The sequence below is a fragment of the Vulpes lagopus genome, chromosome 12 (genome assembly GCF_018345385.1).
Source record: "Vulpes lagopus strain Blue_001 chromosome 12, ASM1834538v1, whole genome shotgun sequence".
Lineage (NCBI taxonomy): Eukaryota > Metazoa > Chordata > Mammalia > Carnivora > Canidae > Vulpes > Vulpes lagopus.
The window spans coordinates 80,549,834-80,682,998 of record NC_054835.1 but is presented as its reverse complement, the minus strand read 5'-3'; the positions used below and the strand labels follow the sequence as shown (position 1 = coordinate 80,682,998).

Sequence of the window (133,165 nt, the reverse complement as noted above, 5' to 3'; positions counted from 1 at the left end):
TGAAACCATATAATGTTTGTCCTTCTCTAACTGACTTACTTCACTCAGCATGATACCCTTCATTTCAATCCAAGTTGAAACAAATGGTGGGTATTTGTCCTTTCTGATGGCTGAGGAATATTCCATTGTATACATAGACCACAGCTTCTTTATCCATTCACCTGTTGAAGGACACTGTGACTCTTTCCATAGTTTGGCTATTGTGGACATTGCTGCTATGAACATTAGGGTGCAGGTATCCCAGTGTTTCACTACATCAGTGTTTCACTACACTATCTTTGAGGTAAATACCCACAGTAGTGCAATTGCTGGGTTTAGGGTAGTTCTATTTTTAACTTTTGAGAAACCTCCACAGTTTTCCACAGTGGCTGTACCAGTTCACATTCCCACCAACAGTGCGAGAGGGTTCCACTTTGTCCATATCTTCTCCAGCATTTCTTGTTTCCTGTCTTGTTAATTTTTGCCATTCTCAGTGGTGTGAGGTGGGATCTCATTGTGGTTTTGATTTGTATTCCCCTGATGGCAAGTGATGTGGAGCATTTTCTCATGTGCTTGTTGGCCATGTCTATGTCTTCTTGGTGAAATTTCTGTTCATGTCTTTTGCCCATTTCATGATTGGATTGTTTCTTTGCTGTTCAGTTTAATAAGTTCTTTATAGATCTTGGATACTAGCCGTTTATCTGATAGGTCATTTGCAAATATCTTCTCCTATTTTGTAGGTTGTCTTTTAGTTTTGTTGACTGTTTCTTTTGCTGTGCAGAAGCTTTTTATCCTGATTAAGTCCCAATAGTTAATTTTTGTTTTTGTTTCCCTTGCCTTCATAGAGGTATTTTGCAAGAAGTTACTGTGGCCAAGTAAAAAGGTTGTTGCCTGTGCTCTCCTCTAGGATTTTGATGGAATCTTGTCTTACATTTAGATCTTTCATCCATTTTGAGTTTATCTTTGTGTATGGTGTAAGAGAATGGTCTAGTTTCTCATTCTTCTGCATGTGGATGTCCAATTTTCCCAACACCGTTTATTGAAGAGATTGTCCTTTTTCCAGTGTCCTTTTTCTTGTTTTGTCGAATAGTAGTTGACCATAGAGTTGAGGGCCCATTTGTGCATTCTGTATTCTGTTCCATTGATCTATGTGTCTGTTTTTGTGCCAGTACCACAATGTCTTGATGATCACAGCTTTGTAGTACAGCTTGAAATCTGGCATTGTGATGCCCCCTGGCTTTGCTTTGCTTTTTCAATATTTTCCTGGCTATGTATGGTCTTTTCTGATTCCACACAAATCTTAAGATTATTTGTTCTAAATCTGTGAAGAAAGTCCATAGTGTTTTGATAGGGATTACATTGAACGTGTACATTGCCCTGGGTAGCATAGACATTTTCACAATATTAATTCTTCCAATCCATGAGCATGGAATATTTTTCCATCTCTTTGTGTCCTCCTCAATTTCTTTCAGAAGTGTTCTATAGTTTTTTAGGGTATAGATCCTTTACCTCTTTGGTTAGGTTTATTCCTAGGTACCTTTGCTTTTGGGTGCAATTGTAAATGGGATTGACTCCTTAATTTCTCTTTCTTCAGTCTCATAGAAATGCCACTGATTTCTGGACATTGATTTTTGTATCCTGCCACATTGCTGAATTGCTGTATGAGTTCTAGCAATCTTGGGGTGGAGTCTTTTGGGTTTTCTATATAGAGTATCATGTCATCTGTGAAGAGGGAGAGTTTGACTTTTTCTTTGCCGATTTGAATGCCTTTTATTTCTTTTTGTTGTCTGATTGCTGAGGCTAGGACTCTTAGTACTATGTTGTAATCATCATTTTTTAATCGCTATCTTTGAGTTGCCACATCAAATAGTTACACTACAGAGACCTGGCCCAGAAAGACAGGTTTGCCTGCTACCAACTAAATTTTATACCAAGCTCATGAACTATAAACTAAGGCATCCTTCATGAACCCTCTAGTACTGAACCAAATGAAGAGCCCTCTAATCACCCATCCTTTCCACTTTTGTTTCTTTCTCCTTATGCCTGTGGCTTCTTCTACGTCTCCTCATATTGCTCTTTGTCTTCCCTCCTGGTTTAACATTTCTCTACTACCCTCTTTCTCTGTTGGTTCCACTGAGAACCAACTTGCTTCTTTTTATTAAAATATTCCCAGATCTTCAGCCTCCTTACTTATTTTTATTAAAATATTCCTAGATCGTCAGCCTCTTCACAGAATGTCCCCCCACCATCTTACTGAAGTCTGAATGTCCCCATCTAACACGTCTCCTCACGGGCAGCCTCTCACGTGATTGCTCTTTTTCTCTAGAGTCAAAATTCTTCCAACATATAACTAAAAGCTTCCAAATACTTGTATAGTTTTCCAACAATTACTGCTACACACTAATATAAAAACATAGTATTTTTAGTACATAGGCTCATGCTCTAGGTATACTGTATATTGCCCCTCCTAATCACTGCCAACCTCTTGATCACTCCCATATTTATTGAGGTACTGTTTGCTAAAATAACCCTCTCTAACTCTTTTCTTCATTGTGGTCAATTTCAACATCCAAGTGATGACCCACACCTTGCCTCAATTTCTTGAACTTATAGAACTAACTGACTCTAACTTCTATTCCACTTCCATCATCTTTTATCTGGATTTTTTGAAGAACCTCAAAATGATCTGCCTTCTTCAGTCATGGTGTCCTCTAGTCCATTATCATGCACTTCTGTTTCAAATACTTATTTCTCTATCTTCTACAGAAGAGATACTTAATACAGTGTCCAAAACTAGGATAGAAAATAAATCTTTATTTTTATTAACTTTTAAAGAAGTTGACTATTTCTTTCTATTATAAAATAGGCAAAAAATCCTCAAAGAAAAATAAAAATAGTAATATAACCTGTATCAATGACTTTGTTGCCAAAAGAGATACCTTTCTTTCATTTAAATTATTACATATGTATCAGCATATGTTTAGTTTATGCTCATTACAACAAATTATGTTATTCAACATTGCTATATCCTGTGATTTACTATGTTAACAGAAAAGCATATTTATTACCCCATCACAAATTTTTAAAATTTCCAGTAACAATATTGCTATATGTTGGCTTCTTTAGAATTCTGTATATTCTATGTTATGCATCTAAAAAATAATATCATGAGAAGGGATCCATAGTCTTCACCAGACAATCAAAGATGCTCATGGCATAAAAAGAAATTAAGAACTCCTGACCTATGAGGTAAAAAAAAGACTCCATTTCATCATGCACAAAAATTTCATGATTCTTCTCTTCCTATTTTCCATTTTAATCTCTCATCTTGGTTTCTTCCCTTCAGTTTTTAAAAAGGTACTTCTAGTGCTTTAAATACACTGTAATGTTATATACACAAATGAATCCTTTTGCATAGATGTTTCCCTTCTTATCATATTAACAAGTTTGCTTTCTAAAACTGTTGTACCAACTTGGAGTAAATGATGTTAAATTTTCATTAAAATTGACCAACAGGGATCCCTGGGTGGCGCAGCGGTTTGGCGCCTGCCTTTGGCCCAGGGCGCGATCCTGGAGACCCGGGATCGAATCCCATGTCGGGCTCCCGGTGCATGGAGCCTGCTTCTCCCTCTGCCTATGTCTCTGCCTCTCTCTCTCTCTCTCTGTGACTATCATAAATAAATAAAAATTAAAAAAAAAATAAAATAAATAAAAAAAAAATAAAATAAAATAAAATTGACCAACAGTATTCATCATATAGTTTAAAAGATAGAAAACAATATTTTCGGGATGGCTGCATGACTCAGTGATTGAGTGTCTGCCTTTGGCTCAGGGTGTGATCCCAGGGTCCAGGGATTGAGTCCCCCATCAGGATTCCTGCAAAGAGCCTGCTTCTCCTTCTGCCTATGTCTCTGCCTCTCTCTCTGTGTCTCTCATGAATAAATAAACAAAATCTTTAAAAAAAAAAAAAAAGAAAAAAATATTTTCTTTTAGAGTTGAAATTAGGCAGAAATCCTAAAATGGTCCTCCAAGATCTTCTGCCTTGATCTCATTGTGAATAAGATGAGGTACGTCCACGATGATGTTACATGGCAAAAGGAATTTGGTAGATATGATTAAGGTTACTAACCAGTTAACCCTGAATTAATTTAAAAAGAGATTTACCAGGTAAGTCTAATCGAATCCTTCAGAAGTAGAGCATTTTCTCTTCCTGGTAGGAGAAATGTCAGAGACTGTAAATGTGAGAAGATGCACTAGTGCTGGCTTGAAGATGGAAAGTACCATGCAGGGATCCCTGGGTGGCGCAGCGGTTTGGCGCCTGCCTTTGGCCCAGGGCGCGATCCTGGAGACCCGGGATCGAATCCCACGTTGGGCTCCTGGGGCATGGAGCCTGCTTCTCCCTCTGCCTGTGTCTCTGCCTCTCTCTCTCTCTGTGTGACTATCATAAATAAAAATTTTAAAAAAATTATTAAAAAAAAAAAAAAAGGAAAGTACCATGCATCAAGGATTGCAGGTAGCCTTTAGAAGCAGGGCAGCCCCAGCTGACAGGCAGCAAAGAAATAAGGAACTTAGTCTTTCTGCAAGGAACTTAATTCTGTCAATGAACTGAATGAGCTGGGACATGATTTCTCACCATAACCTTTTCAAAGGAACCCAGCTAAGCTCACACCTTGCTTTCAGCCCTTGAGACAGTAAGCAAAGAACAAAAGTTGAGCTTGTCTGGATTTCTGATGTGCAGAATAAAAATAGATAAGTGGTTGTTGTTTTAAGTGGCTTAGTTTATAGTATTTTGTTACACATTAATAGAAAAATTGACAAAGATATAAAACTTTATTAGCTAATTTGAACATTTTGTCCATATGTTCATTTATTGATTGTAATTATCATATGTTCCTGTTTTGGCAAAACTTTCAAAACAAAAGAGGAATGGAAATACGAGAATATAGATTGTCAAATTGACTAAAAGAAAGTAAGTACCGAATGTCAAAGTGTTTGCAGAAGGTTCTGGTAGGTGTATTAGAAGACATCAAAATTTCTGGCCTCAAATCTTTCACTTTCTAACATTAGAGAGAAGTGGATTTATAGACCTGAGAATTTAAAAACTAAAACTAGATGCCGGCCTGAAGGAAAAGCATGGGTTAGGGGTTATTCAGATGGTGTGAGAGCCAGGCAAACCAGAGGATATCCTCCTGGAGGAGTCATCTTAGAGTGTAGGTTTTCAAAGTCTGTGGACGCTATTTAGACAGATTCTGGTTAAATTACTTGAATCTTACAGCCAGGCGAATTTTGAATTGAGAACGATGCTAGAAAGAAGGGAAAGGAAATTTTAGATGTGTGGGCAAAGACAAATGGGGAGAAAAGGACTGTATAGATAGAAAAGAAAACCCAAAGTCAAAGAAGGTTAGATGCCTCTGTAGCTACAAAGGAGAGCCTATATGAAGAGAAGATAATTAGCTGGTGAAGCCCTTAAAAATGGCAATTGGCTCAAATACATTTTCATTTTCCTACCTTAAAGCTGGAACCCCTTTTCGAGTACACAAAATGAACTACTAGGCCACACACAGTAGTGCAGATACTATTGCACTAAGAAAAAGAAGTCAAAGACTAACAAATGTTTTATAGAAACCTCTGAGTGTATTTCATGCTTGCCTTTCAAGATGAACCACAGAGCCTGAAGACCAGACTTGTAGTGACTCAGAACAAAGAGTGACATCTCTTGAAAGACAAATCCAAGTTTTCAAGGGTGTTGCTTAGGTTTTGAACGCAATATTGTTTCTCATTTATTTTCATTAGCCAGAACCAGGAAATTCTTAGTTCCTGCAACGAAGACTTATCAAGTGATTCTCTGCTCCAAACTCTACGATTGGTTAAAATTTACCCATCCCAACTTGTTAAACTAGTTTATTCTAAATCCTTAAGCATTTTTTAAGTCAGCTTACAAATCTGAAGGAATGCCCAGGATGCCATTCATTTGACAAGAAAGCACAAGCAACACTGAAGTGGAGGAGTTTGCGTTCCCAGCAGCGTATGATGTATCAGTAAGTTTAACTTGATTTCCTGTTTGAAAAAGTTGTTTTAGGTTGTGGTTCCTAATTCTGAAAATTATCCTGAATTGGGAATTTAACAGGTTTTTAAAAATTAAATTTAACTTAGTAAGTTGTTAAAGAAAATAATGTAGTCATTATTACTACTAGTAATAATGATTGACTAGTATGATTATTACTAGTCATAGTAATCTTTTTATTTCAGGTATCCATGCTAACAATTTCATACTTAGGATTTGAAGAATTTAAAAAGTTGGATTTTAATTGGAATTTTTAACGTGAAAATGAGATAATCACAGTGAGGAAAGGAAAGGAAAAACAGAGCCTGAAGTAACATTATGGAAGTTTGTAGGAGTGGAAGGATGTGGTAATCCAGACTCTAGGATATATAATGCCATTTGTGATCTCTCTAAATTTTACATTTAATTGACACATTGAAGAGAGCGGAAATATACAAACTGTATAGGGAGTATTGTATTTTACCCTGATTCTGAAATTGATAAACATTAAAACTCCAAAAAATGAATAAGAATCTTAACGTCCTTTGAGAAGTCCTTTGCCTTTTAAAAATAAAACTTTAGGGCAACTGGGCGGCTCAGTGGTTGAGTGTCTGCCTTTGGCTCAGGTCTTGATCCCGGGGTCCTAGGATCAAGTCCCACATCAGGCTCTCCATGGAAGCCTGCTTCTCCCTCTGTCTCTGCCTCTCTCTGTGCATCTCTCATGAATAAAAAAGTAAAATCTTTTAAAAAATATAAAATAAAATAAAATAAAATAAAATAAAATAAAATAAAATAAAAACTTTAGGGGTGCCTGGGTAGCTCAGTCAGTTAATTGTCTTCAGCTCGGGTCATGATCCCTGCATGGGGCTTCCTGCTTCTCCCTCTCCTGCTTCCACTGCTTGTGCACATGTGCACTCTCTCTGTCAAATAACTAAATAAAATATTTTTTTAAAACCTTAAAGAACAATATAAGAACAGCTTATATGTGAGATATCAAAAGAAAGTAAGAGCAAATAAATAATCCTAAAATTTTTGTATTTTAATAGACTTAGGATGAAGTCTATAGAAAATAAATCTTAGATATTTTTGTTCCCACTCCCATCTAATCCATTCTGTACTTTTTAATATTTTGAACATTAATTCTTTCTGTGAAAATATGAGTCAATTAGTACAAATAACTCAAGATAATGAGGGAATTACAAAAGTCTTTTCTAATGTTGTTTAGAGTTCCACTATATCCTTTGTTGGTAATAATTGGATGTTATTTATAAAACTCAATTAAGCATGTGTGGATTTCTGAATCACAATCCCCCAACAGATTTAATTCTCTACAATCATTCAAAATGTTCCCCTTTCTGGCTCCTCACCATAGATCCACAAGCTAATAGGTTTATCTTGTTAAAAAGCAAAGGAACAAAATAAAGGAACAAAAACAACTTTTCACATTTAATTGATATTATTTCTAAAATTGAAACATATTAGGATTACTTTTTAAATGGAATGTAACAGAAGTAAGATGATGATCATTATTAATATTATTTTAATTTTTACTTAAAAGTATCTCCATTCTGTAGGGAAAAAAGTGGTGATTCCATACAATAAAGGTAATTCCATTAATCCTATTTTTTCCCCTCTTTTTGCTCTTCAATTTCTTTAATAATCCTATATTTCCTCAAAAATTACTATGTACTGGGGTGCCTGAGTGGCTCACTCAGTCAGTTAAGTGTGCAACTATTGATTTTGGCTCAGGTCATGATCTCAGGGTCTTGAGATTGAGCCCCACATCAGCATCCATGCTAAGCATGTAATTGGATTTCATATCATGTTCAGAGATTGTTCTTTACACAGAAATATTTTGTTTACCCATCTAGTAAGCCACTCTGTATTTAGATTTAGTGATATAAATAGGTGTAAATACATTTATAATTTTTAGTCATTGTTTTCTTTCCTAAAACTGAGTAACTATGAAATAGATTCCTTGGATTATCATATTCCTACAATGAGGCTTTGAATAATTTTACATTTCTCTTTGCCTCACAGAGATATTAGTCTTTTTAAATTGAGATATAATTGATATATAGCATTGCATTAGTTTCAGGTGCACAATATGATTTGATATTTGTCTATATTATGACAAGACCACAACAATAAGTCTAGTTAACATCCACTGCCACACAGTTATAACTTTTTTCTTGTGATAAGAGCTTTTAAGATCACTCTCTTAGCACCTTCCAAACATACAATATAGTTGCCTTGCTGTAATTTATATACCCATGAGTTAATTACTTTATAACTGGAAGTATGTACCTTTTGACACCTTCACTCATTTCTCCCCATCTTCCTTACTGCTTCTGGCAACCACCAAGAAAGAGTCTCTTTTCATATAGTCATACCCATTGATGGATTTTAAGTTCTTTCCCACATTAAATCAAGTCTGTGTTTCATACAATAGGCATAAAAAGACTATGTCCGGTGATTTTTAATTTGGAAACTAAAGTTGTCATTTAAATGGCATATGTCCCTGTTTTCTGTAATAGTGCCTGGGGCTCTAGGAATTCAGCACTATCAATGTAAGACAAGGACACGATACAAAAAAAGAAAAAAAGAAAAATAATGAGACAACAGATGGCCCCTAATCTGAGAAGGAATAATTAATATCTCTGAAGTAGCATAATTCCAAGTTTAAAAAAGCAATTAAAGTTTCATTGGAACACACACACAATATACATGGATATACATTTGTATTTTCTTTTTGATACATTTTTTAAAAATAAGACTTAATAAGATACAAACATCTGTTTTTCTATGGTTAAACATTTTTATAGGAAAATGGCATGCTAGATTATCGTTAAACTTCTATTTTTTATTTTTCAATCTTGGTAAAATGGACAGATATATTGTAAACAGCACTATTATAATGAACATCCTTCTGGCTGATTTTTGGCACACATTCAAAATTGTTTCCTTAGGAGAAGTTATCTTTTGCACTTTCACAATTTCTGGAATGGCGTTCCTTGATTAACAAACTGCTCTACATCCTAAATTTTTTTTCTTTGCATATTCTCTATACCCTTAGAAAACTGAAATATATTTCTTTCCATAGGATACTTTATTTTTTACAACCATCTCAACTAAGGGTTTATTACTGAAGATGTAGTCTTTGTCCTCCTCACTCTCTAATGCCACCGGGGACCATTGCTCTCCACACCCCTGTAAATGCCCTTGCAAACTTCCTTGTTCCTCTGAGGTTCACACAATTTACTCTCTGTCCTCTTTCTTTCCTCATGGCAGTTCTTATGGATCTGATTATGATTATGATTATGATTATGCCCCCCACTTTATTGAAGACTGGTACTTGCTTTCCCATCTTTCTCTACTTCAAGTATCACATCTACTCTAGGTAACATCAGTGCCCATGCGCTTGATATGCAACACTCTAGTCATTTATTTCCTTGATCTCCTAATCTCTATAATATTCTCTTCAAATATTACTCTCATGTCCACACCCTAGACTTTGTCATGCCTTGGAATTACTCTTTCTGAATCATAACTTTGGACAACTATCTCTATCCTAACCTTCCTTCTTAAAGCTTTAGTTACTTCTAATGTGTAAGAGTATTTTTTTATTCATTGGCTCTTCTAATCTGTAAATTCTTTTTTTTAAGATTTTATTTTTAAAATAATCTCTATACCCAACGTGGGGCCCAAATTTATAATCCTGAGAATAAGAGTCACATGGTCTACTATGAATTCTTTATACCCATTAGTTGCCACCCCCAAAACATACATACACCCATACACACACGTTCTTTTTTTGTTTTTTAATGACCTTTATGTTCATGATTTCAACAAATTTTTAAAAACATTTTATTTATTTACTTGAGAGAGAGAAAAGGGCACTTGAGAGAGCATGAGCAGGGGAGAGGGGAAAAGGGAGAAGGAGAAGCAGAGTCCCTGCTGAGCAGGGAGCCTGACACAGGGCTCAATTCCAGGACCTTGGGATTGTGACCTGAGCCCAAAGCTGATGCTTAACCAACAGAGCCGTCCAGGAGTTCCTCAACACATTTTTTAATGATGCCAAACTCCATTAAATTCTACTGTCCTGTGTTTCTTTCATCATTCATACCTCGATAAATTCTAGAGAGTCTATGACTGTCTGAACAATGACACATCCCTGCTCAGACCACTGAGGAATGCTACAGAAAATTCTCAAGTTTCCAAGAGATGCCAGTTCATCTGAGGACTGAGCTCTAATCAGCATTCCTATTACATCCCCTTAGTCTGTACTCCCATTTGCCACAATGACTATTTCCACTCCTTCAGCCTCTTCAAATTTTCAATTCTCACCACCTGTCCTCTCATGTTTCTACTAATGTGATTCATTAATTAGATGGAAACTCCTTCAACTTCCTGACAGCAAACCAACAAACCTGCCTATATCCATTCATACTCTAAGAGGATGCCTATAGTGTGTCCAAGTTCCCTGATCTACTAGGCTTAACCATATGAAAATGTCAATTCATGACCACTTTTGACCTCTACAAATGGCAATTTCGTATGTGAGAACCTCATAGTTTAGAATCCAGGACCCTTCAAATATCCTCCCAACCTCAAGATCTCTGTGGCTGGTTAACACCATTGCAAGTATACTCAAAATTGTTCCATTCACAAGGAAAAAATTGCTCCATCCACCCCATATGCCTTGATGACTGATTTCTCTCTTCCCATCTAGAGTCAAACTCTTGGTAAAAAAAAAAAAAAAAGGTTTATATCTGTTATTCTGTCTTTTCAGTCCCAATTTTTCCTCAAATCCACTGACATTTGGTTTATAATATCACTACTCTGTTCCTTCTCCTGTCCTAGGTCACCAATGATTCACTACTACTTAATCTAAATTTTTATCATATTTGATTTCTCAACAGTATATAACACTATGGATCACTCCTTCCTAGAATATCCTCTATCTTTCATTATTATATCACCCTTTACTTTCCTTCTTATTTTCCTCTGTGGTTTTCGGACTTCTTTATTCCTTGCCCATATCTTAAATGTTAATCTTCTTTAGGATTCCTCTCTCTGCCTACCTTTTTTCCTATTATTTCAATAGAGAAAAGTCTTGAGCACTTGCCATATTCCAGGTGCTAAAAATACAATAATAAATTTGACACAGTACCTGGCTTGTTCACTGCTATAATCTCAGTTACTAGAAGTACCTGGCATTAATATAAACATGGAAATCATTTTTAAATGGTAAAGTAAAACTGCTACATTAAAAGGAATGCATACTGAATGTTATTTATTCATGTTATGTTAACCTACCTACTCCTTTTCATATTTGTAACATATAAACTTGCAATTTGCCATCCCACTTTCATTTTACTTACAGAAAATTGATAAACAGATTTGATCTCTCATTAGCCTTTCCATCTCCTTTTAAAAAAAAGTTGTCAAATTATTGTGTTTTCTTTGATGATGTCTAGTTCTACAGGTCATTTTGTGAATATCTCATCCAAAAACACAAAAGTAAAAAATGAAAATCAGTCAAGATCATGTGGAACTGATCTAATTTTCTTAGCTCCAAGAAGTTTATAAACTTTAATTTTCTTAGCTCCAAGAAGTTTATAAGCAAAGTTATCAATTTTTATCAAATGCTATTATCAAACAACTTAAAATAGTCAAAAAGACAAAATTTATATAGACAAGGAAATTTTTAAAAGTTCTCCTCCTGGTGTGGCATTTAAGTGAAATACAATGTTGTTTTGTTTGTTTGTTTTTAGTTCTTTTGAATAGTTTTTTGCATATACAATATTTTAAATGTACAAATATTTTAAAGAAATAAGTAGTTTGCAATAATTATTTATTTTTTAGACTTATGAAAGAGCAGTTTGTAGCCTGAGAGTAAATATTGCCCAATCTATCCACAATTGATCTTATTTCATGAATTCACAGCACAGTCATATGCTGCTTCTAAGTTTACTAGCCATCTCAGAAAAAGTACCTTCCAAATTTCCTAGCTTTTGACATAATGCTGAGTTAAAATGCAGTCTTGATCCTCAGTTTTAGTAAATGAACCAGACACAGAATTTCAGACTCATGCATAGCGGGAATAGTGAGTAAATACTGAGAATATATCTTATGCAGACCAAGAATCTAAGTAATAATAAGAGGAACTCAATGTTCTTTTATTTCAACAATAACAACAATGAGTATACTCAACTCCTACCAAAGACTAAAATTGTAACTGGGTACATGGTAGGAGGTTAAAGAAAACCCGATTTCTGATAAAAGGAAGACTGATAAAACAATAAATAGTAACAAATGTAATGCAGTTTAAGATTCAATAAATGTTAAGTACAGATATAATCAATGTACTTCAGCAGCATTACCTAATAGACTAGTACTCGTGCTGGTGATATATGAAATGACTTTAGGTAGTATTTATTTTAATATATGAGAGAGAAAATACAGCTACTATATCAAACTCAGTATTAGGTGGATATTATTGCTTAGAGATGGGCTATTAGGTGGATATGATTGCTTAGAGATGGGCTACAATATTTCATTTTAAAAATTTAAGAAAATTGAATTACAAAATTGACCTATATTAGTGCTTACAGCAAAAAATTATAATGATTGCAATTGAAATTTGGAAAACAACTCAGAAAAAGAATTAATTGTAAATAGGACAAAATTTAAGCACTTCAAATAGAGCAGCTGAATAAGGTCTTTAAGATGAGTACATATTATGTAAACAGGGAAGTGAGAGAGGGCAATTCTAGACTGGTATCTTTAACAATGAAGAATGCTTCCCTCGTTAATGTAATAGGTGTTTTGTTTTGTTTTTGCCCAAGTTGACATCCTCAAGAAAATGCAAATTAGAAGCCCTACTTTTTAAAACAAACTCTCATTTTATGGGTTTATTATGGAAGGTACTTATACACTTCAGCACTCAGAGAAATAAATGACAAGCAAGCCAGGGAAAGTTTTGACTTTTAAGTTTCATTGTTGTTCCTTTTTATAATTACAACAACTAAATATTGCTTTGATAGTAACTACCTGAACTTGTCAACCATTTCAAGTTTATCAAACGGAATCCTCTGTAATTCTTGTAATTCAACCTCAAATGCCAACTTTTTGGCAAAATAATCTGTTCTCTCTAGATATTCTCTATTTTATGAAGAACTAATACATTAAAATCCAGATTACTGAAATACTCCCATTCCAAAATAAATACCAGATTAGAGCAAATAGCATGGAAGAAGCATCGGGTAGGAGATCATCAGAACACCTGAATAAAGATTCCTCTAGTTAATAGCTATGTATCATTAGACCATATGCAAGATCTGTTTTTATCACTGTACTGATATTTGAGATAACCACCACGAAAACTATAAAAGATTACAAATGTAAATGGTTATCACTGTTAATGGAATCCAGTGAAGGTGCCATTGAGAATATGGGCTGCCCGGGTGGCTCAGCAGTTTAGCGTCACCTTCAGCCCAGGGCCAGATCCTGGAGTCCCGGGATGGAGTCCCACTCAGGCTCCTTACATGGAGCCTGCTTCTCCCTCTGCCTGTGTCTCTACCGATCTCTCTCTCTCTCTCTCTCTCTCTCTCTCTCTCATGAATAAAAAAAGAGAGAGAGAGAGAGAGAGAGAATGTACTAGTAGGATTTGATAATGACTCTAGTGCCAGATGCAACTGTATAACAAATGACCAGGTGATTTTCTAGGGGTTTATTATATTTTTCTGACTTGGATTCCTACTCAAGTTTCGGAGAACAGATCTAATAGAATGGTATTGTGTCCTACTTATAAATGAATTGTCTCTTCCCCAAAGGATTTTGAGTCTCTCCAACAAGAATATTAATTTTCTGTCCTCTCCTTCTTTTGGGGGTGCTCTAAAGGTCATAGCCCAGATAGCCAGTGACATCACTATCTTCAGACACATGATTCAGGAATGCCTCTCCTAGATGGTCTGCTGAATGGTTTGACTATAAGTCTTTGGTTGCCATGGTTACTCCACAAAATATTCAAAACACTTAATTGCCATGTACTACTTCTCTGAGTTTTGGAGTTCTTCCAGATTCTCACACTTGGACTGAAAATAAAATTGTTTTTTAGTAAAATTCCACTCAGCAAAATTTACTTCCCTGTTCCCACGCTTCTGTTTTACTAACATGCCCTATTGGTCATTGCTGTAGTAATTTTGGATTAGGACCTGTGCTCCACAGAGGAAAATGTTCATAAGTAGAAGGCAAGGAACTTAGGTGGGCTCAAATCATTAGTACTTTTATGTTCTTGAGTAAACCCTTATAGCCTCAAGTGAAAAATGGGCAAATCATATTTACCACAAGAACCTTACATAGTGTGGGGTGGATCAAGTGTTACGGGGTATGCTAAAGCTCTTTAAAAACTCTGAAGTGCTGTATAAATGAAAGCTATTATCATCATTGCTATTATTGTTACAATTGACCTGTGCCTCACCCTTCTACCCTTCCACTGCACCCTTTGTTCTTTCAAACCTGTTTGAAATAAGGTGGGGCATTTTTGAGTAAAGGATCACTCCTTATCTTCATAGAGGCCCTAAGACTCTTAGGGGCCCATGAGGCTCTGATTACACTATGTAAGTTTTATCAAACACAGACAGAAAGAGCTCCCAACAATTAAGATAGCTTATCAGATATATATGAATGCCATTTATATTGAACTGAAGTAATATAGTCACTCTCTGGCAGGTATTTTGCCATTGCAATGTGATGATGAGTAATAGGAAACTGGGGCCACGAGAACTATCTGTACACTTGGTTACCCTAAAGACAGGAACTCCCAAATGAATGCAACTTCTATGCAGTGGCTAGACTGCCTTGGTCAGAGCAGAGTGTTTACACTTTTCTTTTTTCTCTTTCTTTTTCTTCTTTATACTTTTCAAACCATCCCATTTTGTTCAGCAGGGTCAGCCAGTCTGCTTCATTCAAGCCTGATAGCAATTGCTAACCTCAAGCGAGCACTTGCTATCTCTTCATTCTCATACCTCCGTAGGCGTCATCTGCATTTTAGAGGTTAATAAGCTCAGGCTGTAATAAATGAGGTGAGTTCACATGATTAGTGAGTGCAAAGGCATTTTGTCTGAAAACAACTAAGGCTCTCTTCAGAGAGCTCGTGAGGCTGCTGTGACCAAAGCAACCTTTAAAAAAATAATAATAATAATTTGAGAAAAATATTGCTAATTTTCTGTTGAAGACTATGTGATACTTGCAGGATTGGCTAGAAGAGGTGGAATATCATGTAAAAATGCACAAAATAGTGTAACACTGTGTTGTCTTCAAATATCTTCTTAAGAGCCTAACTCATAATAGTGTCTGATGCGTGCACTAAGATGAAACCCAAGTTATCCCGAGAACTTTCTTAATATGTGACAGATCACATACAGACCAGATTAGACACGTGCATGGGCTATTGAGAAAACCATCTGGGTCCTGAAGAGAAAGTGAGAGATTTTTCCCCTAATTATCTAGATAATGTCCTAATTCTTGACTTCCTCTTTTCAAAGTGATTCTGACAAATTATAGGAGGATGAGACTAGACCCGATCTTTTCACTCGTTACCCCATATGCCCTTCACTCAAATTTCATTGTCTCTGCAGAAAGCAAAGCAATGTCAGTCCAATGAATAAACTAGAATTTATTGCCCATTTTGGGCCAAACACTTTGTTTAACATTGCTGTTGTAACAAGAAGAAAGGCGGAGAACACGGGCAAAGAAATAAGAGATTTTTTTAAAAAAGCACAATGGCGATGGCAGATGGGCCAATGATTTCTATCTTCTGATTATCTCTATTTTCTCAGTGAAATGGTTTTAAAGCCATCAGTTGAGGGTGAAGATGAAAGAGGAGGTATTGCAGACTTGAGAAGAGAAGATATGAAATAATCGTCTATCTCTCACAGTAGGAGAAAGAGAGAATAAGAAGGCATGATGGCTAGGAAGTACTGAAGCCAATTTGAGGTAGTGCTCCTACAATTTAAAATGAGACTCATAAGCAAAATTAAGCTTTTTTTCCCCAGCCATATTTGTATAAACACAAAGTAGGTATAAAGTTGTATTTAACCAGGGTTGGAGTTTTGCTACCTGATTATGACATAGAGAGAGAAGATTACAGGACTGAGGGTGTATGCAAGGAATGAGTATACTTAGGGACCATGGGATTTATGCCAACTAAAAGAGCAATGCCAACATGATGGTGATGGGAGACAGTGTAAAGATAATAGGATGAGTGGATTATGAGTCCCAGCGGGGTTGAAGTCAGGGTATTAACACAGTGGGCTGGAAAGAAGACTGGGGTAGTTGCAGAGTTGGATGATTAAAATTTATATTATGGAGATATTGAAGCTATGGGTAACTATAAGATATAGAGCCTAGTACAAGACTGGGAAGCTGAAGTAGTGAGAAGGACAGAGTGGCACAGATAGCCAAAATATGAAATAGAACATGGCCCATACAACAAAGTGGCAAATAGGTAGAAGAAACTTCAAGGTTGTTTCTACCTAGGGTGGGATTACAGTGAAAGGAACTGACCCTTAAAAGAGGGAGAAGACATTCGAGAAGCACATTGGAAGGTTTCCAGAAATGGAAATACCAGCTGCTGCAAAAAGAGAAGGGTAGGAACACAGAGGAAGAAAGGATATTTAAGGCAGAGGGGATGCTGTAAACAAAACAGAAATGGGCAAATATAAGGAAGAGATCGGCGCATGTGATGGGAAGGAAGAACCCAAAAGTAAGTTAGACAGTAAATGAAAGACCCTTCTTTCAAAATTCTAAATTATGTCATGATCTTCCTATATTTAAAGTTGTCCAGTCATCATCAAGACTTTGCCATCGTCATCTTCAGGGGCCCGTGATTTGATCCTTGCTTGTCTCTCTGGCTGAATCTTTTCTACTCTTTCTTGGACCCACTGTGATCTGGAACCCTGGCGTGATTTCTCCCAGGAACTCAGCCAAGCTCACCCTGTTCCATCTCTAGGAACTTGCTGCCATCTTGTTGCTCTTTCCCAGTTCTTTGAGAAGCTTCACAATTAATTTCTCAATTCATCTTCACAATTCATCTCTCAGCTGAAATGGTGTCTCTTCAGGGATAATTCTCTGCTACTCAATTAAGCAGCCTCTCTCCCCAGCCTCTAGTCACTCTCTCTATCTATTGTTTTGTTTTCATGAGTTGAAACTTATTCTTTGGCTTGTTTTATTTTTATTTCTCCTTCCACTAGCCTGTGAGCTTCATTAAAGAAGGAACTTGCCAGTCTTGTTTGCCACAGTTTTTCCAGCAGCAGAATCAGTTCTTAGCATATAATGGGAACTCTATAAATATTTCCTCAATAAATGATTGGATGAATGAATGAATACTAACTCAAGAGCTTATGGTCTGCATAATGAGAAATATCTGAGGGTTTTTGAATGAAAGAATCACACTATTAGAACTGTATAATTGGAAAATAATTCTGGAAGCAATGCTGTAGAATGTATTTGAGGGGAAATTATCTGGCAATAAAGAGATCTATTAATAGCCATTGTGGTTGTCCAGATGAAATACATTGAATGCCTGAAGTAGGATGGTGTTAAGGACATGCAAAGAAGGGCCCAAATGGAAAAGACAATTCAGAGGTAGATTGAATTTGTGAAGCAGTTTGTGCAGAGGGAGATGGCCTATGATTTCGAGGTTTAGAGAGTGGGTAACCTAGAAAATTATAGATCATCTTATTAACACATATATTTCCTTTTTAAAAATGTGATTTTAAAAAGTAAAGGGAAGTAAAGAAGAATACAATAAGAAACAAACAAATTAAGGTAGAAAGAGGGCGATACAATAAGAACAAAGCAAAGAAACAAGTAGAAGGAAGAGAATCAAAAGCCACTGAAGAAAGGCAAAGAGAAAAAAGAAAAGATTGGTGAAAATGTGGAAGAATTATAACATTTTTACATTGTTGATAGGAATGTAAAATGGTGCAGACACTTTGGAAAAGTTTAGCAGCTCCTCTAGATGTTAAGCATGGAATTATTATATGACCCAGGAATTCCACTCTTAGCTCTACATGAAAAAGAAATGAAAACACATGTCCATACAAAAATTTGAACACGAATGCTCAGAGCAGCATTATTCATAATACCCAAAAAGTAGGAACAATCCAAATGTCCGTCAGCTGATGAATGTACAAAATAAAATATAGCATATCCATAAAATGGATAAAACAAATATAAAAACAAATGAAGTCTTACCTCTCCCTATGTAAAACAGTATGGAGGTGATAAATGCTATCACATCAATACATTTTGAAAATATTATGCTAAATAATAGAAGACAAATACAAAATATCATCTATTATATGATCCAGTTTATGTGAAATGTCCAGAATAAATAAATCTGTAGAGGCAGAAAGTACATTAGTGGTTGCCTAGAGTCAAGGAGTTAGGAAAAAATAGAAAGGGACTATTAATGGGTACAGAGTTTCTGTTTGAGATGATAAAAGGTTTGAAAAATGATTATAGTGATAGTTGCACATCTTTGGGAATATAGTAAAAACTGTTGAATTGAACAATTTAAATTAGTGGACTCTATGGCATATGGATTATATCTCAATAAAAGTACTAAAGCAATAAAGGAAGGAAGGAAGGAAGGAAGGAAGGAAGGAAGGAAGGAAGGAAGGAAGGAAGGAAGGAAGGAAGGAAGGAAGGAAGGAAGACTCCAAAAGACTCTGGAAGCTCAAAGTATGTTTTGATTAAATGTAAAAACTCCTGACAGTTATAAGTTATTGTTCACTGAACCTGTCAAAGTTACCTTCCTACCATTACCCTTTCCTTTTGACACTCCTGTGACTTCTCCAGCAGTTTCACATCTTTCTTTCAATAGTTCCTATGACTCAAGAAAGGCTTTACTTCATTTTCTTTCACATTTAAAATTTTACTTTATTTATTTGTTTTTATTAAAATTCCAGTTAATTAACATAGTATAGCATTGGTTTCAGGAACAGAATTTAGTGATCTATTACTTACATATAACACCTGAGTGCATCCTAACATGTGCCCTCCTTAATGGCTATCATCCATTTAGCCCATCCCCCACCTAACTCTCCTCCAGCAACCCTCAGTTTTTTCTCTATATTTAAGAATCTCTTATGGTTTGCCTCCCTTTCTGTCTTTATCTTATTTTATTTTTCCTTTCCTTTCCCTATTTCATCTGTTTTGTTTCTTTAAACTCCACATATGAGTGAAATCCTTTATTTCATATTTCATGCTTCAATGTTCAAAACAAGTCCTGCTTTCTTGTGGAGGTCAAAAGTTGTTGCTAAATAGCAGTAGGAAAAGAGATGACTAAGGATAAATGATGCTTAATTAAAAATATTAGTAAGACAAGGGAAAATGTACCAATAAAACTGAAGCAGTATTGGCCAAAGTGGGTGCAGTACTGCTCTGGCCAATCACCTTCTCTTCAATGGCCCTTGTCAATGGGCTACGCATTCTTTTTGGTCCTTATCAGGTTTTAATTACTTCAATGCATCTAAAATTTCCTTCAAGGAATAGTTTCTCATGGACCTCACCATGTAAATTTGGGTTAATGAGCAGATACTTGAAGAGCAGCACTCTCTGACCTTGATTATCCCCTTTTGAACTTTTATCAGCCAAAATACCAGTTATTTTAATTATGACATCAGTCAACTTTTCATTTATGAAACATTATGTCTTTCTTATTTGCATAATGTGGAGTTATAGAAACAAGACACACAGCTTGTCAGAACAAGAAACATAAAAGCAAGCACAAATCTCCTTATTTAATCTTTTGCACAACTTTTAGTTAGTATTTCTACTCACATCACAGATTTTATGTAAGTCTTATCGTATCTGGTGGTACAATTAAATCATTATCATCATCACTGCTAAGCCACTGTCATTATGAATAATAACACCGTCACCTTGTGATATTTGCATAACAACAGCTTTCTTCCAGAGTTATTCTACCTTCTTTGGGCAATGGATTAAAAATCCAGCCAGATGATTCACCCTTCTTGTCTTGTCTTAAACTTTCTCATACTCATTATTGTAGTTCTTTCCCTACGGATGCTCCAAAATGTGATTATCTGATAATGCCTACTTCTGAAACCTGAGATTTCTCCTGAAGGCTCTGGTAGCCCCCCTTATCCCAAACTTAGATTTTCTTATCTGCCAGAATTCTCCATGGAGATTTTCAGGGCTTTGCTAGGTTCTTAAGTCTTAAGGGACTTCCCAGTCTGTGCATAGTTTCTGGCCTGTGTTATTGCCCAAGGTCCTGGCACCAGTATTTACTTCTTTCCTTTGTAAGCAACACATCTACCATCCAGCACACACTTTGACCAGCTCATTCCACCTCATCTATGTACAAACTCCTTGGTATCCTTTCTCTGCAGCTTTTGATAATAAAAATAATAAAATAACCAAAACTCCTAAGTCTTCACCATGTTTTAATTACTATTCTAAAAAAAAAATTACTATTCTAAGTGTTCTTATGTATATTAACTCATTTAGTCTTCGCAATAATCCTACAAGATGGGTATTATTACCCCCATTTGGTAAAGATTTGGTAAAGGGAATCTTTACCAAAGAGGTGGAATGACTGCCCAGGGTCCCACATAAGGGGAACCAGGATAAGAAATCAAGTAGGCTGGCTACAGAACCCACACTCTTTTTTTTTTTTTTGTATATATATTTTTTTATTGGAGTTAGATTTGCCAACATATAGCATAACACCCAGTGCTCATCCCGTCAAGTGCCCCCCCCCAGTGTCTGTCACCCAGTCACCCCATCCCCCTGCCCACCTCCCTTTCCACCACCCCTTGTTCGTTTCCCAGAGTTAGGTGTCTCTCATGTTCTGTCCCCCTCTCTGATATTTTCTACTCATTTTCTCTCCTTTCCCCTATAATCCCTTTTACTATTTTTTATATTCCCCGAATGAACGAGACCATATAATGTTTGTCCTTCTCCAATTGACTTATTTCACTCGGCCTAATACCCTCCAGGTCCCTCCACGTCAAAGCAAATGGTGGGTATTTGTCGTTCCTGATGGCTGAGGAATATTCCATTGTATACATAGACCACATCTTCTTTATCCATCATCTTTCGATGGTCACCGAGGCTCCTTCCACAGTTTGGCTACTGTGGACATTGCTGCTATGAACATTGGGGTGCAGGTATCTCAGTTTTTCACTACATCTGTATCTGGGTAAATCCCCAGCAGTGCAATTGCTGGGTCGTAGGGCAGATCTATTTTTAACACTGAGGAACCTCCACACAGTTTTCCAGAGTGGCTGTACCAGTTCACATTCCCACCAACAGTGCAAGAGGGTTCCCTTTTCTCCGCATCCTCTCCAACATTTGTTTTTTCCTGTCTTGTTAATTTTCCCCATTCTCACTGGTGTGAGGTGGGATCTCATTGTGGTTTTGATTTGTATTTCCCTGATGGCAAGTGATGCGGAGCATTTTCTCATGTGCTTGTTGGCCTTGTGTATGTCTTCTTTAGAACCCACACTCTTAACTACTATGAACAACCTCTTTCAGAGACAATGAACCCTTCAAATCATGTGGCCATGGCTCTGGCAGAAAGAAATCCCTTTATCTCTCATCTTTTAATCCCTGAGGAAAAATATTTTGGTCATATAAAGCATTTAAAAAGTTCCAGGAAAAACAATAGATGCCAGTAGAGCTGTCTAAAGGGAAGGACTTGAATCTATACCTTGGTAAAAAATTGTGACATTGGCTAACACTGATAAGAGCAAGAAGAACTCATTCCTTTCTGCTGAGCTTTAGTTCAGGGAATACCTCCCCATGAAAGTCTGGATAATGAGCTACTCTGAATGTAACCAAAGGTAGAGGAAGGATCAAAAATGCTTTGACTCTTTGTGAAAAGTTTCCTAGACACTGCTCAGCTTTGCTTTGGCACAAATACCTCAATGGTGAGGTCACTTATAATTTTTGTTTGTTTGAGTGTCAAAGGCTTCTCTGAGGCTGGATTCTCCTACACTACAGTGAATCTGTTTTGTCATCTGGCTGGAATAAGTCTGACCAAAATTAAATTCTTTGAATTAGAAGGATTAGGATGAGGGAGAAGCTAGAAAGGAAAGAGAAGGAGAGAATTGTCCTTTAGAGATTTTTGTGTAAAATTTGTAATTGTGGGGCAGCCCGGGTGGCTCAGTGGTTTAGCGCCGCTTTCAACCCGGGGCCTGATCCTGGAGACCTTGGATCAAGTCCCACGTCAGGCTCCCTGCATGGAGCCTGCTTCTCCCTCTGCCTGTGTCTCTGCCTCTCTCTCGCTCTCTCTGTGTCTCTCATGAATAAATAATAAAAATAAAAATCTTTTTAAAAATTTGTAATTGTGTCTTGGGCAGGAGGGAAAACGAGTGCTTAAGTTCGTTTTCCCTCCTGCCATATCTGAAGAAATTCATCTCTAGCAAAACTCTCAGCTGAAAAGAGTTTTTGTGTTAGAAATAGCGTAGGGTTGCCTCCTCTTTTACGACACACTATTTTATTTAGTAGACAAATATTTAGCAAGTACCTATGAGGTGCAGGCTCTACCAATCTGGAATAACCACTGATATCAGCCATTGAAATTCATCAGTGTGTAAGTTAAAATTAGATTAGTACTGAAAAAAAATCAGGGAGAAAACTTATTTTATTTTTTAAAAAAACATCTAGGATTAAATATTTTAGAGCATGTCTCTATAATTAAGAAAATGTACTCAATCAGTTTTTCAATTTCAACGCATACATAAGACTATAATTCAGTCACAGTGATGTTCCTGGTGTTAGAAGTTCAACAGGAAACCACACCCTTTTGATAATGAGAATTCTGTTGTGACATAAACTTCCTTTCTATGAATGGTTTTCCGTATCTGACTCAGAGGAGAAGACAATGAGAAGGTGGGCCCCCTATTTTCAAGCTTTAAAAAACTATCATTATTTTCCAATTATTATTTCCTCCGAAGAGAAATCATTAGTCCTTTTCTGAAATTCTTTTAGAATTACTCCACAACTTTAGTAGCAATTTGTATGCACTGTGTTGTCCCTCCCCTATAAGACTATAAGTTCCTTGAGAGGAAGATCTATTGATTCTGCATTATATTCCATTATATTCCATACATGTTTACTGAGTTAACTAATGAGCACATGCATTAATTAAGTTTACCTCTATTCTCATGCATAAATTCTACTTTCTCATGTATGTCCTGGAGAAATCCTTGTCCTTGTTTCATGTTTTTTTTACCTTTGTTTATGCTGTTCCTCTGCCTGTCATACCCATCATTCTTGCTGATTCCTCCTTCTCTGCCTCCAAAAGCCGATTCAAAGGATAAGTTCTTTAAGGTAAAACCATTTGTACCACTCATTTCTCATAGCTTATTGGATAATTCTGTCATGACATTTATCACTTGAATTTTACTAGTTACTTAGCCACTAGATTACACGTTCTTAAAGATAGGAGACTATGTCTTATTCACCTTTGAATCTCAAGCAGAAAATGTTTGGCACTCAGAAGGAACTTGGTAAATGTTAACCGAATGAGTTCATGATTATCCATGATCTTCTGTTAATAAAGATGGTGAATATTTTCGTCAGCAATTTCCTTACCCCAGCAGGACCCCAGCTCTTCTAAAGATACTTCAGATGTTTGCAGATTTTAAGACTCATGTCTTACTATGAACCAAAGAGTGGTAAGCACTTTGGATCCTTCCAGAAACACAGCAGGACTCAGAATTAGTACTACCTGATTGAGATAGTTATCAGAGCTCAGGTTGATGGTTCTGGGGTGAGGAAACTGCCTGTGGCTTCTTTGCCCAGATATAGGAATAAAGAAGTATCCCTACTTTTTCCAGATTATTGATGCCAAAGTCCCACCCTCAGTTGATATCTTCAATTATTTAGTGGGGATCTACTTTCTACTTTACCACAACCAGCTACCAATCCAGAGAAGGTGATTCTTTCTTCTGCTTTTCCATGTATAATTTTAACAGATCAAGAATTGGTACTTTTAACTTTCAGAGCCATATTCTTGCCCATTTCTCCTGTGGATGATATCTTCCTAGACAACCTATGCCAGTCAGCCTCATTCTAGCCTGCCTCAACTCTGTAATTGTTCAGATTTAGTCTTTCATGCTTTTTGCCATACTTACATACTTTGGTACTGTTATTGCTTTGGCATTTTTCCTTTAATTGATTCCTTATTTACTCAAGTAAATTTAGCCTTATTGCATCTGATACCATTTATTAAAAATCACAGGTTTGAAATCCTATAACCCTATGAAATAAATATACATAAAATACATCAGTGGTTCTCATATCACAAAGTTCCTGGGTCCAAAGCTCTGAGGGTCACTATTTATTTGCTTGTTCATTATATTAATAATCTTTTTGGTTTACTTACTATTTCTTCCTTACAGTTCTATTTTCTTTTCTTCAAACTGTCCTATTTTAGATGCTCTTCATATGCATTACAGATTACTTGTTTTATCACATGGGGATTATAGGATTAAGTATAGAGTTCTGAAAAAAGTCCCCAAAGCCCAAAATCTAGTTCCAAATCTCCCAAAATGCAATTTTGAGGTTTTATCTTTATTATTATTTGAGTATAGTTGACACACAATGTTATATTATTTTCACTTGTACAACTTAGTAATTTGACAAGTTTATGCATTATGCTATGTTCAACACAAGTATAGCTACCATCTGTGCCATTACATTGCTAATACCTTATCTTTTTTTTTTTTTTTTTTTTTGCTAATACCTTATCAGTGACTGTGTCCAACTTGGAGGTTTTACTAATCATTCTGAGCCTCTGTTAGTTCATGCTAGAATGTGAGGAGTGACCCAGATGCCCTCATTCTTTGAGGTTTTTTAGATTTGAAGCACATGAACCAAATATATATTGTTAGTTCATTTACAAAGAAAAAAATATTTCAGAATACTAGCATAATGAACCAGGAAGTCTATGAAGCAGTAGTCAACTATAGTATAATTCTGACTTTTTAAAAATATAAAGTCAAATACCAATCAGTGATATTTTTCATTGACAGGATTTTTATATTTTTTTTTATAGAACAATATATTCAGATGTTACTCAAACACAATATGGGCTAAACATGAATTCTAGGGAAAAAAACAAACCAACCATTCTATATCAAAACTATGCAAAACTAAGTTTTTAGTATTTAAGTTTTGTTTGACTTTAATATACAACTCTCTCTCTCAAAAGGCCTGCAATACTGGGTAGAAGGACAAGTTCACTGAGACCATGGATGACAGCCCTTATTGTCACAGCTGTTGTGTTGGTTCTAGCAATAATCATCGGTCTCCTTGTTTATTTTTTGGCATTTGGTAAGAATCTTTCTCATTGTATTCTTTTGAAAATTTGAAGATCTACTCAATTTATTTCAAAACCTAATAATATTCTCTAATATTTTGGAGTGTAATTTTCATTGCAATAATATTTTGCTTAAATGTATGCAAATTTTGCATAATGCAGTATTAATTTACATAAACTTCTCTACATTTGGGAAATGAGTATCCTTTTTGTATAAAAATAACTTCCAGCATTTAAAATTTGAACTGGTTCACATAATATTATCTCTTAAATAATACAATACATCTTATGTTATTATATGGCTTAATAATGTTTAACGTACTGAAAGTAAAAACATTTTAGTAGCAATTCTGACTTCAAGGTTAATTTATGAGAATATATTGCATTCTATCATGATCTAACTAACAGCTTAAATTTATGAATTATCACTAATAAGTAATAATTTTATCATAAAACAACTGACAACCACATGACTATGAGAATATGTGATCTTAAAAATGGATTAGAAATAGTTGCAAATCATACATATGATAAGGGATTAATATCCACAATATATAAAGAATTCAAATAACTCAATAGCAAAAAGACAAACAATCAAATTTAAGAATAGGCTGAAGACCTGAATAGGCCTTTCTCCGAAGAAAGCATACAGATGGCCAATAGGCACGTGAAAAGATGCTCACCATCACTCATCATCAGGGAAATGCAAATCAAAACCACAATGAGATATCACCCCATATCTGTTAGTGTGGCTAGTATTGAAAAGAAAAAAAAAAAAAAGCAAGTATTGGCAAGGATGTGAAAAAAAAAGGGAAAACTTGTACACTGTTAGTGAGCATATAAATTAGTACAGCCGCTATGGAAAACAGTATGGAAGTTCCTAAAAAAATTAAGAATAGATCTACCATATGTCAGGTAATCTACTTCTGGGTGTCTGAAGAAAATGAAAACACTAATTCAAAAAGATAAATGCACCCCCAAAGTTCACTGCAGCACTATTTACAACAGCCAAAATATAAAAACAACCTAAGTGTCCATCTATGGATGAATAAAGAGGATGTGATATATATGTATATATGTGACATATATACATATACATATATATACATATATATATGTCACACATATATGGAGTATATACAATTATTATGTTGCACACCTGAAACTAATATAATGTTATATACACATTTTACTTAAAAAAAAAAAAAAGGTTAGAGAGAGGTATTGGCCACAGCTATCGTATGTTTAATTCCCAAGAGTTCATCCTTATAGGACTTTTCTGCATGTTATTCCTTCTACTTTGATATTTATACAACTCAACTGAATTAAAGAGAAGCTATCCATGTTTGTTCTCCCTTCCAGATCAGAAATTTTACTATTACCAAACCTCGTTCCTGATCCCCAGTATTGAATATAATCCTGACTTTTCAGTTGAACACTCAAAAATGAGACGAGACCTGAAACAAAAAGTCAGTGATGAGGTAAGTCTGTCATCATTCCAACTCTGACAATACCATGGTGAAGAAGGTTAAAATAAAGAGATGAGTTGAGAACATATCAAATTGTACCTATGTTGGTGATGCCAGATAAAATACAGAATGCTCAGTTAACTTTTAATTACAGATCCTCCCTAAAATATATTTCATTCAGTGTTTTAAACATGTTTATATTAAAAATTATTCACTGTTTGTCTGAAGTTAAAACTGAACCATATTTTTGTCTACTAATCCTGGCAACTCTAACCAACATTATCTCAGGAAAATTGGAGAAATACATTGGACAAAGAATAATTGCACCAAAGACCAAATAATAGAAGACCGACAGAAAAAGTGAATAGCTCAAATATAAAAAATAAAATCATTAGAGTTATCTGAAAACATAACTCCATCATTCAGGCACAACATTACCATGTATGTGACCCTGATACATTTCCCATTAGGCAACTTACACTAAACATTTATTCCTGAAAATATACCACAGAACCATAGAGACTAGCTCTTCCATTAAAGGCTTCAGTTGTGCACATAGCTTCTACCAAGCCTAGCACTGACCAAAGATGACAGACCATTCTTGCCAGGTTCACAAATATCTCTTAATCCATTTCCCAACCAAAAGCAGAAGCTAATGAAATGAGTTAAAGGATGCAACTGAGTAGGGTTAGCATGTCTTTTCAAAAATACATCCAAAGGAAATTTTGATTAAGGAAAAAACGATCAGGGCAGGGTATTATGTTGTATAAAGCAATATGTTGAATAACAAACAGTCTAAACTTTGAAGTAAGGACATCTAGATACATATTCAAATTTTACTTCTTGATAGTTTATGAGCTGTGGAAAAGTTACTTGACCCTTCAAAGCTTCAACTACAAAATTTTACCTACTTCTCAGTTATTCTGAGAAATGGTATGTTGTGAATAAAAAGTATAAAATTTATATCCGAATAAATATAAGCATCTGTTTTCTGTGTTCTCACAGAACTTTCATACACCTATGCTAAAGCGCTTACCACCTTGTTACATCATTATTATTTGTATGTCAGTGCCCCTCTGAATTTGTGAAGGGCTACGCCTATTTATTATTATATTCCTGGTGCCTGTAACAGTGTCTGTCTGCCACATGGTAGGACCATAAAAATACACTTCAAGAAGATAACCATAAACAAAAGGCCAACTTACTAGAATTGGCCCTCTCCTGTAGAGTATAAATGGAGACAACATAAATAAGGGAAGTACAGTAATTTAGACCACAAGTTAGCATTTTTTTTTTCTGTGAGATGCCAGATAGTATTTTCAGCTTTGCAAGCTATTTGGTTTCTGCAACTATTCAAATCCGTCATTTGTAGTGCAAAAGCAGCCATAAGCAATACATCAACAAATGAGTTCAATAAAATTTCTTCAAGGACACTGAAAGTAGAATTTTGTTAAGTTTTAAGATATCGCAAAACATTATTATTATTCTTATTTTTTCAACTATTAAAAAAAATGTGAAGACCATTCTTAGATGATGGTCCAGGCAAAAACAGTGGCTGTCTAGATTTACCCTATAGGCTATAATTTGCTGACCCTGATTTAGACTGTAAGTTACAGTTCTAGGAAATATTGTCCTGGAATAAGTTATTAAAACCATGCCTAAAATGAATTTTACAAACTTTGTGTGGAGTTCAATAATCTCAAATGTTTATATGCTAAATTGGCATGGGTAATACATAGTTTACAAAGCTATGATTTTAGAGAAATAACAAAAAAGTGGTGAAATTGGAAAGAAAATGGAAGGAGGCAGACAGAAAACTTAAAATTATATATAAGATCTATAAAGGTCATATATAAATGAAAGTAGAAAATATGGAAGTACATAACCAACAATGCAAATAGCAGGTTCTCTATACAGCAATTTAGAAATGATTTTGTTACTTTTCATTATACTTTGCTGTATTGGTTGCTTTTTATAACTTTTTACAATGAACATGTATTTGTTTTGTCAAAAAATGTACGTGTATATAAAACTATTTCCTTAAAAACAAATTTCCCTTCATAATCAGCTAGAAGGAAATCAAGTGGTCATTCACTTTTTAAAACCTATTGACTTCTTTATAAACATGCTCACCAACCTATCCAATATGATATTTACATGGCATTTTACCAGGAAAAAAATGACAAATCAAGTTATTTGAGTGAAAAGTATATATTCAACACACAACCAGTTTCAAATTTAGCAGCTCTCCTGATTTTTGAAGCTAATTATTGAGACTCAGGTTTACTTAAGGTTTGACATATGGTCAGTCTGTTTTTCAAGAAGCCACCTTGATGAGTCAATGGTAATAAACAGGTTTGTAAAACCACAGATTCTGTATTAAGCTGTGGTTTTAATAAGAAATAATTTCTTCTAGGATTTTATACTACAGAAAAATTATCCCATTGAGGAAGTCTAAAATGGCATACAAATGGCACATAGTTTTGTCTTATTCTAAGTAATCATTTCATGTATTTTTCTTGATAAGTATATTCTTTTTAAGAAAATACCTGACAAATATATATTCTCTCCTTCACTTACCACAGGATCAAAACATGACCTAAAACATTTCACTAAAGCCTACAAAACTGATCCTTCAATCATACCCATGATGATGATAACTGAGCTTGAATGATAATGGCTGATAATTCCATACACAGCCAATTTTCAAAGAAATTCAGTCTCAGCACCTCTATCTCCAAGTATATTTTATATTGGCTACTGAAATATCTAGCTTAATTCAACTCTTGATGTATATCAGCGATCCTTGTTCATGTGACAAGTTGTTCAAATATCAGCATCTGAATATAGAGATGACCTTTATGACAACAGGATTATGTCCAAATGAGCTTTCTGAGGATAGCTGCAAACAAACTTAGAAATAAATGTTATTACTGCAGGTTTTAACCAGGCATTTTTGTGAGATGTTGAAATGTGTGATTTCAAATCTCAAAAAGTTCTACACTGTTGGTTTTTTTCTTTTCTCAGATAGATAAGATATTTCGAAGATCCAGTTTAAATCATCATTACATCAAGTCTCATGTTGTTGACTTTAGGTAATCACAATTAATTAATTTTTATGATGAAAGGAAACTTTATATTACTTATTTTTCATTGTTTGATTTGTGGATAGTATCCAAAAATGTCAGATTTACAAGAGCAAAAATATTTTAATATTATTTCATTTAATTGTTATTCCTCCTGTACAGGGTACCTATAGAGAGAGAATTTCTTAGCTTGGTAGTGATACAATATATTCTACTGGTTGTCCTCTTAAAGACTTTTGCATTTCAGTTAAAGAATCTTACAGTCTTTGAACAGTCTTCTCCATTTTACTTACTTTATTTTTTAACAATAGATATTGTAATTTTTTTAAAAAATCAAGAATAGAGTTGATTAATTTAACAAGCACTTTTGATGCATTTTTTTCTGGAAAAGAAATTATCGAACTATTAGATACTCAGCTTTCTCTGATTATAATCAAGTTTTACAAGCAGGGAATAATTTGGGTATTGACGTCTATATGATACAGGAAGGAGAGAAATCCATGACAATAAAATATATAAAATATGTTGTATTTTCTTGAAGATATAGCTAGTATTTAAATACTAAGATATAAAATAATCATAACTATGGTTATGATCTCACTTATTCTGGTGTTTTTCTTTTTCAGGTCAAGTCATGATGGTTTGAAAACAGATGTATTGCTTAAGTTTCAGTTTGCTTCTAACAATGCAGACACGATAAAAAGGCAAGCTGACAAAATTTTGCATCAGAAGTTGAAATTAAATGAAAGCTTCTTGAAGATAGATACTTCATTACCTTATCTTAGAGGCAAGAAATCCCATTTTCCTTCCTTTTTAGAGTTTATCATTTTAATGATCTTATCTATAGAGAAAGCTTCATTTCATCATAAAATGAAATTACTTTTCATTTTTGAATTTCTCATCTACTTGATAGTAAACAAATCCTCACACAACAGCAAAGAGCATATTCCTTTGATTAGTATGGAAATAATTATGAAACAAAAATTGTAGGATAACCCAAATATAATAATATTTCTTTTTTAAAAAGAACTCTTGGTGGAGTTGTTTGAATCAATTAAGCATGTATAAGAAAAAAAAAGAAAACTACACTCAGCTACTGATATAGTAACTATAGTGCCTGGTTCTTTCTGTTGCAATACTCTCTCCAATAAGAATCCGGAATAAGGGTAGTAAGGGTAGTATGAACACAGAAATCATGATATGTGGGGCACAAACATGATTTGGTCTCCTGTGAAAGGAGACTTGTAATTTTTTTCTGACACAATCATAAGCCTTCCTACAGCATGCAGAATAGGATTGGCCCAGGGCATAAAGGAGACAGAAGAAGAAAAATGCCAGACCTTCATGATACCTGTCTCTGGCATAAAGGTACCATGTCGTTTGCAACACAGGCATAAGGAACTAGGTGATAAATGTTTGGGGTGAGAGATCAAACAAAACTCATAATTTCAAGGCTATTGTTAGCCTTGTATATATTAACTTTGAAGGTACCATATTGTACAAGAATATGTGTAAACTATGAAATGAGACTGTAAGGCTGACAAATAATTACAGTTACCAATAAGGTTTCCCTTGGTACATTTTCCCTCAAAACTGTTCCAGAGGGCTAGAGCAGATATATTATAATATGCTAACAGAAGAGAAAATTGCATTATAGGTTTGGTGAAAGTCAAAAAGAAAAAAAAATAGCTTGAAGAACTTGAAGTTTCTGTGAGTAATGCCCAACATTCAGTTCTGTTAATCATGCAGATAGAACAGAGTAGACTCTGAATCCAATGCACTGTGCTTTAGATAGCAGAGATAAGACTTTCTAAAGAAAACATTTTGTTGAAGGATGTAGTAAGTATGTGTGAAACTCTGATTTTTTTTAAAAAATTAATTTAATCTTGAGCTCCCATTAAGCCAAATGTTACAAATTTAAACTCCATCGTTCCTGGATCTATCTGCCCACCCTGACCCCCACTTTGTTATGTTAGGGTACTTAGGTCCTTCACAGTGTTGCTGGATCAGAGTGAGGGATGGGTCCATTCAGGCATCTACTGGCAAACCATCCATCAACGGATGGATAGCAAGAGCAAGTTACTGTTAAGACATTACTCATTCACATGGAATGTCTCCTCAGATTCATCATTCATCCTGAGTCTTCTGTGCTTGCCAAGGATGCTTGGAAATTAATTTGCATATATTTTAAAAATTTCATCTTTTGTCTGCAAAAGACTGATAATTCCTTGAATATAAGAAATATGTCTTCTGTAGTTACAATCACATCCCAAGATTAGCACAGAACTCAGCACAGGGCAGGAACTTGGTATTTGTAAAATGTTCTATCTTTAACTCTGTAAATGAACTCATACTCTTGAAAGTGGGCAGGAAACAAAAGCAAATCTTAAAATTAACAAACACCACAGAACACTGAGGAAATCATTCCTCTTTCCATGTAGAGCTTTAGAATTACATGGGAATACATAAACATTTTAAAAACATATCTTGGGTTTCATAGGGCAAGAGAAATCATTTCCGTATATACAGTAAAAAGAAAATGCATGGAGTGCATTCTATGGGAGCGTCTGCAGGTAGTGGTGGGAAGATCCTCAAGGCTAGAATTCAGGAGACCTGTGTCTCAGTAATAGTTCAGCCTGGGGTAGGTTGCTGAAACTGTCTCAGTTCCTGTTTTGCAAAATGAAAACAGTAGCAACTGTGAAACTTATCTTTTAGAAAAACTTAAAAATGCTTTGAAAAGGACTAGTATAAATACACTAATATAATGCATTATTATATGGACTTTTTCAGATATCTTTAGCAATTCTGATTCTAGGAAGTTGGATAATTGATAGGATGTCTTGAAAAAGGTAGCTGAAAAACTGAAACACACAGATGGCCCAAAACACAAATATTGGAAGAGTCAGTTGGTTAATATCTTAAGTCTAACACAGAAGAAACAATTCTGATAATCTTTCAAAAGTAATTTATACAGGATCATAATAAAGCTCAAGGGGAAGCTTTGAGTTTAGCTTTCAAAGTCAATAAGTGCAAGTTTGAGAAATAGTTGCCTATGTAAATCTTCTTTTTACAACTGCAGAATTTAAAATGCTCATGGATATAATTAGGTAACTTTTTTCTAAAATGTCTAGCTTTGTGAAAATTTCTTCTCATTATATAGAAGTCAGAATTCTCTCCAGTGATTCCAAGTGAATAGATTTTTGAAAAAAAAGGAAAGAAGGAAGGAGGGAAGGAAAAAAGGAAGGAAGAAAGCAGGGCAGGAGGAAGGAAGGAAAGAAAAAGGAAAACAATTAGTTGAAGAGCAAGTTAGCTAAGATTGTCAGTGTTTCATAAAACTGTACTTGAATTAGTCTTTGATTTTACTCAATGACAACCTTTCATGAAATTAAGTAATTATTTTATGATCCCAAATATGTCTCTATTTCTGTTGCCTTTCATCATTTAAATACAAAAAAATATAAAGAAAAATACATGGAATTTACCTGTAGGGAAGAAAAATAATTTTCCCTCTACCTTTCTGAGTTCTTGACTATAAAAAAAAAGAACCCTGTAATAAAGATGTTACCAAGAAAAAAAGAAACAGAAGTTTATTAACATGGGAAATAACTAAGTGAAAATGAGTAGCTCAAAGAGATGGCTTAGAATCTGGCTTGTAGAACAATAAATTTGTGGAGAAATGACAGGACAAAGGAGAGCAGGTTTATATAGGCTTCTAAGGGCAGAGTAAAGGCTGGTTAGTAAAGTGCTATGAGGATTCTTCTGGTGCCTTTCCCAGGCTGATAAAGTCCAAAATGGTCTCTAGGGATTAACCTTTCTCATTCCTGGCAAAGAGAAGAGGAGGAACACCTTTGTAAATTTATGTTCTACGTTTAGGTAAGTTGGGGAAGAGCAAGAGGAATTTCTTGTATCTGCTTCTTAATTGCCTTTGACTCAAAAGAATTCATATGCCAAAGTGGCATATTTTGGATTGGCATAATCTGATGCTCCTCACATTCTAGAAGAGGGTGTAGGTGGTAGATTTTTGAAAAAATCTTTTATGTCAATTATGTTTGTTTATTTCAAGATGTTTTTAAAATGTGTAAACTTTGCCTCAAAGTCTTTGTGAATTACCTCAGATCAAAGCCAAATAATATGTGATATCACCTGTACTTTATACTAGTTTAAATTTTTTTTAAACATTTAAAAATGGTTTTGCTGGTCTCAAAGTTTTAAGCCAGTACTGCTTCTACCTTGTAAATTTAGTACATAGCATATTTTGTGGCAAGTTTTATTTAGCATAAGAAGTAAACCAGAAGGATTTATCTTCAGTATTTCATTTAACACATTTTGTGTCTTATTTCCAATTAAAAAGCTATACTATCTTCTTTAATCAGATCCAATATCCCATCCTATTGAAATAAATTTTGGTTTAGGTAGAAAAGTGAATATTTAGTAATAATAAGAAACAAATCACAAAAAATCACAAATTTTAAAAAGCTAATACTCGAAATATCATACAATCAAAAAAAAAACATTATTTTTATAATTAATTTCTTGGTATACCCCTATAATACCTTACTGTTTTCCCCTTACATTTTTTGGACTGCATACTCTGATTAGTTCTTCAAATGACAATGTTTTATAATATTCTACAAAAAGAATAGAAAGATAATTTAGACTTTCCACTGGGATGCTTGATTTATTTTTTTTTAATTAATTTTTATTGGTGTTCAATTTACCAACATACAGAAAAACACCCAGTGCTCATCCCGTCAAGTGTCCACCTCAGTGCCCGTCACCCATTCCCCTCCAACACCCGCCCTCGTCCCCCCTTCCACCACCCCTAGTTCGTTTCCCCGAGTTAGGAGTCTTTATGTTCTGTCTCCCTTCCTGATATTTCCCAACATTTCTTCTCCCTTCCTTTATATTCCCTTTCACTATTATTTATATTCCCCAAATGAATGAGAACATACACTGCTTGTCCTTCTCCGATTGACTTATTTCACTCAGCATAATACCCTCCAGTTCCATCAGGCCACAATAGCCAAACTGTGGAAGGAGCCTTGATTTATTTTTTTAATTTAAATTCAATTAATTAACATATAGTGCATTATTGGTGTCAGAGGTAGAGTTCAGTGATTCATTAGTTTTATATAATCTCCAGTGCTCATTATATCAAGTGCCTTCCTTAATGTCCATCACCCAGTTACCCCAACCCTCCTCCCTCCCAGCAACCAACCCTCAGTTTGTTTCCTATGATTGAAAGTCTTTTATGGTTTGTCTCCCTCTCTGATTTTGTCTTTTTTTTCCCTTCCCTTCCCCTATGATCCTCTATTTTTTTCTTAAATTCCACATATGAATGAGATCACATGATAATTGTCTTTCTCTGATTGACTTATTTCGCTTAGCATAACACCCTCTAGTTCCATTCATGTCATTGCAAATGGCAAGATTTCATTTTTTGTTGGCTGGGTAGTATTCCATTGTATATATATACCACGTGCTCTTTACCCATTCATCTGTTGATGGACATCTGGGCTCCTTCCATAGTTTGGCTATTGTGGACATTGCTGCTATAAACATTGGGGTGCAGGTGCCCCTTTGGATCATTACATTTATATCTTTGGGTAAATACCTAGTAATGCAATTACTGGGTCATAAGATAGTTCTATTTTCAACTTTCTGAGGAACCTCCATACTATTTTCCAAAGTGGCTGCACCAGCCTGCATTCCTACCAACAGCGTAAGAGGGTTCCTCTTTTTCCACATCCTCACCAACATTTTGTTTCCTGTTCTATTAATTTTAGCTATTCTGACTTATGTGAGGTAGTATCTCATTGTGGTTTTGATTTGTGTTTTCCTGATGATGAGTGGTGTTGAGCATTTTTTTTCATATGTGTATTGGCCATTTGTATGTCTGGAGAAATGTCTGTTCATGACTTCTGCCCACTTCTTGACTGGATTATTTGTTTTTCGGCATTGGATTTGATGAGTTCTTTATAGATTTGTATACTAGCCCTTTATCTGATAAGACATTTGCAAATATCTTCTTCCAGTCTTTCAGGTGTCTTTTGGTTTTGTTGCCTGTTTCCTTTGCTGCACAAAAGCTTTTTGTCTTGACGAAGTCCCAAGAGTTCATTTTTGCCTTTGTTTCCCTTGCCTTTGGAGACATATCTAGGAAGAAGTTGCTGCAGCTGAAATCACAGAGGTTTCTGCCTGTGTTCTTCTCTACAATTTTGATGGATTCTTGTCTCATATTTAGGTCTTTCATCCATATTGAGTCTGTTTTTGTGTATGGTGAATAAAATGGTCCAGTTCCACTATTCTGCATGTAGCTGTCCAATTTTCCCAACACCATTTGTTGAAGAGACTTTTCATTGGATCTTGATTTCTGCTTTGTCAAAGATGAGTTGATCATACAGTTGAGGATCCATTGTTCCATTGATCCATGTGTCTGTTTTTGTGCCAGTACCACATTGTCTTGATGATTTCAGCTTTGTAATACAGCTTGAAGTCCAGAATTGTGATGCCACCAGCTTTGGTTTTCTTTTTCAATTTTTTTTGGCTACTTAGGGTCTGTTGTGGCTCCATACACATTTTAGGATTATTTATTCCAGCTCTGTGAAAAAAGTTGATTGTATTTTGATAGGGGTTGCACTGAATATATAGATTGTTCTAGGTAGCATAGACATTTTGACAATATTTGTTCTTCCAGTCCATGATCATGGGATATTTTTCCACTTCTTTCTTCTTCAATTTCTTTCATGAGTGTTCTATGGTTTTCTGAATACAGATCCTTTGCCTCTTTGGTTAGATTTATTCCTAGATACCATATGGTTTTTGGTGCAATTGTAAATGGGATTGACTCCTTAATTTCTTTCTTCAGTCTCATTGTTAGTGTATAGAAATGCAACTGATTTCTGTGCATTTATTTTATATAGGATGCTTGATTTTTAAAAAATATTTTGAAATAATTATAGATTCAAAGGAGGTTGCAAAGAAATTTAGAGAGAAATCTCATGCACTTGCACACTTCCCCCAGCCTTTGGTAATGTTAACATCTTATACAACTACAGCACAGGGCCAAAACCAAGAAATTGGCATAGATACAATCCATAGAGCTTATTCAGATTTCAGTTATATATGAACTCATTTGTGTGTGTGCATGTATGTGTATGGGTAGGTATAGCTCTGTGCCATTTTATCACATATGTAACCTTTCATAACTACTACCACAATCAATATATTCAATTGTACCATATCAAGATTCCCCTATGTTACCTCTTTATAACTACACCCATCTCCTCTACTCATCTGTAGCCTCTGGCAACCACTTATCCATTCTCCATTCCTATAATTATTTCATAAATGTCATGTAAATCATACATTTTGTACCCTTTTGAAATTGACCTTTTCCCCTCAACATAATTTCCATGAGGTTCATCCATGTTGATGTGTGCATCAATAGTTTGATCTTTTTCATTGCTGAGTAGTAGTCTATAGTATTCCACTGTTTGTTTAACCACTCATCCCTTGAAGAACATTTGATAGTTTCAAGATTTTGGCTATTACAATGAAGCTTCTATGCATATTCATTTTATGTTCCTATAAGAAAATAAGTTTCTATTTCTCTGGGGCATATCTAAGAGTACAATTGCTGGGTTGATAAAAACGATTTTGGGTCATTTGGGGGTTTTCTTTAGATTTTGGGTTTTGAAAGGAACTACCAAACTACATTCCAGAGTGGCTGTACATTTTGCATTCCCATCAGCAATGTATGAGTTATTTAGTTTCTCTCCACCTTTGCCAACAATTGGTGTTATCACTATTTTTCATGTGGCTTTTCTGATAGCTGTATAGTGTTATCTCATTATGGCTTTAATTTTATTTTCTCCAATTGCTAATATCATCGAACATCCTTTTATGTGTTTGCCATCTATACATCCTCTATGGCAAAATATCTGTGTCCGTGTTTTCTAATTGAGTTGATTTTTTTCTTCTTAAATGCTGAATACGGAGAACTCTTTATATGTTCTATGTATGAAGCCTTTGTCAGATGTGCAGTTTGCAGTAATTCCCACTAGTCTGAAGTTCGCCTTTTCAACCCATAAAGAGAGTCTTTCAGATAGGAAAAGTTTTAAATTTGATGAGATTCACCCAAATGAACTTTCATTTTTATGGATCATCTTGTTGGTAATAAATCTAACTCTTCCTCTAGTCCTGAGTCCCTGATAATTATCTCCTATGTTCTTTTCTGTAAATTTTATACTTGTACATACTATATCTTTTAACATTTTATACTTATTTCTGTAAGTTTTATGGCTTCATATCACATTAAAGCCTAAAATCCATTTCAAGCTCTTTTTTGCATAAGCTGTGAGACTTTTTGTTGTTGTTATTGTTAATAGATATTCAATTGCTCCAACACTGTTTATTGGAAAGGCTGCCCACCTTCCACTGAATTTACTTTTGCTCCTTTGTCAAAAATTAACTGGGCATTTTTATGTGGATCTATTTTTAGATTCTACATTCTATCCCATTGATTTATGTGCCTATCCTTCCACCAGGATCATACTCTCTTGATTACTGCAGCTATATAGCAAGTCTAACATTGGGGAAGAATGAGTCTCCCACTTTACTCTTCTTTATCAAAGTTATACTAAATACTCTAGTTTCTTTCTAAATAAATTTTAGAATAATTTTGTCTATGTCTAAAAAAAAGCTAACAGATTTTTATAGAAATTTCACTAGACTATAGGTCAGTTTGAGGAGAATTGACATCTTTAGTATGTTGAGTATTTTTTTTTTTGAGGTAAAATTCACATAACATAAAATTAACCACTAGCCATTTGAAAGTGTGCAATTTGCTGGCATTTAGGTCCTAATGTTGTGCAACCATCACCTCTACCTAGTTTCAAGATATTTTCATGGCCTCAAAGGAAATCGTATATCAATTAAAAAGTCATTCTCCCTTCTGTCTCTATGGTTTTACCTATTCTGTATATTTCATATAAATGGGACCATGTAATCTGTGACTTTTGTGTCTGGCTTCTTTCACTTAGCATAATCTTTCAGAATTCATGTTTTAGGACGTATCAATACTTCATTCCTTTTAAGGCTGAATAATATTTCACTTTATAGATATATTACATTTTGTTTACCTAGTCATCAGCTGATGGACATTTGTGCTGTTTCCATTATTTGGCTATTGTGAATAGTACTGCTATATATATTGGCATATAGTATTTATTTGAATACCAATTTTTCAATACTGTTGGATATAGACCCAGGAGCGGGATTGCTGGGTGATATGGTCACTATGTTTAACTTGTTAAGGAATAGTAAACTGTTTTCCACAGTAGCTACATCATTTTATATTCTCATTAGCAGTGTATAAGGGTTCTAATGTCTCCCAGTTCTCATCAATACTTGTTATTTTCCTTTTCCTTCTTTTTTTTTAAGATTTTATTTATTCATAGAGACACAGAGAGGCAGAGACACAGGCAGAGGGAGAAGCAGGCTCCATACAGGAAGCCCGATGTGGGACTCGATACCGGGTCTCCAGGATCACACCCCAGGCTGCAGGCAGTGCCAAACCGCTGCGCCACAGGGGCTACCCTTTCCTTTTTTTTTTTTTTTTTATTGTGTGTAATAGGTCTGTGTGGTGGTGTGATAGGTGCCAAATTTTGCTGAATGTATTTCTGTTTCAATTGACATAATCATATAATTTTTTTTTCCTATAGCCTATTGACATGGTAGATTATACTAATTGATTTACAAACATTGAACCTTCCATACCTGAAATAAACCCATTTCATCACTGTATTATTCTTTATATATATTGTTGGATTCAATTGGTTAAAATTTTGTTGAGAATTTTGCATCTAAATTCATGATAGATATTAGTCTGTTTCTTTGTTAATCTAGTTTCAATAGCAGGAAAATGCTGGCCACATCAAATGAACTAGGAAATGCTTTCTTATAATTCCTAGAAGAGATTGTATAAAAGTACTGTTAATTCTTTGAATGTTTTGCCAAAGTCTCCACTGAATCCATTTGGGCCTAAGGATTTTTTTTTAATCTTTTATTCAATTTCTTTAATAGTAGGAATATTCAAGTTATCTATATCATCTTTCTTGAGTTTTGGTAGTTTATGGTTTTTAAGGGATTTGTCCTCTTTAAATTGTCAAATTTATGAATGTAAAGTTGTTCAAAGTATTTCTTACTTTTTAAAAAGTTTTCATGCGAATCATCGTATGCATATACTCACAGGACAGTATGGTAATCCTATAACTTTTGTTTTGTTTTTTGGGTTTTTGGTTTTTGTTGTTGTTGTTTGTTTGTTTTAGTTTCAGAGGTAGAATTGAGTGATTCATCAATTGCATATAACACCAAGTGCTCATTACATCAAGTGCCTTCCTTAATGCCCATCACCCAATTATCCCTTCCCCCACCCTCCTCCCCTTCAGCAATCCTCAATTTGTTTCCTAGAGTTCAATGTCCTTTATGGTTTGCCTCCCTCTCAACTTTCATCTTATTTTATTTTTCCTTTCTTTCCCCTATGTTCATCCATTTTGTTTGTTAAATTCCACATATGAGTGAATGGTATTTGTCTTTCTCTGACTCATTTTGCTTAGCATAATACCCTCTAGTTCCATCCTTGTCATTGCAAATGGCAAGATTTAATTCTTTCTGATGGTTGAGCAATATTCCATTGTATATACCATCTCTTCTTTATGCAGGTTCTTTTGTGATATCCCCTCATTTAATTCCTGACATTGGTGATTTGTGTCTTTGTCAGTCTTCTAGAAGTTTATCTTTTTATCTTTGTCAATCTTCCAAAAGTTTATCAATTCTATTGACTTTTTCTTACAATGAATGTTTTTTTGTCTCATTGATTGTTCTATATTATCTTTCTGTTTCTAATTTTGATTGAAATTTTGATCTTTATTGATTTTTTTCTTTACTATTTCCTTCCTCTTCCTTGCTTTGGGCTCACTCTGCTCTTCTTTTTCTAGTTTTCTTTTTCTTTTTCTTTCTTTCTTTTTTTTTTTTTTTTGTTAGGAACTCAATATCTTTTCTTTTCTAAGATAAACATTTAGTGCTATGATTTTCCTCTCTGTAATACTTTACCTGCATCCCATGATATTTGCTATGTTTGTACATTTGTATTGATTCAATTCTATGTAATTTTTTTACTTCTTTGGTACTTCTTTTTGGGCCCATGTATTATTTAGTAGTCTGTTGTTAAATTCCCAAGTGTTCGGAGATTTTCTCCTTATTCTTTTCTTTTTAAAGATTTTATTTTTATTTATTCGAGAGAGAGAGAGAGAGAGAGAGAGAGAGAGGCAGAGACACAGGCAGAGGGAGAAGCAAGCTCCATGTAGGGAGCCTGATGTAGGACAGGATCCTAGGTTTCCAGGATCACGCCCTGGGCTGAAGGTGGAGCTAAACCGCTGGGCCCCGGGGCGGCCCCTCCTTACCTTTCTTTATTGATTTCTAGTTTGACCCCACTATGAACAGAGAACATATTCTGAGTTCAATTCTTTTAAATATGACACAAGATATGGTCCTTTTTAATGAATGTTCCACAGGTGTTTATAAAGAATGTGCTTTCTGTTATTGTTGGGTGGAGTGGTTTATAAACCTCAATTAGGTCTTGTTGGTAGCGTTAATTATATATCCTTGCTGATTTTCTGTCTAGTAATGCTATCAATTTGTTGATTTTAGAGGATGTTGAAGTCCCCAATTATAATTGTGAATTTGTCTATTCCTTCTTTCAGCTCTCTTAGTTATTGCTTGATGTATTTTGAAGCTCTGCTATTTGTAAACATGCATTTAAAATGATTAAATATTCATAGTAGATTGATCCTTTTATCATCAAGTAATGTCCTTCTATGTCCCCAGTAATTTCTTTTCTCCAAAGACCACTTTATTTGATATTAATAGAGCCACCACTGCTTTTTTTTTTTTTCTGGATTCATATTTGTATGTTCTATTTTTTTGCATCCTTTTACTTTCAATTTGGAAATTTCAGTGTAAAAACAAATAGCTGAATCATGTTTTCTTAATTATACTCTGCTATTCTGTCTTTTCATTGAGGTACTTAAACCATTCACATATTAAATATTGATATGTTAGAGCTTAAGTCATTTTATTATTTGATTTCTTTTGTGCTGTGTCTTGTTCCTCTGTTTCTTTTTTCCTCCCTCCCTGTCGGTAGCAGGAACATTTGTTTTAGGGTTCCATTTTTATTTATTTGTAATGCTTTTGAGTTTATCACCAGGTATAGCTCCCCTAGTGGCTGTTCTAGATATTAACATACATAACATCATAGACTACTGGTGTCAACATTGTATCACTTCCATTTTGGTCTCTTTGCACCCCCCCCCCCCCCCATTTTTTAGAAACATTTTTCTTAAGTATTTCCTCTCTATATATTCACATCAGATGGCACTGCATCTTTTGTTTCAACCATAAAATATATTTAAAGAAACCTATAAGGTGAAAAATAGTCTATTATGTTTATTTCTGTTCTTACACATTCTGTCTCTTTCCTTTCTGAAGGTACTTTGCTTTTTGTTTGGAGAGCTTCCTCTAGCCATTATCCAAGAGTAGCTCTGTTAGAAACTAATTCTTTTCATTTCTCTTCATCCTAGAATACATTTATTTCTAAATGTAGTTTCAAAGGATATAGGATTCATAGTTGATAGTTTTTTCTTTCAGAACTTGAAAAATGCTATGCCACTTCCTTTTGTCCTCCACGGTTTCAGATGAGAACTCTGCTGTTATTTGAATTGGTGTTACTTTATAGGTAACGTATCACTTTTTCTGTTTTTAAGGTTTTTTTCATTGTCTTTAGTTTTTAGTAACAATTACAATGGGTCTTGGGGTAGATTTGAGTTTTTCTTATTTGAGATTTTCCCAGCTTCTTGAATCTATAGACCTCTGTCTTTATCCAAATTTGGGGAGTTTCCAACCATTATTTCCTTGAGTACTTTTTCAGTCTCACACTCTTTTTCTTCTCCTTCTGGAATTCTGATAATATACAATGTTAAGTCTTTTGTTATTATCACACAAATCTCAGATTTGCTCATTTTTTTCAGTCTCTTTTCTCTCTGTTCTTCTGAGTAAATACTATTTAATTTCATTCAAGTTTACTGATTCTATCCCCATCTCCACTCTATTGTTAAGACAACCTAGCAGCATTTGTTTTATTACTCTTATTATTATATTTTTCAGTCCTACATTTTTCCTTTTGTTAAAGTAGGCTCCACACCCAGCATGGAGCCCAACATGGGATTTGAACTCATAACCCTAAGATCAAGACCTGAGTTGAGATCAAGAGTTGGATGCTTAACTGCCTGAAGCGCCCTTCCATTTGATTTCTATAACTTCTATATCTTTGCTTAGATTTTCTATTTTTTCAGTTGTTTCAAGAGAATTTGAAATTGATTGCTAAATTATTTTTCTCGCATCTGCTTTAAAATCCACATCAGATACTTCCAACATTGTATTCATCTCAGTATTGGCATCAGTTGATTGTCTTTTCTCATATAGATTCTGGTTTTCCTGGGGTTTGGTATGGTAAATAATTTTTGTTGTATTCTACACATTTGGTTATCATATTAGGAGACTCTTGATCATGTTTAATTCTTTTATTCTAGCAGGTAGTTTAATTATTTAGGTTTGGAGCATAGATTCTCACCTACTCTCAATGTTTCAATAAAAAGTTAGTTTTCAGGGTCCTTGCACCACTATTCTAGTCTTCTGGAGTTTCCTTTCAACTTCTGCTTCCTCTTATCTCCTATGTGAGAGTAGAATAGGCTTTTCTAGGCTGCTTTGTATTCCTGGGCCTTCCTCTGTGGAGGGGTGTAGTGGGCCTGAACCTATTAATGTCACTAGGTATATAAAGTTTGATGTTGTCCCTCTGGGTGTAAGTGTACAAGCTGGTGCCCTGGTTGGGAAGTGGGGTTTGGGATGACCAAGATTTTCTTGCTGTCACTGCTACTGGCAAAATGGATAGCCATCCCTGTGTTGTGAAGCAGAAGGTTTCAGCTCCTCACTAGGCCTTTGTTTTGCTTCATTCCCAGTATTTGGAGAGACAGAACAGACTTTTCTCAGTATTTCTTGTTTATGCCTATTGATGGTTTTAGATTGCAGGACTTTCTTTGTCCCCAGTCCAGAGTATGTGTGAGATGAAAAGAATACTAGGAAACTCACCATATTGTCCTTTATTAATACTACCATTGCTCATAGCTCAAGTCCTTATAATTTATTATCTCCCATCATTTATCAGATGCCCGGGGCATTCACTATAAGTAAGCAATTAGCTTCTCTCCTATGCATCTAGAACAGTATTACCTATGGATCACACTTGGAAGAATTGCCAGACACACTCAAACAAATATGGGATATAGCATCACCATGGAAGTTCATCATCAGTTTCTACAGATAGAAATGAGACTAGGCCAAAGTTACCTGTGAAGTAACCATAATTCCACCCCTCTCACTGATCCATAACCTACAGAATGTGACACTAGACTTTAATTGACCTTACGGTGAAAGGATTGTATGATAAGATTTTACCTTAAGAAATATTTAAATCATGTCCTTAACAGCCTTGCTTCATAATATTATTGTGAGGATATAGCAACATTTGGTACAGTCCCTGGTATATAGGACTTAGTAAATTATTAATTATCACTACTGCTCATTATTCATTAAGCAAATATTTTGAGAACCTAGTTGTGCCAGTGAAATTATAGAACATTTCAACTGGAATAAAAAGATAATGGTTTACTAAATAAGTAAATAAACAAAGTAATATTGAATAATGTGAATTTACATACAGAGAATAGAGAGTGGAAGGCTACTTTGACTTGCCGTGGAAAACCTCTCTGAGGAGAGGATTTTTAAGCTAAGATCTGAATGTTAACAAGGAACCAACCACGAGAATGGTCAAGGGAGAGCATTTCTCTCAGAAGGGACAACTGGAATAAAGACTATAAGAGCACCTTGGCACAGTCAAGAAACAGAAAGTCCAGGTGGATTCATTACAAATATCAGGGAAGCCACTAGAGAATTGTTATTATTGGAAAAACCTAATTCTAAGAGATTTATTCTAATAAATATAATAATAAACATAAGCATAGTTCCCTGCTGATGAACACAATGTTCCTCTATAGAGTCTGACTGATAGATTCATTAATTTGCAGGCTTACCAAAACTCTATACTGGTTTTTATCTTAACAAAAATGTGGGTCTGGGTTGCTCATTATAGTATCTGGCATAAGAAACAATTCATATAATTTTGGGGAATAGTCACTGATCATATTTTCTTCTATTTTAGTTTATGATAAAATGACTAACATGTTTTGAAGATTTGTTAGTACATTGGTGGATCTTTATTTCACTAGGAGCCTCCATGGAGATGTCAATCATCTAAGATGCTTTGGGTATCTTTATCATATTACTAATGTATGAATGAGGACAGAAGGAAATAGTGTCCACCATAAAATAATACATATATGAAAGAAGTCCTAGACTCCTCTGCTTAACTTGCATTTTAATAAATTGGCATGGATAAATTAATTAGATGTAGTCCTCTTTTATGACAAGTAATATCTTTCTCTATGCCAATGATTTTAAAACAGTAAACCAGGATTTTCCTAGAGTCCACAGATAGTTAGAAGGAGGCTTTAATTTATATCCAGGCCTCTCCTTTTTGTAAGATTTTATTATATTGCCTTTAAATTAAGAAATTCCTGAATAATTCATTTCATTCCAACCAGAAACATTCATGTATGCAGGCATAATATTTTCAAATTATAATTGTTCCACTGCTGAGCAGTCCTCTTGTTTTTTTTCCAGATATGAATGAAGCACAAGCAGAGCACATTCTGAACAGCTGTAAGTTCAAGAATATCAGTGTAATGTTTGTAGATCAAATGCTAAAACTCAAAATACTGCTAGAGTTTCTCTATTTCCATGTTTACTATTTTGCAAAAATATATATTTCTGAATAGATACATGACCTAATTTTCCATAAGGAAAAAAATACTATTAATAATTGGGAATATGTACATGGGCTTCTTAGAAATAACTTGTTATTCCTGACAGTAAGTTTCATTGATTACTTCTTTTAACAATTCCTTATCATTATTTTATTTTATTAAGATTTTATTTTATTTAAGATTTTAATTATTTATTCTTGAGAGACACTGAGAGAGAGAGAGAGGCAGAGACACAGGCAGAGGGAGAAGCAACCTCCATGCAGGGAGCCTGATGTGGGACTTGACCTGGGGACTCCAGGATCACGCCCCAAGCCAAAGGCAGACGCTCAACCGCTGAGCTACCCAGGCCATCTCCCCTATCATTTTATCATATTTATTTTTATTTGGTTCACTTTGTTAAAGTAGAAAATTCTGCTTAGAATTAAATGACACCGGGGATCCCCGGGTGGCTCAGCGGTTTTGCGCCTGCCTTTGGCCCAGGGCGCGATCTTGGAGTCCCGGGATCAAGTACCGCGTTGGGCTCCGAGCGTGGAGGCTCCTTCTCTCTCTGCCTCTCTCTTTCTCTATCATAAATAAATAAAAATAAATCTTTAAAAAAAAGAATTAAATGACACACACGAATTTTAATTATGTGAATTTTGACAAATTATAGTAGGATAATGTCTGTAATATTAGACAAGTATTTTAAGTGTACAAATGATATTTTTCTGCAATTAATAGTGTACATTTGACACTCAGATATTCCTGGAATAAATTGCCGTGCATAATAAAATAACCTAAAATATATGATAAAACAAATCTTAAACTGAAGCGGCTTTAAATGTACCAAGGAGAATATTACATAGTTTATTTTAAAAAATTAATCATTTTTCAATTTGAATAATCATTCTATTATATAATTTTGATTAATTTTTTAAAGGCAAGGCAAACCTACAAATGTTTCCATCTTTAACTCTGTGTCAAATATGCCTACAGGTGTTTATAACTGTTTAAAAATAACCATCCTATAGCTACACTTGTTGCAAGCGTAGCGTAATGTATAGAGAGGTTGAATCTCTATGTTGTACCCCTAAAACTAATGTAACATTGTGTGTCAACTAAAATAAATGAATAAAATAAAATATATAAATAACTATCTTATTTCCTTCTGACAGGTTGTGGAAGAGGGAAGGAGTTTCCTTCCATGGAAAGGATTGCTGAGGGTTATCCTGCAAAAAAAGCTGATTGGCCATGGCAAGCCAGCCTGCAAATAGATGACATTCATTTCTGTGGAGCTTCTTTGATCAGTGAGGAGTGGCTCCTGACTGCTGCTCATTGCTTTGATATGTAAGTCCTCAGTCTGTATCAACAGGATCACCAATTTCACTTCCTTTTCTCACCTTCATTTCCTATAACTGTCATCCCCTTTTCATTCGTTTTTTGTTTTTAAAGATTTTTAATTCATTTGAGAAAGAGAGATAGAGAGAGAGCGTGAGCATAAGCAGGGGAAGGGGCAGATGCCCCACTCAACAAGGGGATGGATGAGGGTCTCAATCTCAGGAACCCCTGGACCCGGAGATCATTATCTGAGGCAAAGGCAGATGCTTAACCAATTTTTAGCTAGCCAGGTACCTCTACTTTTTTCATTCTTTTATGAGCATCTAGGCCTCCCACTGGAACTCATGACTGTGAAGCAGGCTTAGGGACAAATGACAGATACTAAAGAGTAGCAGAAAAGTTAGAGAATCTTCAGCTCCAACTGAAAATATATTCTCCAGCATTCCTAACTTTAAGAACAAGTCAACACTGTCAAAAGTTAAACACAGTCACCAGTTTTCCTAAGATATATTGTAGATTAAAAAAAAAAAAGAAAACTCTGCTAATATAGTATCCTGACCCACAAACTTACATCAGATTATCCCATATGAATATATTTAGTGCTGCACTGTTATTATTATATCTTTTTTGAAGATTTAACATAAGGCATATGTGGAGATAATAAAGAGATAACAATAACTCTAGTGAAATTCATATAATATGGGAAATATTCTAGGTAAAATGTTAACTAAAAAGAAAGGATGAGAAAACAATATATAATGTATGGCTCCAATGTGACACCTCTCCCTCTCCTTTTCCCTTCATTCCCTCTCTCTTTCTCCTTCCAAAGCTATACAGATGTTTATATTACTGCATGCATATGAGGGTATATATGTGTGTGTGGGCATGTACATATGTGGATACATATGTCTAATTTTATTTATTTATCTTCAACTAATCTGTATTACTTTTATAATCAAAATAACAATAATATTTTGTTTCCTTTAGAAAATACAAACTCCTCCTCAAGAGGAGTAATAGAAGCTACCTTAGAATGGGGGGATTTGTATCGGCTAAATAAAGCAAAGCAGTCCTGGGGGGAGAAGCCTCAAATAAAGTGGGAAGACCCATCAACTATCACCTTAAACAATTTGTCCTTCTACTGCCCCTATGTCCATGCTGATTCAGAGTCCTGGGCAACTTTGAATCAGCAATGAATCAACCCTAATCCTTTTCATCTGTGATCAGTTACAAAAACCCCAAACTCTGGACGGCTAGTTTTGGAACAACTCTCAGCCCTCCATTGATGAGAAGAAAGATACAATCAATTATCATTCACGAAAACTATGCTGCCCATAATCATGACGATGACATCGCTGTGGTGAAGCTCTCCACCCCAGTCCTATTTTCCAGTGATGTGGGCAGAGTCTGCCTCCCAGATGCTACTTTTGAAGTCTTGTCTCAGAGTCCAGTGTTTGTCACTGGATGGGGAGCATTAAAAGCTAATGGTGAGTATCTCAATAAAAAAAAGCCTAAGCAAAAAATGCAAACCCATCTTCCATTTGAATGGAGACATAAAGTAAGATTCAAAATCACAGTATTGAAAATAAGAGATGAAATCAAGATGTCCTGTGAAAAGTATCACAAAACAACAAACAGAAAAACCCAGATATGGTGACTTATGAAAACTTTGGCTATAGCTGTTACACAGTATCTATGTTTAATGTCTTCTTTATGGGCTATTTTGGAAACTAGTTATAACTTTCTTTTCAAAAATTATTAAAGCATGTTTCTTCACATCCTTTCTTTCTGTTGCTGTCTCAATATGCAGAGATTCTGCTATGGCTGCATGAATCTTAAAGTATGTGATTTGTGAGCAGTAATAATGATAAACCTCTACAATGTGTCATGCAACTAAACAAAAACATTCTTAAGCATCAATTTAAATGGCACATGTGATGCTAAATATTAAACAGCCCCCTCTGATGGATCTATGGAGGAGTTTTTGACCTTAGGAATTTATAAAGTTCACAAGTATGACATTTTACTACATTTAATAACACACAATAAACTGCAAAGATAGATCTTTAGGTCCTGATATGAGTCTCTAGTTCTACTTCTCTTAGGTAAACAATTTACATATAGTTTCATCTGCCTCTGAATTTCTGATTCTTGTTCCAGACTCTTATAGGAATCTACTTCCTTTCAGTATGTACTTCAAAATTCTGACATTGGGTGCAGGTTGTTATACTGTCATAATCTGAGAATTCTTTTCCTTGTTTCTGGGAGTCTGCTTTGTTCTATAGGGAATGGTAATGAGTACAAACGGGAATCAAATCCTTTGGGATTCGACAGTACCTATTGAAGGGAAGCAGATTCCTATAAAAATGAAATGGCAAAGACTTGGCAAAGTCTCAAGTACATAAATAAGACTACAACATTTTAGTAAGAGTCTGGAACAAGAATCAGAAATTCAGAGGCAGATGAAACTATATGTAAATTGTTTACCTAAGAAACAGATCATGTTTTATTAACAGCCCTTCTTCCTCTTCTCAATTGTCTTTGAATCTGCTGTAAACAGAATACCCATTTCCATATGAAGAACTAATACAGTCTTTAAAATAAAAGCTGTTAAGAGGTAATGAGAACAGAATGATAAAAACATAAATACGCAATGAAAAGTACTTTTCATACATAACAAGTCAATAAATGTGTGGGTCATTAATAAAACATGATCTGTTCCTTATCTTGGTATTTATTACTTACCCTGGAATTAGTTTTGGATAGCCATTTGAGATCAAAGTAGACATGGTTCTTCTGATGAAGCAAGCGTATTCCATTTATTCAGTATTACAATGACTTTCTACGATACAACCTTGCTCTATACTGCTCTTCCTAAAGGATTCTCAATTCCCAGTATAGTTGTGTTCTTTTTAGAGTAATGTGGTAGATTTTCAGGTAAGGTAAGGTGAACTATCACCGATTATTCCAGGTGGTGAGAAATGCCCTGGGCTTAAATTTAATGTCATCTCCCATTTAGCTATGTGATCAATAAGAGTCATAACTGGGTAAACTTTGTTTTTCTCGTCTGAAAAAGAGGATATTCGTATCTAACTTTGTTGGTTATTGCAAGGATTAAGTAAGACAGTGGAAGTAAAGTGCCAAAATGGTACCTAGCACATAGAAGGCATACAAGAAATATAACTTTAACCTTAGCATTGTCATTAAGCTCAGAGTCCTACAACTTCAAGACATATGCCTTATCACTGATCCATCGTTTGTAAGATACAACAATTATCATAAGCAATAACATGAAAATTCTTCATCTACTTTTTTCTTCTTTAGGTCCCTTTCCCAATGCTCTGCGACAAGTCGAAGTAGAGATCATAAGTAACGATATATGTAATCAAGTTAATGTATATGGTGGTGCCGTATCATCAGGAATGATATGCGCTGGATTTTTAACAGGAAAACGAGATGCCTGTGAGGTAAGAATAGACGCAGATCCACAAAAGTGCATTTGTTGAATAGAGGTGGCGTTACTGACCATAGGCCAATGTCACTTCATATGACTCCATATAATTAAGTTGTGGAGGAGACAGGAGAATGTAAAGAGAGGGAATGGGAGACCTATAAGAAATGCTCCTCATTTAACATCCTATTATTGTTCAGAACCATATGTAAAAAATGACCATCAGTTGCAAATTAGGGCTTTCATTAGAGGGGGAAAAAAATCCTAGAAGCAGATAGTATAAACCAAGCCAGAAAGGCACACAATCATTGCTTCAAGTCACAGTGATAACAATTGGGTATCTAATCCCTGCTACATGTAAGGCACTATGGAATGGGGTCTGCAGATATCTCCATGGCCAATAGACCACCATCATCTTACCAGTGCTTAATCCTTTGGGTTTTAGCAGTGTACATTCAGATAGAATTACACTATTAGGGAAAAATATATTTATCTACACTCACTCATATTAAAGTGTCACTTCACAAATTATATCTTAAAATTAACTAAATAAATAGCATTTTCCCAAACCATACAAAACATTAATTTTAAGTATTAAGCATTTAAGGAGAATATCAGTTTTAAAGTCAGGGCACTTAAAAGACTAAAAATAAGTAACTAAAATACTAAAGATTTTGACTTGGAGTCCAACAGTTTAGCAGTTCTTAAAAGATTAGGAAATGTTTGAGAATTTGATACGTACACCTGTGTTTCCTAAATGTATAGGTGGCACTATTGATCTGCCATTGGCTGTCTGTAATGCGATATAATAAACATTCATTCACTTATTCATTCAGGGCTTTTTTTATTTTTTTGTAAGTTGCAAGGTAATGTGGCAATTACTGAAGGAAACATAAACATAAAAAAAAAAACCTATGTTGAATTCACAATGGATTTACATTCTAGTAATGTAGCACACAAGTAACAAAAAGAACAAAAACCTAGGATTTGGCTACATATTCTAGAATATAAGATCTCCTTCCACTCACTTTACTTCCTGAGAAAAAGCAGAAACAACAGGGTGGTCCATGATACAACTGGATCACATTACATCTGAGCAGGAATATAAATTTACACAAGAGCAAATGTTCTCTTCCATTGGTCTGTGCTTCCTTGCTTCCTTCATCGGTAGCAAAGTAAAATACTGAGGACCTAAATGAGATGTCATCCTACAGGAAAGGAGCTGACGAGCATTGTGTTTAGTAGACCAGAGTTTTCATACTCTGTCCACTGAGCTCTAAAGTGTACTAAGAAGCATGGAAAGGGAAGGGAAGAGAACTAAAGGCACAAGACTCTAGGACCCCCGGCCTGCTTCAAACAGGATCATTTAAAAATAAATAAAAAACAGGATCATTTTTTTAAATAGAAAATAAGTCTATAAGGGGCTTCCATATAATGCTTTATTCGAATGAATAGGTTCATTGCTAAAAAATAATTTCAAAAATTACTAATCTAAACCTTAGGTTAAAGATATCAGGGAAGTCCTCCAGATTCACACACTTCAAACCAGTTCTCTAGGGCTAGGGATTAAGTCTTCATTTGGAAACAAAAGCCTGTCTGTAATAAATAATGCACTTTGCCTGGGGTGCCTTTTGCATTTATCTTTCTCCTTTCAAACCTATTGCTGAACAACAGTATAACATCCAGGACAGTTTCCTATCGACTAGTGTGAATGGAATAGCGTGCAGTTCAAATTTAAAGCAAGTGATTATATCTAGCTAACAGGACAGGAGGTGACATATAGTTGAGCCTTGAAGTCATTTATGTAAGAATTGTATGCCTGGACTTAGGTTCAGTTTGTGCTTCCTGTTTAGAAAGAGCAAAACTAAAAACTACACAAAGAGAAAACTTAACTTTATTCACACTACCCTCCAGATGAAGACATCAACACAGATAAGCGCAAGTAGTAAGATAAAAGAGAGTTGTAAGTGATATACTCTATTGTTACATTAATATTGATGGCAAGTAAAAATAGAATTCATTTTATACATTCAATTTAAAATATTAATTTAGTAGATATTCACAGGCTCATTAACTTGCATTTTTTTACTCCTCTTAATTTATTACATTGACTGTGTACATTTCTTCTTCTCTAGGGTGATTCTGGAGGACCTCTTGTTATAGCTCGTGATAGAAGCATCTGGTATCTTATTGGGATAGTAAGCTGGGGAATAGACTGTGGAAAAAAGAACAAGCCTGGACTTTACACCAGAGTGACTCGTTATCGGGACTGGATTAAATCTAAAACCAACATCTAATGCAACAATCACCTCTACATCCGCAGTGTAAATGAGGTCTCTAGGAAATTGTGCTTAGTATGTGTTGCCATGTATACTGTCATTGAGTTCAAGATGCAAATAAGCGTAATCTGACAACACGCCTCTTAAACATGAGAAAAGCAGACATTTGAAGTGCTTTTACATCACTTCATCATTTGAAGTGCTTTGCTAACCATGAGCGTACAAGATACTGTCAACTCCACAAATATCTGCCCACTGCTGCTAAGTGTCTCTCATTATCTCCTTGCTCGTCTTCCTGTTCCTACTACATACTTCTTTTCTTAGAATAATCCCATTTAATCAGACAAATACCCACTGGCTAAGCATTCTCTATTTTTCTCCCTGACAGGGCATGCTGCCCTTCCCTGACTCCACAGTTTTTAATTTCTCCACTAAATAATCCTCATTAAGAATCTGTAGGCTCATGGTACTAGACAAATCAAGGTAATTCATTTTGGCAAATGCTAACACAAATGTGGTGGGGCGCTAGGTGGGAACCTGGGACTTACAAGATGGCACTGCTATGAGTCCTTCTCTTTTGTCCTCAGATGCACACGTACCTCTCTTTGAAACATGAAGAACATTGACTTTTACATTTACACCCAATAGTACAGATTTTAAACTCTTTAAACTACTACCTAATATATACCTTGGAACAATGAATACATCTGTAGACCAGACAGCAAAACTGGAAACAATGCCTAGCACAGGGTTCTGTTCTACACTACCCCAAAATGCTTTTTTGATATTTAGGGGGAAAAAAACCCAAAATTTCTTGTCCTTATTGTTAGGTGGAAACAAGAAGAGAAAAAGGACTCCGAGAAGGAGCTACTTTCCATCTCTAAAAATGAGAGAAGTTCCAAACCTAATGTAAATTTACTTTCCACTTCTGTTTTTTTTTTCTTTTATTTATATATGATAGTCACAGAGAGAGAGAGAGAGAGAGAGAGAGGCAGAGACACAGGCAGAGGGAGAAGCAGGCTCCATGCACCGGGAGCCCGATGTGGGATTCGATCCCAGATCTCCAGGATCACGCCCTGGGCCAAAGGCAGGTGCCAAACCGCTGCGCCACCCAGGGATCCCTCCACTTCTGTTTTATTATATCTTAATGCATTTTATTTTCTAAATAGTTTTATTTTCAAACAACTTCAGAACACGTAAGGAACCCACAGAATAAGAAATCAGTATAAATTACATATTTGTAAATAACTTGAGAAGCCAGTATAAAATTCGACATCCACAAACAATTTGATACAAGATTTTGAAAAAGACCTTATTGTCTAATATTTAAATTTCCTATTAAGAAAGTGCTGGCATTCTTTGACATATGGTATTTTTAGAGAATATTCAAATAATTTAGAAAGTCTCTGGAGAGATTTAACTTGTATGATAAAACAGTCATTTTCATATGTATTTAAATGTATATTTTGTGACACTGTTTATGACTATGGACTAGTATGGAACAAAACTCAAACCTCTTCTGTGCTTCTAAATCCTTGCTCCGCCCTCTCCATTATGATTAATTTGGCTAATGAAATAACTGCTGCGCTAAGATTTTCTTCTGAGTTTTATATCAGCTGAGAGTCTCTCTTGTCCCACATACATAATATTATATTGTATACATTAAAATATATTTATAATAATAAACTCAAACTAATTTTCTTTGAATCATGACTATATTGCATTATACTTTTTCAACTTTTGCCCTACTGACATTAGTCAAAGATAATTCTTTATTGTGAGGGAATGTGGCAGCTATCCTGTGAATCATAGAATATTTAGCTACATTCCTTACGGCTATACACTGTGCCAGTAGTAATTCCCACCAAGTTGTAACAACCATAAACTTATCCAGATATTGTCAAATGTCTACCAGGGAGGCAAAATCACCCCCTAAGAACCACTGCCATTGTATCAACAGTCAGAGGAAAAAATCATTATTAAAAACCTTACAACCACAATTTCCTTACATGGAATGTCTGAAAATATCTTTCATCCCCCCCCCCCGCTTTTTTTTTATAATGTTGATGTGTTGGGAGTTCTAAAAGATCGTCCATGATGATCACACTTATATCTAAACAATCCTAGCCAAATTAAGATCATTTGGAAACTGAACCTGTTTGGGAGGCTGTTTATACAGATCTATTGAGATAGAGATCTATCTATAGGTAGATCTCAATTGATGTGTATAGATATAGAGAAATCTATATAAATTTCTCTCTAGAAAGAGATTTGTCAAATATCTAAATCCTGCATAATCATACCATGTATATTCTATTTAATATTCTCAGAATGTATAAATAGATACTGCTGGGAAAGAGATTTACATATTCAGCTAAGGCCGAATAGCTCAGTCAGTCCTCCACTAGCACTGCAGAGTGGAGAATAGGAAGTGGATGGCATCACATCCACTAAAAACTGAACTATCCGATATGGTAGTCACCAGCCAAGGGACTATTTAGATTTAAATTCATTAAAATTAAATACAATTAAAGTTCATTTCCTCAGTCATACTAATATCATTTCTAATATAAAATAGCCACATGAGGCTAATGGCTACCATATTGGGCAGCACCGATGTACATCATTTCCATCATCATCAAAGTTCTATGGACATCACTGGCCTAGAGCACTGTATAAACACATAAACCACATACTCATTCATCTAACAAACATTTCTGGAACCTCCTGTGTCAGACATTGGATATTCTAGACATTGGGTATGCAATTGTATATAAAACTAAGTTCTGAGCAGCCTGGGTGGCTTAGTGGTTTAGCGCCGCCTTCCGCCCAGGGCATGATCCTAGGGACCAGGGATCGAGTCCCATGTCAGGTTCCCTGCATGGAGCCTTCTTCTCCCTCTGCCTGTGTCTCTGCCTCTCTCTCTCTGTGTCTCTCGTGAATAAATAAATAAAATCTTTAAAAAAAATAAAACTAAGTCCTGTTCTCAAGACCACATAAAGAGGTAAAAGTATCTTTGGTAATGGCTCTTGAAAATATCAAAGCCTTTGGGGAGTATGGCTGGCCATGTACAGCATGATGACTTCTAGACTCTTCTTCTTCCAGTGTCATTGGCCCACTAGTAGAGAGTGTTCTCTGTATAAGCTGTATCAGGCCCACCAGAGACCCACAGGTAGACTGAAGTGGTCACAAATGGGTATGGGTTTTTAACCTTCCTTAGACAAGGATCCCAGCACTTCCTCAAGCAATGGTATATTAAAGAATCAAAAATAGTTTTCTGGTGCTTTTTAAGTCAACAGAGAATTTCTTATTACCCAGGAAACTATATTAATGGTAACCAAACAAAAGAGTAGCAAATAATAGAGGAGCATCAGAGTAACTTAGTCACACAGATTAAAAATATAAAAAAATATGTTAAGCAAAAAGCCAACCCAAGAAAAACGGGACTGGATTGCACAACCTGTCAGTATTGTTTCATTGTAGATAAATCCAAGAAATGTAGAAACAACAGATCGCTATGATCCAAATCCATGTTTATTAAAAACACTGTAAGGCACAAAGAAACATAGATCAAATGTGTTACTATGCTGCCATCTCCTGGTCTACATAATTTTTAAATATACTTTATTGTAATTGCAAGTCAAGCTCTAAAGTTACACAAGCTATTTTCCAACATAGGGTAGAATATAGAAAAATCTGGCAATCTCTCCCCAATTTTCTCGTGAGGTAATAGAAGTTTAAATTTTTGTATATCCTATAATATTGTTCTATTTCTACAAATATAAAGAAATATGTTTATTCACTTATAAAGAGCCTACCCACTTTTTTAAAAACGATCGTATCATTTAATATGCACACACATATATTTGCATATATTTACATGCACTACATATATACATACACAAACATATTCTTTTCCTCAAAAAAAGGAAAAAAATATATAGTATCTGAGCTTTTGTTTCCACCAAAACAATAAACTAGCATAGGATACTTATTCCTTCCAAATCAACCAGATCAGATAAGCTTTAGAAGAAAGAGGCAAACGTGGATTCCTGGCCAGGAAATAATAATAAAAGTAAGAGGCTAGGACACTGGGCCCTCTTGAATTGAATTATGGAGGGAGCATAGGTGTCTCAGAGTGGAATGAGAGAATAGTTGAAAAACATGTGTTTAGTTATAGTCTTGCGGCCCCCAACCACCCTGCCTGCCCTGTACTGCCTTAACAATGCATTCACTTGGGTGCCTGGGTGGCTTAGTCAGTTAAGCATCTGCCTTTGGCTCAGGTCATGACTTTGGGGTCCTGGGATCAAGCCCTGCATTGGGATCCCTGCTCAGTGAGGAGTCTGCTTCTTCTTCTCCCTCTGTCACTCCCCCACCCTCTGCTTGTGCTCATTCTATCATAAATAAATAAAAATAAAGAAATAAATACATACATACATACATACATACATATCTTTTTAAAAAATCAAATAAAAACCTTTTAAAAACAATGCATTCACTTGCCTTTCCTTAGAGAGAGAGAGAGAAAGAAAGAAAGCATGGGGTCGTGGAAGAGAGGGGAAAAGAGAAAAGCAGGCTCCCCGCTGAGGAGGGACCCCCAATGCCACCCTCAATTCCCTCTCAGGACCCTGGAATCACGACCTGAGCAGAAGGATCTTGAGATCATGACTGAGCCACCCAGGTGCCCCACATTCACCTGCCTTTTATTCCAGAAACTAATCACAGCAATCCAGACTACCAATTTTGAGAGTATCAGGGCAAGCACTTACTAAGAGGAGAGATCTCTAGAAAAAGTGGGATCAGTTTTGTAATTTCCCCTGAGCACAAAGAGGACAAAAGTATCAATCGAAGAAAAATATTCACTCAAGGCAGGCATACTGCTATTGCCTCCTTATATAGTCCTTATGTGCTATAAGAGCTTTTATCACGTAATAGCACAATAGGAGACACTAGGAGAGCAGTAGCATGCCAATTTAAATTACATTGACAACCTTTTTTTAGTAAGAATATTTTGTGACAAATCCCAACTTTATTTTTTTTAAAGATGTTATTTATTCATGAGAGACACACAGAGAGAGGCAAAGACACAGGCAGAGGGAGAAGCAGGCTCCCTGTGGGGATCCCGATGTGGGACTTGATCCCAGGATGCCAGGATCACGCCCTGAGCTGAAGGCAGTCGCTCAGCTGCTGAGCCACCCAGGCATCCCAAATTCTAACTTTAAAAGTATAGATTTGGGCATGAACAACTGTATACAATTTTTTGACATAGTGAATTACTGAAATCTATTTTTAAGGGCCAGATTTGTATCAAGAGCCATTCATATAGTAGATCTAACTGGTAAAGATCAGGGCCTTTTTGAATCAGAGACACCTGAAGGGGGAAATGCCATCTTTACCACATTCAGAGGAGAGATTAGGCAAAATATTTAACATCTATGAGCTTCAGTTTCTATTTCTGTAAAATGGGTTTAATCTGTACCCCAAAGGAGAGTTGTTAAACATTAAACATTGATGATAATATCCGGCTTTTGACAAGTACTGTTGATTTACAATTATTATAGTCTAACTAAATGGTTTTACTTTTTTGATTATATATTTGTATTGAAGCATAATTTATATTCAGTAAAATATACCCTCTACAGTGAATAGTTGAATAAATTTTGACAAATATATACAGCCTTAGAACCACCCCACAAACATAAAACACTTTCATCATCTCCAAAACTCCCTTGTGGTGAATGCTCTCCTGGCACTACCAGATTCTGCAAACTCTGATTTTTGTGTTTATAAAGCTGAGCCTTTTCTGGAATAGCATATTCATGGAATCACACACCATGCCTCCTTTTGAGACTGGGTTCTTTTATCAGCGTAATGGTTTTGAGGTCATCTCATTTAATTTGCATATACATCGCCAGTCTCAAAGAAGGAAAATTATATTCAAAAAGTTAAATAACAAAAAAAAAAGTTAAATAACTTAAAATTATAGTTAGCGAGATAGAAATCTGGCCCCAGCTCCATTTGTTTCAAGCTGTGTGTTTCACGTCTGCTATGTCATCTTGCCTTCCGTTAGCCTATAGCTTATTACACACTCCCACGACCAGTTCTGGAATTTATCTTCACTCACATCCAGCCATTATTCCTCTACCTTCCTGTAAACAAAGACCGGGAAAGCTAACAAGCCAGATGACATCAGGGCATAAAGGGGAGTTCTGAGCAAACTGCCAGGTTTTGCTGTGCAGATGCCCAGAGTAGGTCACCATTTCATCTTAATACAGTTCACTATTCAATTCTTACATGTATTTGTCACACAGTTTGGGGAAGATTTTACATTACTCTTTCATTTAATTCCTACAATAGTCTGGAGAGATATCCTTAATTCTGTGTACAGATGAGGAAGCTAAGATGCAGAAAGGCCAAGCAGCAGCTATGTTCGAGGAGCCAGGATTTACAGGCAGGTGTATCCCTCTCCAAAGTCTGGGCTTTGTTTACCAGGCCTTCTGCTACCCACAATGGAATTGCCATTTATTATTAGACAGTATGCTGGGCAGTATTATAGACACCATGGCATTTAATTCTGATGAAGGTCCTGCACATAAATGGTATCAGCTCATTTCAAAAAGGAGGAAATTGATGCTCCAAAGGTTTAAGTAGTCTGTGCAAAAGGTTCCCATAACCACCAAGGAATCAGAAATCCATTCTAAGAGTGTGTGCCATGGTTCACGAGTCCATGGAGCACTGTGTCGGAGGAAAAGGAGGGAAAAAATGGAAGAGAAAAACGTAAGTAATTATGAGTGTATAGTTCAATAGAATCAGCTTCACTAAGTGTTTCTCTGTTAAATAGTAAGACAACATAAGAAAATAAATTAAGGTCCTAATACTAAAAGTTAACATTTCTGGGAGCACCTGGTTGGCTCAGTTGGTTGAGTGTCTGACTCTTGATCTCAGCTCAGGTCTTGATCTCAGGGTTGCGAGTTCAAGCCCCACATTAATATTTCGATAGTGCTTCCACTGCACAAGGCACCACTCTAAGCATTTTACATATATTAACATGTTTACATTACAGAAAACCTTATAAGGTTGTCACTAGTATGATTCCATCTTACAGACATGAAAACTGCTAAGATTTGAACCTCACCTCTGATTCTAGAGTCTATGCACTTAAAGCATTCTACAGTTCTAAGGTTATTTTGAGTGTACTTTTCCTAAGTGTTAGAAGCAATAACCACTGAAAATCTTCATTTAAGATAGTGTTTCCCTGGGGTCCCTGGATGGGTCAGCCATTAAACCACTGTTTCTTATCTCAGTTCAGGTCATTTGTTTCCCAATCTTTTTATTTTCTTCTTTCTGGTAAATGTCTCTCTCTTGCGTGTGTCTCTTGCTCTCTCTATATATACATTTATTATGTGTGTGTGTGTGTATACACACACACACACACACACACACACACATAGAGCAAATATATTTGAAATTTGTATTACTTAGATATGAATTGTAGCAGGTATATTTATTACATTAAGCAATTTTGGAGGAAAGTCTGGTTTGGTATGATTTTATTTGTATGTATTCTCAGAAGTAGATATTTTTTAAAAGAAAAATAATTACGTATATTAATAAATTCACGAGACGCTTGGGTGGCTCGGTGCTTGAGCATCTGCCTTTGGCCCAGGTCCTGATCCCATGATCCCTGGAGTCCCACTCCTTGCAAGGAGCCTGCTTCTCCCTCTGCCTATGTCTCTGCCTCTCTCTGTGTTTCTCTCCTGAATAAATAAATAAAATCTTTAAAAAAATAAAAATAAAATACATTTATTATACTCCTTGGATACATGGAGATAACTATTCAACAAAAAATTAAAACCTATTTCTTGAATTACATTATGACTCCAGGTTTTAAGGATACCTATTGTGGGTTTTTTTTAAAGATTTTATTTATTTATTCATGAGAGACACAGAGAGAGAGAGAGAGGCAGAGAGACACAGGCAGAGGGAGAAGCAGGCTCCATGCAGGGAGCCTGATGTGGGACTCGATCCCGGGTCTCCAGGATCACGCCCTGGGCTGAAGGCGGTGCTAAACCGCTGAGCCACCCGGGCTGCCCACCTATTGTTTTTATTAAGAGCTTTTAATGTGAAGGCTTCTTTAACATTCTTATATATCTACCAATAATCTTCTTTAAACTCTTAATCCTAGTGCATTCCTAAAGTATCTCTCATTCAAATCCTCACAACCAGTTTCTTTTCCTTTAACGAAATTAGTCAATACGAAAAAATATGTTGCTTTCTTGTTGGAACTATACTATCTCTAGGCTGTTTTCTTCAAGCCATTCTATGGGTTGAAGTTTCTCTGTTCAGACTTGTCTAACTAGTTTCATTTCAATTATTTGTAATTTGTTTTAATTTCTTTCAGCCGTGGACCTCTAATACATCTAGACATGGCATGCAGTTGATTAGAAAGTCAAGCTCAGGGGGCACAGACCTTCAAGATCATATTCTTCCTCCTGCAGATGATGTATCGGTAAGTTCAGTTTCATTTAGCGAATGGCTTGTTTGCTCTACTGTCAGTGGCTAGATTTTCAATGTGTCAGAGCCCTGCCTGTGAGGCGTCCTCAATGGATTCATTCTGCATGGGTCCTGTGAGATTTCTGGAATTATTATAACAGCTGCATTAATTAATCTCTGTAGATGAAATCAATATTTTTGTATTAAAAATCATTCTTATTATTTCATGTTGCCATGTTCAACAGCTGGATTTTGGAAGTTATTGAAAAACCATATTGTCTTATGTTCTGATTGATTCTGGCTTTGGGAGGTTGGGAAAGATGTTCATTTGTTTTAAGCACAGCATCCTTTAAGAAATCTGACTGAAGGGGGGATCCCTGGGTGGTGCAGCAGTTTAGCGCCTGCCTTCAGCCCAGGGCGTGATCCTGGAGTCCTGGGATCATGTCCCACATTGGGCTCCCTACATGGAGCCTGCTTCTCCCTCTGCCTGTGTCTCTGCCCGTCTCTCTCCCCACCCCCTCTGTGTCTTTCATTAATAAGTAAATAAAAATCTTTTTAAAAAGTGTTAAAAAAAAAGAAATCTGACTTAATTTAGCTTCTATAGCATTTCTCTTTTGTTACTTTTCTTTATACCTTATAGTCAGTCCTGGGAACTAACATGGATTGGGAGGTCCATAGCTGCAGAGACACCTGCCTTCCTCATAGAAATCCCAGGATTCCTGTGGGAAGAAGGGAAACAGGAGATCCAGACTGGGGAAAGCCTGTTTACTTTCTAAAATTTTAATTTTAAATATTAAAGAAAAAAACTCAATTATTTCAAGGTCTTTTTTTCTAAAAGGGGTTTGCTACATGCAAAGGAGAGGGAAAATAATATTCTTTAGGATAACTTTATATGCAATTAAAATAGCGATTTTAAACATCCATGATGACAATAATACCTCATTATTGCTTAGATTTATGCCACTTTCAAAACATTTTTACATACATTATTTCATTTGATAGTCAAGACACCCTTGTGAGATCAGAATGGGTATCATTAACTCCCATTTTAATCTGAGCAAAACAAATTAAGGAGCTTCTTTAGATCTATAGAGTTGTATGATGACACAGTCCGAGACCTGCCATCCACAAATCCTAAGACTTACTGGACTTTTTCAGCATCCCTAGGTGGCAAGGATTCTAACCAGGGGAATTTCAGAGATGAGAGTTTAACACTAGCTCAGCCACTAAGTTAGTAGACTTCCCTGGGCTTGCTTCCCACTAATAAAATACACATTTGTTTTAGTTCTTTAGTGAGCACACAGTAATTGTAAAAGAGTTTCTGAGATCCTTAGACAGGATTTACAGGCTTCACACATAATCAGCTCTCCATAAATATTTGTTGAACAAATGAATGAGTACACACATGTAAATTCTAGTATAATATTTTGCTTATTCTTTAAAAGTCATTGAATTAAAAAATGTATATTTCATGTTTATGGAAACCATGATTTTGTAAAGAAGTAGTTCCAAACTTTCATATGGCACATTCTCCAAATTATTCTTTTTTTTAAAAAAGATTTTATTTATTTATTCATGAGAGACACAGAGAGGCAGAGACATAGGCAGAGGGAGAAGTAGGCTCCCCACAGGGAGCCTGGTGTGGGACTCAAACCCAGGACTCTGGGATCATGACCTGAGCCAAAGTCAGACGCTCAACCACTTGAGCCACCGAGGTGTCCCATCCAAATTATTCTTTTAAAAATATCAGGTATCATGGTTATAGACACCAAAAGTCCTCTTTTCTAATGAATATTTGTGTGTTTATAGAAATGTTTTTGTTTAAGGAAAAGATTATAGGAGTAATATTGGGGATCAGTGCTATTGTTCAGCATATCTGTGACATTTGGCAAAGAAAGAGGACAGTGGGAGACAGTGGATGTGTATGGTTTCTTTAACGTAACTTCATAGAAGATCTGCAGGAAATAGCAAGTCACACTAATAGGAAGACTTAAGGACTGAAAAAGAGCAAATGCTTAATAATTACTATGATATTCTGTGTTTTACCTACAGTATTTCTACAATATATTTCATAGCCGTGATCACCATTTTTCTCTATTGACAAGAAATACAATGTGGAAGTTTTCTCAAAATATATTTGATTCATATCTTCACTGTTTCTGCTACACTGAAACTTGGATCTCTTCACTATAAGTTTTGGGAACATCTCTACATTTCAGAGATAGTCCTTAGTGTTCAGACTTTTCTATGAATACCCATTTGCATTTGCCTTTGCATTAGCAGTATCCAAACCCCAACTCTTTCCTATAAATTAATTAATTGGGTGATTCATTCACATTAAATATCAATTATTTTTCCTATATCAAATGGCTTCACCTGAGATTACTGTCCTGTTCCCAAAAGTCTGGCATTGTTTTCTTCCTACAGCTTATTATCTTCAGCATTGCTTGTTAATAAATACAAATATTAGGGTTCCTTCTCATTATCATTCTTTAGAGAAAAACATAGTCCGAGGAAAAACGTTACAAATATTGCTGATTTAAATTTTAATTTCATTAATTTTGGATACTCATGTCAATCAACTGTTAAATCACCAAGTTTATTCTCTAATATATTCAAAAATGCTATCTTCAGGGTTAAAACCAAAATAACGAAGTAAAACCTCCATTTTACCTACTGAACACTAAACTTTGTATAAATTGTCAACTACACTTTACTGTTTGGTTCATTTTCAACAAACTCAGTGCCTCATATGGACTACCTATTGGCTTATTTAATTCTTGCAACAATCCTATGGTTAGATGCCTCTATTCTCTCCACTGTCTAGATGAAAAAAATAACTGGCCATACATCACAGGCAAAGGAGTGAAAGGGAAAAAAATAACTGGCCATACATCACAGGCAAAGGAGTGAAAGGGATTTGAGGCAGTCTGGAGACAGAATCTGAGCTTAATTATTAGTATATCCTGCTTTTCCTTCTTTTTGATAATTTTCAAGAGACAATAACCTTTTGTTTTTTAATTTAAAAACTGAGTAAAGGATTCATAGCGCTAAAAAAGGTTCACTCGGTAGGGCTTTATCTATAGTCAACAAATTGAAATATATATTCATATCATTAAGAGTCAAAAGCTATTTATAGCATCTTCTTTGTTCTGCTTTCCCTCTTTTCCAATTATATGGCATACAGGGAATAATATACTTGTAGATAAAGCGGGCAGGTTGGCAGATAGGTATATAAAGTATATGGAAACCCAGATGTTAGGAATTTATGATCAGATGAGTATATAAATCCTTATTGGGTGGTAGTTATTTTTAATTAACTATAATTAATAATTATATTAATTTTAATATAATTTAATTAATAATAACACCTGACACTTATTATCTATTTACAAAATGTGAATCGTTTTCCATACAGTATCTCATTTATTGTTTGCAATCCTCATATGAGTTAGCTATTATTACCCTCTTTTAAAGAAAAAGAGAGGTGCCGCAGATCATGATTGCCAACTTTAAACTCAAGCTATCCACACCATCCTATCCCCGATATATTCACGGGCCTGTGAAACATATTGGGCAATGACAACAGGTTGACCCACCAGGGGTCTAAAAATAAGCGACATTTGAACAGTATATTACAAAAGGCTTTCACATTCATTATCACCAAGGTCTGGTTACAAATGGGGCAGATAGCCTTGAAGTCAGACTGCTCGCTCAGGCCTTCCCTCCCTTTAGCTCTGTTAACTATTTTGCTTCACCTCTCTGATCCTTAGTTTCATTAATGAGCTGGTGATAAGGTTAGGTAAGGCCCACTCCACGAAGCTGTGATAACAATCCTATGAGAACTCCTGACCAGAAGTAGAAATTTGATATGTGCTAGAGTCCTTCATTTACTCAATCTATTGCCTCATGTCTCTGGGTAGTATTTATTAACAGCACTTTACAAATAGAGAAACTGAAATTCAGAGAGGTTTCATAAACTTTTCAAAATATATCTCAAAGAATTACAAGCAGGAACTGTAGCCAAAGTCTTCTGATCCTAAAAGGTAGAGTCTATCTGTAATACCGGGACTTGGAGAGGATTTGTCTAGGCAAGTGAAGACTTAAAGGAATTTTTAAAAATCTTTGTCAAAGACAAATTCCCTGTGTTTTCCTTTACTAAATTACTAAACTCCTTTCCTATTCCACTACCACACTCACAACACTTCTGACACCAGCTATGTGGGGGTTTCCTCCGAGCAATTCTCCATACTATCCAGGTGTTATACAATTCCATTCTGGCATTAACTGGAATTAGCACAGACTCCACCAGTTAAGGACTCAGTCTTATAAGACCTTCTCTGCCCCTATTTCAGACAGAAATCACAAGTCCAGGTTGTTGTTACCTGAGTTCCTGACAACTGACTATAAATTGGAGCTTCCCACAATCCCCTCCTCTAGTTTTTTTAATATGCTAGGATGGCTCATAGAACTCAAGAAAACAGTTTACCTACAGGATTATCAATTTGTTCCAAATGATATTAAAGGATATGTATGAACAGCCAAATGAAGAGATAAATATAACAAGGTCCAGAAGGGTCTCTAATGTAGGAGATTTTGTCTTTATAGAATTTGGATGTACCACCCTCCCAGCACACGGTATACTAACCCAGAAGGTCTCCAAACCTCATACTATTAGGATTTTTGGAGGCATCATCACATAGACATGATCAATTATGAACTCAATCTTCAGCCCCTCTGCCCTTCTAAGAGGATTATGGCAGGTGGGGGGTGGGAGAATGAAGTTGAAAGTTCCAACTCTAACCATAGCTTGGTCTTTCTGGTGACTAGTCCCAATCCTGAAGCTATCTAGGAATCCACCTAGAGTTAACCCCACTGGGACAAAAGACATTGCTATTAACCAGGAAATTCCAAGGGATGTAAGGGCTCTCTGTCAGGAAATGAGGTTAAAGACCAAATATTAGAACAAAATATGCTCCTATTGCTCTTATCACTTAGGCATTACAAAGGTTTTAGGACCCTATGTCAGGAACTGGGCCAGAGACCAATACATATTCTACTATTTCACAATTTTTGATGTTCATTTTTATTACTTTAGTAGAAATTTATTATTTGTGCTATTTAAAATATTTATAGAAAAGTTTACAATGTTTCATTTTTTTCAATCATATGGCACAAATTGAGACAAAAGCACTGTAGGTCATACCATGAGCTCATGAGGGTAGAATCCAAGTCTTATTCATCCATGCCTTTCTAAGCACTGCATGATGCCTTAAAACAAAATAGAGGTTCAATAAAAGATGGTGAAAAAAGAAAAAAAAAAGAAAAAAAGTGGATAGAAGGACAAATGGATGGATAATTGGATAGACAGATGGAAAAACAAAAGGACAAAAGAGGAATAAGAAATATTATAATAACTGATCAATTCTCAGAAGTTTGTTAGGACATATTTATAGTATATAAGGCATTTGAATACAATTTATTTTTCACACATGCATAGCATCTCAGCCTGGACTTTAACCTCTAATCTGATATATATTTACAGCTTTAATAGACAGGATTGCATCTTGAGCCGAAAACATGTTAGGACTAAACCTCACACACACACACACACAAATGCACGTGCACACATACCACATAACATTTGATGCTATCTTTTCTAGTAAAGTACAACATTCTGTAATAAGTTTCTGTTTTGTTATTCAATTTCATATTCCTCCATTAATATTGTACTTGTAAAACAGCATCTCCATTTTGTTATCACTCTGGATCACAGTGGAACACATTTTTCTTGATTAATCCTGCATTAAAAATATTTTGGGGGGATCCCTGGGTGGCTCAGTGGTTTGGCACCTGCCTTTGGCCCAGGGCATCATCCTGGAGTCCCAGGATCGAGCCTCGGGTTCCTTGCATGCAGCCTGCTTTTCCCTCTGCCTGTGTTTCTGCCTCTCTCTCTCTCTCTCTCTCTCTCTCTCTCCTCTCATGAATGAATAAATAAAATCTTTAAAAAATATATATTTTAGGTATTTCCTAATACCCTTCCAATATGAGCTCTTCCCTGTGGGGCCACTCCAAGATGATCCTAAAATCTAAAATTCTACTTAGGGATCCCTGGGTGGCACAGTGGTTTGGCGCCTGCCTTTGGCCCGGGGCGCGATCCTGGAGACCCGGGATCGAATCCCACATTGGGCTCCCAGTGCATGGAGCCTGCTTCTCCCTCTGCCTGTGTCTCTGCCTCTCTCTCTCTCTCTCTCTGTGACTATCATAAAAAAAAAAATAAATAAATAAAAAAATAAATAAAATTCTACTTATCTCGAAATTACCTACCATGAATATTCTTATTAGTAAGATGCCCATTCTCTTAGCATGGCTGATTTCTATCAAGTGTATAGTAATAATAATAATAATAATAATAATAATAGTTCATATTTATATGGTATTTATTATGTTCTGGTCACTTGACATGGATTAATGCACTTATTTTTCATATAAGTCCTATGAGGTAGGTAGGTTGTAAATGGTTTCATTTCCATTTTACAAATGGGAAGACTGAGACACAAAAGACCCAAATACCCTGCTTCATATTGCAGAGCTAGCAAATGGCAGGGCTAGGACTTGAACACAGGTGGTCTAGCTCCAGAGATTGGTTTCTTATCATCAATTCTATACCATTCTCAATTAGAAGTCAGTTCAATTATGTTGCATTAATTTAAACTAACATGTGATGGTGCTGTATCTTTAACCCAAAGTATAAGTTCTAATCTATTTAAGAAAGGCTTTAGGGGATCCCTGGGTGGCTCAGTGGTTTAGCGCCTGCCTTCAGCCCATGGCGTGATCCTGAAGTCCTGGGATCGAGTCCCACGTCGGGCTCCCTGCATGGAGCCTCCTTCTCCCTCTGCCTCTCTCTCTCTCTCTCTCTCTCTCTCTTTCTCTGGCTCTCTAATTAAAAAATAAATACAAATCTTTTGTAAAAAAGTCTTTGCAGCTATAAACTAGCACCATAAAACTTCATATTTTGCTAATATCTTGGAGGTAAAATACCCATCCTATCCTAGAATACAGTGAGAGAAGACCCTTTTAAGAAATTAAGACTGGAAGATCTAGAACAGACAAGAATTTGAAATCAATCTCACTCATTAGGGTTGGGTAGAAAAAAAAAAAAAAACAGGGCTGCAAGACTTTGGAGTAAATCCAGCTCAGCAAGCCAGACGTGATTAAGGAGGGAGTAACTGTGCAGAGAAGTGGCAGGAAGTGGGAGGCTCACTCCATGGGGATGAAGTATCCATGGGGATCCAGGAAAGGTGTTCTCTCTCTTTTTTTTTCTTTTTGATTTCTTTAATTGAGAAGTTCAAGTCCATTTCATATATTTATTGATTACTGGTACTTCATTTTCTGTGAAGTACCTGTTCATATCATTTGCCTAATTTTCTTTTTCTTTTTTTTTCTTTTTTTTTAAATTGGAGTTCAATTTGCCAACATATAGCATAACACCCAGAGCTCATCCCATCAAGTGCCCCCTCAGTGCCCATCACCCAGTAACCCCCACCCCCCACCCACCTCCCTTTCCACCACCCTGTTCGTTTCCCAGAGTTAGGAGTCTCTCATGTTCTGTCTCCCTTTCTGATATTTCCCACTAATTTTTTCTCCTTTCCCCTTTATTCCCTTTCACTATTATTTATATTCTCCAAATGAATGAGACCATATAATGTTTGTCCTTCTCCGATTGACTTACTTCACTCAGCATAATACCCTCCAGTTCCATCCACATCGAAGCAAATGGTGGGTATTTGTCATTTCTCATGGCTGAGGGATATTCCATTGTATACATAAACCACATCTGCTTTATCCATCATCTTTCTATGGACACTGAGGGTCCTTCCACAGTTTGGCTATTGTGGACATTGCTGCTATAAACATCGGGGTGCAGGTGTCCCGGTGGGAAAGGTGTTCTCAATTCGCTTTAGTTCATGCTTTCCTCTTTTAGCATCAAAATCCTTTTTCTTTCTTTCTTTCTTTCTTTCTTTCTTTCTTTCTTTCTTTCTTTCTTTCTTTCTTTCTTTCTTTTTTTTTTAAAGAGGGGAAAGGCAGAAGAAGTGGAAGAGAGAGAATCTTAAGCAGGCTCCACACCCAGCTCAGAACCCGACACAGGGCTCCATCTCAAAACCCTGAGATCATGACCTGAGTTGAAATCAAGAGTCAGTCGCTTGCTTAACTGACTGAGCCCCCAGATGACCCAGCCTCAAAATTCTCAGTTATGCTCCCCCTTTTTTTTGCCACTTCCATTTCTGGGGCCGAGGTGAAAACATTTCCTTAGATAGAAGAAGAAATAGAGTCTTTTCTTTTTCTGAGGTCCTCATTTTCCTTTTGAGTCACCTGAATTCAGCTCAGCTTGAATAATTTCATCATTTTCCACAAAAATTTTTCTTTGCTCTAGACTCACAATGATATTCAATTTTCCCCATCCTCCCATTTCCCCACCCCTCACTCCCACCCATTACTAGGAGTTAAACAAAGAAGGAGTATCAAAGTTCTGTTTCTCCTTTTTTTCCCCCAAATTATTATTTAAATTCTAGTTAGTTAACATATACTGTACTATTGGTTTTAGGAGTAGAATTTAGTGACATATCACTTATATATAACACCCATGCTCATCACAAGTTTCCACCTTAATGTCCATCAGCCATTTAACCCATCCCCTTTCCACCACCCTCCATCAACCTTCAGTTTGTTCTCTATAGTTAAGAGCCTCTTACAGTTTGCCTTCCTCTCTTTTTTAACCCCACTCCACTATGTTCACCTGTTTTGTTTCTTAAATTCCACATGAGAGTGAAATCATATCATATTTGTCTTTCTCTAACTTATTTCACTTAGCATAATACATTCTAACTCCATTCACCTTGTAAATGACAAGGCTTCATTCCTTTTGATGGCTGAGTAATATGCCATATTGTGTATATGTGCACCACATCTTCTTTATCCGTTTATTAGTCAATGGGCAATTCGGGCTCTTTTCACAGTTTGGCTATTGGGGACATTGCTGCTATAAGTAAGCATCAGAGTGCATGCACCCCTTTGATTCAGAATTTTTGTATCCTTTGGATAAGTAGTAGTGTAATTACTAGGTCATAGGGTAGATCTATTTTTAACTTTTTGAGGAACCTCCATGCTGTTTTCTAGAGTGACTGCACCAGTTTACATTCCCACCAACAGTATAATATGGTTCCTCTTTCTCCACACTCTCACCAACATCTGCTGTTTCCTATATCGTTCATTTTAGACATTCTGTCTGGTATGAGGTGATATCTCACTGTAGTTTTGATTTGTATTTCCCTGATGATGAGTGATTTGAGTATCTTTTCATATGTCTGTTAGTCATCTGTATGTCTTCTTTGAAAAAATGTCTATACATGTCTTCTGACTATTTCTTGATTGGATTTTTGGGGTTTTTTTTTTAGTGTTTAGTTTGATAAATTCTTTATAGATTTTGGAAACAAGCCCTTTATCTGATAAGACATTTGCAAATTTCCATAGGCTTTTAGTCTTGTTGATTGTTTCCTTCACTGTGAGAAAGCTTTTTATCTTGATGAAGTTCCAATAGTTCATATTCGTTTTTGTCTCCCTTGCCTCCAGAGACATATCTAGTAAGAAGGTGCTATAGCCAAGGTCAAAGAAGCTTCCGACTGTGTTCTCCTTTAGGACTTTTATGGATTCTTGTCTCATATTTAGGTCTTTCATTCACTTTGAATTTATTTTTGTCTATGGTGTAAGAAAGTGGTCCAATTTCATTCTTCTGCATGCGGCTGTCCAATATTCTCAAAACCGTTTGTTGAAGAGACTGTCTTTTTTCCTGTTGGATATTCTTTTCTGCTTTGTTAAAGAGGAGTTGACCATAGGGCTGAGGGTCCATTTCTGGGTTCTGCAACATTCTGTTCCAGAATGTTCCATTGATCTATGTGTCTGTTTTTGTGCCAGTACCATATTGTCTTGATGATTTCAAGCTTTGTAGACAGCTTGGAGTCCAGAATTATGATGCCACCAGCTTTGATTTTCTTTTTGACATTCCTTTGGCTATTCGGGTCTGTTGTGGTTCCATACAAGTTTTAGGGTTATTTGTTCCAGCTCTGTGAAAAATGCTGGTGGTATTTTGATAGAGATCTCACCGAATGTATAGATTACTTTGGGTAAAATAGACATTTTGATAACATTTGTTCTTCCAATCCATAAGCATGGAATGTTTTTCCATTTCTTTGTGTCTTCTTCAATTTCTTTCATAAGTTTTCTATAGTTTTCAGAGCACATATATTTTATCTCTTTTATTAGTTTTATTCCTAGGTCTCTTGATGTGTTTTGGTGTAACTATAAATGGGGTCAGTTCCTTGATTTTTCGTCTGCTTCATTATTGGTGTATAGAAATGCAACAGATTCCTGTACATTGATTTTGTATCCTTCCACTTTGCTGAATTTGTGTATCAGTTCTAGCAACCTTTTGGTAGAGTCTTTTGAGTTTTCTACACAGAGTCTGCAAATAACGAAAGTTTCATTTCTTCCTTGTTGACTTGGATGCCTTTTATTTCTTTTTGTTGCCTGTTGTCTGATTGCTAAGACTTGCATTACTATGTTAAATAATAATGGTGCAAGTGGACATCCTGCCTTGTTCCTGACCATAAGAAGCAAAGCTCCCAGTTTTTATCCATTGGGGATGATATTAATTGTGTGTCTTTCATATATGCCCTTTATGATGTTGAAGTATGTTGCATCTATCCCTACTTTGTTGAGGGGTTTTTTTTTAAATCAAGAATGGATGCTGTGTTTTGTCAAATGCTTTTTCTGCACCTATTGAGAGGATCATATATATGGTTCTTAACCTTTCTTTTACTAATGTGGTGTATCATGTTGATTGATTTGCAAATATTGAACCACACTCGCAGTTTAAATGCATGAATTATTCTTTTAATATACTGTTGGATTAGATTTGCTAGTATCTTGTTGAGAATTTTTGTTTCTATGTTCATAAGGGATATTGGTCTGTAATTCTTTTTAATGGTCTCTTTGATTTTGGAAACAAGGTAATGCTGACCTTATAGAAAGAGTTTTCCTTCCATTTCTATTTTTTGGAACAGTTTGAGAAGAATAGGTATTAATTCTTCTTTAAATGTCTGACAGAATTCCCCTGGGAAGCCATCTGGCCCTGGACTTTTGTTTGTTGGGAGATTTTAGATTTCTGATTCAATTTTTTTGCTGATTATGGGTCTATTCAAATTTTCTATTTCCTCCTTTTTCAGTGTTGGTAGTTTGTATGTTTCTAGGAATTTATCCATTTTTTCAGATTGCCCAATTTGTTGGTGTATAATTTTTCATAATATTCTTTTATACATTGTTTGTATTTCTGTGGTGTTGATTGTGATATCTCCTTTTTCATTTGTGATTTTATTTATTTGAATCCTTTCTCTTTTCTTTTTGATAAGTCTGGCTAGAGTTTATCAATTTTATTAATTCTGTCAAAGAACCAACTCCTAGTTCCACTGATCTGTCTGTTGGGCTTTTTGTCTGTTTCTGTATCATTTATTTCTGCTTTACTGTTTATTATTTCCCTTCTTCTGCTGGCATTAGGCTTTATTTCCTATTCCTTTCTAGGTCGTTTAGGTGTAAGGTTAGACTGTGCATTTGAGACTTTTCTTGCTTCTTGAGGTAGGCCTGTATTGCAATATACTTCCCTCTAATGACCACTTTTACTGGATTGCAAAGGTTTTGAACTGTAATTGTTTTCATTTGCATTTTTTCTATGTATTTTTTTTTCTTCTTTAATTTCCTGGTTAACCCATTCATTCCTTAGTAGGATGACCTTTAACCTCCATATATTCGAGGTCTTTCCAAATTTTTTCTTGTGGTTGACTTCAAATTTCATAACGTTGTATTATGAAAATATGCATGATATGATCTCTATGTTTTTGTGCTTCTTGAGGCCTGATTTGTGATGCAGTATGTGATCTATTCTGGAGAATGTTCCATGTGCACTTGAAAAGAATGTGTATTCTGCTGCTTTAGGATGAAACATTCTGAAATCCATCAGGTTCAGTGTGTCATTCAAAGCCATTGGTTTTCTATTAATTTTCTGCTTACATGATCTGTCTATTTATGTAAGTGGGGTATTAAAATCCCTGACAATAAGTTTCTTTATGTTTATTATTAATTGATTTATATATTTGGGCGCTTCCAAGTTGGGGGCATAAATATTTATAATTGTTAGAGCTTCATTCCTGTTGGATAGATCCTCTTGTTATAATATAGTACTCTTCATCTCTTGTTAAAATCCAGCTTGTCTTATATATGTGTGGTTATGCTGACTTTCATTTAACTCCATTAACTCTATTAGCATGATAAATGGTTCTCCACCCTCTTTCTTTCAATCTGTAGGTGCCTTTAGGTCTAAAATGAGTCTCTTGTAGGAAGCATATTGATGGATCTTGTTTTTTGTTTTTTGTTTTTTTTGTAATCCATTCTGATACACTGTGTCTTGATTGGAGCATTTAGTTCATTTACATTCAGAGTGATTATTGATAGATATGAATTTAGTGCCATTATATTACCTGTAGAGTTGGTGTTTCTGGAGATTTTCTCTATTCCTTTCTAGTCTTTGTTGCTTTTAGTCTTAATTTCCCACTCAAGGGGTCCCTTTAAATATTTCCTGCAGGGCTGGTTTAGTGTCACAAACTCCTTTAACTTTTGTTTGTCTTGAAAACTCTTCATCTCTCCTTCTATTCTGAATGACAGCCTTGCTGGATAGAGTATTCTTGGCTACATATTTTTATCATTCAGCATGTTGAATATATCATGCCACTCTCTTCTGGCCTGTCAAGTTCCTGTTGAAAGATCTGCTGCTAACCTTATTTGTCTTCCCTTGTGGGTTAGGGTTTCTTTTCTCTTGTTGCTTTCAGGATTCTTTCCTTATCACTGTATTTTGCAAATTGTACTACAATATGTCTTGGTGTTGGCCTGCTTTTATTGATTTGATGAGTTCTCTGTATCGCCTGTATTTGGATATCTGTTTTATTCCTCAGGTTAGGGAAGTTTTCAGCTATAATTTGCTCAAATAAACCTTATGTCCTTTTTCCCCTCTCCTCTTCTTCTAGGACTCCTATGATACACCTGTTATTAGACTTTATGAAGTCACTGATTTCTCTAAGTCTATCTTTGTGATCCAAAATTTTTCTTTCCTCTTCTTTTCACCTTCATTTTTTCCATAATTTTATCTTCTATATCACTTATTCATTCATCTGTTTCTTCAGTCCTTGCAGTCATTACGTCAAGTTGGTTATAGCATGTTTTATTTTGGCCTGACTAGTTTTTAAGTGTTTTATCTCTGTGGTAAGGTACTCCTTGGTGTCTCCTATGCTTTTCTCAAGCCCAGCTGGTATCCTTATGATTGTTGTTTTAAATTCCAGTCAGGCATAGTCTTCTGTATGTTGGAAAGCCTGTTATGTTTCCTGCTTCTGAGAGTAATGGCTGTATTAAGAAGAGATCATATACTGTCCAGGATCTGGTTCTTCAAGGAAGTGTTTCTGGTGTGTGCTGTGTAAAATCTGCTGTTGTGTTTTGACTGCTTTTTTCCTCAGGTCAGGCCTATGCAGAATTTCTCCTTGTCTACATGAGGAGTGTTTGGATCTTGTCCACTGTGTGGCAAGTTTTAACTAGGTGTCTTTTGCTTGTTAAAAGAATCTAGGTCCTATTTCCCCTAGAGGTGAAACTTTGCAGCACTCTATAGTCAGTAGACTTGGTGAGTGCTGATAGGGGCAGGTGAGCCACTGTTGTGCTATGTGGTCTTCTGGGGGAGGGGTCTCTGGTACTCTGACTCTCAGGCACACTTGCCCTAATTTAGAAACATCTGCAGAGCACAGAGGCATGGGGCTTAGTGAAAGTGGCCCAAGTCTCTACTGTGGGTGCTATGCTGCTCATTGAAGTCCTTCCATGCTAATGGGGTGTGGGGGAAAATTGCATCAGCCTGCTCTCTAATGCCCGGAGTGAGTTCATGCTGGCTGCTATTCAGAAAGCCCTCAGAGAAGAGCTACCAATCTTCCCTTGTGTGTCCCAGGAATCCCTCCAATCCTTGCCTTCATCTTGTCTGTGTCTGAGCTGTCTGCCCATCTGGCAGTACAGTGCTCCTGTATTTTCTCTCAGGCACCACAGCTGGGCTTCAAAACTCCAAGTTTTAGGGATCCAGTGTGACAAGGACCTGAACTTAGCCTCTGGGGGAAGGTCTTGCCACGATATGTGCTGGCGCTGATTTGTCCCAGATGGGCAGTTGCAAGAACATGCAGAGGTGTAGAGTTTATGTTAAAGCACAGCAAAAGCCAATGTCCAGATTAGTTGCCCTTAGCAGGCATCTCTGCTCATATGCTAATGAACAGGGCAGCTCAATGGTGCCTGCCAGCTGTTTTGTTCCCTGAAAGGCAGTGCCACCTCTCCCAAATACACTCCAAGAAGGGGAACTATCTCTCCCAGTGCCACCCAGGGGATCCTCAGAGCACACTCTCTGCTCCTGAGCCTCTACCCTTCTTTTCCACAGGAGCACCTGTAAGCTCACAGCTCTGTCTGGTGATGGCATGGACTTCTAAAACTTCAGTCTTTGTGCTCCACTGCCTGTAAAAACTTGCAGTAATCAGGCTTTCTTGTTTTCCCCATCAATGGTTTTGCAGAAGTGTTTTTCTTGGGCAATGCCCTTCTCTGTTCCCCACTTCTTCAGTCTCTCTCTCTCTCCCTTCTTCCACATCAGGGTTTCCTCTCCTCCACAGACTAGTGATTATTTTCTCCTCCAAATCAGGTCTCTGCATCTCCTACCTTCCATGATGTGGCCTCTCTTCTCCCTCTAATTGCAGTTTGTTTTTTCATTCCTCAGTTTATTTCCTGGGTGTTCAAAATGATTTGATATTCATCTATCTGTGTTTGATGGACAAGGCAAGCATAGGGTTCTCTTACAACTCCACCATCTTAACTCCTCTCCCTTGTTTTTCTTTTTATAACCTCCAGACAAGCATTCCATGAGCATCACAGTGGTATAAATACATCCAGAGCTATGTTTTCTAAACTATTCTGTGGAACATCAGAATCCCACAAGATATCAGTAGATATGGTGCTGTTTTAAAAAGTATATTTGAAAAAATTTCAGTCCAATTTGATAACAGTTTTCAAGTATTTACTAAGAGTCAGATGATGTATACAGCACTGGGGTTGCATCCGTGAACAGATTAGAATATATACAAAACCAAGAGAAATATAGTGTTCACCTATACCTCCATTTAAAACCAGATTCTGAGACTTCTAGAAGTGAGGATTCTATCTAACTTTATTTAACCCATTTTTTCCAAACCTATTTGAATATGCTCTCTCTGAACACTATACAGATTTCTATTTTTATGAATTCATAATATATCCAGCTGTGAAAAAATTTTAAATGGATCTCTAAGATTCCCATCTCCTGGTGTACACATTTCTTCTCCCAGTTATTCAAGCACTGATTTATGTGCTGTTGTAAAGGAATTTTGCAGATATACTTAAGGTCTCAAATCAGTGAACTTTAAGATGGGGAGATTATCCTTGGTGGGCCTATTCTAATCATGTGACACCTTTGGAAAGAACTGGGCTCTACCTGGAGAAAGAGAGATTCAAGAGAGATTTGTTAGGAGGGTGATTCTCCACTGCTGGCTATAGAGATGGAATGGGCCACGTGCAAAGAATGGGGATGGAATTTAGGAGCTGAAAGAGAGGTCTGCGACAGCCAACAAAAAAACAGGGACCCCAGTTCAGCTTCAAGGAATTGAGCTCTGGGGTGCCTGGGTGGTTTAGTCAGTTGGGCACCTGACTCTTGATTTTGGCTCACATCACGATCAGATGGTAAGATCGAACCCTAAGTTGGGCTCCCTGCTTAGCTCAGAGTCTACTTGAGATTCTCTCTCTCCCTCTCCCTTTGCCTCTTCCCCTGCTCACACACACTCACTCTCTAAAATAAATGGATACATACGTACATACATACAATCTTCAAAGAACTGAGCTCTGCCTATAACCTAAGTGAGCTTAGGAGATGATCACTACTGTCCGATGAGAAAGCTGCTCCAACCAACACCTTGATTTCAACTTAAGAGATCCTGAGCAGAGAACTCAGACATGACACAGACAGAATTGTGAACTCATAAGTGGTATTTGCTTTATGGTCCTAACTTTGGTAATTTGTGGCAATTGAAAGTTGATACACTAGTGTTTGTTTTATGGTGCAAGTAAAGCAGGAAGAAAAAATGTATGAGCACCACGGTTCATTGCATCTCTACTTACAATTAGGCTAGATTTCCAAGGCTTTACTAAGCCTATTTCTTTTCAAATCTGAAGTGATATGCACAATACTAGCAGGACCTCTCCAGAATGGAAAGTCAATGATGCATGTTTGCTTTCATGCATTTCTTATTTGTATTCATAAAAGTGACGCTGAGTTGAAAGTTTATTCATATAAGGATTAAGTAGCTGCAGCTTTGTCTCATGGCTCCTGAAGCTTTTGTAATTTGCTATTGTACATCTGTTCTTCCCCAGACATTTTCTCAAAGGAAGAAACATTCTTAATACCCCCCCCCCCCATTCATTAGTCATCATTCCCCAGACTCCAAGGAGTCTGCAACTCCTTGTATGGGATTTATAGATATGACTGCCATAGCACTTGAAGCAGTGTGTCATTGATTATTGAACCACTCTTCTGCTAAGACTCACCGTTCAGTCTGTAACAGTGTGAATTTGTGTACATCTCAGTAGTAGGATATGATCTTCCTGTCACTGACTTTCTTCATTTGTCCTACTCAGAGGAACTCTGCTGTGATGGGAAGATAGATTTCAAAGCTTGTAAATCTCCTTGAGTTCTAGCTTTTCTTCTTTGTTTTTGTTTTTGAATGACTTAGAGACATACTAAGATTCTCTGAGAAAAGGAATGTTCAAATAAATGAAGAATGAATAAATGAGTGAATAGATGAATGTATGAATAATAAATCAATTTAAGAATTTTAATGTGCATTCAGTGGAAAAGCAATCTGGATCTGAAAAAAAGAATAGTGCCCTAACGTTAGAAGGCATGAGTTTGAGATGACTGCTGTTATATCAGAGAAGTCATTTAATCATCTCCAGGCTCAGTTTCCTCACCTGGAAAATGTGCTGAATTTTACCAAGTAGCTCTAAGTTATCCTTCACTTCTGATTTTAGATTTTAAGCTGTTTAAGAGGCAGTAATATTATACTACATGGAGCTTATGTTTGTTATTATATTCTGGAACTTTAGCTTTTGTCCCTTGGAAGACATGCTGCCTTTCCATAGCCGGTTGTCTAGGTTCTTTTTAATCAGTCAATGCACACATTTTCAATATTTCCTATACTCAACAGGAATCAGATCTCTCAAGTTCCACTAGATTTGTTAGGCAAATGTATTACTTTGGCCAAAACTATCATCTTCTTAAGTATTTAGGTCCATACACTGTATCTTTTGTGCTTGCATTTACATATAAAATATATTTATGTTCAAAAGAAAAAATTCCTATAAATCAACTGATATCTATTTAAAATTACATTCAGTGCAAAACATTGCACTAAACCTTGTGAGGAAATATGAAAAATACTTTCTATCCCCAAAGCTAAATGAAAGGGATAAATAAAGCTGACTACAATGGCAAATTGCAGAGAAGGTGCACTACAAAATGAGTTAGATGACCAGGACCCATCCTCTCAGTCTCTGTTATTTCATACGTAAAGCTGGTATAATATCTTTCTCTCATGGATTTATAAAATTCCCACTTTTTACCAAGTATCTTATTAAATGTTGATGATAAAAATATGAACAACGCTAGTCTAGCCCATTAAGGAGTTCACAGTTAAGTTTAGATTAATATACATGCAAACAAATACTTGACACAATGTCATTAGGACTATTGTTAATCATATGGTTCTAGAAAAAAAAATGCAAAGAGTTATTTTTTTCCTCCTAAATTGTGGGAATTTCCTCTAACCTTCATGTGATAAAAATATAATATATATATACCATCCCATTTGAAGTAGTCTTGTCAAATGAATTTAACCAAAATCTAATCAAGTCTTTAGATATTTTTAACCTTACAGGAAGTGAGAGGGATAGATGAAAGAATTAGTGAAACTGTAAGAAAGCACTGAGACAAGCAATAAGGTGGGGTGTTCTAAAGGACGACTGGTTTGATGTCTACAAGTCAATGTCATTAAAAATAAAAGGAAGCAGGACTCTTCTTTTAGACTGAAAGACTTAGAAGATAGAACAATCAAATATACTACATTGTTCTTGATTATGTCCTGATTTGTACAAACCATTATTAAATATAATGCAGGTAATAGAATGAGTTTGAAGATGGACTGGATAGTAGGAGATACTGAAGAAATATTGTTAATTTTTAGGAGTGGTATAGTATTGTGGTTATGTGGGGAAAACTCTGTTTATAATAGTGATTTAGTGAAAAATCATAATGTCCTATTTCACATTAAATATGGCAGCAAAATGAATGAAGCAAAATGGCAAAAATATTAACAATTGAAAAATGATGTGATAAATACAAGGGTGTTCTACTTACTCTACCACTCTAAATTTCTATGTATCTGAAATATTTCTTTTTTTTAATTTTTTTTTATAATTTTTATTTATTTATGATAGTCACAGAGAGAGAGGGAGAGTGAGAGAGGCAGAGACACAGGCAGAGGGAGAGGCAGGCTCCATGCACCGGGAGCCCGACGTGGGATTCGATCCCGGTCTCCCAAGATCGCGCCCTGGGCCAAAGGCAGGCGCCAAACTGCTGCGCCACCCAGGGATCCCTGAAATATTTCATAATAAAGACTTAAAAGACAAAAAGTAAATGGGATATTAGATTTGAAATTATTTTGTAAACTCTAAAAGGATAGAGAAAAGAGAGAAAAAAAGGAGGAAGAAGGAATGAATGGTGTTTTTTCAAGCATGTGTGCTACTTTGGACCACACTGCTAAGAGAAGTCAGACCTGGCCACCACAGAGAACCAGTGCCTCCAGAAATAGAAACCAGGAGCATTTTATGGATGCTCACGGATTCTCAGATCCTGATATTTTTAACACCTCTTTCACACCAAGATGACCTTGATGAAAATTGAAGACAAATGTCTTCTTGCTGGGAAAGGCAGACCAAAGCAACCTAATTTTATCCAAAAGAGAACCAGAAAGCCTTTAACTGTTGAAATGTAAGAGTAACTGGTGGCTTTTCTTTTTCACAGAACAGTAGGATTTCGCACCCAAAATAGAGATTTGAAACCATGGATGATTGCCCTTCTCGCTGTATTATTACTGACGGTGGTGGCAGTAACCATTGGTCTTCTGGCTCACTTGTTAGTCTCTGGTATGTAAAAATTATGGATTCCACTCAGTCTGATTTCATTTTTCTGCAAACCTTCATTTGTATATACGTATATTCATCTGTATACGTAATTTCATCCAAAAACAGATTTGTACTTACCAACAAATGCCCCCATTTAGAATTTTTTAAATTTATTCAATCATTTTATCAATAAATAATTACTGACTGCATATTATATATGAGTACCTTTCTGGATGACTCAGGACATAGTATTAAGTAAAGCAGACCAGGTACCTACCCACCTAGAGCTCACAACTTAGTATCCTTTTGCACCTCTACACAAAAGATCAAAAATAGTAACTGAAATTTACTAGCAATCATAATAAACAACTTTAGTCACTCAAGTGAATAACTCTGATAAATTAGTTATTAAAATTGGCTCATTCACTCATCATTCTATCCACCAACATTGCAAAGGCAAAAGAAAAACATATGTCTAATGAAATAATGAATTTTGAAATTAGTAAACTATAGATATAGAATTTTGCTACTTATTTTTAGAGAAAATTTTATTCTTTCCAAAATGATATTCAGCTATTTTTTAAAATTGTGTAAATAAATAAATTAAATTAGCATATTTATAATCATGTAAATACTGCATTTCAGAATTCTATTTTTTTCAGAATTCTTTCTAAAATTGCATCTTTCTCTGCACAGACTGCAAACCTTTAGTATTTTTTGACAAATCTCCATAGCGCCACTCACACAGATGTATATGATAAAACAACTAGCTCAGGCTGCTTACTTGAATGGTTTCATCTATTGTCATCTTCCTCAGACTTGATGTGGAGTGATGAAGACTCCATTAGGAGCTTTCAAGGTTTTAAGAACACAGTTCTGGGCTTCCTATGATAATCCCACCAATGGCCAAAGACTCTTAGGTCAGTTAATTTGATTGCACAAAAGCCTCTTTATTATGATTATAAGGTTTGATAACAATATGGATTGCATAGGTAAGTATCAGGGGGATCAAAAAAGCACTATAGAGTCTGGAGATGTCCCACACAGATGGACCATCCTGAGATCCCTCCTTCTTTCCTAGGTCCATAGCTGGGAAATTCATTTTATCTTCCCTGACTCAGGCTCCCCTGGGAGAGATACTGTGCTGTGGTTGCTCCATTCTCCATCTTTCTCTATATTTAACTCTTTGTAGCTTTCCTGTCCACCTGCCTCCCCAAAGCCATACTCCTAAGATTACTAGATTTCCCAGGAGTCTCCACTGCTCTCTGTTTTCTTACCTTTCCCAGTAGTCAAGCAGAGATCTGATTGTTTCACCCCAATTACACAATGTTCTTACCTCTCACCTTAAACAGATTGTTTCCCTTTCTTTTCCTGTCTTTCTTATTGGGCCTGTCTCTCCCATTACAAATCAAAATTCACAAGGACACTCATTACTACTACTTCCAGTTGATTATAAGGTGGTATACATTTCATTGTCCATCAGCAAGGGACATAATAAGAATTAATTGAATTAATTGTTCCAGCTCTAGAACCACACTGTCTAGGTTTAAACTCAGGCAATTTACTAGTTATTATAGCATAGAGCAAGTTACTTAACACCTCTGAGTCTCACTTAACTTCATCTGTGAAATGGAGGTAACACCAATCTTAAAGAGCTAGAGTGAGTACCAAATAAATTAATACATGTAAAATACCCAGAATAGTGTTTGACAACATGGTAGACAATAAATGTCAGCTATTATTAACATAAAACATTAATTATTATTTTCATTAGTAGTATTGCAAAAGTAAATTTTTAAAAATCTCAGTAATAATTCAACACTTTATGTTAACCCCATTATATTTGTGCTTTAGATCCTGAAAACTATTCCCATATCATGTGATTTCTTACTTTTCCTTGGTATCACAGGCCAGAAAATGGAGTATTATCATGGCACCTTTAAAATTTCAGATCTACGAATTAATAGTCATTCTGAACAAAACAGCACATACCAACTTAAGGACTTACGGGAGATGAGTGAGAATATGGTAAGTCAAATGATATCCTTTCTGTTGTAAAATAATGTAGATGGAAGGGATTTGTGGATCATTTCACTCAATATTTCTCAAAAGATGATCTTCTGACCACTTGCATCCAAATCACCTTGAAGCTTCCTAAGCCCCCACTCCAGACCACTGAATCAGTATCTAATGGGATGAGTAGGCAGGGATGGGGAGTAAAGGAATTTGTATTCTAACAAACAGCAATTCTGATAAACCACTCTTTCTAACTCAAACTCCTCATTTAAAGGTGAGAGAACTGAGGCCAACTGTATCCCAGCTTATGGCTTCCCCCATTGCCCCATAATATCATCCAAATGGTAAAGTTTAACCATATCAGAAGTGGTTATTTGTAAAAACCACATGACTTATTTGTAGGATCCCATTTTAAGATCTAAAATATTTTTAAAATATATGAGAGAAAGAAAGATAATCACAAGTATTCATTTTATCTCACAGACATGCTAATAAGGATAAAATACCCATACCTATTGCATAATATTCTAATGCAATGCTAATAATTTTGTTAAAACTAAATACAAGACTACCCCTAAAAAGGAAAAAGTAAATTCAGTTATTTAATAGTTCTGCTCAGGATGCTTGTGAACCATCACTCAAAAACTAAGCTCAATTTAACTCCTTTGACAAGAAAGCACAGTAATACAGTTATTTCAAAAGGGTGAGTGAGAATGGCAGGTGTATTGGTTTGTTTTAGTAGTCAAAGAATCTTTTTAGTTCAAAACATTTCCTTTCTTTCTCTAATCGATTTTCGTGTTTTCAAATCACCATCTGATCTTTACCCTTATGCATACTCAATTGCCCATAATTGCAATAATATCGAGTTATAACCTATAATTTCAGTTCTCACTAAATCATACAGTTGTGTTCCATCTTGCAGTCTTGTCCCCCCCAAATATTAATTAATGTTCATAGGCTGAAATATATCCTTCCATTCTTTTATATCCACAGCACCTTAGAAAACAGCACTTGCAATCATTTCTTGAGAAATGCCAGAAAAACCTTGGATACATACCCTAGTACTTCCTTTATTCCTCTAATTCTGAGTGACTACACAACTTCTTCAATGTAAAAGCAGTAATAAAAAATCTGTCTTTGATATACAAAGTCTTTGAACTTGAGAAACATCTATAATAAATCAAGAAAGTTTAAAATCTGTTTTTCTTTACATTTTACAGTCAACACTGCTGTTGTTTTAGGCTAATCAAGACACTGTCTTTTTTGCTTTTGTTTCTTTTGCCTTCGTGGATGTTATCTTGCAAGAAGTTACTGTGGCTGAGTTAAAAAAGGGTGTTGCCTGTGTTCTCCTCTAGGATTTTGATGGAATTTTGTCTCACATTTAGATCTTTCATGTCCGTACATCTTTGCCAGCACTTGGTAATATCTGGCTTATTGATTTCTGCCAGCCTAACAAGCAAGAAGTTATATTGTATTTGTGATTTAATTTACATTTTTCTAATTACTAATGAGTTTGTGCACTATTAAATATACTTGTTAGCCCTTTGAGTTTTCATTTTTATAAATTGCCTATATCTAGCCTTTATCTGTTTCTCTATTATTTTTTTACTTGTGTTATTTTTCAGGAGTTCCTTATATTTCCTAGATGTGAACAGTTTGCTGGTTGTAGAAACTACAATTATCCATTCTGTTTTCTATTAATTTGGACCATGTTATCCTTCATGATATAGAAATCCATAATTTTGAAATAATCATCTTCATCAATTTTCTTTGCCTTCAATGTATCTAAAGTCCACCTTTGTGTATAATGTTAGGTAGGGACCCATGTTTTATTTTCCATGTAAGTGAGCTACTTTTCCCAATTTAACTAAACAGCCTTCCTTCCCAATATATGGTATGATTGTTCAGCTCTACATTTCTTTGCACTTGAGTCTTGCAGAAAAGGAAACATGATCTATCTCCTCAAATTGCTTCCAATCTCTTTGGAGAGATGAGAGTGACACACCTGAAACTGAACAGCATGACATAATTAAGGACTAAATTGTATGTTGAGGACCTTAAGGGCAGAATAACTTCAAAGAAAGGGAAGTTCAGCTAGGTTTGCCATAGTCAAGAAAGGCTTTGTATTATTTAGCCCTGTTTAAATGATACAGGTATCCTATTTCCTCCACTCACCCAGTCACCTTTAGAAGAACTACACAAAAGGTTCATGCCTCATCCTGAGCCACTCCTGTTTATTGTTGCTAAAATCCCAATGAATAAAACCCAGATTCCTGTCTCTGCCCTATATGAGTGCTAATTAGACAGCCAAGAAAGACAGGTTGCAAGTCCTGTTCTTCCTCATAATTTGGGATTTACTGATTTGAAGGCAAACAGAGATGCAAAAGTAAAATGAGTTCATGTTCAGATACTGCTAAAAGAACTCTAGAAACCAGACACCAGTAATTCATGACACTCCCAAACAGGTAGTCATCTTCTTTAATTATTATAAGTTTGGGTGGGGTCACTGGCTGAGATAGTACTTTATTTGAAGAAACATATTTCAGAAATATCAGGAAATATTTTTAAACTATAGGGTCATCACAAATGTGAAAGTTATAAGCTTGTAATATCAGAACAATAAGTAATATGTGTTGAGTGCCAAGTACTACATTGAGCACCTTATATATATATATATATTATTTTAGTTAATCCTCAAAAACAACTTTATGAGGTAAGTTCAATTAGTATCACAATTTTACAGATGAGAAAATCAAGGTACTAAAAAGTTAATTTACTTAAGATCATACAGCTAGTAAATAACAACATTTAAGATTTGAGATTACATGTTCTTAATAAATTTCAGTCAATCCTAAGACTCATCTGTGTGATTTTACTCCTAACTACAATTCCACAAAATTCCAGATATCAAGTAATTATCCCTGGCACATTAGTCGCTTTCAATTACACTGTCAACATGGGCCAGTGACCATTATTTGCATTAACATTACCAATAGTTGGGTATTTTCTTAAGGTTGTCTCTTCCAGAAAAATACTGCTCCTGTGCCCAAGGACACCAGAAAAGGGCCTAAAATGGTTCTCAAAATATCCTTGATACTATGTGTCTACAACTGTAGAAACAAAGAACTTGGAAACAAAGAGATGCAAGGACATAAACCAATTAGAAACATTCTCTAAAAGAATTAGAAGACAAAAGTAAGAGATCTGGCTCTGATCAACACTGAGTCAGGAAGTGTTTCTACCAAGAAAAGTCAACTGAGTCAAGACAAACAAACTTAGCAAAGGTGTTTGTCTTAAAGTTTGGAGTTGCATAAGGTAAGAGAAGTAAAAGATGTTCCATGCTTGGTGTAGGGCTGTGATCCTATGCCTAGAGAGAAGAAATTGGATTTGGAAGATTTGAGAGAAAACTAAGCAGACATTATCAGGAAACTTCATGTTCAGAGTTAGAAAAATTGGATGTAGAGTACGGCTGAGTCCTTGCTTGAGAACATGGACTTAAATTTATTTTGTAATTAAAGATGAGGCATATCTGGAAGAGGAAGATGTGTATCACTGCACCTCTACCTTCAATGTGTTTAATGTGAATCCTGGAAGAAAAAGCTAATTGTTGTATATCTCATGTCTAATCTGCAGTGTAACAATGCAAAGGAGGCATTATTATCTACACTTTGCTGATAAGAGAATGAAACCTCTGAAATTAAGGTCCTCAGCCAGTAAATGACAGGGGGAGATGTGAAGCCATAGAGGTAATTTGAACATGTGCTCTTTTATTAAATTGTTCTACTTGTCAGGAAGGAGCTCAGCTAAGATAGGAAGCTCAGTTCTACATCAATTCTTCTTCTATTTAATATTTAAATTTTTTTCCCTATTTTTTTAATTTAAATTTTGTGAGTTAAAAATTACATATGTTTAAAAAATCACATATGTTGTGCTAGGTAACTTTTACGTAAGCAACATGCCAGATTTATTTATTATAAGTATGTCCTCCAGTTTCCTCATTTCTCGATATTGGCTTTGTGTTCAGCTTTATTGAGATAATTTAGAGGTAACATTGTGTTATTGTATGGTATAAAACATGTTGATTTGATATACTGCAAAATGATTATCACCGTAACACCTCCATCATGTCACATAATTACCCTTTCCTTTGTGGTGAGAACATTTCAGATCTTATTCTTTTAGCCACGTGCAAGTGTATAACGCACTACTATTAGCTCTACTCCTCATATTGTACATTAGATCAGTTTGTACCGTTTGATCAACATTTCTCTGCTTCTCCCACACCCCTGCTCCCACCCCCAGCCTACTCTGTTTCCATGAATTCAGCTTTTTGGAGTCCACTTAAGTGATATCATACAGTATTTGTCTTTGTCTGATTTATTTCACTTAGCGTAATGCCCTTAAGGTCTATCCATGTTGTCCCAAATAGCGGGATTTCCTTCCTTTTTGTGGCTGAATATTCCTGTGTGTGCATGCACATTTGTATACACACACACACACACACACACACACACACACACACTCACCACATCTTCTTTATCCATTTATCCATCCACAAACACTTAGGTTGTTTCCACATCTTAACTATGGTGAATAATACCCTAATGAACATAGGGGTTCAGATATCTCTTCTGTATCCTCTTTTCATTTCTTTTGGATATATATACACAGAAGTGGGACAGCTAGCTCTTTATATACTTGGATATTAACCTTTTATCAGATACATGATTTGCACATATTTTCTTGCATTCCTTAGGTTTCCTTTACATTCTGTTGGTGACTTCGTTTGATGTGCTGGAGCTTTTTAGTTTGATGGAGTCCCACATACTAATTTTTGCTTTTGTTGCTTGTGCTTTTAGTGTCGTATTCAAATAACTGTCGCCACACCGACGCCAAGAAGCTTTTCCCCTATGATTTCTTCTATAAGTTTTTATGGTTTCAGGTCTTATGTTTAAGTCTTTAATCCCTTTTGAATTATTTTTGAGATGGTGTATAGAGGCCCTATTTCATTCTTCTGTATGTGGTTTTCCGGCTTTTCAACACTATATATTGTAGAGATTACCCTTTCCTCATTGAGTATTCTTGGCTGCCTTGTTAAATATTAGCTGATCATATATGTGAAATCTTTAGGATTTTTCTCTATATAAGATTATAGATCTTCAAATAAAAATAACTTATTTCCTTCTGATTTGGATGCCTCTTATTTCTTTTTCCTGCTTAATTGCTCTGGCTAGAACTCCAGTAACACGTTGAATAGGAGTGGTGAAAGTAGGCACCCTAAGGGTCCTGTTCCTGATTTTAGAGAGGAAGATTTCAACCTTTCCCTGTGAAATATTATATAAGCTGTGAGCTCTGGGCTTTCCATAGATGGCCTTTATTATGTTGAGGTTTGTTCTTTCTATATACAATTTGTTGAGCATTTTTTATCATAAAATGATGTTGTATTTGTCAAATGATCTTTCTGCACCTATTGAGATAATCACATGATTTTTATCTTTCATTCTATGAATGTGGGTGTCACATTTATTGGTTTGTGTATGTGTATCCTTGTACCTCAGGAATAAATACTACTTGATCATAATGTATGATCCTTTTAATATATTATTGAATTTGATTTGCTAATTTTGTTGAGAATTTATGCAACTATGTTCATCAGAGATTTTAATCTGTAGTTTTCTTGTGTCATTATCTGGCTTTGGTATCAAGTATTTGGAAGCTTTATCCAAGTATTTGGAAGTATTTGGAAGCTTTCCTTCTTCTTCAATTTTTTGGAAGAGTTTGAGAAGAACTAGTGTTAATTTTCTTTAAGTATTTGGTAGCATTCACTAGTGAAACCATTGTCTTGGGTTTTTCTGTACTGGGAGGTTTTGATTACTGATTCAACCTCCTTATTCCTTATTGATCTGTTCAGATTTTTTATTTCTTCATGACTTAATCTTGGTAGGTTGTATGTTTCCAGGAGTTTATCCATCTTTTAGGTTATCCAATTTTTAGTATATTCACAGTAGTCTCTTATGATCGTTTGTATTTCTGTAGTATCTGTTATAATATTCCTTCTTTCATTTTCTGATTTTGAGTCTTCTCCCTCTCTTAGTTTAGCCAAAGATTTGTCAATTTTGTTTACCTTTCCATAAAACCAATCTTAGTTTTGTTGGTCTTTTCTCTTGTCTGTTAGTCTTTCATTTATTTCTGCTTTAATCTTTGTTATTTCTTTCTTTCTGCTAACTCTGGGCTTTGTGTTTTCTTCTAGCTCTTTTTTAAAATTTTAATTCCACTATTGTTAACATAGTGTTATATAAGTCAGGTGCATAATAGTTTTCTTCTTTTCTAATTCCTTGAGATGTGAAGTTCGTTGTTTATTTAAGATCTTTCTTTTTTCTCAATATAGGTATTTATCACTATGAACTTCCACCTTAGAGCTGTTTTGGTTCAAACATAGTTTTGGCAAATGTTTCCATTTTCATTTGTTTCAAGATTATTTATTTTCCTTTTGGTTTCTCCTCTGAACCATTAGTTGCTCAGAAGTGTATTGCTTCATTTGTGAATTCTCTGGCTTTCCTCCAGTTACTAGCTTCTAGTTTCATACCATTGTAGTCACAAAACAGTATGATTTCAGTCTTAAATATTTGCTAAGACTTGTTTTGTGACCTATGATGATCTATCATAAAGAATGTTCTGTGTGTTCTTGAGAAGAATGTGTATTCTCTTGCTGTTGGGTGAAATGTTCTATATATGTCTCTTAAGTCCTTGGTCTAAAGTGTGGTCAAGTCCAAAGTTTTCTTGTTGATTTTCTGTCTGGATGATGGATCCACACTAAAAATGGGGTATTGAAGTCCTCTACTATTGTTGTATAGTCTATTTTTCTCTTCAGATCTGTTTGTATTTGCTTCATTTATTTAGGTACTCTAATGTTAGGTAAAATATTTATTATGATTATATCTTCTCAATGAATTGACTCCTTTATCATTATAAAATGACTTTCTTTGTCTCTTGTTACCAGTTTTGGCTTCTTTTTTTTTTCTTAAAGATTTTATTTACTTATTCATGAGAGACAGAGAGAGAGAGGCAGAGACACAGGCAGAGGGAGAAGCAGGCTCCATGTAGGGAGCCCGACGTGGGACTCGATCCCGGGTCTCCAGGATCACGCCCCGGGCCGCAGGCGGCGCTCAACGCTCTAAACCGCTGCGCCACCCCCCAATTTTGGCTTCTTGTCTCTTGTCTGCATCTGGCCTTTGAGGAGGAAGACAACAGAAACAATGATAATAGAGGAAGGAGGTTGATAGAAATATCTGCATATGTATGTTTAACATAAACAATCTATGATTGGAAAAAAATGTGGATAGGTGTTTTCTGAGAAAAGTTTTTTTGAAAAAAGAAGCAATATTAACTATCTCTAAACTTCCTGACAAAGACTACAGCACAATCTTTACTAGATAATCTATTTAGAGTATTGCTCATCACTCAGGAACTATAACAGTGTCTAACAGTAATGATTCATATCCTCTCTTTTTCTCATTCTCACTGAATAACTAAATTTAGAAATTTCAAGGACAGCAAACCTGGAGAGAACAGGAACCTTCTAAAAAATGACCTTTCTTTGCCTCAGGTATTCTGGTTTAAATATCTTTAGTACAGTTTAAAAAGACACAAATTATATATTTTCCTCTTCTAAAATGGTAATTCAGAGATCTAAGCTTTTGTGTTACACCAAGTTAATAATTTATCTTTTATCACTCTTAATTGTAAATGTTTTAACTTACTGAATTTACTTTGCCTCTCAATCTCAAGAATAAAAACCAATTTGGAGTAAGATTATCCACTATATTGCTACTTGGTAAGTGTGATTAGAGAGTCACAGATGTCCATCTGTTTCTTTCTGATATCCTACAAGGAGATACTGAGGAATGACTAGTACAATCAAAGAAATAACTTTGATAATATCGCATAGTGTCACACCCCATTTGTTGAGATCGTTACTTCCTGGTTTAGAGTAATCAGAAAGTCACATTTCCATGGCACTCACCCACACACCCATAGACCCCATATGACACTGGATCCAAATGCCATATCTAATAGACATAGCACTGGGTTCAAAACTGTGGCAAGTTCTTGTGGGGTTTTTTGTGTGTGTTTTTTTAAGGACTTTTTTTTAACACAAAATGACTCAATATCCAGAAGGCTATCAAGCTTCAGAATCCTATAAACACCATTACTGCTCAGGTTTGCCCATGCTCTTTGTAGGTTTATAAAAATTATTCATAGCTGACTTCTTGATTCTTGGGTTTTGCCAAAAATCTAGAATTATAAATAGATACAACTTTAAAAATTGCAGTAAGAACTACCAAGATTTTATTCCTCATTTTTAGAGAGCAAAGAAAACAGACTGGTGTTATAATAGTTTCTTGACTCTTTACATGCTACCTGCTACACATCGGTGGGTAGGAGCTTTTAGTAAAAACACATGTGTATGCTCATCCCAAGGTCAGCTGGTTCACTACTCTGTCACATTGGGCAAGTCACTTCCTCATCTATATAATGCTGATAATAATAGTATTCACCTCAGAGGGTTGATGAGAAAAGCAAATGAGCTCACAAATACAATGGAGTTAGTGCTTGGTGAACTGGTGACACACAACTGTGATGACTATTCTTACTCTTATAACTATTGTAGTCTCATCATGGAGGAGCTTTCCACAAGCAATCAAATTACCTGAAAATGTCCAAAAGGAGGAAGAGTACCCATCAGTAATTCATAGTCAAATTGTTTTTTTCTTCAGAAGCATTAGTCTAAATCTAATGAAAAGCTCATTAAAAACTCTTGCAAATTTCTTAGTAAATGCAGGTCTTTCTGATAAATTCTTTCTTTCTTTCTTTCTTTCTTTCTTTCTTTCTTTCTTTCTTTCTTTCTTTCTTTCTACAAAAACATGCTGTATTCCTATATATTGTAGGGCATGAAAAAAATCACCATACTTATCTGCACAGGGTGTGCAATATAGTAACGGAGATAATGTATTTGCATAAATGACTATGTTAAGGAGGGAGTTGAAGGGATAAGAAAAATTAAGACAGGAAGAGGAAAGATTACTCTGAGGTATAAAGAATAACCACAAAGTCAATTAAGTCTTATTTAAAGCTAAACGTGTGTGTGTGTGTGTTTAAAGCATCTCTTACACTGTTCTTTGTGTGCTACTCTTACTATAATTAGGAGACAGCAACAGGATCTGAAGTCTTCTTCATGGCATATTTGTGGGTCCTTTAATTTTTGGTGCTCATCTAGTGTGACATTGAAAGAAACTGTTTTTATACTCCATTGGCCAATTTTTGGTGGCTTCTTTCTGAAGTTTGCAGTCTCAGTCATGAAACACCTCCTATGTAAATACTGGGGTTGCTGAGAGAGAAGTCAAGTTGGGAAGCAACTGACGGTGAAAGGCAAGCAACATGTATAAACAGACTTGGTTCAGGAATGAGAACTGAATGGTTGGGCGCAGTCTGTTAGTTGGAGTTCCAGCCTCTCCCTAACTCTTTCATTAAACACCCAACTAATGTTCAATTGCCCTTTTAGAACTTAATCTCAGTGCAACTGCCAGCATTTCAACATCATCAAAATAAAGAAGTACTACCCTGCAAGGGGTGGGGGTCTGTGTTTAATGTTAAGTGACTAAGTTCAACCAGCAAACTCTGCAAATGCCCCAGAACGGGAGGTAGGTTAGATTTATAAATCACTCTCTATTAGCTTGTGTAAATAACACATTTATAAAAACCCACATGCAATTTTTTTAAAAACAAAACTTCTTCACATTTAGAATGCCAAAGTGTCAGCAGAATGTTCCTTATGAGGCAAGCTTTCAACTTTTAGGAAAAATTAATAATTATTTTAGTGACTCGTCCCTAGAAAGTTAGTTCATATATAAAATCCATTCAGCAATAAAGTTTATGCTCATGTTTTCTCTGATCTCCCCCCTTCGAAAATTTCTTTATTGTAGAAATTCTTTTAGCCAGTCCCTGTGCTGCAGTATTTCTGTGTTTTCCTCAGGCTACTCGGATCACCTAAACATCCTGGGCCTCACCCCAAGCTAATCAAAGAGGCTTTAGAGGGGCAGGGTCCTGGAATTTGTATTAGAGGAAAACTTTATTTCTCTGATTACTGAAGTCACTTATACCTAGATTCTTGTTAATGACATTCTTTCAGCTTCTATCTTTCCAGACAACTGAACCATGCAAAGACGGGAAGGACACTGGGTGTAGATACTCTTCTCAGTAGCCATGTGACTTTAGAATGATGTCACACATAGTCAAAACTTAATCTAATACCTTCACCAACAATTACAAACAGCCAAAGGAATGATCGTGGGTAGAATTTCAGAGGATAATTACAAATCAAACTTCTGTAAATACTCAACTGTCATTTACTTTTCTTCCCTTTCATATTTAGCACTTTTCTTCCTGCTGGGTTGGTGTTTTGTTGTTGGGTTGTTTTGCTTTGTTTTGTTTTGTTTTGTTTTGCCTTTTCTTTCCTTTTGGATTTCCCCCAGATACTGTAACAAGACTAGGTATGTGTAACTAGAAGAGAAATGGTCACAACAATGCCACTCCTGCAAAAACATATCTTCCAAGACAGTTCTAGCTTATAAACCTCACACCTCCCCAGTCCACTTAAGCTTTTCTTATGTAAATACAAATAAGTATATATATTTTGAATACTAACAATTTTTCTATTTTCTAAATACTGCATTTGATCTTCAGGTTTACAAATACATGATTAATTATATTTCGACGGGCAGCCCCGGTGGCTCAGCGGTTTAGTGTCACCTTCAGCCCAGGGCCTGATCCTGGAGACTCGGGATCGAGTCTCACGTCGGGCTCCCTGCATGGAGCCTGCTTCTCCCTCTGCCTATGTCTCGGCCTCTCTCTCTGTGTGTCTCTCATTAATAAAATCTTTTTAAAAAATTATATTTTGACAAGCTTTATACCTTAAGTCAACCAAATGTTTATTTTATAACTTACTGTTTCATAATCTCTGAAAGAACTTGAAATAAAATGTACATCACATTTAACAAAGAGTCTGTGCGATCAATGAGAAGAGACACACTGGCAAATTGAAGATCTAAATTTAATTCCCAATTTATTATCCACCCAATGCCAGGGAAATTTACAATCTCCTTTTCAAATAAAATACGGATCAAAATAATGTTTATTCCATACCAGTTATTGTAAGGGTTAAAGGAGATGAGGAAGATTTTGTGTCTCGATTAAGTATTTGTGAATGCCCAGTGGTGCTAAGGAAGTCATGACTTGTTCCTTGATACCTGAAATAGCTTTTCATTAATTTTTATGTTTTTGTCTTTTTCCAAATGAAAGTTGGTGACTGCCCCTTCCTTAAGGATTTAGGACATGGTTTTTGTACCTTTGGTTCTTCTACCAAGTGTGAAATGCAGTGCTCAACGTTTAGTTCAGATGACACTGTTGCCACCCAGTGGTCACTAGGAGATATGCAAGCCAAAATCCAGGTGTGATAAACCACAGCCACACAGAGCTGGATCAGTCCATTAAAATTCTGTGCAAATGAACCAAAAAAAAATTAGCTTATCTTTTCCTTCCTTGGTTATATAAACTAAGTAATACAACTTTGATCTAAATATGCAACACCATATTACTCTTTCTTCCTCTCTGATTTACCCTAGGGCCCACAATCAACCATTTAAAAATCATTGGCTCTCTCCCAAATCCCTAACGCCTATTCTCTGTACTTAAACCAAAGAGCTGCAGAGAAATCTAAGACGGCAATGCCAGGATGAGGGGTAGGGAACCACCTGCATGTAGTTCACTACCAAAATATACCCGGCATTCTATGTGTGTTTAATCTTTATATTGTATGAGTAGCACATCAATATCTTTGTTTTACAGGTTAGGAAATTGAAGCTCAGATTGATTCAAGAACTTCCAACCTTGCCCAGTTCATAGGCAGCAGGATAGGCTTCAAGCCCAGCTCTGAACCAAGGTTGTCTCCATCATCTCTCAAGGCCTCCCTCCATGTCACATCTTGGCTCTGTGTCTTTTGGCTTCATTTTCTATAGAATTTGGGAGGCTGTCTTCTATTCAAAATACCTATGTCAGCACATTACAATCACCTGGGAAGGCTTTTAAAAATAGGAATGCCTAGATTCCCTCCTGATCAATTTTATCCAAAACTCTGAGAGAGGGACTCCAGTATCTATAATTTTTTTTAAAAATCTGTCATTGATTGTTTCACTGTGAGAGTTGAGAGCCATCAGTATAAATAATATTACTCATTTTAAAACTCTTTTCTATTGCTTTATTATTTAATCAGAAGGATATTCTTATTATAAAATATCTTATTAACACAGACTTTTTCTCTTGTTGTAATCATAGGTGGATGAGATATTTATAGATTCGGCCTTGAACAAGCATTATATCAAGAACCAAGTAGTCAGACTGACGTATGTATATTTGGGCAAAGGTGGACTCCCAGCCTGGAGGGATATAGGGCAAAAAAGATGGGAACTCTCATATATTGTTGCCTCTGTGGGCTTGCTCTTGCCTAGGATTTCTCATGAATAGTATCTCTATAGCAGTCTGGAGATATAGAGGGCTGACCATCATTTTCTAAATGCAAAAACGAAGATACAGGAACTTAAGTGATACATTCAAAGTTCCCCAAGTGACAGAAAAAGGATTCAAACCCCATGGACTGATTGTAAAGCCCAGGACTACCAGAACCTGTGGCCATGGGAAAACCTACCAAGTTGTCTTTTTTTGACAGATGTGTCATTTCAAAAATAAGAAGGCAAAGTTGACTACAGAATGGGATCATAAATTTTACCTGTAATGGAGTCCCAGGAGGCATGCCCAAACAAAAAGATGTTCATGTTCTAACAGATTTTCTGTTTGTTATGGTAAAAGGGGAAGGCTCATATCAATTGTATAAATTGCTCAGAGGTTTCAATTGTGTTATTTGGAAAGCACGTAGCAGAACATAAATACATAATAGATGCAAACCTATGGGCCTGTAGGACTCACCCTTTTTAAAAATGAGCATATTCAGATAGATTTACATAAAGGAAATAATTTTTCTCACCAATAGACTAATGCCTTATTGGAAGACATATTCCAAGTTCCTTACATCTTTACTAAATAGCTAGTGACCTCCAGAAGGATTTTATTACATAAATCGGACAAATTCTACAATGTTTGGGAAATAAAAAACACATATTTGCAGAAATTCTCTGGATTTCATATCCTCTATTTTCAAATTCTGATTTGCTGTAACGTTCTAACAACATCATTACAGTCTTGTGGACTCCTTTGAATATACGGTCATTATCACAATGTAAGTTTTTGTGTGGGTCCAGAGAAATTCTACCTCATAAACAATGTTTTCTTTCTGTTTCAAGAGGGAAAATTACTTTGTCATACATTTGTCAATTTGACATAAAATTCTGATTATTTGTATCTTTACATTCTAGAGCCTAAATGGACCACAATATATAAAATGCCTCAGAATCCATATGATTTCCTTTTTTTTTTTTTAGTCAAAGGATTCAGGAGAATTAGGTCTCCTGCTTTTCATGGCTTGGGTCTTTTGAAATGTAAAAATAAGAGACATGCCAGATCAATACATAGATTTCATTTTTTTGAAAGACCTTTACTTGTTTGGTTTTCCTAATTTAAGAGGAAAAACTGACTACTACAGGTAAAGGGATTTGAATTTTTTTATATGAAAAAAAGTTCAAGGAACTGGACATGTTTAATCTGAAGAAGAGTCAGGAACCAAGAAAGCCATTGTCTTTAAATATTTTATGTGGAAGAGGAATTTGATTTTTTATATATGTCTCAACTGGTAGACCTAGGCCTATTGTAATGGAAGATATAAGGAGACATATTTCAACTCAAAATGAAGGACTGTATTAAAATCAGAGCTGGGCAAAGAGAAACAGCCTCAGGAGGGCAGCAAATTTCCTATTATTTTAATTACTGCACTGGTGTTAGAGGGCTAGGGATGCTGTAGAGGTGATTCAGGTATCAGATACACGAGCAACTGGCCAAATGGACCACTAACGTTTCTTCCAATATTCAGATTTTATGATTTTGATGAAAATTTTTTTGATATGTGAATCTTACTCAACCGCTATAAAATCTACTCAAAACATAATGGAAACTTGAAAAGGGATTGTATGAAATGATCTTGGTTCAGACAGTGACATACAAATGAATGTCAAAACCAAAGGATTAGTCCTTGACACTTTTAGCAATTAAGATATAATTCAGGGGCATTAAATCCAGGAAAGAGTATAATAACTGATTTATTCTTTGAATAAACAGCTTTCTCTTGTATGTTGTAGTCCAGAGGAAGATGGTGTGAAAGTAGATATCATTATGGTGTTCAAGTTTCCCTCTACCGAGCAAAAGGCCCTACTAAGGGAGAAAATCCTTAGCATCTTAAATCAGAAGATAAGGAACACAAGAGCCTTATCCATAAATGCCTCTTCCGTTCAAGTTAATGGTAAGTAGGTATACCTTTCTACGGGACGTGAAATTTTCTATCAGGTCCATTTTAAAGATCTAATCTTAAACTTACTTGCGATTATTTCCATTCCAAATAACAGCTAGAATTTAGATGGGAAAATTTTTTCAAGTTAAAAAAATGACATTTCGAGGTTTTATGTTTCTCTGATGAAAGCATGTCTGAGATTAGTTGTCAAGTGGTTTTTCCTGTAGGTACTGACTGGCAGTCATCCTAAAATAAAAGCGAACATCACCACTAACAGAATTAATCTGACCTAGCCACTGCCTCCATGACTAAGCTAGTGAAAATACCACGCATTTAGCAACAACCATTTCTCTGGGTGAGATCTTCCTAAAACATAAACTCATTTGTTGCCTTTTAAGAATATGGATGGTTTCTGTATATAATGGAATTTTATAAAGTTTCCCTTAACATTTTTTCCTGTGGGCATTTGGGAAAATGATAAACCAACTTTGGAGCCACTAAAGCCATCTTATAAGCAATGTTTTAAAAATCACAGAGCTGGAAAAAAAAATCACTGGAACTATTATACCATTATCATTGCTCTAAAAAGGAAAACTACTCTTTATCAAGGCCCTTGTCTACACCCTTCCAATGCAACATCTAATTTTTATATTCTTAGGAAGTAGGCAAATACACTTTTATAAATATAAAAGAAAGACAAAAAATTAAGGACCCTAATAACTAAAAGATGTAAGTTTCAAATATAGATCTCTAATTTCCTAAAGGTTCTATATAATATAGTGTTCTGTAGTCAAACACATTTAGAAATTCTATGATATTCATCTCTTACATTAGCATATTAAAGGCTCCGAGGAGTCCAACTAGAGACGTATTTGCCCTTGTGCATTAAGCTGCATCCACAAGCCCCTGCTTCTGTCACACAAGTGCAGATTTCCCCTACAAATTCCAATCAACACCAGACTTAAGAGAGTTGCAGAGTAAGGGATTAATATCAGAGGTAAAACAGGATGCCCTACCTTTGCAAGAGTCTGGCTGACTCTTCAAGAGGAAACCTGATCAGGAAGTGAAAATCTGAGGGAATGGGATGGGCAGGAGTTTGCTGGTGAAGAGTCAACTACTCCGGGAATAAAGCTGGGGACCTCTCCCAACCCAGGAGGGAAGAACCTGTCAAGGGCTTAATCCACCTTGTAAGGTGGGGAAACAAATGAATTGAGGTTGTGAAATAGTGGCAGTTCTGATAAATTACATGATGTGTTGCATGTGATTTCCAATAGCCAGTTAATTAGCCAGAAATTTAAAAGCCTGATCTATCTGAAACCAGCACTGAAGCATGAAATGGTTATCGGTTGCCTGGCCTTTTTGTTTTTTACAGGCTCAGTTTGTGTGCTACAGCTTATTTTAATGACTAGTATCTTAAAAGGCTGGGTGTGCTGATGGAGAACCTGATTTGAAAGTTACCCAATTCTGGGGATGCCTGGGTGGCTCAGCGGCTGAGCATCTGCCTTTGGTTCAGGGTGTGATCCCAGAGTCCCAGGATCAAGTCCCGCGTCAGGCTTCCTTCATGAGCCTGCTTCTCCCTCTGCCTGTGTCTCTGCCTCTCTCTCTCTCTGTGTCTCTCATGAATAAATATATAAAGTAAGACAGTTACCCAATTCTAACCTCATAGAGTCACTGCAAGACCACCCAAGTAATTGGCCTGTAGCTTTTACTTCCATTCTCTCATCTGTAAAATTGCAATGATAATGTTTGTTCGTCCTGCAATCATAGAAATAACATGAGAATATACAAGAAAATAGAAAATGTGAAACATATAGGCCATCACGACTTAGAAAGCTAAATAGGGTCTACACGTGCTTTGGAAACCTAAAAGCATTAATGTGAGTAGTAGTAGAAAAAGCTGGAACCTTGAAAGTTTCCAAATTTCCAAGTGTAAAAAGAGCAGTGTTTACTAGCATGTAGGAAAACCCATTTAGTGAAAAGCTCAGCAGAATCCTCAAGGCAATTCTTTCAGGCAAAAATCACTGCTTTCCAGGAACACTCTCCGGGTGATTCCCAATGAGTGAAAAACTGTCGAAATTCTAGACCAAGTCCAGAAATAACCTTGTAACCCAAGATTCTCTGTTATTTGTCAGGAATTGTGGGGTTTTTTTGTTTGTTTTGAGGGGGGGGGGTTCTTTGGAAAAACAAAAACTGTGCTATATGGGTCCTTTATAGGATGCAGAGTGTCAAAGCAAACCTGAAATCAACCTCTTTGCATTGCAAACACCATGGCTCTGGAAGAGCAGCTCACTGCCTACATTTGGTTCCTGTGTGCTCCAGTTCCCCTTATGTGGTTTGTAGCATACGAAGCACTGAACACTAACTAGATCACTCTCAACTCAGAAGTATGCTGGAGGGTCATTTTTATTACTAAGGTTTATTTCACTCCTACATATGAAAAGTAAAACTATTTGGTAAAAATTAGATATCTTCTTTTTTTAAATAAAATATTTATTTATTCATGAGAGACACACAGAGACTGAGACATAGGCAGAGAGAGAAGCAGGGTCCATGCAGGGAACCCGATGTGGGACTCCATCCCAGGATTCCTAGATCATGCCCTGGGCCAAAGGCAGACGCTCAACCCCTGAGCCACCCAGGTGTAACTCTAGGTGTAACCATTCTCCCTAAAAATTCAGTCCTCAAAAATGCAATTACACTCACAACCATTTTGAACAACCTGGTATCATTCTTGGAAAGGGGAAATTTGCATCTTGCTCAAACTAAGATGAAATTTTAACTGAAGAATTCTAACATTATACTATTTTCTATTTTAATGCATTACTAACTAATATAGGGCATATTAAATTATTTGCTTTTTAAAAAAATGAAACAAGAAATTTACCTATCTTAAAAATACATTTGATAGAAAATTGAGTTCTTCCATAGAGTAAATACTGGCAATCTATCTTGAGCAACCAATTCTTCACTGTATAATGACTTGAGCATGCATGTAAGGGTATTCTTGAATTGGATATTTTCAAAATTTCCACTTCACCAAATTCTTTGGTACTAGTTTCTAAATGGAATTTATTGAAGGTGAGTAGAAAGAAACATTCTTGTTTTGTACAATGTAAAGTTAGGGACAGAGAATATGAGTCTGAGAAACGTAACACCGGTTGAAGTAAGTAAAACAGTTTATCCTCATTCTACTCAGTAAGTCTTTTTATCTTGAAAATCATCACAGTTTTCAAATAACCTTCCACCAAATGAGGTTTAAATGTTCATGTGTCCTTTGTCAGATTCCTAACTTTTTTGGAAATTGACAATTTAATTTACATTCTGTCTTTACCAATATTCAGCAGATGTTGGATACAAATAAACAACAGTTTATTCTTCAAAAAAAAACCATTTTGATAACTTAGTAACTGTGTTTTAAAAGTATTTTAAATATGGTTTCTGTGGGTGGTTTCAACGATTTTTTCATTCCTAAACCCTTTGACTAAGTAAAGGCTTATGTGAATTCTTAAATAGAGGAGACAAAAGCAGAGCTGCTCTGACTAAGGCTGGGTGTAAACTTGGAAATCCCATCTTCTTGCTCCCTCTTACCCCATTTTCTCTATCTCCTGAAGAAAATCCAAAGAGGCTATACCCTGCACCATTAGGAAAACATAGTTCTGTATTATTACAAACTATGTGTGGGTTTTAATCATCCACTATTTGTACCTTAATCACCTACTGCTTGAGAATGTATCAACCTAATTAGAGACTGTCTGTGAATCTCTATAAAAATTGTATACATATCCTATGTATCGGGCTGTCATCCTCCTGATTATATTATACTCAATGTCTATATGGATATAGTCAATAGTCTCTGATAATTTCTGGTCATTGAGGACAACTAAGAGAATATCACATTATCATTCTTTGTTCTATTTTTTTTTTTCAGCAATGACCTCATCAACAGGAAAGCTAACTGTCCAAGCATGTAAGTCCAGTTAGCTTATAAAAGCAAGTTAAATTTCCACATCAGAAAAGACAATATCTTCAAGTATTACCTCATAATTTTCCATCAATGTCACATATTTTCTTTGGAAGAGAGTAACAATTGGACAATAGAGTTGGACTTTTTTCCAACTCTGAGATTGATCTTTTTCATCATGTTCAAGAAAAACATATTATATGGTGGGAATCTGGGGGCAATCTGAAGAAATTATGTATTTCTGTCTTGGAATGTATTTCTGTCTTGGGCTTGCTTTTCTAATTTTTAAAAATGCTATGAAATATTCTTTCTGCTGAGAAAATCATGAGAAAGCAATAAATGGGGAGGATATAGACAGTATTGTCTGTGATTGAGCTATAAAATTTTCTTAATACGTTCATTTTCATGGTTTATAGCAGCTCTACCCATTCACTTCATATCACTGTGACCTAAATTTTGAAAGATTTATCAAAGTGGTGATGAATTTGAGCAAAGGTATTCATGCATTTGCCTCTGTGTCTTGCAAACACACTATATGTTTCTATTCATTCATTCATTCATTCATCAAATGAGTATCTTTTTCACAACTACCAAGTGCCAGAAAGTGAATACCACTATGAATAAGACACAATCCCTCCTCAAAAATGAAGAATTCAAAGGTAGGGGAAGACATAAATCAGGAAATGTTAAAATGGTGTGATAAATGCTACAACAGACAAAGTTCACAATGCAATTGACAGTCAATCATAGAGTCAGCTTAACCTGGTCTTATAGCATCAGAAAGTGATCCCTAAGACAGGAGAATGGAGAGGCCATGAGTCAAGAGACAAGTGAGAAGAGTGTCCTGGGAAGGGGCAGTATTATGTAAAAATGTCTTCAGAAAAGCAAGAACATGGTCATTTCCTGCAACTGAAAAATGTCAATGTAACTGGGAAATAGAATGGAGGTTGGTGAATATAGGAAATGGGTATGATTAATAGTGATCAAGGATCAGAACAATGATGAAACATTTTGACTTTATTTGGAGGACTATGGGAAGTCACTGAAGGATTTACACATATAAGAAAGATCATTCAGTTTTCAGTACAGAGAATAGATTAGCAGAGCAAGCCCGGAAGCAGGGAGATGAGCTGGGAAGCTGCTGCTGTCCTCCAGATGAGAAAAATAGTAGTCCAAACCAGAGTAGTGGCAGAGTGGTAGAGATTTTTAAAATGACTAGCCACAATGCAGCATAGTCAATATCAGTAAAATGAGTTTTTTTTCTTTTGATATCCAATTAGTTGGAACAAGAATTGAACTACCATATATTTTTTTTTTATTAGCACCAGGGTCTAAACAGTCTTAATTCTTAGGAACCCTAAGCAGCAAAGTAATCTCTGATCTGATGCATATTATAGAGTACATATTTATTCCCACCAATATTGAATGGGGTGTTTATGTGGAAACATGGAACTCTTCATCCTGAAGAGTGAGAAACTGGTTATTATACATTAACCCAGGCACACCTTAGGAAGTCATGCAGTCATGCAGAAAAATGTATGGGAGAAAGAGTTCCAAAAAATGGGCAATTACTTGTCTGGTGAGTTCTTCTGGTAAAGACACACACTGGATCATCTGAAACTGGGAAGCAATAATCTTGGTAGGAGCTCCCAGGACATCTAGATGATGGATACCACCTAAGTCCTCAGGGCACATACTTTGTGATATGTCAACCCTTTGTAATTTAACGTAGTTTTAGTAGGCAATATATATCCACATCTCTAAATACAGGATGAGCAAAAAACATCAATATACCAGGAAGCACAGAGGATAGATATTAGTATTGCATATGTTTATATAATGACAAATGCCAGTACATTACAGTTCTCTATTAGGTACTCTGAATCAAAGACAATAGAGACGTTTCTTATAACTTAATGATCTTATCTCTTATAGGTTGTGGTAAACGAGTTGTTCCATTAATAGTCAATAGAATAATGTCTGGAGACATTGCAGCCAAGGCTGCCTGGCCTTGGCAAGCTTCCCTTCAGCGTAATAACATTCATCAGTGTGGAGCCACCTTGATCAGTAATACATGGCTCCTCACCGCAGCACACTGCTTTACGAAGTAAGTTACTGACTGTAACAGTTTTCACTACTGTTGAAAAACTGAGTTTTATTATGTTCTGAGTAATAATCAATGCCCCCAAGTATTACTGAGATAAATGAGAAAATTTTCTTTCTGGTTCTTTTCTAATATAATGTTATAGTTGCATACTTACTTGCAAAGTTAGTGGGGGTGGCAGTCATTATCCTAGCACTCATTGGTCATGGCCCTACAGGGCTTGGGGGGGTGTTTAGAGTATAGTTGACACAAATGTTACATTAGTTTCAGGTGATTCCATTTTTCTATATGTTATGCTATGCTCACCACGAGTGTGTCGGCCATGTATCACCACAGAATGCTATTACCATATCATTGACTATATTTCTTATGCTGTGCCACTTATTCCTCTGACTTATTCATTCCATATTTTTCCCATCTCTCAATGCCCTTCCCATCTGGCAACCACCAGTCTGTTCTCTGTATTTATAGGTCTGATTCTGCTTGTTTACTCTTTTTTTTAATATAAATTCCACATACAAGTGAAATAATACGGTATTTGTCTTTCTCAGTCCAAATTATTTATTTTTAGCATAATATTCTTTAGGTCCATCCATGCTGCTGCAAATAGCATGATCTCATCCTTTTTATGGCTGTGTAATATTCCTCTGTGTGTGTCTGTGTGCATGTGTGTACACATCTGACAGCTTCTTTATTCGTTTATCAGTGGATACTTAGGTTGCTACCATATCTGGGATATTATAAGTAATGCTGCAATAAGACATAGGGGTGCATATATCCTTTTTCTTTCAGTTTCTTTTTTAAGTTTTTATTTAAATTCCAGTTAGTTAATGTACTGTGTAATATTAGTGTCAGCTGTACAATTTAGTGCTTCAACACTTACATACAATACCCAGTGCTCATCATAACAGTTGTACTCCTAATTCCCACCACCCATTCAACCCATCCCACCATCCACCTCCCCTCTGGTAACCAACAGTTTGTTCTTTACAGTAAAGAGTCTATTTCTTGGTTTGCCTCTCTTTTTTCCCTTTGCTTATTTGTTTTGTTTAAATTTCACATATGAGTGAAATCACTGGTTCATTTCACTTAGCATAATCTCTAGTTCCATCCACGTCATTGCAGATGGCAAGATTTCATTTTTTATGGCTAAGTAATATTCCGTTGTGTATATATATATATTTTAAGTAAATAAACCTTTATTCACATTCCAATTTTAACAAATCATATCCATATTCATGTTTCCGTACAGTAATTTATATAAAAAATGTTAAATTTTAAATATACTTTATTTTTTTTAATTTTTTTAAAACATTTTGTTTATTTATTCATAGAGACACAGAGAGAGAGATGCAGAGACACAAACAGAGGGGAAGCAGGCTCCATTTAGGGAGCCTGATGTGGGACTCAATCCCAGGTCTCCAGGATCACACCCTGGACTGAAGGCGGCACTAAACCCGCTGAGCCACCAAGGCTGCCCTAAATAAGTACTTTAAAATAGACACCAGTCACACTAGCAAGAGGGAAAATTTATATACAATATGTGCTCTAGTACGTAAAATCAAACTTTTTAAAGTGAAATTTAAGGAAAGTGTAAGTTATCACATCAATTACATATAGAAATACAAATACACCTCCACAGATCATTAACTTTCCCCTAACAATGGCAGGACTTTCAAAATCCTAATAGAACCAACCTGGTTTCTTTAAGAAGTCAATGCCACACAGGAAAAGAATTAAAAAATAAAAATAAAAACAGGTGGACATTTTAGATTAAGAGGCTGAAGAAACATAATCAAGTAAAATGCATCAGTCTTGATTGAGCCCTGGTTCAAAAACAATTAGACATTTTGCATATAAGGTGACATCGTAGTTTTGACTTAGAGTGCATATATATTTTTTTAATTAGTGTTTTTGTTTTCTTTGAATAAATACCCAGTAGTGGGATTACTGTGTCATATGTTAATTCTATTTTTAACTTTTTGAGGAACCTCCATATGGTTTTCCACAGTGGCTGTACCAATTTACATTCTTGTCAACCAAGAGTTCCTTTTTTCTCCACATCCTAGCCAACAGTTGTTTCTTATATTTTTCACTTTAGCAATTCTGACAGGTTTAAGGTGATGTCTCATTTGATTTTGATTTACATTTCTCTGATGACCAGGCATGTTGAGCCATCCATAAGTCTTCTCTGGAAAAATGTCTATTTGGGCCCTCAGCCCATTTGTCAGTTTCTTTGGTGTTTAGATGTAGAAGTCCTTTTTTTATATTTTGAATATTAACCTTTTATCAGATATATCATTTGCAGATATATTCTCCCATTCAGTAGGTTTCCTTTTTGTTTTGTTGATGGTTTCCTTCACTGTGCAAAAGATCCCAAACACCCAAGGCAATCTTGAGAAAGAACAGGGCTGGAGGAATCACAATCCCAGATTTCAAGATATATTACAAAGTTGTAACCAATAAAGTATGATACCGGCACAAAAATAGACACATAGATCAATATAGCTGAATAAAGTTCCCAGAAATAAACCCACCATTATGTGGTCAATTAATCTACAACAAAGGAGGCAAGAATATACAATAGGAAAAAGACAGTCTTTTCAACAAATGGTGTTGGGAAAACCATACAACTACATGCCAAAGAATGAAACTGGACCACTATCTTATATCATACACAAAAATCAACTCAAAGTGGATTAGAGACCTAAACGTGAGACCTGAAACTGTAAAATTCCTAGTAGAAAAGCACAGGTAGCAATCCCTTTGTCATCAGCTTTAGAAACATTTTTCTAGACATGTCTCCTTGGGTAAAGGAACAAAAAGCAAAATTAAACTACACCAAAACACTACTATTTTGAGACTACACCAAAATAAAGAGCTTTTGCATGGTGAAGAAACCATTAACAAGACAAAAGACAACCCATCAAATGGGAGAAGATATTTGCAAATTAAATTCTGACTTTTGATACCATAGTAAATTCTGCCTACCTGAGTCTAAATCTGCATAGAGACTTAGATTCTTAAAGTTTGAAAGACATCAGAGTTCAATAGGTCAATTTTTTAGAATACACAGATATCCCTTATGCAGATGCCTAGTTTGGCATTGAATATCTCAAAGTAATGGAGAGCTTACTAGCTCCAAAGTTTGCCAATTTTGTGGTAGACTGTTCTACTTTGCAAATATCTTTAAACACTGAAAACCAAATCTGCAACCTTATTACTTCCACCCATTGATATTTGTTCTTTCACCTAGAAGAGCAGATATCAAATTTCTTTCTTTCCCCATAGAATGATTGGTTTAGCGCTACCTTCAGCCCAGAGTGTGATACTGGAGACTGGGGATCAAGTTCCATGTCAGGCTCCCTGCATGGAGCCTGCTTCTCTCTCTGTCTCTCTTTGTGTGTGTTTCTCATGAATAAATAAATAAAATCTTTTAAAAAATCATATTCTCAAAAGAGAATTATCTCATTACCCCCCTGTACTCTATTCAAGTGCCCTATTTTATTTTATTCAAAGCCATTATTACTGCTTGGATTTATTTATCTGTTAATTATTTATCTGCTTTGCTCTCTTTCCTTCCCTGGAATTGAATATAGCCACCAGCAGGCACATTTTCTGTCTGGTTCACTACTTTAACTCCAGCACTTCAAATAAGTCTCACCATATAGGATTTCAATAAATATTTGTTGAAGAGATAAATGAATGATAGTATATATGCTTTACAGTTCTAAAATTCAATCATTCTTTTTTAGATTTTAGCTCTAAGATGCTGTTTGTACACAGTTTATCTTTCAAAATAGTAATAGACTATATTTAAAGGTCAAAGGAAACTATCATTACAACCAAATATTTTTAAGATGGAATTTTTAAATTAGCCTTCATGCAATTATTATAGTGCAGTTTATATATTCTGTTCATTTCTAACCTTTTCCAGTAGTGCAAATCCACATCAGTGGACTGTTAGCTTTGGAACAACAATCAATCCTCCGTTAATGAAAAGAAGTATCAGAAGAATTATTGTCCATGAGAGATATCACTCCCCAGCAAGAGAATACGACATTGCTGTTGTGCAGTTCTCTCCTAGGGTCACCTTTACTGATAACATCCGCCGGGTTTGTCTGCCAGAAGCCTCTGCATCCTTCCAACCAAATTCTACTGTCTATATCACAGGATTTGGAGCACTCTTCTATGGTGGTAGGTATCTCAAAAAGGACCACGGGCACTATGTCCGATTTAGGACAATATGGTTTAATCTCCATTAATATTATCTTGCCAGCCATTCCTGCACAGCTTGATTAAATTAGAGTTCTTATTTTGTGCATAACAGAAATTCAACTTTCACTAAAGCAAAGATAATAATAAAATGGCAAACTTGGCCCTTGTAATTTAGAAGTCAATAGAGATATGAGCTTGGTTTCAGGCATAGCTGGATTCAGGAGTCTGTATGATGCCATTAGGTCCTGAATCTTCCCATTTCTGGCTCTGTTTTCCCCTAGGTTGCCTTCATGTGGAGGGATTCTAGCTCCACATAGTGTCAAAGGTGGCCAACAGCTCAGGGTTTATGTCATCTTCTCCTAATAGATGTGGAGGGAGGAACATGTCTTCTTTGCCGGAATCTACATTAATCCCTGAAAAGGTCTCTTTTGGCCCTGCTTGTGTCCAGGGGTCCTTGGATTGACTAGCTAACTCAATACTCACTTCTGTGCCCATGCCAAGAAAGCCAGGTTTGTGAGAGGCAGCCTGGTCAGAATCACATGGAGTAAGGGAGAGGCAGTTCCAAAAGGGTGGGCTTCAAGGAAGACGTGAAAAAAGCAAATGTTCCCTCAGCAACACTAGAGTCTATGTCTATGTTCTGTTCTCTACACAACGCCAGCCGTACATCAGATGTGTTGTCATCCTCATATCCACCTTCACTCCAAGACTCCCTCCCTTTATGCCCCACCTTTGCGAGCCTCCCTCTACCCTTTTCATCTCCTCCTCCCCCTTGTTTGTTCCACTACTCATTTTCACTTTCCTCAGCCGCCTTACGAGTTTCCCCATTGCTCAGCTACAATGTCCAGTGGCAGCAAAATCTGCTTCAGAACTACAGAGATTAATTGAAAAGTGATCAGCAATAAGAATGCTGTGTAGAGATAGTCTCTGATAACGAAGCTTCCATGGCCCTCTCTAAAATGATTTAACTCGATATCCTAACTTAAACTTTTCATGAATAAAAATGATTTTGTTTTTGTTTTTTGGGCAAATGTAGTCAGATACACTCTGGATTGTAAAATCTCACCTAGTTACAGATATATAACAACAGCAAGAGAGTTTGCTCAACTCTGGGAAATGTTTTTCTTCCTAGTATAAGTATTTATAAAATGTGATCAGCATAATAATTATAATTTTTAAAAATATTTTATTTGTTTATTCATGAGAGACACAGAAGAGAGAGAGAGGCAGAGACAGAGACAGAGAGAGAAGCAGGCTCCATGTGGGAATCCTTGGACCCTGGGATCCTGCCCTGAGCCAAAGGCAGACCACTGAGCCACCCAGGCATCCCAATAATTATCATTTAAATGTGTCAGATTCCAAAGGGAAGTTGATTCTCTAGAAACTGCTTACATTAACCTCATTTTGTATTGATAATTTTAGTATGAAATAGATTAGAAAAAAGTCCACTCACTTCATTCTAGCTAAGGATGTTGATTGTAAACTCTAAAATTCCTTTGTTTTCCCTGAAGGGAAATCCCAAAATAATCTTCAAGAAGCCAAACTGAAAATCATAAGTGATGAAGTGTGCAAGCAACCACATGTATATGGCCATGATATAAAATCTGGAATGTTTTGTGCTGGATATCTGGAAGGAATATATGATGCTTGCAGGGTAGGTAGAGAGAGATTATTTTAATATCATTAATTCAAAACATGTTTATCTCTTTCAAGAAATAGTCTATGTTCTTTATGTTAGTACCTACACAAATATCTTGTCAGTTCAGTAATTTCTAAATGCAAATTTCACAACACAAAACATTTTTAGGTGTTTTATTAAGCAAAATGATATAAGCAGAGTTTCTTTGATCCTATCCAACAACTAACCACCAAAATTAAATTTTCTTAGTACCAGAAGTCCAAAGATTCATAAAGCAGTCCCCTTCTTTAAAGGGCTTTCATCTAGAAAGGAAATAATCATGAACAATGAACTGTGATGAGAAGTTTTAAATAATATAATGGAGAGCAAATATTTTTAGGGTGAAGGGAACATTTTGCAGCAAGTATCAGAGAGATCATATTGAAGGGTATGAGGCCTGAAGGATAAATGGCCCTTGCCCAGTGCAGAATAAAAGTACAATTGTCCATGTATAGAAAGAGTGCAGCAAAAATTATGAAGGCATGAAATTATAATTCATATTTGAAGGAATTCCAAGTAATCAGTTGGGTCTCAGCATAACGAGGATGATAGGGGAGAAGCAGTTAATGCTTAGTGAGAAGATGGATTAGACCATGTTGAGACTACTTGGTGCCCTTTCCAGTGCCTTCCTCTGCTGTCCAATAGCTATTCTGAATGTATATTTTCAGACAAAGATCAAAAGTCTATTTCTTCCTGGAAGTTCTTGCTTTATAACATAGGATTCTTGAATACTCCAAGCAGGTGATGCTCCATGATGAAAGGATCAAAATTGTTTTGAAATCAGGTAGCAGAAAGCTCTGCCCAGAGTCCCACAAGTTACACATGGAAACTTCTGTTGAAAAGGAGCAGGGAGTTTTGTAGTATACAGGTGGGGCAAGAGCAGAATCTGGTACGTATCCAGACTACTCAGTTGCTGAGAATGTGGAGGGAGGCAGTTGGAATTCAGAGAATGCACAGAAAATTCCAAACCATGATGGACAAGAGGAAGGTGGTAACAGGAGTCCATTTGCAGACAAGATATGGGAGTCTAGGCAAATGGTGAGATTAGTGATATGTCTCAGGAAGGACGTGGTCATAAAGAAATCTCACTGAATTGAGGAGCAGAGGTAAGATTCCTGCTCCATGACTGTGCAAGTGAATTTCTATAGCCATAGAAAAATTGGGGAAATTATCGAGAAAGTGAATTAGGAACAGAGTCCAAGACAGGAATACAGTGATTATAATTGAGGTGCATGGTGAGGGGTTTAGTTTGTCCAATAAAACCGAGGTCCAAACACCCTACTTGGTGTCAGAAAAAAACCAACACCAGCTAGACTCTCTGTGTTGTGTACTTGAAATTTGCCAGTAGACCTTAGTCATTCTCAAAATACACACACACACACAGACACACACACACACAGAGTACCTGTGTGAAGTGATAGATGTGTTAATTAACCTGACTGTGGTAATCATTTCACAAAGTATAAGTATGTTAAATATCTTGTTCACATTAATATATACAATTTTATTTCTCAATTATATGTCGATAAAGCTGAGAAAATTAAAATGTGGAAATTGAAATTTAAGGCTTTTATAACTTGAAATCTACATTTCAATTAATTATCTATAACTGGTAATCAATACATATGCTTTCTAATAATAAAATATGTGATTCATCAGAATATTTTAAGTAATAAGTTTTATATTTAGCTAATTTTCTTTCTTTTATTTTCAGGGTGATTCTGGGGGACCTTTAGTTGTAAAGGATCTTAAAGATACCTGGTATCTCATTGGAATTGTGAGCTGGGGAGATAATTGTGGTCAAAAGAATAAACCTGGAGTCTACACAAAAGTGGTTTATTACCGAAACTGGATCACTTCAAAAACAGGCCTTTAATTTGCTATAAAAGTTAAATATTGAGAGCTGTAAGTAGGCCTTACGTGTATCAGAATTTAAATATTCAGAGAATGTAGTGCAATGAAGTAAGATTAAATGACCTTATTTATTTTAGATCACCTCAATCAAGCAATAACCTATAGCCCATTTATAAGGAGTTTAAGTCCTTATAGATTTGTAAAGGAGTAGGTCAGTTTAGTCTGGCAGGAAGAATACAGCAGAGACACTCAGTTGTTACATCATGCAAGTTGAAGTATAAAAAAGATGTAATGAAAACTTTTGAAAATAATCCATGAGATTTTTAGAATGTCTTTGTCAAGGAGGTCCCCTTAAGTGGGAAAGTTTTTGATCTCTTGGAGTTCAGGAAAACCTTACATATTTTTTTTTTTTTATCATTTCCTCTGAGCTCACAAATACTTCCTTTTCTTTTTCCTTATTATTCCAAGTTTTCCAAAGAGATTTTTCACCATAATACATTTTCTACTTATAAACCTTTTGGAAGGATGCTTGGGGAAAAAAAGTTATATCTAGGAAACAAATTATGGTGATAAATCAAGCCAGAGATCTTCTAAACCTTCTCTATTATGAAACTTCCCTAATTTTTTGGTGGTTTTTTAAAATAACACACAGAGAAAGAGAAATAACCCTACCCTCAGATATATCCAGAGAAAACCGATTAATAAAAGAATATACATAATAATTAGCTAATCAAAAATGTATCTTTGTTACAAAAGCTGGGGGGAAGATGATGTAATTTCATGAATCATTACAAAACAATGGCCCAAAAATTTGACATTTCATAGATACATTTACCGTGTTGGAGCCACCAGGAGGTGGCTGTGCACATTACTGTAAGGTTAAATGCCTTGAAAAAAATTGATAATTTGCTAATATGTTGAAGACTTAATGAACCTTGTCTTTCTACATAGAAAAAAATATTTATACCTTTAATTGCTGCAGCCAATTATCTTTATGGCAGTAGTCTAATTATTGCAACCATGAAACACTAATTTTTAAAAAATTTAATAAATATAAATTTTAGGGACCTACCACACAGAACACATGAACAAAGTGATCTGAAAAACCACATATACTGCCTTAGTAAAGTGTGTCATGAAGACATTAGGAAAGTCAGGCTCATGTATGGAGTCCAAATATAAGCCAAACCATTGAAAAATTGAGTTACTTTATAATAATATCTCCCCATGGGCTATTGATAAGGCATGAAAATAGTTCTATAATAATCTAAAAGACACTAACAATTTATTCACACACACACAAAAAAAATCCATAACCTAGACTCGTAGAATTTTAAAGCTTAGGAAAGACTGCAAATCATGCAGGCCAATACACCTACAGTTCAGCCAGCTGAAGCCAGGAAACGTAAATGACCTGGTGAACCTATAGGTAGTTTGTACCCACAGTGGGCCTAGAACGTAGGTACCAATTTCACATGCCTTTTCCCTTACAAAGTCCCTTTCTTTATGTTGGCTAAATGAATTTAATTTTTTTAAAAATGTCTCTTTCTGATTATCTATATTTATTAAATACTCAGATCTATAAGAATTTCAGTGACTTCTGTTGAATCTATTTTAAATTTAAAAACTCTTAAGAATTTTAAATGATGTGATTCACTTACTTGGGCAGCTGGTTAACAATTCTCTGAACTCATTTCAAGGTAAAGTTGCTTCTCCACATATAAAAATATATATAGGATTGTAAATTAGTTGATATTATGGTGGTAAGATATAATTCTGACTTTTTAATGTTAAGTTTCAAGAAATGTTCCTAGAGTTATAAACTTTGTATTGCTAAACTGTTTTGTGCAGCTTTTCATTCTGGCCTACATATAGGCAAATATTGATATATCATTTTAAATCTAATAATAAAGTTGATGATCAGAGCATTCTACAAATAATATCACTGGATCTGTGTTAGGCCAAATCTTAGCATGAATCTTACAACTACTATTAAGAATTGCATTTCTTTTAAATAACTAGTTTGGGGCATTTTGGTTATTGTGATAACCAAAAATATCTCCACACATTGACAAATATCCCTAAGGGGCAAACTGTCCCCTCTTGAGAACTACTGTTCTGAAGGCAGTTGATCATTTTTAGAAATGCAAGAGATGGAGCACCTGGGTGGCTCCAATTGGTTAAGCATCTGAAACTTGGTTTCAACTCAGGTCATGATCACCATGAGCCTGCTTGAGATTCTCTCTCTCCTCCCTCTGCCACTCACTCTGTCTCTAAAATATACGAATAAATAAAATCTTTGGGAAAAAAATGCAAGAGATACCTCAAAATTATGACACTGAGTATTCAAAAATTATGGTTTCCTGATCAAACTGAACATTCACTACCATGCTTCTAAAAGAAGTAGTGAAATAAAACAGTGGCTATTTCAAATACAGACAGATCTCCCTATATACAATGTGCTTGAAGGATTTCTCTCATACCCTCGCCTAGACTAGAGCATATTTATGGAGTGCCAATAACCATTACCATGAAGATAGACTTTGTAAACATCTCCTCTAGTAGAGTTCCTCCATCTTGACCACAATCCACCATAGAAAATATATTCCACACCACAGCTCTATAAACATATAACAAAATTCATATATATTTAAAATATTAAAAACTGAAACAAAAGTTTCATAAAACAATACTTATCCTACTGAGTGCAATAAAAATCCAATATTTTCTATTCTATTCTTTTAGTTTCTTTATAATGCTTGCCCCACCAAGTAAATTTATTTCAAAACCTAGTGGACCATGATCTGCAGTGCCTATAGAACATTCTAGAATAATCCACAATTATGAATACCATATTGTTATTATCTCATCTACCTCTACTGCTCTTCCCACCTTCATCCTCTCCCCACTCTATCCATTTAGTAAATTGCAGCTCAGTTATGACACTATTCAATAACATTGTTCCCACGCACTGAAATCTTCACTGCTTTCCCCTTTGCCTAACAAATAGTTTAAATCTATGTCATCATAGCTTTTAAGTCCCTGTACAATCTGCCAACAATGAACAGACTTTTTGTTTTGCTTGTACTCAGTGCTCCTGTAACACTGAATGTTACACTTCATTCTCTAAATACATTCTCCTCTGGTCATGCAATGTTCTCTTCACTCTACAAGATCTAACCCAAATATTACCTCTACCAAGAATACTTTTATTTTCTCAGATAAATTTACTCTCCACAGTGAGGGTGACAGAACATGAGAGATTCCTAACTCTGGGAAACGAACAAGGGGTAGTGGAAAGGGAGGTGGATGGGGGTTGGGGTGACTGGGTGATGAGCACTGAGGGGGGCACTTGACAGGATGAGCACTGGGTGATATACTATATGTTGGCAAATTGAACTCCAATAAAAAAAATAAATTAAAAAAAATAAATTTACTCTCCATTCAAAACCGTTGTGAATTTGTTCCTCCTCTAAAGCATTTCTCATACTTTGCATTATAGTTTTAAATACATATATTATCTCTACAAAATATACTTTTAAGTTTCATAAGGCTAAGGTCTGCTTTATTCATTTTTGTATTACCCATAGTATTACAGGATTCTGTATGTATTGTGTTTAGTGAAGGAATAAATTCACAGAGGCAAAATATGATTCCTGTAAGGGCAAGACACTTCAATCCTCAGTTACTAACTGCTTCCCCCATGTCACTTTACTCGTCTTTCCAACCAGTGCTGATCCTGCTTTGCATATTCCCAAATGTTCCTAAAGACCTCCTGCTCCCCACCTGCACCAGAATTAATCAAGATACAGAAAGGTATGGATGACAGTGGCCTTTCAGGAGGCCCTCTAACCCAGAAACTGTTCCCCATATTACTTTAAATGAGCGCAACTCAAACCCATAGGGATATATGGAAATAAGGCTAAAAATCTCCCTTCCCCTTTCATCATTTTTATTTGATCTGCTAGGACTGTTCTTTCTTCCTTTTTCTCTCATGGACTTCACAAATCTGGATATTTCCAAATGGTCATGTTATATATATACATATATATAAATATATCCAATATACATATACAAATATATCAAATATATTTCATATATATCAAATATATATGACATATATTTCCTATATGAAATTTATATATATTCTATATAATTTATATATATATTCTTTCCTATATGAAATTATATATATATAATTCCTATATGAAATATATATATATATTCTTCTGATCGAGGCCCTTCTCTATTGAATTTGCCTGATAGGAGACAATGTGAGATAAAACTAAAACTCATATGAAGTACACCTACATTTTTAAAAGTTCATAGAAATAAAGGACTTTGAATTTCCTCTTGAAAAAGAGGACATTTGACTTATTGATTTTAATTATCCATATACAACTGTCCTTTTCATTTCCATTAGTAATCAAGGTTTGACTGATTAACTTTTTAAAACTGTTTTTGCTGTTTTCCAAGTTGAGGAGACTCCTTCCACGCCAGAAGTCACTAAATTAAATACAAGGCAAAACCCCAAAATGCAACAATGTAATCCAAGAATATGCTAATGATGATCTGGGGCTCATGGGCTAATGAAGGATGGAGAAACTCAGTGTGAAGACTTGGTATGTAAGTACATGCCAGGAATACCCAAACTGTAAGAAAAATGCCACATTTTAGATGGGTAACTGAAAAATCACTTGTCCAGAACTGTGGTATTTTGAGCTAAAGTTAGAATTATGGAGGTCCTATTTTAGAGAGAAGTTATATCAAAAGCCATTTTACAAGTTTTTAATCTAAAGATGAAAGCCAGTGGGGAAGGGAATCTAGATACAAATCTGCTTAGGTAGAAACAAGAAAAGTCTGAAAGAGTAAGTTCAAAGGAAAGTCTGGAAACTCAGAACCTAGTTCTTAGAATAATAATGGCAAAGTGAGGCATAATTTAATAGAATAACATAATTATTCTTTGCACAAATAATGGTAGATGATTAAAGATCCAGTCTCAGGTTTTTTCATCGAAAAACCCACATTGCTTGCTACGTTTCTAAAGTGGGAGGTGGGCTGCTACAGTAACATCATTAGCCTGTATACTTCTCAGGAGACAAAATAGGCCTCTTCATATACTTGGGTGTTCTAACTCGGGCTAATATTACTGGGGTATGTAGATAGAAGCTAGAATGAGGTCTTCATTAATTGGCATAGGGAAGAGCTGAGGAAGAAAGAAGGGATGGGGATGAATGGGAAAATTAAGGCTGAAAGTTCGGAGATTAATATTAATAGTTACTATCATCTCAAAGGAGCCCAGCAGCCCTCTAGATCCTGGTGTGAGCCATAGGGACAGTCTGGGAGTGTATTCAACACAGTAGTCTTCCTAAGTTTGCGAATTCAGCATCCCGAAGGATGCAACATAGCTGACATACTGTTGGCACCTGATCTTGATACTCCAGAGACTATGGTGGTGGCATTTCCGCATGGCCTGTATGTACACCTCTCAAATGCTAAAACAAAACAAAACAGAAAAACAGCCAGAGGAATGAAGAATGGTATGGCCACTTTGGAAGAGTTTGGCAATTTCTTTAAAAACTAAACGCGAGGGGAGGGGCAAGACGGCGGAAGAGTAGGGTCCCCAGGTCACCTGTCCCCACCAAATTACTTAGAAAACCATCCAATCATCCTGAAAATCTACGAATTCGGCCTGAGATTTAAAGAGAGACCAGCTGGAACGCTCCAGTGAGAAGAGTTCGCGCTTCTATCAAGGTAGGAAGACGGGGAAAAAGAAATAAAGACACAAAAGGCCTCCAAGGGGGAGGGGCCCCGCGAGGAGCCGGGCTGAGGCCGGGGCGAGTGTCCCCAGGACAGGAGAGCCCCGTCCCGGAGGAGCAGGAGCTGCACCGACCTTCCCGGGGGAAAAGCCTCCCGGGGAATTGGAGCAGGACCCAGGAGGGCGGGGATGCCCTCGGGCTCCCTGGGACAGTAACAGAGGAACCGCCCCCGGAGAGTGCGCCGAGCTCCCTAAGGGCTGCAGCGCTCGGCGGGACCCGGAGCAGCTCGGAGGGGCTCGGGCGGCGGCTCCGCGGAGGGGGCTGCGGGGCGGGAGCGCGAATCCAACAGCGCAGGCCCCGGAGCACAGGGCGCGGGGACACAGCCCAGGATCCGGCCTCCCCCGGGACAGGCAGAGGCCGGGAGGGCCCAGGACAGCGAAGATGCTACTGCCCCCAGCTGAGCAGATCAGCGGCCCCGCCCCGGAGCCCCCAGGCCCTGCAGACGGAGAGCCCCGGAGCTACTGCGGGGGCTGACTCCAGGGCTGCAGAGCTGCCCCCGCCACTGGGGCTGTTCCTCCCGGGGCCTCACGGGGTGAACACCCCCCACTGAGCCCTGCACCAGGCAGGGGCAGAGCAGCTCCCCCAAGTGCTAACACCTGAGAATCAGCACAGCAGGCCCCTACCCCAGAAGACCAGTGGACGGACCAGTTCCAGGGAGAGTCAAGGGACTTAGAGTATACAGAATCGGAAGATACTCCCCCGGGTTTTTTTCTTTTTCTTTTTTTTTTTTCTTTTTCTTTTTTTGCTTTTTGATTTCTGTTTGCTTCCCCCACCCCCACCCATTTTTCTTTCTCTTTTTCTTCTCTTTTTTTTTCTTTTTTCTTTTTTTCCTTTTTTCTTTTTTCTTTTTCTCTTTTCTTTCCTTCTTTCTCTCCTTTCTTTTTCTCCTAGTACCAATACAACTTGTTTTTGGCCACTCTGCACTGAGCAAAATGACTAGAAGGAAAACCTCACCTCAAAAGAAAGAATCAGAAACAGTCCTCTCTCCCACAGTTACAAAATCTGGATTACAATTCAATGTCAGAAAGCCAATTCAGAAGCACTATTATACAGCTACTGGTGGCTCTAGAAAAAAGCATAAAGGACTCAAGAGACTTCATGACTGCAGAATTTAGAGCTAATCAGGCAGAAATTAAAAATCAATTGAATGAGATGCAATCCAAACTAGAAGTCCTAACAACAAGGGTTAATGAGGTGGAAGAACAAGTGAGTGACATAGAAGACAAGTTGATGGCAAAGAGGGAAACTGAGGAAAAAACAGACAAACAGTTAAGAGACCATGAAGATAGATTAACGGAAATAAACGACAGCCTGAGGAAGAAAAACCTACGTTTAATTGGGGTTCCCGAGGGCGCCAAAAGGGCCAGAGGGCCAGAATATGTATTTGAACAAATCCTAGCTGAAAACTTTCCTAATCTGGGAAGGGAAACAGGCATTCAGATCCAGGAAATAGAGAGATCCCCCCTAAAATCAATAAAAACCATTCAACACCTCAACATTTAATAGTGAAGCTTCCAAATTCCAAAGATAAAGAGAAGATCCTTAAAGCAGCAAGAGACAAGAAATCCCTGACCTTTATGGGGAGGAGTATTAGGGTAACAGCAGACCTCTCCACAGAGACCTGGCAGGCCAGAAAGGGCTGGCAGGATATATTCAGGGTCCTAAATGAGAAGAACATGCAACCAAGAATACTTTATCCAGCAAGGCTCTCATTCAGAATGAAAGGAGAGATAAAGAGCTTCCAAGACAGGCAGGAACTGAAAGAATATGTGACCTCCAAACCAGCTCTGCAAGAAATTTTAAGGGGAACTCTTAAAATTCCCCTTTAAGAAGTTCAGTGGAACAATCCACAAAAAAAAGGACTGAATAGATATCATGGTGACACTAAACTCATATCTTTCAATAGTAACTCTGAACGTGAATGGACTTAATGACCCCATCAAAAGGCGCAGGGTTTCAGACTGGATAAAAAAGCAGGACCCATCGATTTGCTGTCTACAACTCATTTTAGACAGAAGGACACCTACAGCCTGAAAATAAAAGGTTGGAGAACCATTTACCATTCAAATGGTCCTCAAAAGAAAGCAGGGGCAAAAAGAAAAAAAAAAGAAAGCAGGGGTAGCCATCCTTATATCAGATAAACTAAAATTTACCCCGAAGACTGTAGTGAGAGATGAAGAGGGACACTATCTCATACTTAAAGGATCTATCCAACAAGAGGACTTAACAATCCTCAATATATATGCCCCGAATGTGGGAGTTGCCAAATATTTAAACCAATTAATAACCAAAGTGAAGAAATACTTAAATAATAATACACTTATACTTGGTGACTTCAATCTAGCGCTTTCTACACTCCATAGGTCTTCTAAACATAACACCTCCAAAGAAACGAGAGCTTTAAATGATACACTGGACCAGATGGATTTCACAGATATCTACAGAACTTTACATCCAAACTCAACTGAATACACATTCTTCTCGAGTGCACATGGAACTTTCTCCAGAATAGACCACATACTGGGTCACAAATCGGGTCTGAACCGATACCAAAAGATTGGGATCGTCCCCTGCATATTCTCAGACCATAGTGCCTTGAAATTAGAACTAAATCACAACAAGAAGTTTGGAAGGACCTCAAACACGTGGGGGTTAAGGACCATCCTGCTAAAAGATGAAAGGGTCAACCAGGAAATTAAGGAAGAATTAAAAAGATTCATGGAAACTAATGAGAATGAAGATACAACCGTTCAAAATCTTTGGGATGCAGCAAAAGCAGTCCTGAGGGGGAAATACATCGCAATACAAGCATCCATTCAAAAACTGGAAAGAACTCAAATTCAAAAGCTCACCTTACACATAAAGGAGCTAGAGAAAAAGCAACAAATGGACCCCACCCCCAGCAGAAGAAGTCAGTTAATTAAAATTCGAGCAGAACTAAATGAAATCGAGACCAGAAGAACTGTGGAACAGATCAACAGAACCAGGAGTTGGTTCTTTGAAAGAATTAATAAGATAGATAAACCATTAGCCAGCCTTATTAAAAAGAAGAGAGAGAAGACTCAAATTAATAAAATCATGAATGAGAAAGGAGAGATCACTACCAACACCAAGGAAATACAAACGATTTTAAAAACATATTATGAACAGCTCTACGCCAATAATTAGGCAATCTCGAAGAAATGGACATATTTCTGGAAAGCCACAAACTACCAAAACTGGAACAGGAAGAAATAGAAACAGGCCAATAACCAGGGAAGAAATTGAAGCAGTCATCAAAAACCTCCCAAGACACAAGAGTCCAGGGCCAGATGGCTTCCCAGGGGAATTCTATCAAACATTTAAAGAAGACACAATACCTATTCTACTAAAGCTGTTTGGAAAGATAGAAAGAGATGGAGTACTTCCAAATTCGTTCTATGAGGCCAGCATCACCTTAATTCCAAAACCAAAGACCCCACCAAAAGGAGAATTATAGACCAATATCCTTGATGAACATGGATGCAAAAATTCTCAACAAGATACTAGCCAATAGGATCCAACAGTACATTAAGAAAATTATTCACCATGACCAAGTGGGATTTATTCCCGGGACACAAAGTTGGTTCAACACTCGTGAAACAATCAATGTGATTCATCATATCAGCAAGAGAAAAAGCAAGAACCATATGATCCTCTCATTAGATGCAGAGAAAGCATTTGACAAAATACAGCATCCATTCCTGATCAAAACTCTTCAGAGCATAGGGATAGACGGAACATTCCTCGACATCTTAAAAGCCATCTACAAAAAGCCCACAGCAATTATCATTCTCAATGGGGAAGCACTGGGAGCCTTTCCCCTAAGATCAGGAACAAGACAGGGATGTCCACTCTCACCACTGCTGTTCAACATAGTTCTGGAAGTCCTCGCCTCAGCAATCAGACAACAAAAAGACATTAAAGGCATTCAAATTGGCAAAGAAGAAGTCAAACTCTCCCTCTTCGCCGATGACATGATACTCTACATAGAAAACCCAAAAGCCTCCACCCCAAGATTGCTAGAACTCATACAGCAATTTGGTAGCGTGGCAGGATACAAAATCAATGCCCAGAAATCAATGGCATTTCTATACACTAACAATGAGACTGAAGAAAGAGAAATTAAGGAGTCAATCCCATTGACAATTGCACCCAAAAGCATAAGATACCTAGGAATAAACCTAACCAAAGAGGTAAAGGATCTATACCCTAAAAACTATAGAACACTTCTGAAAGAAATTGAGGAAGACACAAAGAGATGGAAAAATATTCCATGCTCATGGATTGGCAGAATTAATATTGTGAAAAGGTCACTGTTACCCAGGGCAATTTACACGTTTAATGCAATCCCTATCAAAATACCATGGACTTTCTTCAGAGAGTTGGAACAAATTATTTTAAGATTTGTGTGGAGTCAGAAAAGACCCCGAATAGCCAGGGGAATTTTAATAAAGAAAACCATAGCTGGGGGCATCACAATGCCAGATTTCAGGTTGTACTACAAAGCTGTGGTCATCAAGACAGTGTGGTACTGGCACAAAACAGACACATAGATCAATGGAACAGAATAGAGAACCCAGAAGTGGACCCTCAACTTTATGGTCAGCTACTATTCGATAAAGGAGGAAAGACTATCCACTGGAAGAAAGACAGTCTCTTCAATAAATGGTGCTGGGAAAATTGGACATCCACATGCAGAAGAATGAAACTGGACCACTCTCTTTCACCATACACAAAGATAAACTCAAAATGGATGAAAGATCTAAATGTGAGACAAGATTCCATCAAAATCCTAGAGGAGAACACAGGCAACACCCTTTTTGAACTTGGCCACAATAACTTCTTGCAAGATACATCCACGAAGGCAAAAGAAACAAAAGCAAAAATGAACTATTGGGACTTCATCAAGATAAGAAGCTTTTGTACAGCAAAGGATACATACAGTCAACAAAACTCAAAGACGACCTACAGAACGGGAGAAGATATTTGCAAATGACGTATCAGATAAAGGGCTAGTTTCCAAGATCTATAAAGAACTTATTAAACTCAACACCAAATAAACAAACAATCCAATCATGAAATGGGCAAAAGACATGAAGAGAAATCTCACTGAGGAAGACATGGACATGGCCAACAAGCACATGAGAAAATGCTCTGCATCACTTGCCATCAGGGAAATACAAATCCAAACCACAATGAGATACCACCTCACACCAGTGAGAATGGGGAAAATTAACAAGGCAGGAAACAACAAATGTTGGAGAGGATGTGGAGAAAAGGGAACCCTCTTACACTGTTGGTGGGAATGTGAACTGGTGCAGCCACTCTGGAAAACTGTGTGGAGGTTCCTCAAAGAGTTAAAAATAGACCTGCCCTACGACCCAGCAGTTGCACTGTTGGGGATTTACCCCAAAGATTCAGATGCAATGAAACGTCGGGACACCTGCACCCCGATGTTTCTAGCAGCAATGACCACAATAGCCAAACTGTGGAAGGAGCCTCGATGTCCATCGAAAGATGATGGATAAAGAAGATGTGGTCTATGTACACAATGGGATATTCCTCAGCCATTAGAAATGACAAATACCCACCATTTGCTTCAAGGTGGATGGAACTGGAGGGTATTATGCTGAGTGAAGTAAGTCAATCGGAGAAGGACAAACAGTGTATGTTCTCATTCATTTGGGGAATATAAATAATAGTGAAAGGGAATAGAAGGGAAGGGAGAAGAAATGTGTGGGAAATATCAGGAAGGGAGACAGAACATAAAGACTCCTAACTCTGGGAAACGAACTAGGGGTGGTGGAAGGGCAGGAGGGCAGGGGGTAGGGGGTGAATGGATGATGGGCACTGAGGGGGGCACTTGACGGGATAAGCACTGGGTATTATTCTGTATGTTGGCAAATTGAACACCAATAAAAAATAAATTTATTATTAAAAAAATAAAAATAAAAACTAAACGCATTTTTACCATACAATCTAGCAATTGTGTTCCTTAGTATTTACTCAAATGAACTGAAAACTTATGTGAAAGCAAAAGCATGCACAGAGGCACCTTGGTGGTGCAGTCAGTTAAGCCCCAAGTCTTGGTTTTGGCTCAGGTCATGATTTCAGGGTCATGAGTTCAAACCTGTCATTAGCCTCCCTGCTCGGTGGGAAGTCTGCTCGAAATTCTCTCTCTCTACCTCTGCCCTTCCCCATCAACTCTCTCCCTCTCTAAGATAAATAAATCTTTTTTAAAAACACTATGCACACAGATGTTAATGGAAGCTTTATTCTTAATTGCCAAAATTTGTCAGCAACCAAGATGTCCTTCAGTAGGTGAACAGATAAACTCTGGTACATCCAGACAGTGGAATATCAATGATAAAAAGAAACAAGCTATCAAGCCATGAAAAGACTTGGAGGAACATTTAATGCATACTAAGTAAAAGAAGCCAATCTGAGAAGGATAAATACCGTGTGCTCCCAAATATATGACATTCTGGAAAAGGCAAAACTATGGAAACAGTTAAAAGATCAGTGGCTGCCAGGGACTAAGGGGAGTGAAGGATAAACAGGGCATTGAGGATTTTTAGGTTAGTGAAGCTATTCTAAATGATATACATAATGTTTGTCAAAACCCATAGGAAAAAAAAACCTCATAAAATGTCCATATCAAGAGTGAATCCAAATGTAAACTTCAGACTTTGTGTGATGTATCACTGTAGGTCCACTGATGGTAACAGATGTACCGCTCTGACTCAGGTCAATAGAGGGGAGGCTTCGTGTGTCAGGAGCAGTGGGTGTATGGGAGCTCTTTGTACTTTCTGCTCAGTTTAGCTGTAAACCTAAAATTTCCCTGAATGTGAAAAATATATTTTTTAAAAAGCCACTTGGAAATGTAATAAAATAGTATAGAGGCATACTGGTTCTAACTCACAGTGGAGTTAGTATGAATGAATCCTTCTGGAGCTGAATTGTGTTGTTGGCAGAAAATACAAAACATATTTTCTAATTATCAAGCTGAAATCCTGTTTATCAGTAGAATTGAGCAGAGAACAAAAACTAAAAGTATATTTCTTAAATGAATAGCTGAATATCATGTAGCTTAAAATTCCATGGAAACTGAGGGTAATAGTGTGGAGTGAGGCGCAGTGCGGGGACTGACAGCCTCATGAGGGCAGTGGAGACCCCCAGGGTAGTGCTACATCAGTGCTGGTGAGCAAAATCAAAGATAGAATGCAGGTTTCAGGGGTGAGAAAAAGAAAAAAACAATATTCCCTCAGATTATACTAATCTGTCCTAAACCAAAAAAAAAAAAAAAAAAGGTGTTAGAGGTTTGGACATCGTAGATGATGTTACGTGGTATGCAGTCACGGAAAATCCCTGCATAGCCTGTTGAATATTTTGTATGGGCTCTAATGGTCACGTAGGGTAACGTCACGGTACAGAGAAAATGCTAGGTTGAGCACTTCCCTGACCGATATGTGGTCACTGCCTTCATAGAGCAGACTATGTCTGCACTCTGGGCCTCCTAGGGCCATCTCAGAAGGTTCTGGCATTCAGTTACACACCATCATCCATAGGAATTCTCCTGCTGTCCTTCGAAGGATCATCTGCTTTCGCTGGAAACTGACAGCTAGAGGACTTCAAAATTCTCAAAATTCTCTACTTCAGCCAAAGCAACACACTCAAAGAAACAGCTGTGGTAACTGTGGGTGGTACAGGCCGCAGAAGTCTAGGCGCACGGTTCTATGATACTGGTCCCCCTCAGAGGAATATGTTTAATGTTGAAGAAACGATATTTCTTCAGATCTTATCTTTGGGCAAATGCTTTCCTGGTGAACTGGGTATAAATGGAGATAATTCCACTTTCAGTGGTAAAAGGCAGGGTTAGTTTATAGGAGGAGGTTGGAGGAATCCCTGTCATTATCTATAGACACTACACAGTTACCTCTGGGGTTTCAAACAAACCTTCCTTCCACACAAAGGTTTCACTTCGTTTAAGTGGCCAAGGCATTAGAGTATAAAACGAATCCCTGGGAAACCATAAATGTAGAAGATGCCCACATACAAAACTGTTGTGTTGATTACCTTGCTTGGACCATGCCTAGATGGAGAGAGCATTCGAGGCTCCTCTTAGCAGTCTTTTTGAAACTATACTAAAAGTGGTAAAGTCTGGCTCGGTCACATACACACAGCGGTGGTCTAGCACAAGCCTCTGGCTGAGCCTTCAACTCTCAAAGCTCCTCCTGCTTTCCCAGCCCTCTGGGGGGGGGCACCCTCGTCTAGGTCAGGAGTCCTGCCCACAGCTGAGCACAGCTCTGTCTCCCCTCTCCCACTGTGTCCGAGGCAATGAATACTACCCCTGGTGCAAAAGCACAAACTTCACTCCTGGTGTTTCATGAAAACCGCTCTAGAAACAGCCTTGCCCTCACATTGCCTTTCACTGAGCCAGTTTTAAAAAGAACTTAACAACATGCTCCGATTACACCATCTCCTATTTGATCTGAAGTCCTTATTACTTTCTCATTAGGAAAAGATCAGATCAACAGATTAGAGCATAGGACAAAAAATACGCAGACACTAAAACACAGACTGGATCCCAGGATGAGCTGCACAGCTTCTCCCTTTTCCATAACTACAGACTATTCCTAATCCCGGACAGCTGCCATAGTATTAAAAGTATTAATCATAGTATTAAATGTTCAAAAGTCTTGGAAAACAAACCAAGATGAATCGGTGGAAATGCACCAATATTACTGCAAACAGAAACAAAAACAAAAAAGAATTCAAGTAGGTGCTCTTCTGACAGTCAAGTGAGAATTGTGATCTTTGTGTCAGAAGGATGTGATGCTGCACATTCGTGGCCCCAAAAGGCCCCAAGTTCTGCTTACGTACCTCTCTACAGTCACATATTTCACGGTTTAGTGGAAGAGTGAGACACAGTACAAAACCTGACCATTGATGGCTCATTTAAATCAACCAGAAATTGAATAGAGGTTCAAATATCCTTTTAAAGTATTTGTAAAAGATCACACTACCAATCACCCGTTTGCTGAATGGTGGACAGTGTAACACAGAAATAAACAGTATGAAGTTCAGTGGAATGTAGTTGAATCCCAGTCCCACAAGCTACCAGGTGAGGGATGATGGGTCTGTTCTTTGAACTTCGTGATGGTTACTTTTATGTGGCATCTTAACTGGGCCATGGTACCCAGATATATAGTCAAAATTTCTTTTGGATGTTTCTATGAGATTGTTTGGATGATGTTAACATTTTTCCAGGTTTAAGATATAACTGACAAATAAAATTGTATATATTTAAAGTATAGAACGTGATAATTTGATAATACACGTACATTGTGAAGTGATTAGCATATTAAGTTAATTAACACATCTATCACCTCACAGTTGTTTGTTTTTGTAGTGAGGACACTTAATATTTGCTCTTTTAAGAAAATTTCAAGTATACAACACAGAATTGTTCGCTATAATCACTATAGTCCTTACTATGTATGTACATTATGTTCTCAGGGGCTTAATGGGAGACATTGGTTAAAGGGTACAAATTGTCAGTTATCAGATGAATAAGTTCCATGATCCAAGGCATAGCATGGTGACAGTAGTTAATAATACTGGATTGTGTACTTGAAAGTTACTGTAAGAGTAGAGCTTTAATGTTCTCATAACAACAGCAACAGCAATGGAGGTGAAGGGTCATATTTTGCGATATTTATGTGTATCACATCATCACATTACACACATTAAACTTACACAATATTATGTGTCAATTATATCTCAATTAGGCTAGAGGAAAACCAGGAGATTACCTTGAATTTAGCCCTAAATACCTATAAAAAGAAATGGGAAAAATTAACCTATTCAAAATAACAACTACAAATTTAACAAAACCAAATTCAAGAAATTTACTCTAGCAATCCCCAGGGCCAAGGCAGGAAGAAAAATCCAAGTTCAATAAAAGGTCTACGTGACTAAAGATCTTGTAGGACATGTTAGGTGTAAGTATAACTAAAAAACGGAGTTCTCAAACCCCAACCCTGAAGTGAAGATCATGAGGGCAAACACTGTAAATTACAAGTGTTTGATTTGTAATCTATATAAGTGACCTTATGCAGCTTTTTCTAGATAAGACAGACCCCAGGGTTTATTTATTTGAATACAGTCAATAATTCTCAGAATGGGATTGGTATACTTAATGTTCTATCAGATTTTAATTAATCAAGATAATTGTCAGCTTTATAAAACTCACTGAAAAGCTTTCAGCATGTTCCATGCAGTCAAGGGAACAGCTAAGAGAGCAGAGAAAAATAACTGTTTTCCTGAAACAATTAGGAGTCCAGATGCTTTTAGGAAACAAATATTTATATGTTTTTCATTTCTTCCACACTTGTTTTCCTGTCCAAGTTTCCTAGTTCTTGAATCAATTTTGATAATTTTCATATTTTTTTCAGAACTCTATTTTCTGAACACTAAATATTTTTAGCATAGTGTCACATATTATAATTTGTCTCTTCTACATCTCTTGTTATTATCGTTCTCAACTTTTTAATTGTCATATATCTGTGTACTTTTTTTATCAATACAAGCTACCCTCTTTATCCTGGTTAATGTTGTTGCTTTGGACCTCCATTCTTATCCTATCTGTATATTCACTTGCTTTATTTTTCTTCTCTTTAACTTTCTTCTTGAATTAGTTGTGCATCTAATAATGTACAGGTTTCTGACAATTGAATTTTCCTTTTAAAACCATTAGAAGAGACTTCACTTTTTGCTATAGCTGTTGAAACCATTCATATATATTGGCATAGTTTTTATGTTCGTTATAACTTCTGTTGCCTTTCTTTCTACTGTGTTTTTTCTTGTGTTGCCTGGCTAATTTTTTAAAATTTTATTTATTTATTCATGAGAGACACAGAAAGAGAGAGAGAGGCAGAGACACAGAGGGAGGGAGCAGGCTCCATGCAGGAAGCCCGATGTGGTACTGGATTCCGGGTCTCCAGGATCACGCCCTGGGCTGAAGGCGGAGGTAAACCGCTGAGCCACCTGGGCTGCCCTAATTTCTTAATTATCTATATTTTATTCTCCAAAAAACATGCCCATCCCCAGAGCAACAGAGACTCTACTAAATATTTCTATGTATTTCCCTCCCTTGGGGGAGGTTTTCTACATGGTATTCATAGTAGTCTAGTAACTTTTAAACATATATAAATTGTTTCCTTTAAAACTTCTGAAACAGATATGAAAACAAAAATTTTTATGCCAATACTTAATGTAATGTCATCTTCCACAACACTTCCTCTCTTCCCTCCTCTCCAGGGAAATCCCTCCTTTGCCAGAGGCCTGGTTTGTACTCTAGAGTCATGGTAGCTCCCAACAGGGTATTCAGAAAAGTACTCACCATGGGAATCCATACTCATAACTTAATAGGTTCTAAAGTCCTTAAATTACAACATTGCACAGATATAGATATATTTTTCAAAAATAACTACTTTAAAAAATGTTACCATATATTCAAGTCAATATTTGATGAGGCATTGTCTTGGACCTTAAGATTATAATCAAATCCCTTCCACTTTTTAATCATCTTTGCTATCTTTCATACCGTTAATGATATTAGAAAAAATATTCTAAATAATACTATCTTAACACTGAGCAAGAGCCATGTCCAAATGCTTGTGGGATTTTTATACTATTTTTGATACAATTTTAAAATCAATTTTAAAGACCAGTGCATGGTTTTATGACTACTCAAGAATACTTCTAAAATGAAAAGACAGATACAAAAAATACGACAGTAGAAAAAGCAAGCCTCCCTATTGCACACCCCAAATCACACTTAGTCATAACCTGAAGAGAACATATTTCATAGCAAAAAACCTGTGACTTCTCTGGTTTTTTTCCCTACATGTCAAAAAAAGTGAAAGTAAATGGCAGGTGGTATTTTCAGACATTCTCATTTCACTTTTGAATGCACAGGACAATATGCAGTACTTTTAGTGACTTGAAACAATCACAATGAAATCAGTTATCAAAGAAGTATCTCCAGATTTTGAAAACAAAAGAAAACGTTATACTCGTGATTATATGGAATTGACCCAGTTAGAATGTTCACAACACTCCAAACAGTGCTGCTGGCTATGGCCTTCTGGGTAGGCAAGACAAACTCATATCCAGAATAGATGTCTAGTCCTATAAGAAAGAAATGGCTGATGCTCTCAGGATGGAAGGGTTCCAGTGCAGTCAATACGTTAGCAGGTGGCCAGTTGGTCTCCTTACCTAACAGTGCCATCTTGTGGATTCAGTGTGTGTCTTTGTGGATGATAGTAGGTTGGACGTTCTAAGAAGGCATTTGTTAGACCGGTGTTGGTTAAGTGGTAAGCACATGCTGTTGGACTCATATGGAGCCTCCATCTCTCCCACTGCAGCCATCTCATTTATGCACCCATCATGCCAACACTTAGTGATACTGCACTAGAGTGACCAACTATGCCAGTTTACCTAAGACTGAATTTCCAGAATGTTAGACTTTTGAGTTTTAAAGCCTGGCAGTTCCAGGCAAAATGGAAGAAGTCAATCCCCTGTTGATACCCCTCTCACCAGCACATTCCTGATGGCCTTGGTGAATGGTGTATTATCTGGTCTCGCCCATGAAAAATAATTCTGTGATGAGGCGTTGCATAATACATCCATTCCACCATGCCTGAGTCTCTGAGCCTTTAATCCCTTGTCTCTAACCAAAATTCTGGAATTTTGACCCTGTTTATTATGGGCCATTGTTTTTTCCTGGCTCTAGGAGCCACTCCAGCAGCAGATTGGCATCATTCCCTGAGTACCTTGGCAGATACTCAGTCCTATATACTGAGAGACTGCCCTGAGTCAATCAACCCCTCCTTATCCAGCTTTATGTTCCAGACTACATAAGTAGATCAAGCATACCCAAATCCTGTCAAACAGAAAGTACTCCCACAGCCCCTGATGGCACCTACTGCTAATTTTTGCAGCAATTTTTTCCTCTCTCTTTAGCCCTGACACATGCCCAGATGCAATGTTATGTTGTGACCAAGCCTTAGTTAGAGGACTGGCAGCCAGGAGAGGAGATGCATGCAGCTCCTGAAGAGGACAGCTATCACCTCTAGGAAAGAGGCCTCTGCATCTCTGCAGAACACTAACTCTCAAAAGAGAGAAAAGACCTACTTCTGTGGATTTAGAAGGCTCAAAAGAAGTCTGCTGAGTCAAAATCTTCAGGGAGATCTAGCCAAATATCTACATTCTATGTATCAGGTCCCAGGTCTTCCCAAGTAGGGTTCTGATTTTAGAATAATAGACCTGTCTCTGTTGAGCATTCAACAATCATGGGAGTTCAGCCACTCTATCCAATCCTGTGTTTGGTATTGTTTTCCTGCCTATCTACTGCATGAGATGAGGACTTCTTAATAATTGAACAAAGAGAACCTCTGGATCTCATACTCAACTTTCAATTATGTTAATTTCCCTCAAATTTCATTATTATTATTATTATTGCATTATGCGGCATCACACAACCAGCAGCAACCATGCAATTTGACTGTCCTTATGTTTACCACCCCCTCCTCTATACCTTTCAAATACATGAATCAGCACACTGACCAGTGCATTCACCTCTACTAACATGCTGGCCTAGCTCACTAGTGGTAAGAGTTTTAATATCACACCTGTGTTAGAGGCTGTCTGCATGCCACCTACCACCAAATCCTCATTACCAGCTGGGAGGTGAGTGATCCAGGCCCCAAATCTCATTTTCTTCCTTTTTTTTTTTTTTTTAAGATTTCATTTATTTATTTGAGAGAGAGAGAGAGAGAGAGATAGCAATAAAGAGCACAAGTGGAGAGGAGAGGGAGAAGCAGGCTTCCCACTTGGCAGGTGTCTGATGCAGGGCTCCATCCCAGGACTCTGGGATCATAACCTGAGCTGAAGGTAGACATTTAACTGACTGAGCCACTCAGGCACCCCTCCCCCACCAATCTCATCTTAATGCCTGTTTTCTTGGAGCTCTCTCACTACCACCTAATGCAAGTTGGATTTTCTGGAAACAAACACTTCGGAAACAAAGTACAAAGGTGAGTTTCCTTTCCCTGTTAAAGGAAAAGGAAGTGGGATTGGGCAGGGGAGTTATCAGACAGCAATGCCTATCTGACAAAATCTCTGCCTACCAGCTGGGAACTCTGGAGTAAATATGACCTGTTAGAGAAATGCATATTATGTGGTAATAGCTGTACTTTTATATCACCACCTCACTCAGTCATTGACTGGGAGCCACCAAGAGAAGAAAATGCCCTTGGCTTTAAAACTGAGGCAAACCTGGACAAAGGTAGCAGCTAGGGCCTGTCAAGGTTGTATTAAGCATATCTTTTTATCCTCATGATTTGATATCTGGGACTTTGCTAGCCCTAGAGGGACTGCTGCTCCCAGGGCTAGCTAATACCTAGAGACAGCAAATAGCTCCACCCATGAGCGAGTCCTTCATAGGCAAACCAGCCAAGCCAGAGCTCATATCCCAAACATCTCCTTTTTTGAGCTCTTACACTCTGAGCTATTATTCCTCTGCCATAGAGGAATGCACCCACTATTATAGTGGATGTACCAGGGCTGTGTACCAGAGAATTTACGGACAGCTCCTATACCACAGAGCTCACTGAAATTATTCAGACCTACATTCTGTAGTTGCTTATGTTACCTCACTTGCTTCTTCTGATGAAATCACAAGAAAGGCTTTTGTTCATAGTTCCTCCTTTTTCTCTCTGCCTCCTGACTAACCCTGGTGCTTCCCCAGGTGGCCCCACCTAGTATGGCATGCTCCTTCCTTTTGGTAGCAGTAAATAACAATCTTTTCAGTAGCCACCATCTCCTGATCTGCTGGCCTTAAAATACCTAAACAAACATAAAATCCATAAATCTATATTTTAAAATACAGTTACTCATATACTTTGCACCTGAACACTTTATCTTGAAAAATTATCTGAAGGATATCTCCATGTACCCTACAAGAATGATCTTTTTAAAAAGCTCAAACATAGCTATGGTACTTCTCATCCATATGAATGAATGCTTAACCACATGCCAGGCAGAGATGACAAGCTCTGCAAACATAACAGTCCTTTCCCCCATGGGCCTATGGTCTACTGTGGAAGAATGTCAGAATGTGTATTGAGTTCTAAAATGAGTATAAAAGGAGAAGCAAATTGATGTGGATCATCCTGAAGAGGAACCAACCAACCAATCCTAGCAATTAAGATGCTCTGGTGGAGAAAGAAGCATATAAGCATACCTTAAAGACGAATCAGATTTGAGAATTTAAAAGAAATTTATTTAAAAAGGTGGAAAAAGATGGTGAAAGCCAAGGGAACAGAACTGGAGGAGACAGAGAGGGCAGTATATTCAAGTATCTAAGGAGACTCAAGGGTAGCCCTGGTGGCTCAGTGGTTTAGTGCTGCCTTCAGCCCAGGGCCTGATCCTGGAGACCAGGGATAGAGTCCCACGTCAGGCTCCCTGAATGGCACCTGCTTCTCCCTCTGCCTGTGTCTCTGCCTCTGTGTGTGTGTGTGTGTGTGTGTGTGTCTGTCTGTCTGTCTGTCTCTCATGAATAAATAAATAAAATCTTTTTAAAAAATAAAGGAAGCGCAATGGATAGGATATAGAGTGGGGAAGGAAAAAGGTAGGAGAGGAAGGTAAAAAGGAATAGACAAGGCCTAGAGTCGGTGGGACTTTGCCACCCACGTAAAGGAGAATGAACTGTATGTTAAATGCAAAAAAGCTACTGAAGAGTTTTTAGGATGTGACATAACTCAATTTGCAAACGGTCATTCTTATAAGTATGGAGAATGTACTACAGTGAGAAAAGATTAGAGATAGGGAAGCTAATCAGAAGAATGGCAGTAAACCAGCTGAGGGATTGTAGTGGTCTGGAATCACATGGAGGCAGTGGGGCTGAAGACAGAACGGAAATGGGTTCAATAACTATGTACATAAGACATTTAGAGATGGAGTCAAGAATGATATCCAGATTCTAGTGTGAGAAACTGAGTGAATGGGAGGGAACCTGTAGACATGGGGAATACCGGAGAAGCAGGTTTAGGAAGAGGAAA

The 133,165-nt window shown here is 36.4% G+C and overlaps 2 protein-coding genes across 2 annotated transcripts; both read left to right on the top strand.

Annotated features, from left to right (window-relative positions):
* Nucleotides 1-16,738: 16,738 nt before the first annotated feature.
* Nucleotides 16,739-53,003, top strand: LOC121474077 (transmembrane protease serine 11G-like). The gene is made up of 10 exons (XM_041726883.1): nt 16,739-16,793; nt 25,277-25,402; nt 26,751-26,869; nt 29,885-29,952; nt 30,570-30,730; nt 45,796-45,834; nt 47,093-47,264; nt 48,483-48,742; nt 50,580-50,722; nt 52,842-53,003. The coding sequence occupies exons 1-10, from the start codon at nt 16,739-16,741 to the stop codon at nt 53,001-53,003; spliced, it is 1,305 nt and encodes a 434-aa protein (XP_041582817.1).
* A 6,744-nt stretch (nt 53,004-59,747) lies between these two features.
* TMPRSS11A (transmembrane serine protease 11A) lies at nt 59,748-111,220 on the top strand. Its single transcript, XM_041726882.1, has 11 exons — nt 59,748-59,762; nt 61,387-61,494; nt 80,756-80,882; nt 82,771-82,889; nt 95,268-95,335; nt 97,238-97,398; nt 101,315-101,353; nt 103,283-103,454; nt 107,389-107,648; nt 109,178-109,320; nt 111,059-111,220. Exons 1-11 carry the CDS (start codon nt 59,748-59,750, stop codon nt 111,218-111,220), a joined length of 1,374 nt encoding a protein of 457 aa, XP_041582816.1.
* Nucleotides 111,221-133,165: the final 21,945 nt, after the last annotated feature.

Coding starts and splice junctions, on each gene's coding strand:
- LOC121474077 (XM_041726883.1), top strand. CDS start 16,739: ATGGGCAAATATAAGGAAGAGATCGGCGCATGTGATGGGAAGGAAGAA. Junction 30,731..45,795: donor TTCATTACCTTATCTTAGAG/GCAAGAAATCCC, acceptor TTTTTTTTCCAG/ATATGAATGAAGCACAAGCA. Junction 47,265..48,482: donor GCTGCTCATTGCTTTGATAT/GTAAGTCCTCAG, acceptor ATCTGTGATCAG/TTACAAAAACCCCAAACTCT.
- TMPRSS11A (XM_041726882.1), top strand. Junction 101,354..103,282: donor AAAGCTAACTGTCCAAGCAT/GTAAGTCCAGTT, acceptor TATCTCTTATAG/GTTGTGGTAAACGAGTTGTT. Junction 107,649..109,177: donor TGGAGCACTCTTCTATGGTG/GTAGGTATCTCA, acceptor TTTTCCCTGAAG/GGAAATCCCAAAATAATCTT.